The sequence below is a fragment of the Triturus cristatus genome, chromosome 4_1 (genome assembly GCF_964204655.1).
Source record: "Triturus cristatus chromosome 4_1, aTriCri1.1, whole genome shotgun sequence".
Classification (NCBI taxonomy): domain Eukaryota; kingdom Metazoa; phylum Chordata; class Amphibia; order Caudata; family Salamandridae; genus Triturus; species Triturus cristatus.
Genome location: NC_140585.1, coordinates 842,210,636 through 842,354,814, shown reverse-complemented (window position 1 = coordinate 842,354,814; position 144,179 = coordinate 842,210,636). Strand labels below are relative to the sequence as shown.

Sequence of the window (144,179 nt, the reverse complement as noted above, 5' to 3'; positions counted from 1 at the left end):
AGGATGCAGGCAGCAGGTCGGTCGGTTACGGCTCCTGACCGATGTCGGACGGACCTGAGCCCGTCCGACATCGGAATCGGCCCCTTAATATACATTTTAACAAAATATAATAAATAAACTTCATAAAAAATAAACACACATTATCATTAATACACATATATATTTACTATTAAATAATTAATAAACTATCTTTAATTATTTTTTAAAACTTTAAAATTATGTAAAAATATATATAAATAATGTAAAATATATTTTTTTTAAATACAATAATTTAAAACATTAAACGATTAAAAAATATTTAAACTTAAATTCCTCAATACAATCAGTGTAACAGTAGGGTAAGAGTTGGATAGCAAAATAATTACATTTACTATTCCAACTCCAGGGAGTGCAACAGTAGGGAAAGTGTTGGATAGTGGAGAGGTAAAAAATACTATTCCCACTCCAGTGAGAGCAACAACAGAGAAAGTTTTGGTTAGCAGAGGGGAAATAATTACTATTCCCACTCCAAAGAATGCAACAGTATGGAAAAAGTTGGATAGTGGAAAGGTAAAAATTACTATTCCCACTCCAGTGAGAGCAACAGTGGGGAAAGTGTTGGATAGCAGAGGGGAACAAAATGACTATTCCCACTCCAAAGAATGCAACAGTAGGGAAAGTGTTGGACAGCCGAGGGGTAAAAATTACTATTCTCACTCCAGTGAGAGCAACAGTAGGGAAAGTGTTGGATAGCAGAGGGGAAAAAATTACTATTCACACTCCAGTGAAAGCAACAGTATTGAAAGTGTTGGATAGCGGAGAGATAAAAATGACTATTCCCACTCCAGTGAGTGCAACAGTAGGGAAAGTGTTGGATAGCGGAGGGGTAAAATTACTATTCTGACTCTTGTGAGAGCAACAATAGGGAAAGTGTTGGATAGCGGAAGGGTACAAATGACCATCCCCACTCCAAAGAGTGCAACAGTAGAGAAAGTGTTGGATAGCGGAGTAGTAAAAAGTAGAATAACTGTTGGATAGCAGAGGCCTACATTTTTTTATTCCCATTCCAGTGAGGGCAGCAGTAGGGAAAGTGTTGGATAGCGGAGGGGAAAAAATTACCATCCCCAATCCAAAGAGTGCAACAGTAGAGAAAGTGTTGGATAGCGGAGTAGTAAACATTACTATTCCCACTCCACTGAATGCAACAGTAGAAGAACTGTTGGATAGCAGAGGGCTAATTTTTTTTATTCCCACTCCAGTGAATGCAACAGCTGGGAAAGTATTCGATAGCAGAGAGGTGAAAATTACTATTCCCACTCCAGTGAGTGCAACAGTAGGGAAAGTGTTGGATAGCGTAGGGGAAAAAATTACTATTCCCACTCCACTGAGTGCAAAAGTAGCGAAAGTGTTGGGTAGTGAAGAGACAAAAATTACTATTCACACTCAAACAGTTAAAACAAACATAAAAAACATTCAAAATGATAAAAAACATAAAAAAATAAACAATTTTCACTGATTGAAAAATCAAATATATTAAATATATAAAAATAAAAATATTATAATATTAATTACATAGCAAAAACTTACAAATAACACATAATATAAAATAATAAATACATTTATAAAATAAAATTCTTTTAAACTAGAAAATAGTTTAACACAAAAAAGATAAATTAATACATAATTGTATTTATTGGATTTCGTGCCCTATAACACCACACCAATAACAAAACACTTCAACATTTCTAATGATAATTTTTCCAAAATTAACATAATTAATAAATCAATTAAAAAAAATTAATAATAAAAAAGTAATAAACATTAATTGACTACATACACTTTAACACTATGATATCCACAACACACATCTAAATTACAGTCTAAAATAATAAAACACAATTAAAACTTGTTTGTAAATTAAAAACTATTACTATTAAGAACTAATAATAAAGTAGTTAAAATGTATTTAATAGACACCCATTTACCCTTTAAAAATAAAAACAACAGACAAAAAATTAAACAATTACCCCAAAAACTTATCGAATAATTAACATTAATTACCAATTATATTTTAATTAATTAAATACAAATTACTTTCCACCCTTTACTCCTATATACACCAAAACAAATACCTAAAATTAATTACACAATTATTATAATTAATTACCAATTCCTGAATTAAAATTAACATACAATTATTAATTCATCAATTAAAAATAAATTACTTCCCACCCTTAACACCTATAACCACCACAACACACACCTACAATTAATTACACAATTACCATTGTTAATAATAAATTAACTAATTCAAATTAATTAACAGCCAATTAATGATTCAATTAAAAATAAATTACTTCCCACCCTTAACACCTAAAACACCACAGCACACACCTAAAATTAGTTACACAATTACCATAATTAATTAAAATAATTAACAACTAATTATTAATTAATAATAAATTACTTTACACATTTAACACTATAACATCTCAATTAAACTAATAATAAATAAAAAATAATATATCTATTTAATATAATTAAATCACTTCCTACTCTATTACCCTATAAACCCACAACCTGCTACAGAACTAAAAACAGAAAATTAAAAAAAATTAAAAATTAATAACTACTAAAAATTTAACATATATATTAAAAATACAAACAATTCTTATACAGAAAAACTTAAAACACTTACATATAAAATAAATACTAAAATACATAACATTAATAAACTAATGATATTTTTAACAAATATATGTTTGCAAACGATATTAAACACTTCGATATTTTTAACATCGATATCACTCACCTAAAATCGTTATTCTTGACCGCGAGAATCTGTATGTCTATATTTCTGACCCATGATATTTACAACTCGATATTTGTGCAATTTGATACTTTTTGATTCGATATTCAGTCTCTGCACCAAATTTTCCCTCGTCATCAATATCTGTCTAGTCTCCCCCCACCCCGCCCCACCGCTCCACCATTCTACCACACTTACCTGCACTGCCACTCCTGGGAGCAAATTACCTCTCACCGAGGTTATACATAAAGAATGAAAATATTGTGGAAAGAGTGAGCCCTTATAGATAGATACCACAAGTCACTCCCATTTCAGAAAATAAAATGTGGGGAGGGAGGCAATTTGTAGTGTAGTTCCTATTGTACCCTTCATGCAGGACCTGCGCATTTGTGGATAACATAAACAATGGGTCTGGTGGTAGACTAACTCTATAAACCCCCACCGAATATGTTAGCCTGTTTTCACATTAGCTAGCTCGCAGTGCCACTAGAATCTCCTTCTATCAGAGAGATTAGTTTTTGGCAACCTCAGAACACAACAAACCCTGATTCCACAGACTCATGTAAACAATATACTACTTTTCACCCAGTCACTCGTGCTTTCTTGTTTTGCTCTCAGCGAGATACACAGAAGGAACAGTCGGGCGTGTTTACAATAAGAAGTTATTGTACTGTTGTTCTTCTCATGTAAAACAAATGTGCTGCTACAACTGTGATACAGTAGCAGAGATATAGAACCAGCAGTACAGTGAATAAAAAGGAATAGTATTGTTCTACCATTTTGCAATAGTCATGAACACATACATGAATATAGAATGCATTTATACAATAAAGTGCGTACTCCTAAGATGCCTGTCTAGATGTACCTGAGTGTACCTAGCATGTGAGTAGGCGCTAAAGAGCTAATGAGTCTAAGAGCCCAATAGCCTAGAATCTAAGAGCCAAGAATTCCGCTAGGATTTAAGTCGAACCCTCATACCTGATACCAAGAGTGTGGGACTTCGTCCTGGACTTGAGTTGGACACCCCGCAATGGATATTGTCAGACCACTGCCGGAGCCGCAGCGTCTCTGGTCAGTGTGTCGGCCTTGAATTCTTGGTTCCCTCCTGACTACTGATAACAAGAGGTGCTGTATTTATACAGTCTATGTGCGTATGTTACCCATTGTTCAGTATAAGAATGACGTTGGGGATTAAACCTTTGTGCGTAGATAGGAGAGGTGAAGTATGCCCCCCTGGAGTGTGTACTCATAAATTATTCATATGTGCTAAGGATGACGTCTTAGCAATATCGAGCGGGCAGAACCCACCCTCGTCATAGAACTAGGTGAAAGGTTTAGTCCTTAAAAGGCGTAAGTCCTTATAAGGCGTTCAGTCCCTTAAGGCATTCTGTCCTTATTTGGAGTTATGTCCTTATAAGGCTCGTTCATATGAAATGAAGGCGAGATGATGTAGGGAAAGAGTACGATGTTCTCTAAACCTATATTAGGATACCAATATGAAATATAACAAATTGAGGTGCAGCACTCCAGAAAATAGCTAATCTACTTCAGTGTAGGGTCAGCAAGGCCTACGGTTGCAAGATGATTGATTGGATGGACTGATCCACAGACTCAAATGCAACATAGATATAAGGTTAGTAAAAACGGTGCATAGCAATGCACTGGAGGGAACCAGAGGGACTCCCGAAAGTGGCCTGGCTGGGGGCGGTCAGCAAATGGGGTGACGCAGAAGAGGAGGTGCTTAATGCAGAAGAGATAAAGGGAGTCCGCAAGCATCCCATATCTATGTCATAGGCTATCTTATTCTATTCCTTTAATCAGCAAGGGACAGAGGAGGCCCCGTCCCAGAGCGCTCAGGCCCCCGCCGTGAATGCGCGCACCGTGGATATCCACTGCGGTTCTCGCATAGATTAGGAGCATGTAGGTCTCGGGGTGGCAGCCCGGGGAATACGCATAATGTATTGCTTCCTGTCTGATGCTCTTGCCTGCCCTTTCTCAGCGCCGCGCAACCAGATCCTCAATTCCGAGGTCTTACTCTGCTGGCTTATATTAAGCGATGCCAATATATACACAGTGTACCCCTGTTTTGTGTCCCATTTTCAAAGAGTTCAGATCATCATTTTCAACTATGCCCGGGCTTCAGTACAGGCCCCTGACTATCTCCCATGGACACTGCTCTATACCCATGTACCTTCTCACATCAGTGAAGCGGCCCAATGTAGGGATGAATAGGTTTTTGATATGACCAGACAATAGTGTGTGTCATGGTGTGTAAGTTGAATGATGTTTCTTTATAAGATCACTGTTTGAATGTACTGTACTATACAAGGAAATGCTAATAAAAACGATTTACCAAAAAAGATATAAGGTTAGTAAACCATTGGACTGTCCCTCTTCTTTCACACCCCACTCTCATCAATGGTCCAAACAGGTCAGACTGTTTGCTATGTATTGCATGAAACTCGTACCTGAAAAGAGATCAGTCACGCGTAAAAGGGAGTATCCCAGTTTCAAAACTCTAAATCTTGTCCTGAGCAGCAGGGCACTTATGTTCAATGTTATTTCCTATATTTATTTAACAGAAATAAGAAATATTTCAGACCCAATTCGTTCAAATAGTAAGTCACACAGTCATTGACCCAGATAAAAGGTGTGTGTCATTTTCATATTGTAAACCAGAAGCCCAAGCATTAAAGGCTACTTTAAGAAATATCTTTGGGAATGGGTTTTCATGGACAGCTTCAAATCTGTTCTTCAGGCTGTTGATTCTTTTGGTCTCTTCGAAAAGTTAGATTGTAATCTGTATTGGAAACCAAGAAATTCTGAAAAGCATGCCGGCTTCCCAAAAGTTTAATATATAAATACACATCTCTCTCAGGTAAAAGTAAATCTCAAGCTGACATTCAGGAAGCCAAATTCTAGATCAGGTGTCTCCCGTAGCTCGAAGAAACCTTCAGAATAGCTCTCAGACTTCATTTTTAACTAAGAACTGCAATAAATACAAGTGTTGGTATTCCTTTAAAAGTTAAGGAAAGGCTATGTTTATTTCACATTATTATCATGCTGCAGACAGCAGAGCCTGATAATGAGAAGTTCTCCACTCAGATTTATGACCCAGGTGAGGTATTTAACTCTTAAATAAAAGTGGTTCTCAACTTGATATTGGCTCATGCTCATAAAAGTATGCTGCTGAATGCATTTAAAGTGGAGAAAACTATGAAGATTTGACTTTGAGCTCAATTAATAGCAACTGTGCCTTGGGGTGACTGCAAGGATGCACAGTATGTGCCCCCCTGTGTGCATGCACCACAGTTCCTTCATGGCATGGACTTTTCAGACCATGCCGTGCAGGAACTGTTTGGGTCTTCCCATTGCGGTGCTCATTTTTAGAGGCAGTGCCATGGGAACACCCAAAAAAGCCTGCCAGATAGGAGGAAACTCCTAATCTGGCAGGCGGCCGAACCACAGCTTTGGCGGTGCAGTGGCAGGGCAGACCCGCCACTGTACTGGCAAAGTCGTAATTAGGCCCTTAATGATTAAGTTAACTCTTCATATTAATTTTCTCCCTTTTCAAAGTGTTGAATTTACAAACAGCAGGCAACTTGCTCCCAGTGGCAATATATTTATCTTTTAAATGGGAGAAATTCAAAGTGAAGGAAAATGCTTCCATGACACATTGTCTTAAGGTCTTTTTCTATTTTAAATGAAGCTATTTATTGCTTAATCTTTTATATAGGATGTTTCTTCACTTTGAATTCCTCACATTTAAACAAATGAATGCATTGTCCTGTTATAAAAATGGAACCATGTCTACAGGCCACAGGTAGTAAAATGCCTGCTGTTTGTAAAGACAATTTGACATGGGAGAAAATTAAAATGATGAGTTTTATAGACTGTATATAATCATAAGGTTAACTCTTCAATTGAAATTTCGCCTATTTCAAAGTTTCGCCTTTACACAGAGCAGGCATTTTGCTCTCAATGGCCGGTAGACACACTACCATATTTATAACTGAAAAATACAGCCATTTTGTTTTCAATGGGAGAAATTTTAACAGCTGAAAAATGTTCGATCAAGTGCAAAAATGTTCCTTATTAGGAAAACTTTTCTGCACTTTAAATTTCTCCCACAATAAAAAAATGGTTTCATGTTTGTGTTGTAAATGTAATGGTGCCACATATGGAGAAAGGTATATCCTGTGCCACAAATACATATGACACAGGCTCTCAGTCACCCATGCACATACATCCCATTCATTCACACACGTGTTCATACATTTCCACAGACAATCCACTCACTGACGCATATAACAACCCTATCATATGACTTCTAGTCACAGTATTTTCTTCAAACTATAGTAGCGGGCTCCATGGACTTTAGGTTTAAAGACAATGAAGCAGGGCGAGGAGGGTATCTAATAACAATTGGAGATACTAAGGGGGTCATTATGATGGCGGAAGGACAGTCACCGCCGGGCCGGCGGTGGCGGTCACCATCACATAGCAATTTACCCACTGCCAAATTAGGATGGCGGCGGGTACCGCGGCGGACTCAAAGTCGGAGCAGGGCCACTAATATGGTGGCAGTGCAAAGCAGGCACCGTCCACCACATTAGGATGTGGGTCCAAAAAGGCCAAAGGCTGGCAGGGATTGGATTTGGGGACCCGTTGCATGGGGGGTGTCGCTGCACTGGGGGGTACCCATGGTACCGCCCTCATTTCCATGCACCAAGTGGCAGGCACAGCGTGGTGCCTGCCACGTAATGCAGGGAAATGCTGTGCACGCACTTTTAACATTACGGGCGGTGCTGCAGCCAGCAGCACCGCCCGCATTGTTAAAAGCCCAGGATGCACCCACCAATATGGCTGGCGCATCCTAATCGCAGTGGTGGGACTGCCGCATGTCTGGTGGGCTGTCCCAAACACCGCTACGATGGCGGGCGGATCAAGTCCATCCGCCATCGTAATCACCCCCTTGGTTTTCAGTGGCTCACAACAATTTTCAGTGATCAGAAGTAGCTCTCATTACAGAAAAGTTGGAAACCGCTGTTCAATAGATATCCTAATAGACTGCACAACAAAATCTCTAAGACTTTGGATTAGTTTCAGATAATCTCCAAATTAAACGGCTCACAATGTGTAGTAATCCATGTTAAGAGCTATTTAGACGTGTGCTTTATCATTGAAATTTTTTTTATAGTGTGATTTAAAAAGCGGTGGTTGATATTGTGCTACCTGTTTCCAAGAAACTTATTCAAAGTGCATGGGTCAATCATATAACTTCCCATATGTCATGAATTGAAGATGAGGAACCTTAAGTAAAAGATCACAATGGAAACCTCAATCAAGCAGTCCAATGTTTAACCAAGGATGTTATGTGGTTCTGTTTTATTATCAGTAGCACTTCAACAACATTTGACAGTTCATATCCTGATGCAGCCAAAGAGCAGCATCTCATTTTGCTCCACTTAAAACCTCAGTGATTTTCGGACTGGACACTAAGCAGGCATGTATGTCCAAGAAGACCATTATCTTGGTAGACTTTCCTGAAGTGTGCCCTGTGAGCCTTTCATCTTTTATGACTTTTCACTAGAATCTATATTAGCAGGGCCCCCAGTGAGCTGTGTTCTCTGTCATGTATATATATATGGGAACCAAGCCTCACCCCACTGGGGGTTTTAGAAGTTTTACGACTGGGCTGAAATGAGCAGACTCACTGGAGTTGAAATACGCACTACTGGTTCCAGAAGGCCATTTGGTTGGCCACGCCCACTGGGGCAGGGTCTTTAAATTGGAAAAAAATGGTGCGGTTATTTTCCGTTTGTCTCAAGCAGCAAGTATGCCACTGAAGAAGGGGTTCACTATCCTGAAACGCGTATGGCAAGAATAAATGATGTTTTGAATTCACCCTGCCTGTCTGCAGCCTTGATCTATAATGTGGAGTTACTAGCTTACTTGGCGGCTCTTCAGGGTAACTTTTTTCGAATTATGGTATGCGGCGGACCCGGCTACAAAAGACCTGCCACCTCAGGAGAGGGCCCGTGGAGTCATCTACCGATGTCTCTAATTTAAACGGGAGTAAGTTCCAGGAGATTTGAGGCACAAACAATGCAGCATGCGGTATTGGGAACCAAGCGTCACCCCACTGGGGGTTTTAGAAGTTTTACGACTGGGCTGAAATGAGCGGACTCACTGGAGTTGAAATACGCACTACTGGTTCCAGAAGGCCATTTGGTTGGCCACGCCCACTGGGGCAGGATCTTTAAATTGGAAAAAAATGGTGCGGTTATTTTCCGTTTGTCTCAAGCAGCAAGTATGCCACTGAAGAAGGGGTTCACTATCCTGAAACGCGTATGGCAAGAATAAATGATGTTTTGAATTCACCCTGCCTGTCTGCAGCCTTGATCTATAATGTGGAGTTACTAGCTTACTTGGCGGCTCTTCAGGTTAACTTTTTTCGAATTATGGTATGCGGCTGACCCGGCTGCAAAAGAGCTGCCACCTCAGGAGAGGGCCCGTGGAGTCATCTACCGATGTCTCTAATTTAAACGGGAGTAAGTTCCAGGAGATTTGAGGCACAAACAATGCAGCATGCGGTATTGGGAACCAAGCGTCACCCCACTGGGGGTTTTAGAAGTTTTACGACTGGGCTGAAATGAGCGGACTCACTGGAGTTGAAATACGCACTACTGGTTCCAGAAGGCCATTTGGTTGGCCACGCCCACTGGGGCAGGATCTTTAAATTGGAAAAAAATGGTGCGGTTATTTTCCGTTTGTCTCAATCAGCAAGTATGCCACTGAAGAAGGGGTTCACTATCCTGAAACGCGTATGGCAAGAATAAATGATGTTTTGAATTCACCCTGCCTGTCTGCAGCCTTGATCTATAATGTGGAGTTACTAGCTTACTTGGCGGCTCTTCAGGGTAACTTTTTTCGAATTATATATCTATATATATATATATATATATATATATATATATATATATATATATATATGTGACTATTCTGATGCTAAAGCTGGAGCTGTATTGGTCGAGCCAGGGTTAGGGCTAAGTGGAGAGCTATGTCTTCAATTCCTTGTGGAATTCAAGAAATGAGGAGGTGGCTCTGATGTGCAGGGGCAGGTCATTCGAGGCTTTAGGTGCGAGATAAAAAAAGGCATAACAGGCCAGATCTGGTTCTGCATATGTGTGTGTGTTTGTGTGAATAGGAGTTAAGCTGAACAAAGGTGTCTGGTAGGTTTGTGGAAATGTATGCTGTTTTTGAGGTATGTGTAACAATATTATGTAAGGCCTTGTATGTGTCGGTCAGAAGTTCAAACAGTGCTCATTTGTGGGCTGGGAGCCAGTGGAGCTCTTTGAGGTGTGTGGTGCTATGAGTGCAGGATGGGAGGTTGAGGGTGAGCTTAGTGGCTGAGTCTTGTTGTGCCTTGAGTCTTCTGCTCATTTGGGCATTGATTCCAGCATAGAGTGCATTGCCGTAGTCCACCTTGAGGGTTTGGGTGATTGTTCTGTGAGTGTTGATGGGGAGATATTTGAAGATCATCTTAAGCAGGAGATGGAGACTACATTCACTTGGTCGGTGATGGTCAGTTGGTTGTTGATTGTTATTCTGAGGTTCTTTGTGTAGGTTGCTAGGAGTATTGTGGGTCCATGTTTGGCAGGCCACCTGGTGGAGTCCCAGAGCAAGGTGGCTTTGATGAAGACGGCTATTTCCATCTTATCTATGTTGAGCTTGAGGCAGTTTGTTTTCATCCATCTGGGGACTTTGGTCATGTAGGCAGAGAAATTAGTCTGAGTGTTTGCCATTTTGTCAGAGAAAGAGAATATGAGAAGGGTGTCATCTGCATAGAATATGATGTTGATTTGGTGGGTGCATATGATGTATTCAAGTGTGGCCATGTAGGCATTGAACAGAGAAGGGCTGAGTGAGGTTCCTTGTGGATCTTTGTAGATGAGGTTGACGGCCTCTGAGGTGAAGGGGGGCAGACTGACTGACTGAGGGCTGCCTGTCAGGAAGGAGCAAATCCAGTGACGTGCAGTACCTTGAATGCTGGCCTTGGGCAGTTGTAAGTAAAATAAAGTTCCAGGTATGTCACCCCCTCTGAAACAGATGCAGGTAGAAATGTACATACATAACAATTATGTATTCAGAACGATTTTGGAGTACTCCACTGACAGATTAGTATGTGTTTACTTTATGCTTGCTATGGACCTATCTCTTTGTGAAAATCTCATATCAACCATATTGTTGTGTATGGCAAGTAATTCACTACTCCCTATCTGGGCAAAATTAAGCATAAGAGTAGGCCATTTGACATTAGCAATATCATAGTCAAGAAAACTAGGCTCAAAATTTTGCAGCACCTTTGTTTGCTGATTGCCATCTTCTCCTACACAAACTAAGACAAAGAAACTACTAATTCTAAGGCACAAAGTCGGAATCAAAACTTCATTTTCGGGGGGAGGAGCCTAGCGCGCAACCAAGATGGCCGCGTAGGTGCGAGGCTCCCGAGGACCTCCGCAACCTCCTACGTTTATCCTGTCTTCATCCTGCCTCGGTTGAGGAGACTGTGTCGGTGAGCCTGAGCCGAGGTGGTACCCGTTCTCGAATCGGACTTCGGGTACCGGAGTGAGCACCGATTGAAGTTTGCGGCCTACTTCTCGCCGGACCCCGGATTTGCGCTGGGGGGTGACCCAGTGGCAAAGTGAACAACAACGGCGGGCTGGGCCTGGCGAGTCGCGTACCCCGCACTTTCGCTTTCACTTTCGCACCCCCTTGCCGTCTCTGCAAGTGAGATCGCGGAGCTCTTTGTGTTGGTGTGGCCTCGCGGGGAGACCCTGCCTGCCTGCCGGCTGTGACCCACCCCGCCGACCTGGGGTGGCCCCCCGGAGCTCGTGGCCTTGATTGCCTGCCCTCTACGGCATAGCTGGTGCGGGTGTGTGACCCGTGGCGATGGCCACGAAACAAGACGGAGATCGGTCGAAGACCAAGTCGACCCGGCGTGGCGCCGTACATCAGGCCAACATCATGGACCGCTATACCCTCCAGAAGGGATCTCCCGGCGGACCGCACAAGTCCTCTGAGGGCCCCCCTGATGCCCCGGATTTGCCCACGGATCTGACTCTGCAAGACGTCATGGGCGCCATTGCTGAGATGAAGGCCTCGGTGGGCCTGCGGTTCGACACCTTGGCGCATAAGATTGACGCGGTCCTCGTGGATGTCGGCCTGGTGAGGGCTGATCTCTCCAAGACCAACGACCGGGTTGATTCTTTGGCCCGAACCACGTCGAGCCTCATGACTGAGGTGGCGGCCCTCCAAACGGAGGTGCACCGACTTCGTCAGGCGAGTGCGCTTATGGATCGGCGCCTGGAGGATTCCGAGAGTCGGGCCCGGAGGAATAATATCCGCATCATCGGAGTACCCGAGGGACGGGAGGAGGCGGCGGCGGATCTTTTTGTAGAGGACCTGATCGCTACCCATCTCCAGCCTCGGGGACTGAGTAAATTCTTTGCCGTGGAGAGGGCCCACAGAGTTCCCGGGGGAAGGCCGAAGGTCGGAGCCCCTCCGCGGCCTCTCATTGCCCGGATTTTTAACTTTCGGGACAGGGACGCGATCTTGCAAGCCTCCAGACTGCAAGGGCCGATTAAGCTGGAAAATATGGAGGTGAACTTTTATCCCGATTTTACCCAAGCGGTTCAGAAGCAGAGACTGAGTGTCCTGGGTGTCAAGCGCCGTCTCCGGGACATGAACTTACAATACGCCATGCTCTTCCCGGCCAAGCTGCGGGTAGAGGTGGATGGTCGCACGCACTTTTTTGATCGTCCCGAAGCGGCCGGGGACTGGCTGGACACTCTGCCTGGGGGTAGTGATCGAGATGGTGGGGGGGGGGCGGCGGGAGGAGACGGCCCACAGGATCGGGACTGAGGGGTTGATATTGGGCCTCACTCTGGACGACTATGATGCCACTTTCGACCAAGCTTCTGTCTTTGTTCTTTCCCCTCCCTTGGAGGTTGTGTGGGGTCTAGAAGGGGTACTCTTTCCTCCTCTAGGGGGTTTAGCTAGTTCCATTATATAGGGGCGACAGGCACACTGCAAGTTGGGGGGGCTGTCTGGGCTCATGCAGGGGTGCAGGGAGGGGGGAGTTTTGTTGGGGTGGGTGGGTTGGGGTGGGGTGTTGTTCGTTTATACCACAAGGCAAAAGTATCGTTGTGTTATTTCTAAAGTGCTCTCTGGGGGACGAGTGATGGCTTCTGTTTATGATGGGGGGTAGGGGACTGAGTCTGTTGTCCTGGAATGTTAATGGATTGGGGGACAGGATAAAACGAGGTGTGGTCCTGCAGTTCTTGAAGCGAATGTCGCCCGATATAGTTTTTTTGCAGGAGACACACCTCATTGGCAACTCCTTTTGTGCTATGAATCGACGGGGCTACCGCCTTGTGGCCCATTCGGGCTTCACGTCTGGTTCAAGGGGTGTGGGCATTATGGTTAAGAACTCGCTCCCGTTGGAGATTGATGAAGTGCTCCATGACGACAGGGGACGTTACATGGTTTTGGTGGGTAGAATGGAGGGCAGAGTGGTCGTTTTTGTGTCTGTTTATGTCCCGCCGGGGCTGCAGACGACCACCTTTGCGGATCTGGGGCACCTCCTCCTTGGCCTTCCGGAGGGGATTCTAGTGGTGGGGGGGGATTTTAATGCTGTGGTTTCCGGAACTGTGGATCGTCACCCCCCTAGGGATCTCCCCCGTGCCCAGGCGTGGTTGTCTGGCCTCTTGGATACCTTGGGGCTGGTGGATTGTTGGCGTTTGAAACATCCCACGCAGCTACAGTACACCTTCCATTCAGGGGCTCATGGTAGTCTCTCACGGCTAGATTATGTCCTGGTTCCGGCGGCGCATGTGGGGAGGATAGGGGAGGTGCGCCATTTGGCACGGGGTATTTCGGACCACTCCCCGCTCTTGTTGCACTTTGATATTCTTCCGAGGGGAGAGGGTAGGGTGGTCCCGATTAATCCCTGGTACCTGCGTGACCCCACCATTCGCGCAGAGCTGGTTAAATCCCTTAAGCGCTACTTTGACGAGAATGTGGGGTCTGTGTCATCGGCGGTCTCACTGTGGGAGGCGTTCAAGACGGTACTCCGGGGAGAGGCCTTGTCCCTTATTTCCCATTCCCGGAGGTGCGAGCGGGAGGAGGTGACCCGTGTTGAGGCTGAGATAACCGAGTTGGAGGGTGCTCTAGAATGTGGGGTGACGGATGACAAATTACATGTTCTCCGACTCAAGCAAGTGGCCTATAAGGCCCTCGTCACGGAGGCGGCCAGGGGCCTCAGTAGAGAGCAACAGGGGAGACTGTATGATGTGGGTGATAAGGCTGGTAAATTGATTGCGTGGCTGGACAAAAAGGAGAGAGCGAGTCGAGTTGTCCCGTTGATTGAGAAACAGAATGGTGTGTGTGTCACTGAACCAGAAGAAATTGTCTCCTGCTTTGCAGACTATTTCCGTGGGGTGTATTCCCCGGTGTCCTCCCGCTCTGAAGAGGATTCCCATGCCCTGCTCAGGGATATCGCGCTGCCTTCCCTTTCAGAGGAGGACAGAGTGTCGTTGGACGCCGCTCCAACTTCCGAAGAAATTGCCCTCGCCATACGTTCGGTCGCTTCCGGCAAGGCCATGGGTCCTAATGGTCTTCCCATCGAGTTGTATAAACTGCGACCGGATACGCTGGCGCCGCATCTCCGTGCTATGTTCCTCGTGGCCCACTCGGCGGGTTCCCTCCCGCTAGACCAGCATCTAGCTACTATCGTGGTTATCCATAAGGAGGGGAGGCCACGGGACCGGGTCACATCCTATCGGCCTATTTCGCTATTGAATGCGGAGCCCAAAATCCTCGCCAAGGTGTTGGCCAATCGGCTGGTCGGCGTAGTATGTGACTTGATTCACCAGGATCAGTCCGGCTTTATCCCTCATCGCAATACAGCGCTTAACCTGCGGCGTTTGCATGGGGTGCTCGCACGTGTCCCGTTCATACGAGAGCTGGCCATTTTGGCGTCCTTGGACGCCACTATGGCGTTTGACACGCTTGAATGGCCTTATATTTGGGCGACGCTCGCGAAGTTTGGGTTTGGCCCAGGATTCATCAGTTGGGTAAAATTGTTGTACTCTGGCCCGCTGGCGCAGGTGGTTGTGAACGGTAGAGTGTCGGCTCTTTTCGAGCTGGGCAGGGGCACGCGGCAGGGCTGCCCGTTATCGCCGCTCCTTTTTGCGCTCGCCTTGGAGCCCCTGGCGGAGTGGCTGCGGTGGGAACCTTCTATCCGTGGTCTCCGCTGGACCCCCGAGTGTGAGGACCGCGTATCTCTATACGCTGACGATATTCTCCTGTACCTGGCTTCCCCACGTAAATCACTGATAGTACTGGTTGATGTATTGCATTCATTTGGTCTTAACTCCGGCCTTGTCATCAACTGGGCTAAATCGTGCGTCTATGTTCTCTCTGGGGAGGATCCTATCCTTCCGCGGGGCTGTCCTATCCAGATCGCCCCGCGGGGATTTCGGTACCTGGGTGTCTTCATTACCCTGGACGCGGAGGCCCGATATAGTCAGAACTTGCTTCCCCCCCTCCAGCGCCTGAAGGAGGATGTCGCGCGTTGGATGCGCTTGCCGCTCTCGCCGCTCGGCCGGGCGGCATTGTTTAAGATGATGTCGCTGCCGCGTTTCCTGTACGCTCTGCAGAACACAATGGACGTCGTCCCGGCGCGCTACTTTCGCGAGGTGGAGAGTTTGCAGCGCCGACTGTTCTGGGAAGGTAGACCGCGTATCGCCCTGGCGAAGCTGACGCTCCCGTGGTATGACGGGGGGATTGCCCTCCCGGATATCAAACGGTATTATTGGGCCTCCCAGCTGGCTGCGATTAATCACGGCCCGTACGGGCCCGCTCTAAACCCGGCCTTTGAAATGGATAAGATGTTACTGCCGGGTGGTGATTATAACCGAGTGCTTTACTCCAGCTCGCTTGACGCACGTCTGACGGGCCCCACGCGTGTCATGGTACGAGTGTGGCACACGGCTAATGTGGCGATGGGGTGGAAAGATCGTTTGACCCTGGGCTCCCTGTGGACCTCGAAGGGCTTTGAGAAGTGGGACATGATAGGCATCAGCAGGGTGGGTGATCTCTGGACGAGGGGGGGATTCAAAACGTTCGAGATGCTACAGACAGAATTCCAGTTGCAGGACAGGGAGTATTTTCGGTATATACAGATCCGTCATGCGCTATGCTCCGTATTCCCGGACGTTGCCTCCATCCCGGAGTATTCCCCTCTTCAGGATAGAGTGTTAGATGGACATGTACCGGACAGCACGATTTCATTAATCTATAAAAAACTTATCAATGACCGCTCGGGACTGCTGACTAACCTTCGTGAGGCATGGGTGGCCGATGGATTGGAGCTGGATGACGAGGACTGGGTATCTGCGGTGGCCTCCCCGAAAGAGGTGGCCATACCGGCCCGCCTTCGCTTCGTCCAGCTCAAGATACTCCATAGGGTCTATGTTACGGGGCCAAGGCTACTGCGTATGGGCTATGCTGTGGACGGGTTGTGTAAGCGTGGGTGTGGTTTGTTGGGGACCTTTCTCCATATTTTGTGGGAATGCCCGGAGGTGGAGCGATTCTGGCGTGGTGTGCATGGGGTCCTGCGGGTGGTTACGCGTGTGTCGCTGCTGCCCGAAGCGAGGAGATGCCTTCTTAATGTGTGGGAGCCAACCGATTACTCGGTGCCGCAGACGCAGTGGGTGACTCTGGGATATATGGTGGCCAAACGCGACATTGCTCAACTGTGGGGTTCCCAGAGGTCGCCGACTGTCTCGGCATGGAAGGATAACATGGATTGGTGCATGTTTCGGGAAAAGGTGGTGTATGTTGCGAGAGGTAAGCCTGGGACATGGGTGAACGTATGGGGCCCCTGGAACGCCTACCGCGGGGGAATCTGTACCCTGCCGTTATTGCCCGATCCGTCACCGGCCCCGTCCCCTTAGCCAGCTTATCTCCCCGGTTCCGGGCACTGAGTCCACCTAATCCCCGTCTTGACCTTTTCCCCCCCTTGATACTCCTATGGATTGGTAGGGTCCCCCCTCTAGGGGAGCGCATGCTGCTGTTTCCGATTGTGGGTTGCCTTGTGGATTTGTTTTTTGTTGTTATTTATATTAAAATGAAACCGTTATGTGGGGTCCGGATGGCGTGGCTACCACCGCTTCTAACTCCTGTGCATTTCCCTTTGCCGCGGCATGCGCGCTATTGTTTGTATCACATGCTCCTTTTGCTTGCTAGCGGCCGGCCTGAAGGTTGTAGGCCCATCTTTGTATATTTTTTTAATTTTGTAATAAACGGTTTAAAAAAAAACAAAAAACTTCATTTTCTCATACTAAATTCATGGACTCAGGTCATATATAATCAATGTAAATCTGGAAAAGGAACTCTAATAACTTCAACCAGATCCCTCATGTCTCTGGCTTTTAAACTTTCTTGTACACTCTTTTTCTACTTCTCAAATACTCACGCCATTTATCTCCATAGTGCAATTTTCTATCTTCAGTTCTTATGACCACTGCTGTATCTTCTTCACTCACCACTTGATTTTTTTTTGGTCAGTTTCCTTCTCTCTTTCAACTGCATGCTAATTTCCTCAGGGAACTTTCAAGACTCAAGTATTCATGTTTGCTCTTTGAGACTCTTGTTTTTGTGATTTTAGCTGTTCTTGTCTCTGTTCTTCAACTCCCCCTATGGATCCACACCGTGAACTCAAGCTTGGAACTGTGAATCAGTAGTTATTGTCCTCTCTTCTTCATCTGAAGTCTTCACTTTCTTCATGTGAGATGCATGAATCCATTGTGGCAAGCTCCATAAATCGCTTAGCCCACAGCCATATTTTCAGCCTGGGATATCCCAGGAATACTAAGGAAAAGTTTTTGAAACATCAGCTGGGAAAACTCCCAGCTATCCTGCATCATCCACCATGGATGGCTGGGGGGGGCAAATACTACTGCGCTGTCTCTTGTGTGGCAAATGAAATAAGGACATGGCACATCTGCTCTGCACATGCATCAGCCTGAAGGAGGAGAGGTCTTGCCTGCTTAAACCGCAGTTCAACCTTTGTGGGATTAGTACGTGGAGACAGGCTATGATAGCTTGTTTCAAACCAGAGGACCTGCTGTTAAACTGCAAGTTAGTACAATTTCTAATAGTGGGAGAAAATAAACAGGCAAGAACAAGCACAGACATGGCTTCTGGAATGCCCCAGGCTGCTAATACGTAATCCTAAAACAACAACTCCTCTGGCCCGGAACGAAAGATTGTGGAAATTAAAAAGACTCCAACCAAGACTGCCTCTGCTGAGGACTACTATCTTCAACAGTTTGTCTTTTAAAAAAAATGTTATTATAACACAATTGGACTGAAATAAAACTGCTGGCCTCTTAGAGGTCCCATTTTATAAACTGCCATCTCTTTATCTACTTATTTGCATAGCAAGGCTCACACATCTTTGATCACAATAGTCAAAGGCTGGTGACGTCACTTGTTAGATCATTTTGCAACTATGTACTTATTAACCTATTATTTGAATGTTATAATGGCCTAGTATATTTTCTGCTTTTTAAAATGTAGTGGTTTTATTGCACATTGTGATGGTTTCAATTAACTATATACCATAAAAATTACTTACTCACTGTGGCAAGTTCCACATTTCACAGCTGTGTTCGTCACAAAGATCACCTGGTGGGGCCATTCCACATTGGCTCCAGGCAAGATTTACGAATGTGTTTCTTCATGATCACCCAATCCACAAGCAGGAGAGTGTGGCATATTTCTTTCTTTGCCTATGGTTATGGCAAGTTCACCTGATGAGAAATAGAGCATTTGACATCAGCCAGGTCTTTACAGCAATCTAACACAATGTCATCACTTATAGTTCTAGGAGCAGTTGAAGGGTTTGAAGGAATTCTCATGGCCTTCTCAATCAACACCGTGTGAGTAGAAAGTCCGGTCTTCTTGTCTGGTGTACTTCTGAGATTCATAAACACAAGTGGAAGTGTACCTGGCTATTTCAATGATCTTGAGGCCCACACATTCACCAACTTAGATTTAGAGTGCTATTGACTCACTCTGCAATGCCTCATGCTTTTAGTCAGTAATTACAAATGAATTTTTGCTCAATCTGTAAAGCTGTACACAGAGGAACTTCATGATTTAACTCTTAAAGTGACCACCTGTAACTGTCTCCAGAGAAGTTGGCATACTGATTTTAAAGAACAACTCCCTCAATAATAGTTTAGACACTTTTGTGCAATCACATCACCTAGTTGGATAGGCTTTAACCCACCTAAAAAGTAGTTGGACCAGTACAAGAATGTATCAGAGTCCATTATAAACATGATTCTCAACACAGTTTACTTGAACTCTTGTGGAGAACCCTACTAACATTCCTCTGAGACTCATAGTCACCAGTGTTCTCTCCCCTGTATTCACATTTTCACAAATTGTCAGCTACATTTCTACTGTGTGTGGTATATCAATATTTGTTAAAGATCATGATCATTCCATCCTGATCCACATGAGCTGATCTATGAATTCACCTTCACATTGCTGATAACATCAAGTTGAGCAAAATGTATTGTTTGTTAGCTGTTACCTATACCTTATTACGTCCTTTGTACAACCTAATTTCTCCAAATTATCTTTTCATCTCTAGTGCCTCCTCCTGGAGCTATCTCAGTTTACTTAATGTTTGGTCTGCATTTAACAAGAAACAGTTTACATTTTTATTTGTATTGTCATTAAAACTGTCATGAACAATTTCACACTGTTCATCTTCCTGCTTTTTTTCTTTTTCATGGACTGTTACATATTCAAGTGCACAATATTTTGCCACCTCATTGGTTAAGGATTGCCCAATGTAATCATATTGTTTCCGGCTTTATGGTCAATACGTTTTACCACTGAAAACCCCTTTGTGACTACAATTGTCTGAAATCATGGACCACACAAAACCCATACTAGCTGTCAGTGTACATTTTTGCACCCAATTCATTTGCTTGGCATGCAATCAGGTCTGCTACTTGTGCTTAAGTTATATTGCACAAATATGATACTTCTACAATCTTTATTTAATGTAGACTGTATATGCTGCTCCAAGTGGTTTATGATGGTCTCTCAGACAAGAACCATCCACAACTAGAATCTGACCAGCCTGTTCAAGTTAAACAGCTTGTATGTCTGGTCTTGGTTTGGTAAACAAATGGGTTACATTGATCTACTCATGGTTATAATCTTTATCATCCTTATCATCTCCTCTTGCAGTTGGTAAAAGTGTTGCAGGATTCAGGGCATTGCATCTTTTGATTTAAATGTTGTCAGCAGCTAGAGTTGTTTGTTTATACTCAGCTGTTTGTCAGGTGCCGAGTTTGAGTATGAGTCAGCAAAGTTTCGACTGAATGGGGAACCAACACAATGCATGTCTAACCTATCTCAATTCCCTAACTTTGTTCAATTGCAATACAAATTGCTGCTACCACCTTTATGCACCCAGGAAGTGCTGTGGCTACTAGATCCAATGTGGCAAAAAAGCAAACCACAGTCTGATTCATTACTCCGCGACTGTGCATCAAAACTGACAAGGCACACCTTTCTCTCTCATGAAAGAACTCCTGCATTTGTCATCAAATGGAACCAGATCACTTACATCACTTTGATGAAGTAAAGTCTTTGCAGTAAGGGAAAAGTTTGGAATCTATTTTCTACAGTTGACATCTGTTCCCAAAAACATTCTCACTTCTCTCTGCGTATTTGGAAGATTCATGCCAGGATTTTAACAAGCATTGGCATAGCCAATAGGTCTCCTCTTTGGGACCTTATAAGTGTTTAGTTATCCAGCACAATATCCTTGGTGCAACAAAATCAACTGTTGCATGGCTGAACACTTATAAGGTCCCAAAGGCGAGACCTATGGCTATGCCAATGCTTGTTACATTTTCTAACTATGTATTAAGGTGCTGTTGTGAAATTTTATGTTTCTGATAGATCCTAAGAACGAAGTTTCACAGTGTATAAAGATCATAAGGAAGACAGCATTACTGGAATATTCTACATTAAAACGTAAGCAATTCTTAAAAACCTTAAATGATGTAATTTTCTGCATTTTTCAATGGTGGGAAAAAGCGGTAAACAAGAAGTAACCTGAAAAGAACACAATCATGTGATTAATTTATATATTAGGGTGTTTTGCATTAAAGGGGAAGGCAGGCCTTCAAAGACTGCGGACTTCATCGCCTACATTTGCTTCGCTTTATTTGTCGTTAATTGACGTCAAAACTCTATGAGAATGTCTCTTCTCGCTGTAGAGGCTTGGTTGGACGTCTTTGGCTTTCCCTTCCATTATCCCGTCCGTCTGCTGTCTCTCCAAGTTCCACCGCCTCGTGTTCATGTAGTGCCTCGCAGAGAGGCACAGCTGCTTCGGGGGCTTGGAGGATTCCTAGTTTCTTGTTGTAGTTGTGAGGTGGGGGGGACTAAAACGGAAACAGTACAAGTGCTTCATAAACATGCAAAAATGATGTCTTGGCATGCTGCTTGAGGTAGAGCGAGAAATACCAAAAAAATACACCAAATGAAAGAGTTACTGCGCTGCAAAGTGAGAGGTAAGTCCTAGTTGAGAGAGGGTTTCAGGTGAAAGCACTTGAATTTCCTGAAAGAAAGGTTTATAGTCCGATATTGAAAAGCGGATGCTGGAAAGATTCTTCAACAAGAGCTGCCGCGGGAGAGCAAGGAACGGCACGTGACCATTCAAGGCAAAGCAAGCAGTCTGCACTTTTCAAGCACTCATGCTTGTGGCAGCATCCACCTTGCGGGAGAGAGCAGTGGCGTTAATTACTGAAATACGGCCCCTGCACGGCGCTGCTCGCTCCCGCAAGGTGGATGCCGCCACAAGCACGAGTGAAAAGTGAAGACCGATTGCTAAAGGCCCTCCCCTAGGGCACCGCATGCGCGCTGCCTAGGCGAGACCTAAAAACATGTTTTTAGAAACTTTTCTTGTCCATTTCTTAATGTGGTGTTCCAAATAGATTATTTTCTCTACATCCAATACTGCATTTTTGTGGGTGACACCATATGTCCATTTTCTACACTATGGTTTAAGAGGGTATCCAACTTGCACTCTTCTTTAGACGCAACCATCAGGTTATTAATATCCCGCACTAACTGACAGGGAAGCTGCAGATTTTCCAAATCTTTCTTTAGAATCTCTTTAAAGTTTGAGGGACTTTCTGTATAACCCTGTGGGATGTGATACTACACAAGAAATTTATTTAACCATGTAAATTTGAAGAGATATTGGCTATCCTCATGAAGAGGTTGGAGAGGAACTTTTGTTACTAGTCAATGACTGTGTGCCATTCTCCATCCGCAGGAATCTGAATTAATACCACTGCAGGCTTCAGTAACACAGGACAACGTAGGACTACAATTTGGTTACTTTTACACAGGTCTTGAACTATCCTCCATTTTCCGCTTTGTTTTTAAACCTCATCATCGGTGACTTGGGACTATCTAGCACATCTCTTAAAATGCCTGGCTCGATCATTTCCTCGCTATAGATTTCATACCCTTATCTGCTTCACACGGAGGCTTGTATTGAGAAATTTGAGGGTAAACTGCATTTGGTTTCACTGTAATTTTCACTGTCTCTGCACTTAGCAGGTAAAATCTCATGCCTCCCCTTTCACTGTGTGTCTTGACCCAGTATACAAATGATCTTTTCTAGGTACTGAGAATAAATTAACTTTCACGTTTTGTGATTTTATTTTGAACTCCGAGTCCTCATCCTGTGTATGTATTGCTACACCATCCAGTGGGCAACAGATCACGGTATTCATCTTGCAATAAAGATCCCTAACTCATAGATTAACAGGACTCACCTCACAAACTATAAATTCATGTTAATTTTCAAATGGTCAATTTTACAGATAATCTGTTTATTGCTGACTTTGAAACATCCATGGGACGAACCATGGAATGGGTAACACCTGTATGGAGCAAAAATGATACTAGGTGGCCATTCACCTCATCTTCTATACATGGGCAACTCTGGTCTACCACTAGAACTGCACCAAGCATGCAAACCGCCTACCCACTCAGGCACCTTCATTGTGATTGATTCGTAATTTCTGAAAGCTGTGGACATTCAAATGGTCAATTTTACAGATAATCTGTTTATTGCTGACTTTGAAACATCCATGGGACGAACCATGGAATGGTAACACCTGTTTGGAGCAAAAATGATACTAGGTGGCCATTCACCTCATCTTCTATACATGGGCAACTCTGGTCTACCACTAGAACTGCACCAAGCATGCAAACCGCCTACCCACTCAGGCACCTTCATTGTGATTGATTCGTAATTTCTGAAAGCTGTGGACAATCATTATTAATCATTTAAGGATTTTTTGGGAACCATGACATTTTCTCATATTTTGTTGCAACATTGACAGCAGATTCACATTGAATTGCCCTTGATTGTGCATATTCTGCAAAGAAGGAGGATGAGCTGGCTGGGGCAATTGATTGTATCACATTCTTTGCTAATGGTTTTCATTCTATTGCTTGTGAGGAACAAAATCATTTTGAATTTAATCTGGATTCTGTCTATATTCCCGTTTTTGGTGTTTGAGGTACCCACAATAGTGACAAGGAGTGCTTTTCTTCAACATTTTAATATTCACATTGATTCCAATTGAGCTATTCACAAAACCTCTACCTATTTCTCGAGGAACAACATTGTGTGACATTTGTATACCTACTTCTTACATACCAGAATCAAAACTCAAGTCTACCACCTGACTTCTAGAACCTTTCTGAAAATATTTTGTCTGCGCAACTATAAACTTTTCCTTCCGTCGTCTCTGATTCGCGTCTAAGCATTCACTGCGATACTTTGCATATTTGATTATTTATCAATACCTTCAGTCTGCCAACACATCACACTCTGCTTGATAGTGAGCTTAGTTCCGGATGCAATGCCAACACAAAGACTGACAACAAAACCACTAATGCCTTCTTTTGCCGGATCTTTGACTCCACTGCACTTGCTGTAGATCTGCATAAGTCTTTAGTTGCTTCACAATCACGACTCAATCCCACTCATGCACTACTTTGAACTGTATACATCTGTGTTGCAATTTTCTTTCATACATCACATGCCTTAGATGCTCAAACTTGCTCACACAAAGGAAAACACATGTTCTTGCCATCAAATGTGATCTTGTTCCATTCTTTTAACCACATACATGTATGAAGACCCAAATTTAACATCATTTTCAAAAGCAGGTGAAGGAGGAATCTTTTCTCCTTCCACAATAGGAACCTTGGACTTTTTCAGTGCAGCAACCATTTTTCAATTATTCTATTCTTCACAAACCACGTGGTATAAACAACAATAATCAACCAATCATAGTCCAAATACAGTAATGGCTTACCAGTTGCAGAGTGACCTTGATTGACAACCAGCCAATTACAGTGCATTTCACTGTGACGATCAAAGAAGAAGGGAAAGCATGAATCAATCAACAGTACAGCTCCTATCACTATCAATCACACTCAGGCAAATTTCTGACAAGTGGCAACTCAAACTTTGATCAGAACGTTTACTCCTGTGCACCAAAAAATAAACAAAAATGAATCTAAGTTAGAACACATTCAACTAAACTTTAATGATTCTGAAAAGTCCCTATCATGGTGTGAATGTGGCTCCTCACACTATACAACTCAACCTTGCAGACAAGTTCCACCTAAATATGTATCGAAGCCTTGAATTTTGTCGAGTCTGTTTACTAAACAAAAGAAAAACGCCATAAATCTCAAGTATTGAAAATTTTCAATACTTACTGTCCCTAAATTTTCATTACCCATAAACAAAGCCAATAAAAGAATTTTAACTTGACAATGTAACACTTTAAAACAGTTTAAAAATATGACAAAATCATCAAATCGCAGAAAACTAATGACCTGAAAATCAAAATTGCATAACCAAAGAGCTCACACGCTGTTTAATTGCACACACCAAAAAAAATCTGCACTTGTAAATACTCAAACTACAAGTAGCACAGTGCACTTGGACAAGCTACAATCCAACACACTGCATCTGTCCCATTGATACTTGCGAATCTTTGCATGGAAGCAGCTCAGGAATCCCAGACCATTACAAATAATCCAATTTGTCCAGATCATATGAATCAATGAGGGTAGACAGAAAGTCTGTTTTTGTATCCTTTGATCTGCCCAGCTCACATTCACCACCAAAACTGTTGTTGCTATCCTTGATAATCTAACAGATAGTTGATAAAGCATCTTTACAGGAACGAGGATGTAATGACCTCAAGAACAGATGAGACAATGTTAGAAACCATGAAGGTTTATTATAGAATCAAAAATTACAAAAGGCAAAATGATAGTTAGTTGATCAATACAAGGAATTAGAATAAGGCTCAAATGCAGCAGTAAATATAACAAAATTGTGAGACAGGCTGAGATGGGTCTGCTCTCTAAAGTTGGGCAAACCAAACTTGGCTCTATTCCCAACTAAAGCCTTTTTATAACAAAATACACAGTGAAATATGCATTGTCAGCATAAGGTGATTGAATTATTACTTAGGTTTAATAACTCAGTAAAGAAGGTAATGTAGCATTATCTGACAAATCCCCTATATGAATATTAATATAACCCCTTTTGACCTAAGGTCATTGAATATGATAATATTATCTAGTTACACTCAAAACAATGACAGACTCATATTATGAATAGACTTGATATAGCAGGTACGAAGAGCCTTCAACTGTCACCTTTCTACAGAAGAAGCCTTCCAGGTTCAACAAGAACACTTACAACAAAGGGGCCTATTCCGATCCGGGTCGGAAAGCACTCCTACCGAGTCGGATCCGGAATGTTTTTCGACCGAGCGGGACCCCCTACTGTCCGACCGAGCGAGTACGATGCGCACGTATGCTGTCGGACTCGGTTTGGTCGGACTCCAATAGTAGTCAATGGGAGCCAGTTGTACGACGCGTACATGCGCTCCCATTGACTGAATGGGTATGTCTCGAACAAGTGCACCCCCTACAGTGGGTACGCGTCGATGCCATCTGCGCCGTACATACCTGTGTGGGGGAGACCCATGTGTCTCCCCCACACAGTCATACGGCTGCGGGTGTCGGGGGGGCCGACGTGGACCCCCGAAGTCCGACTCCGGGAGCTTTTGCGAGCCGGACACTCCGGCTCGCACAGGCTGTCCGACGCGTGCATCGTACTGGCTCGGTCGTGAATCGCATCCATTGCACGCCACGGTTAGCTTACGACCGAGACGTACGGAGCGGTTTGGACCCGGAAACGACTCGGTCGGTGAATTTCATGTAGCTCGCATCGTACTGGTTTGCTCGTACAGCTGTACGAGTCGAGCGGAAAACACGCGTACGGCTCAAAGTTTTACGGGCCAGATCGCGTTTTGTGCCCTTCCGACCCGGATCGGAATCAGCCCCAAAGTATTTCATTACTGCATATTCTGCTGCATACAGAGATAAGACAGAGTGAGACAAAAGCAGGAAGTCTAGTTTAGGCTTGGTCTGGCAAATGTTAAGAAGCCACTGTTATGTAAAGTGTGGCTTTCTTGTTTTCAATGGAAAACACATGTTATTGATCAAACATTATTTATTAATCAGAAAATTCATTTTGAGCACTATCACTTCCATTGATAAGAGTTTTTACCTAATTTATGACTAGTAAGATATGCTACATTTATAATATAATGTACATTAGACGAATAATGTGATCCATCTGCTCAATGTATTTCATAAACAAAGGAAAGCCCCATGTGCCACTAGATTTGAGAACATGCAGACTCGACTACATGTTGCTTTTCATTCATTCAGTAAAGACTCACTTCATCGAATCATTTAACTGTTCCCTGAAGCACTGAAAATACTTTCAAGTATTTCGGAGGCATCCTCCTTGGTACCAGAAGCAGCTGGCGAATATAAAATGGTTTGATTCGCTCTTGGCCCACCATCCTGTTACCAGAGAATCTGTTATTAAATGTCAGTAGAGAATGATTTTGTGAAAGATGCAATGTAGTTTAGTGTGCATTTGTACCTGTACACATTTCCTCGCCCCCTTATAGTGCCTGCTTAAGTAATGTGTTCAACTGTTTTGATAGTTTCATCATACAAACTTACAAATCCAAGAAAATATATCAGACATATTGCAATCAAAATCTAATCATGTAGTAAGCTGAGATAGCAGGAACAGAAATGTTAATGGACGTGGAACATAATTTATCTTCTCCTGTCAATGCTTCGAAAGCTGGTAGCACATCGGATTACTTCTTGCCATGGGGAAATTGCACTTTGCATGAGAATCCTGTATTTTGTGTGAATCTTCAAGAACATGGAGCAATCAAAGACTTACTCAGAGAGTTGGTGTAAGTTTAGAGACTCAGAAGTTAGTATAGCATTAATAGCATGCAATAAATCAATGTCCAACCAAATGTTTTTTCTTAAAAATAGAAAATACTGTATTCTATTAATAACACATTACTATAGTCAGTGCCACAGATGTAGGTATCTTCTCAATTTGTTCATGAAAGCTAGAAGTCTATGACTACTGGTAGTCATTGCATCACAATGCTGTACTAAAGTCTATGACTCTACTAGATGCCTTTTCCCTCCTATATAGAGGTACCTTTGATGCACTTTGAGATTTATAGCTCAATGCTGTTCCCATGGCAGCTGAAACCTAAATGTAACTTTTGCACACCAATGAAGGTTAGACTTCTGTGCTGTTTAGGGACCTGAGTATCAAAGTTCTAACAATTAGTAGTATTTTTAAAGTTTTTCTCACCTTGTTGTCCTCTTCTTGTGTCACCATTCTCGTATGGCAGTATGTTTTACTTTGCATTCTCTCTCTTCGGTGTGCATGCTCTCAGATCATAACCTGTTCCCTGGTGGTCTATACTGGATAGCAGAATCTGTTGGCATTGTTGCTGGTGCTATAACGTATGCCAGTTTTGAATTCCTTAGCTGGTGCTGGCATCAGTAGTCTTCCCTAAGAGGATCACACAGGTCCAATACAAAGCCCCTGACCCAAAAGGAAACTGAAGAGTGAATAAACGGATCCCTAGACTTCTTCTTCAGTTTCTTCAAGTAGCTTTATTGTTTTGAAACAGGAATCACCCAACCGTACCGGTCAGGCGCAGTTCCAGACTTGTCAACTGGCATACCATGGAACGTGAAGCATGTCATATAGAATTATTACTATGTAATGGCAGTGTCAGCCTGGATTTGACTGCCTGATAATATATCACATATCTCCTTCCTTTTCTTCCTAACTAAGGAGAAAAACAATAAGAATAAATATAACACAAATGAGAAAAATGACACGAAACCCTGAACAGGTATAAAATGGAGTAATAGGGAAAGACAGCACATGACAGGTAAGTGGGCAGGGGTGGGTGGGAACATAGATACGGCAGGGCACTCTCAAGAGCAACAAAAACTATGCACAATGTTCCCTTGTAAATTATACTCTCCTAGAAAGCATAAATTCACCTTTTCATAAGACAACATGTACAACTTATTTCCCTTGCAACAGTAATGGAAGGTTACTCACATGAAGGTTACATACATATATAATCCTTCATGTAGGTAGGTGTCCTTGTGTCCTTTTCTCCCTTGCACCCCCTTCCCCTTGCAAGGAACCTCTTGTCTCATACGCACCTTCCCTTGAGGACTTACTGTGATTGTTATTATTACTTTTGAACTCGCCATTGCTTACCGATGACCATGTGAGTTCAGATGCCTCCATACCTTTAGAATCAGTGACCCCTCCTTTTTGATAAAACGCTACCCTCCTGAGATTCCACATTTGACCATTGTGCAATTTTACCCAACTACCACTAACAACATTGGCTTTGTAAGGACCCCATAAACTTGGATAATAGTTTACGTACCCCACTTGGTTTGACCTTTACCCAATCACCCTCTTGAACAATCTTAGCACCACCACCCAGAACGCTTGTTACATCTCTTGTATGACTATTCTTTAACCATGACTGAACAAATTTGGTGCCAGGTTGACTGCCACGCATAAATTCAAAAGGACTGTTCTCCATTCCTTCATACACTGTAGTACGATATGCTCGCGGCATTCCTTTATGGCTTTCTGTACTGATGATCTTGCTGCAATAGCTAACTGCATTGTCCCCTTCACCAATCTGTTCACTCTCTCACACAACCCATCCTCTTATAGATTAAAAAGTGAGGTACATGCATGTCTTAAACCAACTTTTCCGAACAATTCTTCCATCTCTTTTGAAGTTAGCTGAGTGACATTGTCCATAAGAATTACTGATGGAATTCCTTCTGTTCTGAAGACTTCACTCAGTACATTAATGGTTGAGTCTCTGGTAATGGACTTCATGAAAACAATCTCCACTCACCTTGATCCAGCGTTGTAGCCAAAAGTGTAATAAATGGATCGAAGACACATTCTTCAGTTTCTTCAAGTAGTTCTATTGTTGTGAAACAGGAATCACCCAACCGTACCGGCCAGGTGCAGTTGCAGACTTGCCAACTGTCAAATCATGGAACGTTAAGCATGTCATATAGAATTATTACTATGTAATAGCAGTCTGCTTGATAATATATTAAAAAGAGCCCACCCATTGTAGGTCAGAATCCAGGTTTCTGATAGATACATTTCTCATGAGTAAAAGGTGGCCCGTTGATGCCGGAACACGAGAGTCCTCAAACAGGTTTGATGAATGTAAGAATTCCAGTCTTAGCACAGTTTCTTCATCGCTATGTCACTATTCATTTGTAGACCCCATGATGAGCAACATGCCCCAGCCCACAACATTCTGCAGTGCCTCCATCTGACCTCATTTTTGGGAAGGTTGTCTCCTCCAGGTGTAACATGCCAAGAGATCATCCATCAGCAGACTACCAGTGGGGAGGAGAGACAACTCATCTCACCTCAGCTCCAAGTGACACAGCTCCTTCCCTTCGGTCAATGCCTTGCATGTCCAGTTTATCTCCTACCCACGCAGCTAGTTGTGTCCTTTGGCTAACTCCACTTTCTCAGGAACTCTTTACTGTAGGGATACCTCTAGTCCCCCTTCCTTCTCAGTAGTAGCTCCTTTCTCCACACCTCCTCAACAGCACTTATATCAAGATAGCAGAATGATTACAGGTCCAGTCCTGACCTAAGAGGTGGCTTTTTGCACTAAAAGCTTAAGTCCTGAAACTCACAGATTTCTCCAGTCTGTAGCCTAGCATTCCCTAGAATAGGATCAGTTAGAAATAATGGAACACTGGCTAGGGGATGCCATCCCAAATTTATATCAAGCTCATACATAGAAAAGTGTATTCCTCTAGTCTGATCTTTTGTAGGTTGTTGGGTTTCAAGGGAGGTGGATTCACCTCACAAAAAGTTCCTCAGTCAGAGGTCACTGATCTATAAATGTTGAAGTTAGGAGGGTGGAGCTATGTGTTGCCTGACAGGAGGCTGGGAAGCAATTGGCACAAAAGGGACCGGGCTTCCTTTACCTGGCTGATACTCAAATCTTAGACAAACATTTCATTAACCGGTTTCAGATTGTACTAGTTTGACACAAACATAAATCAAAACCACTTCAGATCACATTGCATTGTTTTAACCCTTACAGATTTCATATATGAATAAACAGCACATCTGTGCAAATTAACACACCCTATTAGTTTATGTAATCTGTCCCCAGGCACGTTGCTGTCAACAAGCCACTATTTACATTGCCAACGATGATTTAATGTTGAACTGTACTTCTAATAAAAGTTTCCGCAAAGAGCTTATATGAAAGTGCATGCTTTAGAAAACTAATACAAAAACTTGTGTTAAAAGTTTCATAACATAGTGGATATGTATGTGGTGCACAGTATGCAAAACGCACTTGGAGCCAAAGTTAATATCATGAATCCAAGGCAACAGTGGACATTTTATCGATCTCTGAATGAATAAGGATTGAGCCGACTACATCAGCTTTCAGGTTGCAATCCTATATTTGCACCATGTGCCTTAACAGCAATCAATCACATTAGCTAAGAAGACACATTTTAAATATATTGCTCAAAATTTGAAATTCGCCTGCGAATTTTTGACAAATTTTGTAATTAATTAAGAGATTATAGTGTTGTCATCCTCTCAAAAATCCCGAAATAAAAGGTTTTGTGAAAGAAGATTAATGCAAAATTAATTTGTTCTGCAAGGATTTATCATGATAAGCCCAATTTTTAGGCTTTTTTTCCTCAGCAAAACCAGTTCATTTCTATAAACTGAACACTGGCACTTTCACAACACTTGACAAAAGTTGGGATGCTTTCTTTGTAAACATTTCTGGACCACCTTCACCTCTGCAGTGAAATTGATTCCTATGGTGTACTTGATGTCTAGGGAGTGAATGACCAAATCTTATGGAAAAAATATTGTGGTACAAGAATATTGTGTCAAATATAGTGTCAAGTCAAAATAATCTTATTAAAGAATACAGAAGGTAAGAAAAAAATGTTAGGGTCATAATATTGATTTGAATATATTTTTGTATATAATATATTTTACTTTATTATAGTTGTATTAAATGTCATTTTCTAATTAATTAATATATATTAGTAATTGTACTATGTTAGGTATTAGTATTATATTCGTTGTTTAATTTTGTAAGTATTGTTTATAATCTTTATTGTGTAATAACATGTTTAGATATATAATTTGTTATTCCAAACTTAGGGGCTCATTACGATGGCGGATGGACTGGCTCCGCCCACCACGGTGGTGTGAACCGGCACCGTCCGCCATGCATGTGGCAGTCCCGCATACCCTATAATGATGGGACCCCCATCGCGGTGGTCTTGTTCCACACCGTTAAATTTGCCGCCATGGCTGCTGACAGCAGCACTGCCACGATGCCTAAAAGAGCATTTTGTGCATTTCACTTCACTACGTGGCAGGCACTACACTGTGCCTGCCACGTGGTGTTGTGAAATGTTGGATGGTACCCCCCTCGTGCACCCTCACCACAAGGGGGACCCACAACAGGCCCCCAAACTCCGCCTGCCTTTCAACGGCAGTTGCACTGCCGCAGAAATGCTGGCTGGAGACCGCATCATAATTTTGCGGACGGTGTTTGCTAAGCACCGCCACCATTTTGTGGATGCAGACCGCTCCGCCGGGCAATCGTAATGGTTGCCTTGGGTGTTTCCGTGGTGGACGGACTTTACCTCTGCCGCAGTCGTGGCCTGAATCCCACCGCCATCGTAATATGGCGGTGGGAGAATCGCGGTCCGCAGGGCCGGCGGACCTCACCGCCAGCCTGGCAGTGGCGGTCCTTCCGCCATCATAATGAGCCCCTTAGGGCCTGATTTAGACACTGGAGGGACCACAGCAGAGTTGGCTTTTTTGGCGGTCTGCCCGTCTACCTACCTGGCTGTCTACCCGCCTAATGTAGATGCTGATTTGCAATGGGCGAGAAGACCATCTCGGTCCCGCTGACTTTGCTAGGACTTTGCTCCCCGCGCCTTCAGTGGGATGGGCTGTGGGAGGCTGTGGCAAGACTTCAGCCAGGATTACTGCCATCAGTATTTCATTCTGTCTTGTTTCGGAAGGAATTCCAACAGGAATCCCTCCTTCTTGCTTCCAGTCGAAGGAAATGGACAAAAAGGGATGAATACTCACTTTTTTGGGGGTTCAGGCTGCGGTTTCTTCCTCTTTTCCTTCATCCAGGAAGGAATGGTCCGGCACCCCGTTTTGACTGGAAGGTAAGTGTTGGTGGTCTGTGTGGGTATGCAGTGTATGGTGTGTGTAAGTTGGTGGGGTGCAGTGCAGAATGTACAAATAATGCACACAACTCATCTCCCACAGACACCTATCTATACCTGCACAACATACATGTGATTTAAGTAAAAAATGTCACTTATCTGTCTCCCCACCTCCAGGGTCACCCCCTGTTAGTACTCCACCAACAGGTTACTATCGGGCCAACGGGGACATCCAGATCTGCTTGGCGGGACCCTGCCATCAGGATGGCAAAGGTGGGCTCCGAGCCAGCACTGAAGACCCCCATGGTCTTCTGTCTATTGCATATACATCTAGGTAGGGTGGGCAGACCGCCATCAGCTCAATAGTGTTTCAGAGACTGCCACAGTGGCAGGTCAGTGGTCAGACTGCCAAGATCTAAATCAGGCCAAAAGTAATAGGTTGTTGGGTTTATAGGGGATTAGGGTGGGTAGTTATTTGCAATATTAATTATTATTAGTGTTCTTCATTTTAAATCATTTTATGTTAATTAAATAGCTATTGTAAATAATTACATAAATTATTTAATTGATTCAATGTTAAATATTGTTATTTTAATTATTCTAGTATAGTTTGTATATGGCGAAAAAAAATCACATTATTTACACATTTTTAATTTAGTAGCGTATTGTTTGTTTTCTAGATGTTTAGAGTGGATAGTTCTATAAAAAATAAAATATATTTTTTTCTAGTAATTATTTTGTTAGTTTAATTAAAATATTAGCTGTTAATTATATAAACTGTCTTAATTGATTAATTCCTGTGATAATCATTTTTTTTATTACTTTTTAATGCATAGATCAGTGTAGTTAATAATAACATGCAGAACATTTATTTTCTATTTTTTGGGTTTAAATGTATGTGTTTTTGGTAAGCAATTCAATATAATTAATGTTTTATGTATATGTTTTTGTTTGCTTGTGTTGTTAGGGCAGTAGGTAGGGAACTTTTTTTAATGTATTTTTAAATTGTTTTACATTATTTTGTATAATGAAATTTGTTTATTTATTACATTTCATTGCATTTATCTAGAATTAATATATATTGTTTAAATTAGATACATTTAAATGTTTTTATTTTATGATATATGTAAGTCTTTTTTAAAAATCTTTTAAGAATTGGAATGGTATAGCTAGCCCTTAACTTGATATTGCTGACGTTAGAGTGAATATAGTAAATCTAACCCTCCAACGCTCAAAACTTTCCCTAATGTTTCTTAGATCAATGTTTGACTAGTAAATGTAATCCCTCCAAAGTGCAACCCATTCCCTGCTTTTGCTTATGTTTGAGTGGTAGTAGTAAACCTAACTCCTCCAAAATCCAAAACGTTTCCTAATGTTGCTTAGAGTGGAGTAGGAATAGTAAATATAATCCCTCCAAAGTCCACCACTTTCCCTACTGTTGCCCAGGTGCAAGTGGGATTGTGAATCTAACCCCTCCAAATTCCAACTCTTTCTATGATTTTGCCTACGTTGGAGTGGGATTATTAAATCTAGCTCCTACAGGTTACAAACACTTTCCCTATGTTTACTTAAACTGGAGTTCAAATATTAAATCTGACTGCTTCATAATCCAGCACTTTTGCTAGTGTTATTTATCTTACATTGTTTTATTATTTACTTTTTAACGTTTACATTATTTATTTTAAAATTTATTTTTATTTTAACTTTTTTTTACAATAATTTATTTTGTTTAATTGAGGTATTTTTGTTAATTTACATTTTTGCACATTTTAATTTCAAAATTAGTGTAATATTGCTAATGTATTTTGAAAGAAATGTACAGGTATGTGCATATTCTCATTTCTTTAATGATGGCAGCAAACATCAAGGCCACAGCAATAGAAAAGTCATCTTATAGATTTCAAGCCATTCCCTTCTTCAATGGCAATGTCCCACAAAACAAAGAGCAGCTTTTCGCGCACCAGTTTTATTCCCAGAATTTCCCAATGGGCGGGGCAATTCCCATGGCCTTCTGGATCTGGTAGTGCCAAAAAAAATCTCAACTGAGTCTGTTTTGTGAGCGATAATAATGGCATACTTATGGCATACTTATTATCCAAATGGATTGATGCAAAATCCTGCCTGAATGCCCAGATGTAAATATGCACATACCTGTCGGCGTCCTTCCATTGGGCTAAACCTTCCTGTTGGAAATTAAGCGGCTGAGGCCCAGCCGTGGGAGGACGCCCACTGTGAGAGAGCGGGCCCGTGACGGAATGGGTGACTAATGCAAGGAAAAAAATTCCTTTCTGTTTTCATACTTATTACATCCCTAGGAGGCAAGAAATCGAAATCAAAGCTGATAAAGGGGTCTATTCATATTCTTGCCAAACCAGGAACTACCCAGGGACAGTGGCAGAAAGTTGCTCCTTTCTCGTTTTCCATTGAAGTGTGTGGAGTTCTTGTGCAGATTCTCCTAGTCTTCTCCTCCATATTGGGAAGTGACAATTGTACATTTGGGTTCTCGTTTCCAGTTTGACCTTAAAGGTGGTCATTTAGAATAAGCTCCAGGACTTTTAGGGAATGAGATTGTAACTTAATTTTTTACAAGCAATTGCTTATTGTGTGCACCAAATTAAAGGAGTTAGACTGAATCACATTTAAATATGTATGAATACCATTCTGCAACAACATTGGGAATGGTGCAAATTAAATGAGAGCAAAAATGAGCAAAAACGAAATATTGCTTTCTTGCTAAAATTAAGTTAATCCAAAATAGTTTGAAGAGTTGGAGGCAACGTTCTAAAAAGAGATATACACAGTGTAAGATATTTTGAAAGAATAATCTACTTCTACAAAATGGATCAGCTGTGGGAGGACCATGTACCTTCAGATATTATCTACTTGGAAGCCAAATATTACAGTGGCTCTTATTGGGAAACAGGCAGCAGATTTGATAATACAGCTTGGACTTCATGGGGAGGCCAGTGCAGCAAGCACAAAGCTGTAGTCCAGTGGTCAAACTCACGTCTCTAGTAACAGTCTGACAGCTGAGTGTTACACTGTTTTCAGGGCACGTGAGATCTGTCTTGAAAGTCCCCACCAAGATCATCCATCTCATTTAGCGCTTTCCTGATCACCATTCCAGTGTGTACTCCTAAATTGCATTTCTTATGTGTGAAGCAGCCGTGCAGACAGAATGCTGCTGGAGTAGCTCTCAGTCCATATGCCCCAATCATCAAAAATGTCCAGTCTCATTCTTCTGCACAGGATAGTGTATACCATGACTGTGTGTGTGGGGGGGGGGCAGAGAACAAAGAGACTACTGCAGTGCTGAGCTGAATCACTAATTCTGCTAGTGCATCCCTAATCCCTACGCAAGAGGCTAATACTCTATTATATACTAAAATTGGGACCTCCCTAGATGTAGAAACTACATGATCAAGGTAAAAAAAGGGGTTTTGTCATAGAGATTATCCCAAATGTTTAAATCACAGGTGGCCCTGTCCTTAGACGCATGATTAGGCATCAGGTTAATAAATCCTTTGCAAAAGAATAGCAATTACTCCAATTTATTATATAACTGGGGGATCTCATTTTTTAACATGTGTGGCAATAATAGTGTTCTGAACGACATATGATGGTGTATCCAGGGACTCCATCATAATGGCCTCAAATATAGCTCTTCCTCTCCATATGCTAGTTACAGTCTGCAGGTACTCTACCATGACTGAAATTAAAATTGGCAGATTATACTTTAATTTTGCCTGGAACTTTTTATGAATCCTGAGATTTGTTAAATTTGCTATATTTTCTCCACAGGCTGTGAGTTGTGGAACGATATTGTTTTCGGATGGAATGACAAACAAAATCTTATTGTGAGATAACTCTCCAGGCTTAAATAGGATTATTTTCTGCAAAACATTTTGAGGATTATTTTCTCTCAAAACTACTTCAAGTTATTCATCGAACTGTATGTTTGTGAAGTTTAAAACACACTCCAGGAAATTTATTGCAGCAATTGTGTGATTGATAAATTGAATACACAATCAGAAAAGCTCACCAACATGCTCACAGCAGAGTAAATAAAGCCATTTGCAGTACACTGCAGCTGTGATAGTGGCATTGCCAATATACAAATCTGATTGAAACTCCTATATATTTTTCCAAAGATAAAAACAATGCATTGGTTATTACTCTGCTGGGCTAATAGATCAGTTCAGGAAAAATGCTTGCAACTCTCCAACCCCTTTTAGAAATAATCAGTAGAAATAGAAACTGAAGAGCTGAAGGTTTAAGGTCTTAGGGAAAAAACGCAAACTTTTAGCATAGGCTGATAATACCTTCGCATACATGCATAATCTGGAACCTTTTTAATCAAAGAAATACATATATTTTCTAAAATAGCCAGATATTACCTTAATTAAGATAAAAATATGATACTTAACCTTAATCATCTTTGCATTATGTTTGATGATTCGAGAATTCAGTGGAATTCTAAAATAATTACATATTTAGGTGTTTGTTTCAACTGTAAAAGTAATGATATTATCAATGTTAATACGACGAACAAGTGAAACATTGATTGGCTCATGGTCCATATTTTGACAGACTATTTTGTTTTAATTTTTCGAGGTACCCTTTGAACTATATTTAAGAACATTGAATCAATACTGAAAACGTTTTCATAAACTGAACTAAAATCTTATAATTGTTTCATTGAAACTGAAGACAACCAATATGGGAGGAAGTGGTAGACGTCTTGCGACATTTTGTATTAGACAAGATGCTGTTTCCATCAAGAAGAATTTCCCAATAGATTGTGATTGTGGGAGATATAATAACACATTTTACAGTTAGGAAGTTAGCCTATGTAACAGATTAGCTTTTATTGACAACATATTCACTGCAAATGTATACTTGTGGTGTGGTGTGGTGAAAGAGACAAAGGGCCCCATTAGGATGGCGGGCAGACTGAAGTCCGCCCGCCACCCTAGAAGTGCTGGAACCGGCCGCCAGGGATGCGGCGGTCCCGCACAGCCAATTAAGATGGGACGGTCGCATCCCGCATCTTTAACATTGAGGCGGACGGTGCTGTAAGCAGCACCCGCCGCAATGCCAAAGAGGCATGTTGTGCATTGCCATGCACAAAGTGACAGGCACTGCGTGGTGCCTGTCTCCTTGCTCATGGCAATGAAGGGTGGTACTATAGGTACCCCCCAAGTGTAGACACCCAACCCCCAACCTCGAGCCCCCACAGCAATTCCCACCTGCCTTCAGTGCCGCCATGGAAAGGCATGAACCCCCAGGCATCATAATATGTATGGCTATTATGCCCGAGTTCCGCCTGGTCGGCAATCATGACGATTGCCGACTGGCGGAAAAGCGGCGGACTGACTTTCCACCTGCCCCTGTACCCCCGCCATGGTAATATGGTGGGGGGTAAATGTGGTAGTGATGGCGTGCGGATCGCCACCGCCGGCCGGGCAGTGGCGATCCGCACACCATCATAATGGGCTCCTAAGTTCTAGATTTATACTGTGTGGACCTCTTTTTTGATTTATCACCATGGCTTAATCAATTTATAAACTGATCTATTCTTTGAAGGATGAGTAGGGGGATTCATTTGCATTCTCAATTGTTGAGAGACAAGAGTAGGATTTCTCTACAGGAATAGCAAAACGTTTATAATTTGGGGCGGTCCAAGGTTTGTGAAAGCAGGCAGCAAGCAAGCTCCACCTCTGTCTTAACTTTTCCTTGTGAGTTTACACCACCAACTGCACAACAACACTCTTTTACAGCCTCAGAATGTTTGCCCGGTGATGTGTGAGATGCCTTATGGATGCCAATGGCAGAAAGCGTGGTAGAGTGAGGAACATGTAGGGTCACTAGCTGGTTTGTCAGGGTCTAGAGATAGAGAGACAGTGCATGGCAGAGGGGGTGGTATATTGGTGAACATGTGGGGTCACTACCTGGTTTGGGGAGCTCTGGAGATAGAGACAGAACATGGCAGAGAGGGAGTTGAGGTGAACAGACATTACTAGTAAAGAAGATGGAAGGAATACCAGAGTACAGGGTCAGGTGTGGCAGTGCATACTGGTCTTAAATCTAATATAATAGAACTGAAATTGCTAAAAAATTGCCATATAGCGGAAAAAATCTAAAACTGAAATGTAATCATGGGCTTCACATTTATGGCATAAGATTTGGTCTAAACTGCAAAAGAGCTCGTATTCTTCGTGAACAAACCAAACATTGTTTTAATACCTCAGCCCAAATTAAATATATTGAATAAAAATAAATCATGATATGTCATGAGTAATCTTCCTGACCTTGTCAGTAAATTGCTTCCTCGCTGCACAGCTCCACCTGGTAGCTATTGCCCCCTGACCCTTTCACGTCCTAAGTTCAAGGCCCTCCTCCACCCGCAGGCACCCACCTGCGCCTCATCTCTGGTGGTCCAGTGGGGAGCATCTCTGCTCTGCTGCTGCTCTCTGTTTTTCTGCTTTCTGACTTTTTGCTCCCCTGTTCTTTTTTCACCTTCCTTTTATCTGCCCTCTATTTTATCAGCTGTTCTCTTCTCTGTTTTTCTGCTTTCTGCCGTTTTGCTCCTCTGGACTTTTCTCACCTTCCTTTTTTCTATTATTGCTTTTTTCTCCTCGCACCAGGACCATACACCACTACAACTCCAGCACCATCCATGACCCCTCAACACCAGACATCCCACTGCTTGTCACATTGCATCGCCGGATAACATCCAGGACCCTTTCTCCTGCTGCAACTGCAACAGCACCTCCACTGTACACCAGCACGCCCACCGCTACCCACGCAGAAGCTGGAACAAGCTCACCCAAGGCTAGCTCAATCCCTCCCTCAGCAAAACTCCACCACCGACATCCACAAACACCAACGCCTCAGCACGCAACCTCCCTCACCACTGACGAGACCCTCAAGATCATGAAGAGCATCCATTCTGTTGCCCCCTTGGTTCCCTGCCTCCACCACATCTTCAAGCCAGCACCTCCATCGAACCCAAATTCTGCGGCACAGTCAACTGCTCCATCGAATCCACCACCTTCCCAGAAGACTGGAAACACGCAGAGATCAAACCCGACCCTACGTCCCTCAAGAACTACAGACCCATCTCCCTGCTCCCCTTCACAGCCAAAGTCATCAAATAGGCCATCATCGCCCAACTCTCTGAGTCCATTGACAAGAACATCATCCTGGGCAAGTCCCAATCTGGATTCAGAAGCAACCACGGCACAGGCACCACTCTCCTCACCGCCACAGACGACATCTGCATCCTCCTTGACAGAGGCAATACTGCAGCTCTCATCCTCCTGAACCTCTCAGCTGCCTTCAACACCATCTACCATGACACCCTGTGCACTAAACTTCATGATGTTGGCATCCATGTCAAAACCCTTGACTGAACCCGCTCATTCCTCACTGGCTGAACACAGAGAGTCAAACTTCCATCTTTTCTCTCAGAACCCACAGAAATCGGCTGCGGAGTACCACAGGGCTCCTCCCTGAGTACCACCCTCTTCAACATCTACATGGTCTGCTTGCAACCATCATCAGAAACCACAGACTCAACATCATCTCTTAAGCCGATGACACCCAGCTGATACACTCCCTCACTGACGAACCCACAGCCGCCAAGAACACCTTCCACAGTGGAATAATGGCAGTAGCCACCTGGATGAAGGGCAGCGGCCTCAAGCTCAACTCAGACAAGACCAAAGTTCTCATCCTGGGCCCCTCTCCCTCAGCCTGGGATGACTTCTGGTGGCGTGCATCACTCGGAACCCCACCACACCCACAGACCACGCACAAAACCTCTGCATCATTCTAGACTCCTCACTCTCAATGAACCACCATATCAACGCTATCTCGTTCACCTGCTTTCACATGCTCTGCCTACTCTGGAAAGTCTTCAAGTGGATCCCCATCGAGTCCAGGAAAATGGCCACCCACATACACGTCAGCAGCAGACTCACTACGGCAATGCCGGCACCACATAAAAACTCCAAAAGAAGCGGTAAAACATCCAAAATGCCTCCTCCAGATTCATCCTGAACATTTCCCACCACAGCCACATCACCAGCCACCTGAGAGACCTCCACTGGCTCCCAGTCAACAAAAGGATCACCTACAAACTCATCACACATGCCTACAAAGCCCTCAACAAAGCCAGACCCACATACCTCAACCACCGCCTCTCCTTCCACACTCGCACCAGACATGTCTGCTCCACCCGTCAGTGGCCATCATCCCACAGATCCTCAGGACCACTGCTGGAGGAAGATCCGTCCCCTACCTCGTTTCAAAGACCTGGAACTCCCTACCTCTGCATCTCAGGCACTCTCCAACTCTACCTCAATTCAGGAAGACCTCAAGACCTGGCTCTTCGACTGAACAGCAGATCCCCCACCTTGAGACCCGTACACTGATTGATTGATTGATTGATTGATTGATGGTTAGATGTTGATGAGGTAGGTAATTAATACACATACTATTTGATTATTATAAAGGTCATGCCTTGCTCGGTCCAGGGTCTGATTCTTAACCCAGCACTTGGTCAAAGTTCAATTAAAGCTTGGCACAGCCTCCTAGGCTTCAGTCAGTCTCTTCCTTCCCTAATTAAATTTAAAAATGAATAAAATTCTACATTCTGAGAAGGCCGGTTGGATCGTATGTTAGTCACAACTACAATTCAAAAGAATCGTTAACATTTCACTGTGAACTTTTCCTGAATTAGCAGTCAAGTGAAACAACATCTCTAGCAGCAGGGTGCGTTATACTCTAATGGAAGCCCTTCATCTGTGAACAACTTCTGTGGGTCTCAGTGGCCTTATTGCTTTGCCCTTATAAATGTTATTTCTTGTAGGGCTTCTCCTCTCTGCTAGTGGAGCTGTTCCTTAAACAGAAATGTGTACTGAAGAAAACAACACACATGAACCGTTCATCTATATTGACTGCTAAATTAACCTACACTTATGCTCCAAAAGAAGTCTCCCGTTTGTGCTATTTCACCTTTTGAGATAAATTATTTATTAGTTAGTGGACCTTTTTACTGGAAAGAGTTCTTAAATTGTGTTTGATTGATTTACCAGGTGAATTCTGTACATATTACATTAATTAACACAATATGCTAAATTGTTCATTGAATCCCAACTCTCTATTAATAAATGTTTTGGCGTTAAACTAGAAGCAAGAAGAGATAATACACGAAGTCTAAACTGCAACTCAAATCCCGTCTATGCCACGTGAGCGAATTGTGTGATCTTTTGTAATCATTTCACTTCACTCGCCCTCTTTTGCAAACTGTAACATTTTTTAGCATTAGAAGCGATTCGGGCCACACTGCACATGGGGTATACTGATGAATATATATTTGCAATAATGCTGCTCTGTATATATATTGATGGCTTTGACCATTTATGTAGCTCATGCCAGCTGAGTTCTGATTCTGCTTTCCGAATGAATTTGCTGGCTTTCCCACCTCGAGTTTGGTAGAAAATGCAATACAGAATTTGAAACTAATTTCCACTTTACCTAAGAGACTTTTGGCTCACCTCTCCATTCATCTTGTTTTATTGAAACCGGATCATAAAGTTAAAAAATATAGAACTTTTCATTATTTTCGTCCATTAAATTACCTTTTGTTGAAAAGAAACACAAAGTGTGGAATGGAATGTGTGATCATCACAAAATTGCTAAAGTCAACGCTTTGACAATACATGCTAAAACCTTCAAAGAGATTTATTTTGGTTACTTTTAAAAATGCGTAATGTATACTTACATTATTTTCTTTTTTTTAAATAATATTTTTATTGAGCAGAAAAAAGCATAAATACATTGAGTAGTTATTTAGAATGCGACAAAAAGAGAAAAAGGAGGAGCTTTTCCAATCATTTCAATCAAAACTAAATCAATTTACCATGATGACTATACGATTGTCATTACTAAACATGTTCACTCAAAGTGCAATATTTACGGTTAAACCAGGTGGAAAACCTCTGTTCTGTTCCATGAACCTATACTGTTAAATCTTTATAAAACAATATGTGTAAATAACAATTATGATGTAAACGTGCTCCTCCAAAATATCAACTACTAAACAAACAAAATTTAAGATGCAAAGTGTAATATTATCTTCATGGCCTAGTTTATAACATCAGTTCTTCTCTGAAAACAAAGACTATTACAATCTTTGGAGAAACGTGCAATTTGACAATTAAAAATGCAAATATGCATCTTAGAATTATCAATTACTAAACATGTTTATTCAAAGTGCACGGTGCGATATTAACAGAAAAACAGCTTTAACATCTCTGGTCTATTCCATGCACATACACAATTGAATCTTTAAAAAAACATGTGCAAATAACAATTAATGTGCAAACGTGCTACTCAAAAATACCGATTTCGAAGATACAACCAGATACAACCAGCTATAAATCTAATTTGCCATATTAATGAGGGGAACCATATAGTGCTTTACCCTAGATCACAATCGCCTTTGAGATATTGACAAATAGTGTTAAAACTTTTGAGCCCCCCACGCACTTCGCATATGCTTCCTCAAATTTCAAGGTGCTACACATTTTCTCCTTCCAGCCCTGGATTGTTAAAACCTTTACATTCCTCCAGTACTAGAGGATAAAATAACATGCAATCCTCATAGCTATTGAAATAAAATATTGTTGGCCTTTTAATAGTTGACGGTCCTTTTTGAGATGCCAAATAATACAAGAGTGGCCTCTGAGACTGTTCTTGTCCTAGTAGCCTGACTGATTACCTCCAACAACTTTTGCCAACTATCAACAAGAAGAGGACAAGAATAAAACGTTTGAAGCCAACCTCCTTCTCCTTGTTGTTTACAACAAAAACAATACTTCGATATCACTTAATACATGTTATGCAGTATTTCCGGGGTATAAAGTGCCATCCATCTAGACAGGAATGACATTCTTTTGAAATTTGCTGCCCGGAGAGATTTATCTCCTATCTCAGCAATAACATTCCAGTCGGTCTCTGATAGATAACATTGTGTTCTCTCTCCTACCCTGGAAGGAAAACTGGTCAAATCAAACGGTGGGGAGAGATCTAGTTGCAATCTTTACCAATTTCCTATTTCGAGCAACCTGCTCTTCACCATAGCTCTGCTGATTGAATGGAGGTCATAGTTTTCACTTTTTATTGTGACCTGCAAAAAACTGTTTAATTTGGAGAAAACTTAAAACATGTGGTGTGTATTGATGATCGCTACTCATTATTAATTCTTCTCAGGAGATATATTTGCCTCGAACAAAGAAGTTGGCACACGTCTTAAATCTATAAAGTTCCAGAATCTAATCTCTGCATCTGCTAAGGAGAGCCCCAGATAATTGCCCTCCTGAAGCAACAATGACAAAGGATCAGAAGGCGTCTTGTAAAGTTTACTCACACCATGCATCCGCCCAAAAATATCCCTTAAAAATGTGTATCTGCTCTTCTTCAGTAACTTGGCAATTTTAATAAAAACTAGTAGGCTAATTTCTGATTCCTGAATCATTTTATCCTTTAAAAATGTATCTCATGCTTTGCACCCATTTAAATACCAGGAGGGAATATCCAACAATACGGCCTGATAATATCTTTGCATGTTGGGCAGTGCCTGCCCTCCTTGTAGCTTTGGAAGTTGTAGAACCCCCAGCTGCACCCTGATTAATTTTTTTCCAGATAAAGCTTCTTAAAACTGTGTCTAGTTCCTGGAGGAAACTACTAGGGATTTTTATTGGGATATTGGAAAAGAGAAATATTAGCATTGGTAGCACTGACATTTTAATCATGCCCTATTGTTGTCAAGGGAAGCAGCGACCTCCTCTCGAGCATTCCCTTTATTTTTTGCAGCATTTTATCATAATTTAAATGGAATAAACTTGAGAAATCGTTGGTCAGTAATATCCCCAAATATCTTATTGGGAACAACTTTCTTGCAGGACGTTGTAGTAAAATAGGGAGTTCAGAGGCCGTTACATTTAAAAGCAATAATTCTGTTTTAATTGGATTTATCTTATATCCTACGATCTTAGTGAAGTTTGTGATTGTCTGAAACACGCAATTAATATTAGCCTGTTTAGGCTGAAGATACAAGATAATATCATCTGCAAAATATTTTAGTCTAGTCATCCCTTCCACAACTGTCTTTGCGGAGTTGTTTTTCTAGGGGTTCAATACAAAATGTAAATAAGATGGGGGAAGGGGGGCATCCTTATCGCATACCCCTTTTGATTATTACTGAACTGGCCATCCTAAAGTTGACTATCACCTTGGCCTGAGCCCCTGTATATATATACACCTCGAGAGCATTGCAATAAACGGTGGTGGAAAACCGAATTTGTGCAGACTATAAAACAAGGCATCCCAGTTTACCAGATTTTGGCATCGGTCATCATAATTAGTGCTGTTTGTGGTATTTGTAGAAAAATTGCCTATAGCCTGAATTAAAAAAATTGTATTAGGGGACATTAAGCAGCCCGCCATGAAGCCACTTTGATCTCCATGATTTAACTGCTTTGCTGCTGGGATTATATGGATTGCCCAGATTTTCATCAATAATTTATAGTCTGTAATTGGTCTATATGAATGGACCGATTGAGGGTTTTTATCTTTCTTTAAAAATGAAACAATTATGGATTATTGAAAGGTTGAGGGAACCTTTTCTCCTTCTTTGATATAGCTAAAAAGATCTACTAAAAAAGGTAAAAGTTCACATGAGAACATCTGAAAAAACTCTGTGGGCAGCCCATCATCTCCACATGCTTTTGTGTTTGGGATTGTATTTAATGCCTCTAGAATTTCAGCGGGCATTATAGGCTTCAGCAGGGACTGAAATAGTGAATTGGATAGACTAGGGAGCTGAATGGTGGAATAGTAATGCACAGTGCTAGTCATTGGGACACTATATTGTGTTTGATAAATGTCTCTGTAATGCTGCAGAAACGTATTGGCAATCCCCTCCTCGTCTGTTGCTAATTGCCCTGTAGCAGAATTCTCTATATATTTGATCAAGGCCTAGTCCTAGTGAACCATGCCAAAAATTTGCCAATATGTTGATTTTCTTCATATATTTTTTTTTATGGGTGTTAGATTTGTTAGTCTCCTCTTAAGTATAGTAATTCATTTAGGTTTTGTTTTGCTGATGCTAACAATCCCTCCAATGGTTGAATACCAGAGTTCTGCACCCTAGCTTCCGTTGTGTTCTCTAGTGCTGTCTGCAAATTTGCTATCTGTTGCAGGAGTTCTATATTCTGGTTAGCTTTAAAGGTAATGATTCTTCCCTTTAATGTTGCCTAAAAGCCATCCAGATATTGAACAAAGAAGCCATTCCATTATTAATAGAAAAAAACTCTAGAATGAACGGTTGTTCTTTTACTCATAGAGGTTTGGAAAGCAGGGATATATCATGCTGCTATTGTGGTATATATCTTTTTCCCAAGTCAAGCTCTATTACTACCGATACCAATGAACAGTCAGAAAAGGCGTTGGTCTGGATATCCAATTGACCTCTCTTCAAAAATGTCGAACCTAAAAGAAAATCAATGCATAAGGCCGTTTTAAATCTCTGTGAGAAGCACGTATATTTTTGGGAATTTGGATGATCTTCTCTCCAAAGGTCAAGCAGCTGATAATTAGACTTAAAAGCCTCTATAATTCATTTCATCTTTGTTATTTTTTTTATTTTATTCTTATTCGATGTATCTTTAACCAGGTCCTGAATCAGACTAAAATCCGCTCCAAAAATCAGTGGCCCTACTTCACCCAGAGCCATCTCTTAAAGCCGAGTGAGAGAATCAATATCATCGCTAATTGGTCCATAATAATTAATAAAATGTAAACTTAATCCTTTAATTGCAGCTATGACACAGATCCATCTACCTTGTGGATCCCTGATCACCTCTCTAATTTCCCAATCAATACTATTACCTAATAGTACTGCTGCACCCCTAACCGCTGCCTGAGCTGACCTAAAAAAAGCATGGTGATATCTAGGCGGGACTGACAGCATTGGCGTGTTGCTTTTAAGGTGAGCTTCTTGTAAAAAGATTACCTCTGGTGAAAAAGTAGAAAGCCACCCTAACATACTACAATATTTTCTTTTGTTTGTGAACCCATTGACATTACATGAAAAAAAATGTTATCTTTTGTTTCTCAAGAGAACATTATAACTTACCAATTAATTTCTCTTGATACACAAACCACCATTCAAAAAAGATAATCTTGAATTTTTCTGGTAAATTCTGCTCCTTTTTCTTCTGCAATAGTGCTCCACTCCCCACCCCTAATGCCCACCCTGTGAACCCCCAGTACCCCCTACAAAAACCTGACAAGAAAGGGATCACCTGCCTACCACCCTTTCCCATTATTGTGCCCTTTTGGTGCCTTGGTATGGCAATCGAGGTTTCCGTTCCGGTGTTGGCTGCCATGGAAACCAACACAACCATAGCCACCCCTTAAAAAGTCAAGTTACTGCTCTATCTAAAAAAAGAAGAGTGAAAAAGAAGAAGAAAATAAATAAATAACTATTTGACTGCTGAATCAGCACCCCCAATGTTCGACTGTCGCAATATCTCTTTTGCCTGCTGAACTGAATGCAGAACATGGAACTGCCCCTTTAGTAGAAATTTCACTTTTGACTGTTGCACTAGAGCTGACTGCATACCCTGGCTTTTGAACTGATCCAGCATGGACTTGAACTCTCGTTGCCGTCCTGCAGCCATGGCTGACATGTCAGACATTTTTTTGAAATCATATTTCTTGGTTGTCTGAAAGCCTCTTGACTTTTTGCAGCTGCAATAATTGACTCCTTCATTTGAAAGTCCCCAAAATTGATGAGGAATACGCGTGGCTATTTGGCATTGGTCTGTTGCTGGAAAGGAACTCGATGCGCTCTCACAATTGAATGCAAATCCTTGTTGTACTCTTCTGGTAAAACATTTTCCCGAATAGGGTCAGAGATTAATTTAATGGGGTCTTGAACCACTTCCTGCCCTTCCAGGATGCCCACAATACATAGATTTGATCACCGAGACCGATTCTTGAACTCGTCAAGCTTGATCCGGGTATCTTCATGCTCCTGGTCCATACTTTGCATGGAATATCTCATAATTCCTCTGTGCGTCTTTAAGATCGGAGATACTCTGCTCTGCAAGAGTTAGCCTTTGATTGAATTGAAATATATTCTCCTTGATTTTATGGAGCTGACATTTTCTTTCATGTGGGCTTTCTCTTGAGCATTTTTTAACTCCCTAATCTTTCATAGAACAACTTTCAGCATATCACCCCCCAAGTCTGGTCTTCAGGCTGCGAGTTAAAAATCCTGGGAATGGCTTGATATATGTCGTTGGCAAATTCATTACTGCAGATTCAGCAGTGGAGTTCATCTCCTTCAATAAAGAAGGTATCTCTGATATCTGCTGTGTCCCCTGTGTCTCAGATCCCAGATTCGTTATTTTTTTTTTATTGAAACGGAGTATCTTCTCTTAATGACTTTGCTCCTTTGAGCCCAAATAATGGCTAAGGTTTTTTTTTTTACCAGGACAGTTAATGTTTTTTACCTCAGGCTCGTTGTTGCATAAAATATGCATGGTACGATCATGCAGTGATTCTGTTTCCAGTCCTAGCAAGGGAGGCTCACCTCGGCCTACAGGATTCCTGTTGCTCCTTAGTGGGGACATTAGTTTATTCGATATAGTGATTGCAGTTGTCTCTCCTGAAAGACAACTTCTCTCTGAATCTGGCGAGCCATCGTGATTCGCACTTAGATTTAAACTTGAGCTACTATCGTCAATATTGATATCTTCTATTCGACTTGTCAGACCACCCAGCCCCACCTGCTTCTTTCGAACCCTAGCTGCTTTCGCCGCTCTGGAAACCTTGGTCATAGTATGGGGCTTGGCAACTCCCTCTCTTGCCGTGAGACGCTTCATCAGAGCTGAGAATTTGGTTAGGTTGGTGTAAAATCGGCTTCTTCCTGAACAAAGTAGGTTCTTTTAGAGAATTTTAAAGGATGTTCACTATTCGGATGTGTTTGCAGGAGGGGGGGCGGGCAGGGTTAACCAAACCAGTCCAAACAGCCGCAAGCTGCACCCTGCTTCAATTATGGCTTGTTTCACTACCACTCGGATACTTTGCCTTTTTGACCAAAGCTATTTAACACTAAATGCTTGCCGCTTGCCTTGCCTCACCATTTTCACCACAATATTGGCAGCATTCAGCTCCTACTGCTGCCACTCTATCTTTCTCTGGTCTTGTGGTCTTATGCGGTCTTTCTGACTCCGTATTAAGCATTAAAACGTTAGAGTACTTTTCAGCCTTTTTGCAGAGCACTTTCAACTTTTTGTGTTCTTTTCTTCTTTTTTTTCTTCCTCCCCTTCTCTCTCCCTCTTTTCTCCCTTTTGATACCTCCTTTCCAATTCCCTTGCCACTGCTTTGCTTCTCACCAAACTTCTTCCAGCGTGGCTCCTCCCTAGTCATGGTAATCATCATTCCTCGTTGGAGCCACACCCCCCGCATTGCACTGGGATCGCCTGATTACACCTCATGGGCTCAGGGGGGAAAGGTACAAGTTTAGTGTTAATCTGATTCTCCACACCTGCGAGAGGCAGGAGCGAAGGTGGGGACAGATTATGAAACAAATCTCGCTGCCCAGTGCGGAGCAGCGTCTCACCCACAAGCAGCACAGTGGTCCAATGATTCGATGACGCTGCAGCCCCCTGGTCAGCTGGGTAGGGCAGCATTTCTCCTGTATGCGATCCAGAGATACGATGACATTGTAGCCACCTGGACAGCAGTGAGAAGCAGCGTTCTACTACAAGCGGTGTTTCGGCTCCAACAACCAGAAACAGAAGAGACCTCCTAAGCAAGGAGCATTACGGTAACTCCTCACTCTGACTCAACCCATTTTTTTCTTTGTCATTTTACTTTTCATTGGTATTATTTTATATTTCTTCAGATACTCCATATTTAATAATGAATAATATTTCTCCTTGTTATTGTTGACACATTCCATCGTTTTAGTTTCATGTATTGATATTACACTTATGAATTTAATCAGAAATTATTTTTATTAAATACTGTGAAATATTCCATATCAAGTGGTAATTGGTATTCTATTAATATTGGAACTACATTGGGTGGATTTACTGTTGAAGACATGTATCAAGGGTTTTAATAAAAATGAACAACATTTCAGAAAAATCCCAAAACTCACACCAAACCTAGTGCCTCCTTAGAGCATCACCACTTATCAACTCAAAATGAAAGCTATTTTTTCATCAAGTGTCACATTGCTAATAAAATCACAATAACTCCCCTGAATCAAACCTGCCCAGCTCTGCTTTGTCTTCCCAGCAATACTGCAACATATGGTATTTAAATATGCAGAGTATAGCATCTTGTCTACTCCCCAGTAGCAACAAATCTGTGGAACATGTGGATGGCTTTGTGACAGAGTCATTGTGGTACCGCGAGAAGCCCACAGCAACCAAATGCAAGAGCTGTTCAGTCAGGTACTGTGGAAGTACTTAAATATATATTAAATAAACAATTATACTGATCTATCATGTGAGTATAATTAGTTATTATTTCACACAACAGAAAGCAAACCTTCCTTTTAGCTCAAACCTAACGCCCAATAAGATGATGTAAAGTGGTTCAGGATGAATGTTGTTAAAATTAGTTGTAGGAAAGTGCCCCTTTTTTCGCAGGGCACTGCACTTTTTGCTCAATAAAATTAATTTGTTTCACTGGAAGTGCACTGAAAGCCTGCTAGCCAGGCCCCAGTGCCAATGCTCTTTGCCTAACACATGGTAAAATATACAATTGGCATGCACTGTGTAACCCCTGTAAGTCCCTAATATGTGGTACCTCTGGTAGCTAGGGCATGGGTACCACAGTGGGTCCCTAAGGGGTGCAGCATGTCTTATGCCACCCTGAGGGAACCTCATACTGTGAGATGGATTAAGCCACGCCCTATTTACAACACTAAGTTAGCATAAACAAGATCATTTTTAGCAAGCAAGCTTGTCGTTTCTGCTGCGCTGCACACAACACTGTTGTTATGTGTTATTCATTTTAGAAATGCTGACTCGACTTTGCCTTACAGGATAACAAACTGTTGTTTCACATTCTTAACCGTGAAATGTGCCCTTGGTCTGTACATCATGCAAAGAACGCGTCTTGGTCACTAGAAGGTACAGAGTGTTGTGTTTTAGATTGATCGTACCACTTGTTAGACATATCATGCATACAGCTGCCAATATCTGAAGGACAAGCGTCTTTAATATTGCAGAACAGTTTGGTTTTACATTCATTCGAACAGAAGAGCTGATGCATGCTGTGAGAGCTGATCCTTTGATGTGATTCTACTAAGCTGATCTATACGGTATGGGGTCCCCCCTGTTAGCCTAAGAGACCTTCTAATAGTCTAATAATAATAATGTATTAGATTATAGTGAAAGGAGTGTGGCCGTATACCACTGTCATTAATAGTATGATTGCTCCTTTCATTTTATATGGTATTGTAATAATGCTTATGGTTCTGATCTGTACTGTTAGTCTGCTAGTGTTAGCCAAAGTACTGCATCTTAGGACGCGAGGTTTATAAAAGAAACTCTTTAAACTTTACCGTGTCTGTATTATTATGTTGTGGACTAACAAATAAGTACGAACAGGTATTTCGGATTCCCACCACTCCTGAGAAATATCTAAGTCGCTTGGTTTGTCTATACATTGGGACCGCCTAGCTAGATCTAGGCTAACGAATGGAGATACTAAGCTAGTCGGATAAGGGGTTCTGGGTTCTGAGGGGAGTTTTCTGGTACACCACAATTCTCTGAGGTCCTGGTCTTCTGCGCATAGTTCTGTGCAAAAGCAGAATCCCTGCAACATGGCGTACCTAACGTTTGGTCTTAAGATCTGAGACGCTTTAGTAGTACTAGTGTTTAGTCCACAACTGCCCTCACTCTCGTTTCCGGAAAACTTGAGTGACGGTTTAACCTACCTAGGTTTAGACTAAAGGTTCTATCAAGCTTGAAAATTAAAAAGGTTATCATTTTTGAGCCCAAGTGCTACTGTGAATATCGTTGTTACTCTTTAAGGTGTCCTTATGGCGGTTAATATTCCCGCTCATAGTAGGGTTCCTCTGCGTGCTCATTTGAGGGCGTATGGGGTACCTGATGACGGGATGTCCGTAGTCTTTGTGGTCAGTGCTGATACCACCTACCCATATGAGTTGTTTTACTCATGGGTGACCTTTGCGGAGGTGGATACAGACGATAATTTGTTCCACGAATATACAGCCTCGGCTGTACCTGCGGCTTATGCCCCATATCGGACTCTGGAAATTCCTATTTCTGCCTGGCAGCATACAATTTGGTTTAATGGCGCCCTCCCCCATGAGGTCATATCGGCGAGAATGGGCCCGTTGTCAATTGCAGGGGCTACATGGACGGTACTGGCCGGATATACTCCACACCCACGCTACCTGACGGTGGGAGTGGGTGATTTACGAACACTACACACAGCCCTGATTACGGTCCATAGGGCTTTAGTGCAGTATGTGTCACGCACAGTTCAGGTGGGAGCACCTGCGGTTGCTGGACACTGGGCGGATCACCATCACGCGGTGGTGATTAGCCCTGTTATGGTTAACGCGGTAGTCGGCAAGTGCCCCCTCAGTAAGGATGAATTTCCTTACTGGATTGCGGAAAAATTTGATCAATTGGAAGCCGTCTTTCCAAACACTACACCTGTGGATAAACACAGGATACTCACCATTACTTTGACGAAAGACCTAGTCCCTGAACTTGTTGATTGTGACAATTGGGGCAAGGTCTCTGCTGCGACATATTCGAAGTGCTACGGCACTCCGTCTATGGCTGTACTACCCTCCGTCATCAAGAAAGTTCAAGAAAGTCATGGTGCGGAGGCAGCTATTGAGTTGGGATTAAGGCTTGTCGACAGTTTTGATGTGATTTGTTCCATGGTAATGGGCAACCTCAAAGGAGATGCCATGCAGTTCCAAGTTGGTAATATGCTGGAGCTTGTGGCGGATGCCGATAAGCCTAGGGAGTTCGCAAAAATTATTGCGAAAGCCTATAGGATGGTTGGACGTAGTGCCTTAGGTGTGAAACCCACCATCAAAATTCCCGATGTAGTGCAACAAACTAAGGTGAGTTCGTCTACAAAAGACGAAAAGCCCAACTTTCCTAAACAAAGTTGGCGAGCCAAAAAACAAGAGAAGCAGCAACAGAAACAGGTTTCTCGTCATGCCTCACCAGTTCAGTCGTATAGTGAACGCACTTATGATTTGCGCGATCGTACTCGTATTAAGTCACCTGATAGGTTTCAGGTCTCTGAACAACGCTCTCCTCGTTCTTCACAGGAAACATCGACTTCGCACTCTGGTGGTGGAGAGCGTGGAAGAGGACGGGGCACTCAAGGTCGAGACCAGCCCAGCCAGACTGACGGTAAAGGCAAGCAGGAAGACGGTGCCAGACCATGTCCACCGTTTCAGAAAAAGAAAGTTGCTGCTATCTCAGCGAGATATGCCTCAGATGGTCAGGACACAGCTTCGGAACCTGACATGGGCACTAACGCTGCTAGACAGCGCGGCGGAAGTTACAGTAGTGCGGGAAGCATTGCGTCCATTTCTGGAGGCGACAGCAACTGACATTTATGTGACAGTTGAAACTGCTGATACTCGCGTAGCCCCCCCGGAAAGATTATTTGAAATAGTCCTTAATATTGAGGGTGACATACAACGCAAAATTAAAGTGTTTTTTTGGGATAAAATTCTTTTGGCGGAGAAAGATTGGCCTCCGGCTTTCATTTTGGACGCCCCTAGGGGAGAGGAAGTTATACTTCCTTCCTTTGGGCACGCAGTGCCCACGGAGGAGTCTACTAAGTTAGCCGGGGAGTGGGCGCAGGTGCTTGCGCCTGCGTTATATCGTAATCAGGTTGGTTGGGACAAATGTTCTCCCAATCACGAGATTCCATTGCGATCCGATCCCCAGCCTCAACCCCAATATCCCATGCGTCGTGAGGCAAGACCTCACGTCGCGTCCATCCTTGAACAATTGGAATATCAAGGAGTGATTGAGACATGTGTGTCACCCATGAATAATCCTTTATTCACTGTAACGAAGCCTGATGGGTCGTACCGCCTAGTTTTGGATTACCGGCATTTAAACTCGCATTGCCGGACGTGTGCGGTACAAAATACTCATAGTTCGGCTCTCGTGGATAGTCTTGTGAGAAAACGTTTCAAAACTACGCTTGACTTATCAAATGGCTTTTATTGCCATAACCTGGCCCCTCTTAGTTATGAGTGGACAGCATTCACCTCGGGTGGCAAACTAAAATTGTTCAAGAGGCTCCCGATGGGCTATAAAAACAGCCCTGGAGTTTTTGCCGCTCGCGTGGTCTCTCTCTTGGAGATGGTAGACCCGGAAGCGTACTCGTATGTTGATGACATCTATCTGACAGACGACGAGTTGCTTCCACACCTTGCTCGTGTGGATAACATAGTAACTATGTTTGCAGACTTCGGTTACAAGTTTAACTTTAAGAAGTCCCACATTGCTGAATTTACAGTGTTGTTCTTGGGGTACGAACTCAATAATGAAGGTCGAGGCTTAGCACCGCAGTTCCTTGAGAAATGCGCAAACCTTCGTATCCCTACGACACTGAAAAAACTACAATCCTTGCTGGGTTTTCTGAATTTCGGTCGATCCTACATTCCTGATTATGCCCAGCGTATCAAGACACTTTATGCCTTGATACAACCAACTTATACCAGATCTTGCTGGCTGCCAGAGCACTCGTTGGCATTGTATACTTTACGAACTGATCTTCTTATAGCTAAATATCTAAAAACTCGTGACAACCACACCAACCTGGTCATTAGAATTGTTCCAGGCGCGGAAGGTTTCACGTACTTAACGTTCAATGAGGGTGACACAGTCCCCATTGCTTACAAATCTCATCTGTACACTTCGGCTGAGCTGCGATTTTCCACTGTTGAAAAAGTCTTAACAGCAGTTCAGATGGCGATACTGAAAGAACGAGCGCTATCACAGGGAAAACGCATGCTGGTGGTAACACCGTTTCCCGCTCTCGAAGCAGTCACTAAAGCTAGTGTACCAAATTCTAAGGCTTTGCATCCAAGGTGGATACAATGGGCGACCTCCTTAGCTTCGCCTGACGTCGAATACATCTTTGACGCGGCGTTGCAGACTCAGGAGAGTTTGGAGTATGAATTTGTTCATCCTGCTCCGCAGTCATTGCGCCCCATCGAGGAATACCATTGTGTCATATACACCGACGGGTCGGCGCAACCCGCAACTGGATCAAGGCACGCTTATTCAGCGGCTTGCGCAATTGTAGTCGGTACTTTCGTGAATGGAAAGTTCAAATCTGATGCAGTGCATACGCAGTCATTGGGTGATTGTACCGCGCAACTGGCGGAGCTTCGTGCTCTGGTGCTTGCACTTGAGTTTGCTGATCACAGAGTCACTACTCTTATAGTGAGTGACTCTTACTATTGTGTTCAATCTTACAACGACAATTTACTTTTTTGGATTATGAATGGTTTTCGTGATTCCAAAGCTATCGCAGTGAAGCATAAAACGCTTTGGGCTCGAGTGTCGGAACTCAAAGGGAGTCTGCCACTTGTGGATGTAATTCACACTCTTGGTCACCAACGAGTTGGTGTCCATGCTGTCGGTAACAGTTTGGCTGACGAGGCAGCTAAAACAGCAGTGGCGACATATTTAGTAGCAGCAGTTACAAGATCAAAATCTAAGATAGATGCTGACATCTTAGCAGCTATAGCTGCATCTCAGACAGGGACAAACTTCCCTAGAGGTTTCCCTTCTCGATACCATTATCACTTAAGTCCTGATAACGTCCCATTAGTGAGGATTAACGACGTTGGTGATAGATTGATTCCCAACCCGGACTGCAGACCAAATTTGATAACAGCTGCCCACGAAGGTGTTGCGTCTGCGCATGCTGGAGTGTCAGCAACTGTGTCTCTTTTGCAGCAACGTTACTGGTGGTACGGTTTGTATAAACAAGCGCGGGCTTATGTACTTAATTGTGACATTTGTCAGCAGATCAAACCTTCTTCTGCTGCGCGTCCACCTCCAACGCAGCTGCATATATCTAATCAACCACTAGCGTGTGTTTATTTAGATCACTGCGGTCCTTTTACCTCTGATACTGCGTACAAGTACATCTTGGTTGCAGTGGATTCGTGCACACGTTTTCTGTGGGTGTGGCCACAAAGGAGTGCTGATGCCAGGACTGTCATCAAAGCATTGCGTGTCTTTATAGGGAGTTTTGCGTGTGGTACCCTTCACTCTGATCAGGGCCCGGCGTTCGCCTCTAAGGCTTACAAAGAGGCAATGAGAAGTTTGGGGGTCCAAGTCAAATTTTCATCTCCATACCGGCCTGAGGGCAATAGTGTTGTGGAACGAATGAACCGTGACCTAAAGCAATCGTTGACAGCCAAGGTGTTAGGTACAGGCCGGAACTGGCTTGCCCACTTGTATGACGTCCAACGTGCACTTAATAATCTCCCTAGAAGGTCTCTGGGTGGGCGGACTCCTTACATGATGCTCTTTGGAGTGAGAATGTTTGTTCCAGACCTTGATGGTCTAGACATGGCGGCGGCTGCCGCGCCTTTTGACCTCGATGACCACTGTGCTGTATTACAGAATCTACAAGAAGCAAGAGACACTCTAGCGAAGGAACACGTGCCCTCTACATCTGAAGAAGCGCTCCTGATTCCGGTGGTCGGCTGGCTGCCTCGAGTTGGTGACCTGGTCCGTGAGAAGTTGGAGAACAAGAAGGAGTTTGGCCCCTCTTATCGTGCACCAGTCCCGGTGCTTGGAGTATTGGGTACACGTACAGTTGTTTTACCACCACTTCCTGGTCGCAAGGAAAACAGGTACATTTCAATTGAAAATGTCAAGCTACACAGGGTGGCCGATTCTCCATAGTATGACACATTCGGTTTCCTGCCCTTCAATGCTGAGAAACTCTGTTGGGTTGCCACCCTCTATCATCGAGCCTGAAGTTTCCATTGAGATGCCTACAGTTTCAGACCTGCCTGTGCCTGCTTCTGCTGGTGGTTTGCCTGGTGATCCGGAGTATGCTTATCCTACAGAAGTTGCTTTGCCCCTATTAAATACAACAACACTTACCCAGTCACATTCTTCCTTTGAAACTGAATCATTGACTTCCACTGTCCCTTCCAAAATCTCTATATTTTTTGCCTGGTTCAAGAGACATTTTTTGGTTGCACCTTGGACTTACATCTGGTTGGTGCTAATTTGTATTTTTTTATTCATGACAATTGGGTTTGTGGTAGTGTTTTTTAGACTTATCAATGGACACTACCTAAATGAGCGTTCTACAATTCAATTAATTGATGGAACTTTGGCCCACCATTCCTCATCACACATCATGAAAAGAGACCAGACGTTTGTGAACATCACCGCCTGGCCTGTACGTGATGGGATTGCTTGGGATGCAGTGAACTTTCAAATTCATGGTCCCACCGAAGTTATTAATGTGCCAACTGTTTTTCGTGTTTCTATGGGTGATGTAGTTAAACAAAACATCCGCTCAGATGATTGGGATGTACAAGCAATAGAAGCACTGTTTTCTGATTTAAAATATTATGCTGCATTTGATGCTGAAGATCTGTATTTAAATACTGCAAACTATGATGAGCAATTTTGTTTTCAACATTATGGCACACATTTCCTACACAGAGCAAATACTTTTCGAAATTTTGTTAATTTCACTCAATGGGAACATTGCCCTGTCCCTATGCCCAGCAGCTCTGCCACATATTTTTCGGATTTTAGTGTGTCAAACCCTGAGTCTTTTTATTTTAAAGTGGCGGTAGAACCCAATTCTAAGGTCAGACTGACACACACAAAATTATTATATTCCAAATCCTTTATGGATGAATTGGCTATTGGAGGTTATGACGTATGGAAGGCTACTATCGATCTTAAATCGGTTTGGGGAACTAAACCATGGCAGGTACAAGGAACAGAAGCTTTGCATCGTGCCTGTCTTATCCCAAACCATATTTTATTTTTAAATTTGTGTATTTTTCAGACCACTTGTTTTGGATTGGCAATATCTAAAAAATTAATTTCCCCCTCGATCCCTGATCTGGGTGCTTATCCTGGTTGGGAAAATCACTCAGATCTGTCCCTTACTATGTTGCAGTCGCTTGTTTCCAATGGCACCTTCAATATTTCGACATTGAATCCTGAGGGTTGGTTGGTATGGCAAACAAGCTCAGATTCCTGTCAACGTCGGTTTCTGGATTTGGCTCCAGGGTATACACAACTTAGGGTTGACCCTCGTTTTACATCTCCACACACAGTGACTACCTACTCTGTAGGTAAATTATGTCAGTCATGGCTGCAACATTCCACGTTAACTTCAGTTAAACTTCATTTATCACGCTTAAATGACAAAATAGATTTGAATGATTTTATTAAGGGACCTGCAAATGGCAGGTCTAAACGATGGGCTTATGCTATTTACAATGAAATCTGGAAATTGTCGCAAATTGAAGCTGCTTCTAGATTACGTGCTATTGACCAGGCCAATATGGAAAAAGTTTTGGCTGTGATAGATAATAGTATTAATACGTTGTCTTCTAGAATTTATACATTAGATAATATTGTTTCTTCTGTCGTAGACATTGTGCAAGATGATGTATCTGTGTTTTATCATGGTCAAAATCAGTTGCGTTCAATTATGCAGTTTGCATGGACATTGCAAACGTTAAAGGCAGGGAAAGTCCCTTGGGATTATATGAACATTTCATCATTGTTCTTTCCGTTTAATTTGAGAGAAAAACAGCAATTCATGTCCATGAAGGATGCAACTTACGCATTGCTGCACATTGAAAAATTAGAACCTTTACCTTTTTCTGTAGCTGAGTTAAATTCAGCCGTGTGGCTTATTCACGGATTAGTCACTTTACCGTTCAGTTTGTTCAAGTTTAGTTCGTGCATGAAACATTATGCCATAGGCAGATATGAACAACTTGGTGATGCGTTTCTGCATGAAGTTTGGTCACTTCCGTTCACTTACAGATGCGTGAGGGATGGCAAGGAAGTTTACTTAAAAGGTGAAGAATGCAATTCCGCTCCTGATCACTCTGTGGTTTGTAGACATATACAATTACATGGCGCTTGCAATATACACGCTCCCAATGTAGCTTGTGTCCTAAAGGGGATTCCAATGCCAGTTATAACGTCTTCTTTTAAGCTGCTTGCCAACGGTAGTTATTTGCTTTTAAATAGTGAAGCTTGCTGTGGGATGCTAGTGGGTATTCCTTACATAGTGACTGTTTCACAAAAAGTAGTTTGCTGTAATAACGTCCTTTTCCCACCCCCGCAAGGCCGACTCGATATATCCATCTGGCCAGCGATTCCAACCTTGAACGCAGAGTTCAATAGGATGAGCAGAATAAGGGCTCTTTTGTCTAAAAAAGAGGTTGCGTTGGCTTCGTCCCGTGAAACATTTCTTCTTAATGTTGCGAACACACACACTGAGGTACAAGCTCTTTTAAATACCGACCTCCCCCTCCATTTTGGAACCTTGATTAAAACTATCTTTAATGCTTCGTCTACGACTGGCCTTGTTCATTTTTTTAAAATTGTGGGCTCGGGCCTCGTGACATCTTTCCAGACTGTTTTTGGTGTGATCCTCGCATTTTTACATTCTATTTTTTTGAGTGTCTTCGGAGGGTTCCCCTTGCTCCTCGCTTTGGTGGCTGGGATCCTCTTGTTGATTTGCGCACTTCGATATGGCTGCACACCGGGAGTTGCAAGACAGAATGCTGCGCTTGCTCCATCTTCGTAGCCGGATGCTTGATTTCTACGGCACCTTACCACTGGCGGTATTAAGCGTCAAGTATGGATTGTCTTTCCAGTTTCCCTTTTTTACGTGTGTGCAACCTGTTTTTCATTGCCTAGATTGTCCCTTCCAATGGGCTCTGGACTTGTGCCTGTCAAACTTGGCGTCACCTGACCCGGATTTTGATGAACTACTGTGTCCCTTAGTGGCTCATGAATTCGATTGTTCTGGTGTCGGGTTTATGGCTTTGGGTGCTGCACACGGAGTCCTTGGAAACTGGGATATCGGAGAGGCAGCTATTGATTTCCTTGAAAGGAGTTATATTGAGGAGACTGACAGTTGTCCAATCATGGTGCTGGATGCTCCGATACTTAATGAACATGTGTGTTTCTTTCCCTTGCTCAATTGGATGGCAGATACTTTTGCGGAACGCTCCAATGATTTCCTCTTGGAAGCAGTTGCAACTTACGGTGCTTATACCTTCATGGATTGACTGATTGACATTGTCACTCCAGGATGCATCCAGGAGTGTTAATTTTCTACGAGGTTTTTGCTTATTTTTTTAATATATCATTTTTCATTTTTTAAACGAATTTTTTTTTTATTATTATTCTCGGACTTTACACTTACCTTATATGGACTTATAGTTCATGCTCTTGGTTCCGTTCTAAATCACTTGAACTCTGCGTTCTTAATAAGTGTATCCCTATTGGTTAGTGCTCCGATCATGAGGGGGTGTGAGATGGATTAAGCCACGCCCTATTTACAACACTAAGTTAGCATAAACGAGATCATTTTTAGCAAGCAAGCTTGTCGTTTCTGCTGCGCTGCACACAACACTGTTGTTATGTGTTATTCATTTTAGAAATGCTGACTCGACTTTGCCTTACAGGATAACAAACTGTTGTTTCACATTCTTAACCGTGAAATGTGCCCTTGGTCTGTACATCATGCAAAGAACGCGTCTGGGTCACTAGAAGGTACAGAGTGTTGTGTTTTAGATTGATCGTACCACTTGTTAGACATATCATGCATACAGCTGCCAATATCTGAAGGACAAGCGTCTTTAATATTGCAGAACAGTTTGGTTTTACATTCATTCGAACAGAAGAGCTGATGCATGCTGTGAGAGCTGATCCTTTGATGTGATTCTACTAAGCTGATCTATACGGTATGGGGTCCCCCCTGTTAGCCTAAGAGACCTTCTAATAGTCTAATAATAATAATGTATTAGATTATAGTGAAAGGAGTGTGGCCGTATACCACTGTCATTAATAGTATGATTGCTCCTTTCATTTTATATGATATTGTAATAATGCTTATGGTTCTGATCTGTACTGTTAGTCTGCTAGTGTTAGCCAAAGTACTGCATCTTAGGACGAGAGGTTTATAAAATAAACTCTTTAAACTTTACCGTGTCTGTATTAATATGTTGTGGACTAACAAATAAGTACGAACAGGTATTTCGGATTCCCACCAGTCCTGAGAAAAATCTAAGTCGCTTGTTCTGGTTTGTCTATACATTGGGACCGCCTAGCTAGATCTAGGCTAACGAATGAGATACTAAGCTAGTCGGATAAGGGGTTCTGGGTTCTGAGGGGAGTTTTCTGGTACACCACAATTCTCTGAGGTCCTGGTCTCCTGCGCATAGTTCTGTGCAAAAGCAGAATCCCTGCAACAATACAAGATTACATGCAGACTGTCATTGCAGGCTGTGTGGCATGGTGCAAACCAAGGTGAAAACATGACATTGTACACATCCCTGTGTGCCATGCCCAAGTCACTGCAAAGGATATATGTAAGCCACCCCATACAGCAGCCCTTACAGCCCTAAGGCAGGGTGCTTTATATCCTGTGTGAGGAAATATCTGCATGAGCAGATATTGCCCTGTGATGTCTAGTTCAATTGTTAGGTATTGAAAGTGAACATGGAGGCCATCTTGAGGTATGTACTGGGCACTGGTCAAAACAGGTCACCCAGCTACACAATGGTGTCAATGAATTTTATGGTGTTTGGTATCAACCACCTTGCTTTATTAAATGTATACTGGTACCTGTATAAGATTTATTATACCATGCACCCAGAGGGCACCTTAGAGGTGCCCACTGAAACCTACTCGTCCTATCGTGTGCTGGCTGACCGGTCCTGCCCAGCCTGTCACCACAGATGAGTTTCCAGGGGTGAGAGCCTGTGATCTCAGGAGGTCAGGAACAATGCCTGCTCTTGCAGGAGGTGTTATCACCTCTTCCAAGCAGACAGCTAGTGGATCTGCGTAGCAAGATTATAGGCTTCAAAGGCTCTAGCACCTTTGATGTGCAACCCCAGCTTCCTCCATACATGGAGAATGCTGCCCCCTGCCCTAAGACCCATTTGGCACAAGGACAGGTGGGAAATTAGCTATGCAGTAGGCGTACTGCACACACAGGCTTGTCGCATCCCTAAGGTGGGATACCTGATGTGCTGCACAAAGGAAGGGTTCCACCATATTGTTTTTGTGGAACTAGGAACTCTGGGAGAGGGTTATGTCCAATCTTCATAGGAAGTGATCATATAAGGGGTGTAGTGACCATTAGCTACTAACCTTCACTCTCCTTAATACCCCTAGATGTAGTATTTATGGAAGCTCCTGGCCCCAGAGAAGCAGAATGGACTGACTCAAAAAAAAGAATGACACCGAAGAGCCGCAAGAAGCAAGAACTAAGGAGAAGCAACTGACAGCGTCAACCCTGCTAGCCTGCCTGCTGTCCCCGACAATTGCACCAATGTACCAAAGATGACTTGTCCTCCAAAAGCCTGGGAGGTCTGCCAGCACTTTGCAAAACAGCCAACATTTCCCATGGAGCAGCAGACCTACTTCCCTGCATCCTGCAGGCACCGAAACGCAAGCTCTGGTTTACCGAACTGCTGACCCCCAGCCTCACCGACAAAGCAGCCACCCAGGAGGAAGTGTTCTGGGGTCCTAGAGGTCAGCCCTGTCTCTCCCAAGTGAGTAATGAGATACTAGACCCTCCAGGAGCCCCTCCAGACCCAATGCCTGGGGTACCGGACTCCTTGCAGCAGCCAAGACTTGTTGGTGGTCTAATCTGGACACCGACACTACAAAGACTGACCAGCCATTGAGGGACGTCAGCACCACAGAAGCCATCTTCAAGAGTGGCCCAATTGTCCTGTTGTGTCCCCATCTCCAGGTCGTCATCTGAAGCAAGTGTCTCTGACAGCAGCAACCCAACACCTCAAAGCACCTATGCACCTGAGCCCGACAGCTCGAGTCCAAGTGAACCAACTGTATCCCTAGTACCCAGAGATCTCCAAGACCTGAATTCCTCTTTGAGTTCTGCCGGACTGGTCTCCCAACCTCCGAGTATGGGCAATGCCAAACTAAGTGCCTCTGACCCCCGCTACCCACTAGAGAAAAGACCACAGCACACGAGCCCCACAGCCTAAGTCCAGATCAACTGACAGTGCATCCTGGCCCCAGAGACCTTAAAGACCCGAGCCCTTCCTTTGGTTTCAAACCAACAGGCCCCCCCAGTCTCCGCTTGCAGCTTCTTTTTGCAGGTACCGTTTCCCATTGACTTCAATGGGCCACCCGACACCAGAAAGCCCCTCTGCACCCCGACGCCCCAAGCCGACTGAGGTGACCTGTTAATGCACTCTGGAACCTTGGCCCCTACTTACCTTAAGTTGTTAAGAACAGTCCTGTAAGTCATTGGCAATAGGTCCTATGGAGTGCATGTTTTTCCCATAGGTTAACATTACCGCAAATACAGTATGGTCTACTTAAATGCTGAAAACCTTTCTTGAAAAGTACTTACCTGATCACAAAGAATATGGTGCCTAAAATAATATAAAAATCTGTGTTATTTTAATAAACTCCTGTCGGATTTCTTTATTGAGCACGTGTCCCATTTATTGACTGAGTGTACAACAAATGCTCAACTCTCCCCTTTGATAAGACTAAGATGCTTGACCACACAACCACAAAATAGAGCACTTTGTATTTTTTAAGAAAGCCTGTAAACCAATAAGGGTTGCTTGGACTCTCTACACAATGTACTTCATTTTAGTGCAGTACATAGGTGCCAGCTTCCTACATTGGTAAGTAGCAGAGAGCCTCACTGCATATATTGCTCCTGGCACATAATGTTAATTGAGATTCAGAATTCCACTGGGTGAAAGGACATAGGGGTGAGAGGAGCTGTGGAAAATCATGTTACCTCTACTAAGAGGGGGGTTCATTTTGGTGCACTTTCACTCTAGAAAAAGTGACAACAGGTGGTCTATCTGCTAAATCCCACTCATGCCTGTCAAAGAAACAAGGGTGCTATAGTCAAAGTATCACACTTGAGGGATTCACAGTGTTAACCATGTAAATTAAACATTGTATATTCTATCCACTTTTGATGTGGCCATCCGTGCAAAAAAAATACAACAACCCAGTGAGGCAGTGGTCAACGTGTATTGAAAGAGCATATGGGAACTGTGATGCTGTACACAAAGGGGTGTGAAGAGTGAGTGCAGTGGCAAAATGAAAGTTGTTGCTAAAAAAAAAATATTCTGCAACTTTTTTTGGTCTTACACCTTTAGGTTACTATATATAAAGTAATGCTCAGTGGGAAATGCACCATTGTACATTATAAAATCTCGATTAGTTAATTCAAGTCAAGTCAAAACCAACTTTATTCGACACATCGTCATAAAAGCATATACAATTGATAAATTTACAATAAAAGTGTGATTCAATTGTGTATAAAAGCCTAGCTGAACAATAATTACCCTTTGTGTCCCCATGGATCATGCTTCCCTAGACTAAACTCTGTGTTCATGGTTTATCTAACTTGACACAGTCATTTACAAAGCATATAATGATTTATAGACAAAATTTCATAAAATTCATAGTAAACAATTTTAAAAAAGCATATAATTAGACATATTGGCTAAGACCCAGTAGATATAAAAACGTTGGTTAATAGATCATATTTTTATAACTCATGATGATAAAAGATATATTAACATGGTTTTCCACGGTAAAACAATGCACAATTTTAAATAACAATGGACTTTGCCCTGATTGTCCACATCCATCCTAAGTATAGAGGAGGAAATGTTCGTACACAATATTCTTTCAGCTACCAAACTACATCTTATCCCTAAAAGCTTACATATGGGTTTTAGCCAAATTCTACGAGGATTCTTGTAGGCGGGACAGGCAAATAACATATGTGCAATAGATTCATTAGGGGCCGAGCAACAAGGACACTTGCTCTCACTAGATTTAGACCATCTCGAGGTAAAAGACCTTAATGGCAACAAACCCACTCACAGCTGAAAATAAAGCTTCCTGTCTAGGGGGTTAGTAACAGTATCCCAATATGGTTCATAGGTCGAGATGGGTTTAAATTCCAAAAATTTACCTGTAAGGGAAGATGCCTCACTGGTACTAAAGACACTTAATGAAACCATCTCCCAATATTTTTCTTTTAGGAACTTTTTGGTTGGAAAACAAGCTACAGTAGGTTCGTCCCATAATGTTGGCAGTCCAATTGTAACTAAGATTTTTTTTACACCACACAACCAGCTAATTTTATGGAAAGTGTCAGCTTTTATATTTATAATATCCATAAAACCTTCAGCATCATCTTTCAATGCCGGTGTTGTCCACAATCTTCGCCAATATAACACGGTGCGTAGCTTTGCAATATCCTGAAGAGGTTTCCTCCCAAGATCATAGAAAAGCGGGCGAAGCGGTGTACTTTGTGGCAAATTGGTAATGCCTCTCAGGAACTTATTTTCAGAGAAGCTTAGTTTCGAAAAGTTCTCTAGCCCCCAAAGTTCTACGCCATACAATACAGAGCTTACCACTTTAGCGTCGTAAACTTGGAGCACTGGTTTTATGGGTTTCGTCAAGGACCTATTGTGCTCAAGGCGTAGGGCCCCTGACAACTGCTGATGTTTCAGAGTGGCCATGGCAATCTGGTGGTTCAACTTTAAATCATTCTGAATATTCACCCATAAATATGTAAAGTCCCTAACTTGTTCCAGGGGACAGCTATTCATTAAAATACCACCTTTAAAAGCTTTGTGTTGGTTAAATATCATGAGTTTCGTTTTAGGCACATTGACTTTGAGTCCCTGAGCGGAGCAAAATTCCTTGAATACTGGCAGGGCTCTTTGGAGCCCACTTGGGGTCTTCGAAATTATCAAGGTGTCATCAGCAAACATTAAAATTGGGATTTTAATCCCTGGTCCTGTGAGCCCCAGCGTATTGTTACATAATTGCCCTCATGCAATCTCTTTAGGAGCGTCAGAAGTTCAGCGGATAGGCCTAAGTCTTGAAGGGTCGACCATAGCCTAGAGCGGGGGACGAGGTCGAAGGCCGATTTTAGGTCCACAAACGCAGCATACATGCTGCATTTGCCCAGGACCACCACCTTCCAGTATAGTAAAACAAAACGAAACACCTGATCAATCGTGCTTGTATGGGTGCGGAAACTGGCTTGCAAGGGTGATAGTATGCTATACTCGTCCACCCAATCATTGATCTTATTAAGAATTAATCTCCCCAATATTTTTTGTATTGAGTCAATCAAACTAATGGGACGATAATTCCCCGGCACAGATTTGTCACCTTTCTTGTACACAGGGATTATTTCGGCCCCTTTCCAGGAGACCGGTACAGGTGCTCCTCTCGCAATTGCATTAACCAGTAGTAAGATGTATTTACCCCATCTGGTTTTATCATATAAGAACACATCAGCGGGGATTCCATCTTGGCCAGGGGCTCTCCCACCAACAACTGCACAAAGGGCTACCTCAACATCATTAATAGTAAAAGCCTCATCCACAAAAAATACACAGTTTGAGTCATCCACTGTAGGTTCCAAGGAGCTACATGCATATTGTGGCCCGAAATGTGATACCCACTCTCCCTGGGAAACGTAATTACTTGGAGGATCGGGAACACAATCTCTGTCCCACTTAATAATGGCCCAGAGGAGGAGGAGCCTAGTGCGCAACCAAGATGGCCGCGTAGGCACAGGGCTCCCGAGGGCCTCCACAACCTCCCACGTCTATCCTGAATTTATCCTGATTTTATCGACGGGCTTCTACGGGCGAACCTCTGTGGAGGTGATACCTGTTGTCCAAATTCAAATCGGACTTCAGGAACCGGAATAGCACCGATTCCAAGTTGGCGGCCTACTCCGGACCTTGCCCCAGACTCGAGTTGGCACGGCGCCCGGGCAGAAAGTGAACAACAACGGCATGCAGGACTTGGGCCGGTGCGCACCCCATACGTTCACTTTCGGTTTCAGGTCTCCTCGCTGAAACTGACTGAGGGGCCCCGGATTGTCAGCACACATTCATAGTGGGACGATTGGGTATCCTGCCTGCTCTTGGTCCCTAGCCTGGACTACCTTTCGTGATCGCCGAGGCTCCCTAGATTGGCTCTCCGGGGATCGCTCATCGTGTTGGTGGCCGATAGCCTTGGCGACCATCAGACAATGGCGGCTAGATTGGACTGAGATAAACACAAATCCAAGATGACTAGGCGGGGAGCTCATACCCAAGCTAACAACATGGACCGCTATACCCAGTCGAAAGGATCCCCTAGTGGCCTGCATAAGTCACCGGAGAGACCCAAGGAGGGCCCGGGATCGTCTACGGAGTTAACATTGCAGGACGTCATGGGTGCCATCGATGAGATGAAAGCGGCGGTCGGCCAGCAATTCGATACATTGGCCCATAAATTGGACACGGTTTTGATCGACGTTAAACTAGTCAGAGCGGACCTTTCACAAACGAACGAAAAGGTCAAATCCTTGGGTCTGACGACGTCGAGTCTGGTAACGGACGTGTCTGACCTGCAAGCCGAGGTCCGTAATCTGCGGACGTCCACTGCTCTGTCTGTCCGTCGACTGGAGGAATTTGAAAGTAGGGCTCGGTGGAATAATGTGCGAATAATCGGGGTGCTGGAGAAATCGGAGGTCCCTGCGGCTGACCTCTTCGTGGAAGACCTCGTGATCAACCATCTCGCACCCAAAGGCCTGAGTAAATTCTTTGCGGTTGAGCGGGCCCATAGAGTTCCGGGTGGTAAACCTAAACCGGGCGCTCCCCCATGGCCCATCATTGCCAGAATTTTTCATTTCAGGGACAGGGATGCTATACTGCAGGCCTCGAGGGTGAGTGGGCCGACGAAGTTCGAGAACACTCATATAAGTTTCTACCCGGACTTCACTCAATTGGTCCAAAAGCAGCGACAGGAGTTCATGGGTGTTAAACGGCGACTGAGAGACATGGACCTGAAATATGCAATGCTCTTTCCGGCCAGGTTGCGTGTTGAGTTTGAGGATCGGACGCATTTCTTCGATCGACCGGAGGAGGTTGGAGATTGGCTTGATACCCTGCCTCAGCAGTGACGTCGAGAGGGACAGACCGAGGGGAACGGAGTGGGCTTGGCTGGACAGGAATAGACTTTTGGTTCTCGGTGACTGACTATTGTGATGACACTTCCATATTTTGGTTTGGTGTTTCTATTCAGTGCCTTATCCTTCAATGCCCGGGGGTTGTGGGGTGCCCAGTGAGGCTCTTTCCTCCTCTGGGTTTTCTTTTGTAGCGTAGTTAATGCTAGGGCGACAGGCACACTGCAAGTTGGGGGGGCTACATGGGCTCACGCAGGGGTGCAGGGTGGGGGGAGTTGTAACGGGAAGGTTGGTGGGGAGGGGGGGAGTTGGGGAATGTTTGAATGTTCTACAAGGCAACGTCACGCCATACGACTGGTGGTCGGGATCGTGTTCTCTGGGGGTGGGGGGTTGTGCGCGGGGTTGGGATGGGGGGTAGGGGATTGAGAGTACTCTCGTGGAATGTGAATGGCTTGGGGGATAGGATCAAACGTGGAGTAGTGCTGCAGTTTTTGAAACGGTTGTCGCCAGATATTGTCTTTCTGCAGGAAACGCATCTAATTGGGAATTCTTGCCATGCTATGAATAGGCGGGGATATCGTCTCGTTGTGCATTCTGGTTTCACTTCTGGCTCGCGTGGTGTGGGCATCTTGATTAGGGCCTCTCTCCCGTTGGAGGTGGACGATGTGATCCATGATGATAGAGGGCGGTATGCTGCACTTGTAGGCCGATGGGAGGGCAGAACCATCTCGCTCATTTCTGTCTATGTCCCACCAGGATTGCAGACCGTAACTTTCACTGATTTGGGGCGAATAGTCTTGGGACTCCCGGGGGGGGGTTCTGGTGGTGGGGGGCGATTTTAACTCTGTCGTATCTGGTGGGGCGGATCGTCACCCTCCCAGGGATCTCCCGGGGGCACAGGCCTGGCTGAGTGAGTTTATAGATACCCTCGGACTGATAGACTGCTGGAGACTAATGCACCCGGGGCATGCGCAATATACTTTCCACTCGGGGGCTCATGGGAGTTTGTCGAGACTTGATTATGTCCTTATGCCGGCGGCCCAAGCTGTGATGATTAGGGAAGTAAGACATCTGGCCCGGGGTATTTCTGATCACTCCCCACTACTGTTGCATATTGAGGTCACCCCCGGGGCTGAGGGGAGGGTGGCACCGATTAACCCCTGGTACCTGCGTAATCCTAAAATCCGGGCGGACCTGGTCAAGTCTATTGAGCGCTATTTCACTGAAAACGTGGGGTCAGTGTCCTCTGCTGTCTCGTTATGGGAAGCCTTCAAAACAGTGCTCCGTGGGCAGGCTCTTTCTCTAATTTCCCACTCCAAGAAAAGCAAGACTAAAGAGGTGGTTCGCCTTGAAAACGACATAGCCAAGTTGGAGGGGGAACTGGAGCTGGGTGTTACGAATGATAAGTTGCATGTTCTCAGTCTTAAGCAGCTTGACTATAGAGCGTTGGTTACTGACGCTGCCAAAGTGATGAGTAGAGAGCAACAGGGGCGCTTATACGATGTGGGGGACAAGGCTGGAAAATTGATTGCATGGTTGGACAAGAAGGAGAGAGCGAGTCGAGTGGTGCCGGTGATTGAGAGAGCGGATGGCGTGCGTGTGACTGACCCTGTGGCAATTGTTGAATGCTTCGCGACTTATTTCCGCAACGTATATTCTCCAGTCTCGAACGGCCTTGAGGATGACTCATCTGTTGCTGAGACATATAGTGTTGCCGTCTTTGTCAGAGGCGGATAGGGTACTGATGGATGCGACGGTGTCGCCTGATGAGATTGCTTTGGCTATTCGCTCGGTCGCTTCTGGCAAGGCCATGGGTCCCAATGGCCTTCCCATTGAACTGTATAAACTGCGCCCGGACAAGATGGCGCCTCATCTCTGCGACATGTTTCTTGAGGCACGTGACGTGGGCTCCCTCCCCTATGATCAGCGTCTCGCTACCATAGTCGTGATTCACAAGGAGGGGAAGCCGCGGGATCGGTGTATTTCTTATAGGCCCATCTCATTATTAAATGCTGAGCCTAAAATTCTTGCTAAGGTTTTAGCTAATCGTCTGGTTAGGGTCGTTGGCGACTTGATCCATCCGAACCAGTCCGGTTTCATACCTCACCGTAATACGGCTCTGAACCTGAGGCGTCTTCATGGAGTGCTCGCCAGAGCGGAATACATACGTGAACCGGCCGTTTTGGCGTCCTTGGATGCCACTATGGCGTTCGATACCCTAGAATGGCCGTATCTCTGGGCGGCGCTCGCGAAATTTGGTTTTGGCCCCGGGTTTATCGGTTGGGTGAAGTTGCTGTATGAGGAACCGTTGGCTCAGGTTGTTGTGAATGGCAGAGTGTCGGCACCCTTCGGGTTGGGAAGATGCACGCGGCAGGGTTGCCCGCTGTCGCCCCTCCTCTTTGCACTTGCCTTGGAACCTCTGGCTGCCAGGTTACGATGGGAGCCCTCATTGCGCGGCATTAGGTGGACGCCTGAATTTGAGGACCGCATCTCTCTTTATGCGGACGACATTCTCCTGTACCTCACATCTCCCCGGCAGTCTTTGATAGTACTGGTCGATGTGCTGAACTCATTTGGTTGCAACTCCGGCTTGGTCATTAACTAGGCCAAGTCATGCGTCTATGTTCTCTCTGGGGATGCCCCTCTCCTTCCGCGTGGCTGCCCTATCCAGATTTCGCAGTCAGGGTTTAAATACCTGGGAGTGTTCATAACTTTGGACCCTGTGGCCCGTTAGGAGCGGAACCTACTCCCCCCACTCCAACGATTGAGGGCCGACGTCTCGAGGTGGCGACGGCTTCCGCTTTCGCCGCTCGGGCACGCGGCGTTGTTTAAAATGATGTCGCTGCCACGATTCCTGTATGCACTGCAAAATACACTCGACGTCATACCGGCCCGCTATTTCCGTGAGGTGGAGAGCTTGCAGAGGCGGTTGTTTTGGGACGGGCGATCCCGAATCGCTCTCACAAAATTGACACTCCCTTGGTATGATGGAGGTATTGCACTCCCCGATATCAAGCGATATTATTGGGCGTCCCAATTGGCGGCGGTGAACCACGGGATGAACGGGCCGGCCCTGAACCCGGCGTTCGAGATGGATAAAATGCTGTTGCCTGGGGGGGGATTATAATAGAGCACTCTATTCGAAGTCTCCTGGTGTGCAGTTGACAGGCCCAACAAAGATAGCGGTACGTGTGTGGCATGCTGCTAACGCTGCGATGGGTTGGAAGGACCGCCTGACTCGAGCGACTTCCCTGTATGCTTCGGAAAGACTGGGCTGTTTGTGGAAAACTAAAGGGTTTGAGAAATGGGATATGATTGGCATATGTAAGGTGAGTGACCTCTGGGTGAAAGGGGAGTTTAAAACGTTTGAAAGGCTGAAAGCGGAGTATAAGCTAAACTATAGGGAGTATTTCCGGTATGCTCAGGTCCGTCATGCGTTGTGCTCGGTTTTCCCTGATGCTACTGCTATCCCGGAAAATTCCCCGCTGGAGGATAGGGTGCTCGACGGCTACGTGCCTGACAGCACAATCTCCTTGATCTATAAAAAGCTTATCAACGATCGGGCGGATCTGTTGACCCGCTTGAGGGAGATCTGGGTGGCTGACGGTTTGGAATTAGATGATGAGGACTGGGTTTCGGCAATAGCCTCCCCGCGGGAGGTGGCAATTCCGGCCCGCCTTCGGTTCATACAACTAAAGATACTCCATAGAGTGTATGTCACTGGTCCCCGCCTGATGCGCATGGGTTTCTCCGTGGATGGGATGTGTAAGCGTGGCTGTGGTTCGCTGGGTACTTTTCTTCACGTTATATGGGAATGCCCTGAGGTGGCGCTCTTTTGGCGTCGGGTGCATGCGGTAATGGAAGAAGTCACTCACGTTGCTCTGCTTCCAGAAGCTAGGAGATGCCTGCTGAACGTGTGGGAGCCAAACGATTATAATGTGGCACAGACGCGGTGGGCGACTTTGGGAAATATGGTGGCTAAACGTAATATTGCCCAGTTATGGGGTTCCCAGAGGCCGCCCACGGTCTCGGTGTGGAAGGAGAACATGGATTGGTGCATGTTTAGAGAAAAGACGGTGTATGTAGCGAGAGGCAAGCCGAGGAAATGGACTGGGGTGTGGGGTCCGTGGAACGCTTATCGCGGAGACATCTGTGCTCCTCCTCCGGCTGTTGTATTGGATGCCTCTTTGTCCCCCTAGCCGAGCATTCCTCGTCTGTTAGGTTACGAGTGAGTTACAGTTTGATTTTCCTCTGTTCCCGTGCCCCCCTCCCTTCTCTGCCGCTGATCATTGATTCCCTACCCCGGGGAGCGCGTCCTGACATTTACAATGCCTATTGCCTTGCTTATGTGTAATGGTTTTTTTTTAGTTTTAAATTGAAAACGGAAACCGTATTTAATATTGTCTCTCAACTATTGCTTCTGTCTTCACTGGGAGCGATGATGGACTGACGGGCTCCCCGGATTGACCAATCTGTATAACGGTGAATGATACGTCTCATGCTAATTAGCGGCCGGCCCAAAGGGTTGTAGGCCCATGTCTGTAACTCCTTGAAGTCAAATAAAGGTTTCTTTTAAAAAAAAATAATAATAATAATTTTTTTTTAAAAATAATGGCCCAGAAGTGCTTGCTATCCTTCTTATTACTGACTTCTAACAACTCCTGCCATCTCTTTATTGCATTAACCATGGAATTTTTATTGGTCTGTCTAGCAGCACATACTGTGGCTATGTCCCCTCCTTTAATGGACTTCCCTAGAAGCACCCTTGTCTGCCGGCATTCACTATTATACCACCGACAGATATTCTGACGAGTTTTTTAATTTTATCTTGTGTGATTTAAAAAAAAAATGATCTCAAATGTAAGAAAAGATTATAATGGCACTGAGTGACGTTCTCCAGGCTGATACTATTGGGATTTGTGCTATTCAGCATTACTAGAACTTGATCAACTTCCTTTACTATTTTGCCGAAGGCCTGTAGGCCTTCAACAACACTCGACCACTTTAATCTTCTCATATTGTTCATAGGGAACACATCGCGGGAGTGTAGTTTAAGCTCTCTGGTAGTTAATTGTTCCGATGCCCAACATTTAAGAGTAACACACAAAGGATTATGATCACTTTCCAATCGATCCCTCACTTCCATATCATCCACAGTATGCCAGAAATTCAGGCTAACGAGTATGTAGTCTATCCTGCTTTTATAAAACCCGTTATTAAACTTATTAAGCCCTGACTTATCTAAAGGGGTCCTACCATTTAGTGCCCTGAGCGCCTTTCTCCAAGCAGACGGAGTTTATCTGAACTACCAGCTCAGTCCATTTCTTAATGGGGGCAAGCTCTAATTTTGGAACTCCCCACTCGGCATCTTCCTCTTCAGTGAGGGGCCATTCCTCCCCAACAAGTGGTTCAAATGTTGTATTAAAGTCACCTACTATAATGATTTTACTTTCTGTAAAGTAATGATCGAGGAGTTCATCTAGGGCTGCAATAGTTTGCGACCTACCCCCTCTTGTTCCCCTTGCATAGATGTTGAAAATATCAACTTTACCTAGCGAACCCAAATTTAATCTTACTGCCTGGATATCATTGTTATTAGTAGGAAGTTCCTTAATGTTGAAACCTAAGGATTGCCGAACCCAAATGGTAAGGCCACCCGAAGGACGCCCTTTCGCCCCTTTAACTGCCGGTACGTAAAAGGTTAGGAAGCCTACCCGATGTTGCGCAGTTAACATCCATGTTTCTTGAAAGCAGCATATATCAAAGAGGTCGATAAAGATAACCCATTCTGGAGATAGTATTTTGGAACTGATTCCTGCAATGTTCCATGATAACAAAGTGTCCCTTTCAGTATCATTACTGTTGGGTGTGGAGACCGGGCAAGGCTCTAAACAAGGATTGTCATGCCTTGTTCCAGCCACACTAACTAGTACATTTGGAATTGGATTTAGGACAACCTCAGTCAATCTGCCTTGGGCACTACAGGACCATAGCAATTCGGGGTCACTCTCCCTAGATGAAAATTGGTCTACTCCACTGTCAACACATGTTAAAAACACCTCAGGCAGTCAATCAATACATTCAAGAGAAGAACTGCCTATTCTATTTGCCTGTCCTGTGTGATTACATGTAGAAGTAAAGTTTCCTGATCTGGTTACCTGCCGTGCATGGAGATCGTTACAATTAACAACGCGGAGTGAGTGCCTAAACTGGATGGTCGAATGGTCAGGGGAGCAGGTTCTAAATTCAAGGGCCAAGAGATTCTCAACTAAGGCTTCGCTCTGCATAGTTAACTCAATGCAATCCAGCAGATTAGTAGGAGAAATAAGCCTACTCACTTTCAGAATATCCTCCCTTATTACCGAGTGACAACCCCTTACATGCCGCATCCAATGTATCACCTTGTTAGTCAATGAGTCTGGGCTTTCTACTTTATTCTGTCCCAGTTTCGGGACATTTATCATAAACAGTTTTCTTCTGTTATCAGACTTGATGAATGTACCTGTCCCCTTCACTTCATAATTTGGACTCTTTCTAGTGGATGACATACTGGTATTATGGGTCCTACCCAACTGTGACTGCCCCTGCTTACTTATAGTACCATTGGGCATGGGGCTACTTATAGTTCTAATAATAGTTGCTACAGTGTTTCCAGCAGGGATCGTTGTAGAGGAGGTACTCTGCTTAACCGCTACACTGCATGGGGGGACAGTTTTACTCAATATTTCCACAGCTCGTGTGGTAGATGGCTTTACCTGGGCTGGTGACGACATATTAGTAATGTTTGGTCTATGATTTAGGAAATCTATACTAGCAGGCCTTCCCTGCATCAATAGTTTAACCATAGAAATTAAATCAGTCATCATCGTTTTTAGGGACCCCAGTTCGGTCTGCAACGAGCGGACAGCCAAAATTACCTCATTGGTTTCTGAGGTATGTGTCACTACCTGATTTCCAGCCTGATCTTTATTTACAGACACTAGCCCTACTATACTTTGAGCGCTGCCCACCTCCTGGGAATCAGACAAAATATCAAATCTGTTAGTACAAATAATAATAGGATCAATTAATGTAGGCTGAGTACTATCAATTTCCAATGTATTTATGATAGTGTCGCTAGAATTTAATGCCCCTATTGGGCTTGTGTGACTCATACCCTTGCTCACCTTAGGACCCTTTTTAGGCTTAAGAAACATGTTAGGAATCACAGGGCAGCTAGCTAGGCTCTTTCTAATGGGGGGGTCCATACCTGTCAGGGGACTGTCCCTCATGAGCTTTTTTGGCGCACTCACCAATAGGTCCTCACATTCCTCTATCAATGTATCCATACAATCTAAGACACCGTTACTTGCTGCATTTTTGGGTGTCTTCCTGGCCTTTTTCCCCTTTCGAATTCTACCCCCCTCACCCCCCATTATCTTTCTTTTCCCCATCTCTTAACAGAGAAATAAAAAGGAAAAAATCTACACAAAAAAAAAAACATCAAAATTTAAAAGTCAATCTATGCCAGTTTTTAAGCTACAAAAATAATTATTACCACACTACAAAAAATGCAGGAATTAAATGCCATTTGTCACTTATCAGGACAGTACCTTATTAAACTTGTGATGCTCCGTATTCGCATGTACTAAACATGAAATGAAAGAGGGGGGGCCCTGCCCTGTCTCCTCCTGGCGATGACGGGCAAGGACGGGCCCGCCCTTGGCCCGGGTTAGGCCCGGGCGCCGCCCGCGCGCGTCCCGCGCTGCGGGGCACCAGGAGTGTTTTTATGCTCCCCCGGCGCTGCCTGCTGACATCAAAGGCAAGCGCCTGGGGTGAGCGTAGGCCTGCTGGAAGCTGTAGTCCACGCTGGCCGTTCCCCTCACGGCGGACCCGCTAATAGCGGGAAGATGACTGCTGGACCCCTTGCTGGCCGTTCCCCTCACGGCAATGGACAGGTAAGTATGCTGGCAGGATTCTCAAAGATCGGCGCGTCCCGCGCTGCGGGGCACCAGGAGCGTTTTTATGCTTCCCCGGCGCTGCCTGCTGACATCAAAGGCAAGCGCCTGGGGTGAGCGTAGGGCTGCTGGAAGTTGTAGTCCACGCTGGCCGTTCCCCTCACGGCGGACCCGCTAATAGCAGGAAGATGACTGCTGGACCCCTTGCTGGCCATTCCCCACACGGCAATGGACAGGTAAGTATGCTGGCAGGATTCTCAAAGATCGGCGCCTCACTACAGAGGTCTGTGTCTGTAACCAGATACCCACAGAACTGAAGATTGGTAATGACTTGTGTATGTTTAGTTCTATGAGGTCCCAATCTGTGACAGAAAGCACTGTGAATATGTAAGTCATTATTTAAACTCGCATTACACACAGTTTAAGATAGGCTACTACAAAATGTGCAAAAATGTTTAAGATAAAAAAAGTGCTTCCAAAATATAGATTTTAGTAATACCCAGACTGTACGTAGTGCAATTATTTTTTATACCTATCCACTAATAGCTCAACCTTCGCAGCTCAGCTGGTAACTTCCTTTCAATACCACTCAAAAAGAATAAATCTGTCTTATCAGGAAGTTTCAAGCGCCTCCATCGATTAAAGCCAATATCGACTTCCAAGCACCCTTTACATTTGCAGATTAAGCAGTTCTGTACATTTACATTTCTTTCAGGCAAGCAGGCACTATGGCAAGAAGGTTCATTTAGCTGTCAGGCCCTCCCTCAATTTCAAAGCACAGGAGCCTCCCTGCCTTACACTTCAACTGAAGCATTTCAACTCTCAGAATTAACAGTCCAGGAATGGTTCTCTTTTTCACAAGACATAGGGGAACTGTTTTTCTTAAATTATAAAAGTATGGACTAACGTGCCACTCAGATCCCGCCCACTTCGACCACTGCACTGAGGTCACAAAACCGTTGGGGCAGATTTACAAGAACTGACTCATCTCTGCATATTAGCAGAGATGCGTCAGTTCAATTGCGTCACATAAAAAAACCCTTGCGCCATCATGGATGCATTGCATTTACAATGCGGCACACCGTGGAACAAGGATTGACAGATGCGTGACGCATCTGTTGGCGTAAAGGCAGCGCATTGCTGGAGTCGTGTCGCAAGCACGACGCAACTCCAGCAATGCTAAGGAATGCCTATTCCTAATGTGCTGCGTCACTCCTTACGCCTGCTTCAAGGAGGAGTAAGGTTTTGACACAGTGGCGTCGTAGAAGTGACGCAGTGAAAACTTGTAGTAGGAACGCCCACCCTGCATACATTATACCTGACTCAGGTATAATGTAGCGCAGGGCTTTACAACGTGATGCATCTCCCTAGATGCGTCACGCTGTAAATGTGTCACAACGTGGCGCATTGTTTACGATGCCGATGCGTCACAAAATTGACGCTACGGCGGCGTAAAAGTGTTGCAAGGGGCTTGTAAATTTCCCCCGTTGTCAATGGGGGTGGGAACACTTTCAAACCTTTGCCCTCAGAGTTATGCACATTTGGAAATCTTTGCACCTTGTACCGATTGTGAAAAACCCAAATCCACTTGTATAAGAAGTTTGACTGTAAAAAATGTTTTGCAAGACTTTCCCCCAAAAACCTTTGATGGGATCATTATTCTGCTAAACATTGTTTATCATCTGAACACCTATTTAAGCAGCATATATATTTTTTTAAACCACAAACTTTCGAAAATCCACAGATTGTGTTTTTTGTAAGAAAACCACGACGTTTTGGAGGAAAACAAACTTTGACAATGCAATATTGTTTGTCTGCCCTCTTACTCTTTCTTTAGAACAGGAATGCACTGGAAATAACCAGCCTGAAAATATACACGAGCCTGCAAGTCCCAGCATGCAGTGTGCTTTAGGTTAAAAAAATCAGGGCTGGAAAAAACTGCTCCTGAACACAACACATGGGGTCACTTTGGAACTTGTTGTGCTTTTCATTTCGGTTCGAAGACTCGTCAAATAAAATACAACACATGTCTAGTCAGAAGCTGAGCAACCGTTTTTTAATCATAGACATTGTTAATGTAAATAGAAGAGTCTAAATGCCAGCTATTCATGCGTTTTGTGTATTAATTGCTTTTAAATAAGCAAAACTGAGAAAGAGAAGGAAGCTACCACCCGTGTCCCACCCATAACCCTCCCTGTCAGCCCCGCCTCGACCTCAGGGTATCTGGAGCAACAGTGCAGCCATCTGTCATTTTACCAGTAAACTTTGGTTGCTACCAATTTCCTTTAAGGGTTCACTGGTATCCAGGCAACCGTACGGTACTCCAGGAAACGGCCCCATTTGAAATCTGAAAGAACTGGTTGAACACACCTGCGAGGTGCACAATGAAAAGCAGGGCACGGGAGGACGGCTTTGCTGCAAGACACACATCTTAGAGGTACATTTCCTCCTGCTCTGCATCATTGGATCTGCCGCAGCCAAAACTGGGCGCTTTTGTTATATTTTTGGGAAGAAAGTCAAAACGCCTGCTGGTCTTTTTTCAGCTATAAACAAGAGCGGCATTGCTGCTGCCTGCATGTCAAAGTTGGAATCCTCGCTTTGATTCCCTTAACAAACGTTTTTTTTTTGTATTTCCGTGTTTTTGGAAACTAGAACGTGGATCCTTCTCTATGAATCATTTGGATATTGAATGTGCATGCGCAGTGCACCTCCGACCCCCGCTTACTCTTCGAAGCCAGTCACCCTGTGTTGTTGCGTTTCAGGTGTGATGAGCTCACTCAATACGTCTAGCTCTATCTACGGTTAACAACTCTGAACGCAGTGCTCGGATGTGAAACAGGAAATGGGGTTTGTCCTCGTAATCTTAGTGGGTGCAGGTTTGTGTGTCTCACCAGTTATTTCTTTTATGTTTTTGTTTTAACTTTTATTCTACACGTACCTTAATTGCACGAGTCAAGAGCCTAACATGTAACCAGCTGCTCCGCCCTGTTCCGTCCCTTTAAACACAGGCGCTCTTTTGTAGCGGTTGCTTTCGCTAATTCCACAGAGACCACCGAAACTGCGCAAACCGCCCGTTTTCTCATCAATTTAAAGACGAGTGGGCGTGACTTTTGCTTTTATTTGTTCTGTGAATGTAATTTACGAGTGGTACCTCATTACGGTTAAATCACAACAAACTACCAGCAACTAGGGAAAAAAAGAGCAGAGAGTAGGCTTGAAGGCTGAAAAAGTGCTTGCACAATAAATCACCAACCACCACTTACTTGTTAGCAAAAAAGGCCACTTTATTAAGACAGGTGCCAAATCATAATTTTCTGCAATGAAATAACTTTCCAAAGTTTGTCTTCAAATCTCCCCAAAACCTACCCCCAATGTAAAACCCCACCCCTAAACAGAATACTGACCCCTGTGTGCATTTTCCCCTACTTCTCATTTCCTGTTCACGTGACTGCTCCCCCCTCCCCCGTTGGAGGATAGGCTAACCCGCTCAAGGCTGCCCACCCCCCCAGCAAAACCCCGCCTACCCAGGACACTATCAGGCCTGAAAAACAAAACAAAAGAAAAACCTGTCTTATCGTGGCAAAAGGAAAAAGAACATCAGCTTATCGCCAACACCAAGAAAAAAGGGGGAAGAAAACAATGGCTATGAAAAGAGGGTGGGTGGGTGGGACAAAAAGTGCAAACCAGCCCCTCCTCCCCGCTCCCGAGGGCCCAGTGATTTTCCCGCCCTTGCCTCCCGCTACTTATCACCTTCCCCGCGCGCCCACCTAATTAAAACCCCTAACCTACACCAGGGTGGCCGCTCCATTGTGCGAAGCCACCCAGGGGGAGACCTGGCTCGCGCCCTGCACCCCCTGGGTCACCCCTCGCACAATAAATCACCAACCACCACTTGTTAGCAAAAAAGGCCACTTTATTAAGACAGGTGCCAAATCATAATTTTCTGCAATGAAATAACTTTCCAAAGTTTGTCTTCAAATCTCCCCAAAACCTACCCCCAATGTAAAACCCCACCCCTAAACAGAATACTGACCCCTGTGTGCATTTTCCCCTACTTCTCATTTCCTGTTCACGTGACTGCTCCCCCCCTCCCCCGTTGGAGGATAGGCTAACTCGCTCAAGGCTGCCCACCCCCCCAGCAAAACCCCGCCACCCAGGAAAACCAACAGAGTTTTCCTGCCCCACCCAGAAACTTGGTGGTAATGCAACAAACCCCTTTTCAAGAGCACCATATCTGTTCCTTCCAAATTTGCGCAATCAAATCCCGTAACTCCAGCAGGTAATATGCTTGCCCCATTGTAGATAAATGTACCCCACCTTCACGAAACAGATACCCTTCGGTGCATTTTATGTTGGGATGAGCGAGGACCCGCACCCCATGACCCTCACAAAAATGTCTCATAGTACGGTTAACCTTCCGTCTCGCTTTTTCCATAGCTGCATGATGACGTGCTCCTCTCCAGTGCAACCTCGTAATGAACTCTGTCCAGATCAACTGGGTGCTCTCCCAGGTAGCCTGGAGGACCTCCAGATCATGTTTCATCAACTTTATTAGCGACAGCCCTGACAAATCAACCAGGTCATTTTCACCCAAATGAATAATTAGCAAATGCGGCGGTCCCTTTCCAGAGCACATCGTGGCCAGCACCGGAAACAAACCCTCCCAACGCATTCCCCCTTTGCCTTTCCATACCACCTCGTGGCTGGCACTGCGCAGTCCAAGGGAACGCCCACACATCTGTTGTTCGGCATAGACTGCATGCAGCCCATTTAACGAAGGAGTGTCCTACTATCCATGTTGATTTTTTCGAACTTACGGGCCCCGGCGCCGTACCTAGATAGAAAAACAATGATTAACCAAAGAAAACGAGGAGCTATGCAGAGACTTTCCGAACATATTTCTCACAACATTTGGACTTCCATCTCCCAATACGGCGTATGTCTGCCCAGGACCACCCCAACCTGGCCGCCTCTGTGGCTGCCCCGATCCGAAAAGAGTGTGTTCCAAAACATAAAGGGTTTTCCCCCAAAATAAGAAGTACCTTTCTCATCACCGCCAGCAACTGGGCTACGGAAATAGGTTGCCCCGAGGCGTGGCAAAATACAAGTCCCAGAGCAAAACCACTAGAAGCCTTGAAACTTTCCCATTCCCCTACAGGACAGCAGAAACCATCCTCACTTCTGTTTAAGAAAACCCATTTACCCCTGCCCAGCTGATCCGTCTTTGAAATTCTCAACCAAAGGCTCAACCTGTGCCCCTCGAGAAATACCTCATCACTGCGGATACCTGGCCTATGTCGCAGCCCAAGCAGTTCCGAAGCTCTGAAAGCCCCAAAAAACAACCATAGGAAACATAATCTAAACAGCCTGCACTCAGACTCATCATAACATACCAAAGGTAGCTGCCGCAGCATTCTTCGCAGCAAATCATAAGTCACCGCCCTGCGTAACTGTTGCGGCCCTGCCTGCACCCTGCTTAAACCCTTGAGGACCCTCTTCACCAAAACCCCCTGTACCAGATCCCTCCCCCACCACAACTGCCCGTAAAAGGAAATCCCCGCCAACTTGCCAGAAATAGTAGTATGTGTGAGACCTTTGTCAATCAAGTGTAACACAAAACCTAGTACCAGATGAGCATCGGTCAAACTCCCCCTATTCTCGGCACACAGTTTACCATAGCTCAAGAACTCTCTCCACGCTTGCTGATAGCTCCGTCTTGTAGAAGCCGCTATGGAGTTCTCCACGAAAGCGACAAGTCTCAATCCCCCCACTCCCAGACACACTGCGGGATTGGAGTCTTGGTGTGTTCCGCCCCAGGGGCCAGCCTGCGAAATCTCACCCACTGTAAACGAGACAGAGAGTCAGCTATACTGTTATGCACTCCCGGAATATGACGCGCCTTAAACACAACATTGAGCTGTAAACATTTTAGCATAAAAGCGCGCAGTAAGCGTAAGACTCTCAAATCCCTGGCTTTCTGTTTGTTAATCAACTGTACCACCGTTAAATTGTCAACGTGGAAAAGCACTGAACGATTCTGAAACTCATCGCCCCAAACATACAGGGCAACCAAAAGTGGAAAAAACTCTAGAAAAGCGATACTGCGACCTTGCAACATCCAATGACGTGGCCAACTCTCCGCGCACCAACGGCCTTCCCAAAAGACGCCAAAGCCGTGCGCACCAGATGCATCCGAGTAGATCTGCACTTGCCAAATCATGTCTTCGTCCGCAAAAAACAAAGTCACCCCATTAAAATCTGCTAGAAAAGTCAACCATATAGCCAAATCAGCCCGTGTAGCCGCTGAAATACGCACTCTGTGGTGAGGAAGAAAAGCCCGACATGGCCATTCCCAATCTCCTGCAAAACGTTCTCCCAGCACGGACCACCCTGCATGCAAAGTTAAGATAGCCCAAAAGCTTCTGCACCTTCCTGAGCTCCAACTTGCGCTCTTCAATCACAGAGGACAAAAACGCAGTGATTTCCTGAACTTTCACAGCTGGCAACCTCGCTACCATAGCAACGGTGTCTATTTCAATACCCAAAAACACCATCGTCGTACTCGGACCCTCTGTCTTATCCGGGGCCAATGGTACACCCAGCTCTTGCGCCAATTTCTGAAAAGACAGCAACGCCTCCTGGCACTGACCTGTGCCCTGAACGCCAATGAAAAGAAAATCATCCAAATAATGACAAATGAGGGCATGACCAGTAACCTGAGTGAAACGCCACTGCAAAAACGTGCTGAACAGTTCAAAGAGGGCACAAGAGATAGAGCAGCCCATAGGAAGCATCCGATCTACATAAAAAGCCCCCTGCATCTGCATTCCCAAAAGTTCAAAGTCAGAAGGATGAATGGGTAACAGCCTAAAAGCAGATTGGATATCACTCTTGGCCAATTGAGCCTCCCTCCCTGCCGATCTAACCAAACGCAGGGCATCATCCACGGAAGCGTAGGACACACATGCATCGTCGGGCGATATGAAATCATTAATGGAGGAGCCCTCAGGCCATGACAGGTGGTGTATCATACGAAACTCCCCTGCTTTCTTTTTGGGGACCACCCCCAGTGGAGAGACAATCAAATTGGGCATAGGACAGCTGAAAAAAGGACCAGCAACTCTTCCTGCCTCCACTTCATCCTGCAACTTCAGCTGAACCACCTGTGGCAACTCCTTAGCGGACTTCAAATTATCGGACCACCTACCCAGTCTCGGCCCCTGGTAACCTATTTTGAAGCCGTCCTTGAAACCCCAAAAAAGTCTGCTGGCGGCCTCAACATCTGGATACTCCTGCAACCATTGCCCCAAAATCTCCAACTTAACCGGAGTAGGACCCCTTTCCTGCAAACTGGAAAGCATTGCCTCTTCTCCTCTGCCCCCTGCCCATGTCACCGAACCGCTGGCCAGCGAAGCATTGTGTGAGGGGATGTCTTCCACCACACTGGGAACACTCATGCTTATATCTGCAAAACTGCCTATTGCAGAAACCCCTGTTGAAATTCCAACAGGCTCCAAAAATAGGGGACTGACCTCTGCCCCCAAACCCCGCCCCAGGCTGGGCGGGACGAGCGGGAAAGGGCCGATAAGATATAGGTAAACCACTAGCCGTGTGCGTAGTAGCAGGCGGCTGAGAAGACGCCATCCATTGTAGCCACAGCTCGGAATCCACATCGCCCCAAGGTCTGTCCTGAGACACACTTAGACGAGCTCTAAACTCCTCATCATAGGACAGCCATGCGAAACCCCCAAAGTAACTCTGAGCCTTCAGAATAATATCCATGTATTTGAAAATCGCTACCGCCCTATCTGGATATTTTTCACAATATACGCTGGCATATATCAGGAACGCAGAAGACCAGTTCTCAATAGTCTTAGGTACCCTAGGACGCCTCGCCAGCTCCCACTCTTCCTCCTTGGAGCCCTCCTTTGCCTGAATATCACGGTGCAACAATTTGAAAACATCCACAAACTCATGATGCCAAATCGTGCTTTTTGTCTTTTCTGATAGATGCGAGCCCAACGGCATAGCAATCCCCATGTAAGGCAACTTTTTGTGTATATTTTTGTCTTCCTCCACTGCCTCCGGGGCACCCTTACCCTGATCCGCAAGAGGCTGTGACCCAGGGACGGGGGCAACCCCCCCCCCCTCCCCTCACCCCCTGAAGAACCCCGCTGCTCAGAAGATGCCTTGTCCCCCAAAGTATCCCCCCCCCAATGCCAATAGACCTTGTTGCTTTTGGCGGTTGACCCCCTGGCTGCCAAACCGACCACCACCCCGTCGTACCTGTAGACAATGGAGCTGATCGAGGATTGCTGCCTGGCCGGTCCACTTGCTTGCGACTGGTAGCTGCCAGAGTCTGTTCCTTTGCATTGTCCGCACTAGACGTCTGCAAAAAACTAAGCACATGTGGTTGCCCCAAACAACCCCTCTGACCCCTCACAGCTTTCCCCACTCTTTTCCCCACGTCACCATCCCCGTCTCTCAATTCGCCATCCTCCAATTCCTCACTGTCCACCTCCATACTCCCCAAAGCACCCAAAACACCAGAAGGTGCCCCACTGTCCCCCATCTTGTCCAAAAAAAACCCACTTCCAGAACCCAAATGCCACTGTGCATCCGTGCTAGCGGAGGGGTGACCTAACTGAGAAAGGAAATCCGCTCCAGATCGCCCTCCCGCAGTAGGCCCCCCAGACAGAGCCGCAGTGTGCTCCATCCGTCTGGAGCGCTGGCCGGCCGCAAACCGCGTGGCTAAAACCGGCATATCTTCCTGGAAGCCGCTCAAACCCTGTTGTTCCTTCTCGCCCACTGCAAACCCTCCATCTCCCAAAAACCCACTCCTGCCAACTCCCGGAGCACCCCCACTGCCCACCCAGACCCACTGTCCCTCCCGGGAATCCTGTACCCTGGGTGTGGAAACCCCCGACAAAGGGAGAACGCGTGGCTTGTGCCCTGACACACCGACAGCACCCCGCTCCGCAACCTGGCTGCTGAATTCACCCTGCGAAACCAAGGGGCATGCGCCTAATACTGCAGGCGATCTGTCAGGCAACTGCGGGTAATCCACCCCTCCCTGTGCAATCCTCGGCCGCAGTGCGCCTCCTCCTACTTGACCTGCCCCCGTCCCAACCACACCCGGGGCCCCCACCACACCCCGCAGCGACACTACCCCCGTTGTCCCCCCAGAGGGGCACTCAGAAGTCATATCCTTATTAAAGAGCACAGGCAATGCTGGTGCTGGGCTCAACAGAAAAGTCTGCCCATTAACCTGTACCAACTGAGGGTTGCTCTGCCACCCCAACCCCTCAGGCCCTGAAAGTGGGGGGGTAGCTTGCTCCTGAACCGGCCCGGGGGACTCCAGCCCATCACAACTCCGTGCCCTCCGTCCTCTTGTAGTACGCATAGACTGTACGCCAGCCCTGCCCCCAGCGCTCCTCCCACGAAGCCCGGCCGATGCAAGGGACCGCTCCCGCCTTCCCCTCACTGTAGCGCGCCTCCCGGCCACAGCAAAGCGGGCGGGCGCACGTACCTGCATCACTGTGGACCCCTCATCGGAAGGGCCGGCCTGCGCCTCCTCACCCTCAAAACGGGCCGGTTCCAGTCCCACCGCCGGACCCAGCGGGACCTCCTCAACTGCTGCGGGCCCCGGGGATAAGCAGGCCGCCACCGCCTTTGCGACCCCACTGCTGGCCTTCCGCGGTGCACGAGTGAGGCCCACCCATGCCTGTCCAGCAACTCCAGGCTTTAGAAGGTCGCTTCTGCCTGCTTCGCATAGCACCCGGACCGCCTCCCGCACCGCCTCCTGTGACGACATACTTCCGACGCAGACCTACGGTATGCCAAAACGGACAAAAAGTGCAAACCAGCCCCTCCTTCCCGCTCCCGAGGGCCCAGTGATTTTCCTGCCCTTGCCTCCCGCTACTTATCACCTTCCCCGCGCCGCGCGCCCACCTAATTAAAACCCCTAAGCTACACCTGGGTGGCCGCTCCATTGTGCGAAGCCACCCAGGGGGAGACCTGGCTCGCGCCCTGCACCCCCTGGGTCCCCCCATGTTCCTGTAATTGTGTGACAAAGACCGGGTATAAGAAGAGGGTAAGGTGAAAAGTCTGGAATGTTCTGATTACCCACCAGTGGTTTTCATTCCAACTACGTTCTATGGGGCATATTATCAAGCCAGGTGATACAATTATCGCCGCTTTAGCGACAGAAAACTTCAGCTAAAACGGCGATAATGGGCTTGATAATCTGCTCTATGGAATTCCAATTGAAGCCCATATTAGACGTCCTTCACATTTAACATGGGCTTCAATTGGAATTCCATAGAGCATATTATCAAGCCCATTATCGCCGTTTTAGCGGCACTTTTCTGCCACTAAAGCGGCGATAATTTTATCGCCTGGCTTGATAATATGCCCCTATTTTCCCTGTCACAGTCCTTACTGAATGAGCAGAACTCTCCTCACCCCTTCAACACTTTGGGCTTCCAGCATACCAGAACCAATCTTTTGCCCCATCTACCTGCTTCCGTTGGCGATACAATATCTCACCCTGTCACTTAACTTTCCAAGACTCCAAAGCGCTAGAGCAACCAGGGAAGAAGGTCAGATCCAAGGAATGTGGGGGCATATCATCAATGGCAATATCGCCGCTTTAGTGGCACTTTTTGCTGCTAAAGCGGCAATATTTTCATCGCCCTATCAGCAAGCTGTCGCTTACAGCTGTTAGCGACAGTTTACTGGCAATAGCGCCCCTTGTCAGCACGCCTCCCATCGCATCGCTAATGCGATGCAAAGGAGGCGTGCCTGACAAGACTCTCTTGGGGAAAATATCGCTAACCCAGCTTCGTCATATTGACAAGAAGGGTTAGCGATATTTAAAATCACATTAAGTTTGCCTTAACACAGGAATTTAACGTCTGTTAAATTCCTGACTAAGGCATACCTAACATGGGGGTTGGATTGTGTGGCTAAGACCACAGGCCCTATCATCTAGGATACTGCCGTTTTCCACCATGGAAAACGGCGATATCTCTGGAATTTTAATTGCCTCGGCGATGCGCCTTGTTGATAACGCGCTACCCGGGCAATAAATTCCAGAGATAGCCGGTGATAAATATGTAAGCGCTAAGCGTGCTTTGCGATATTTATCGCCGGATCTTGATAATATGCCCCTTGGTGAGGAAAAAGTGGGACTAGGACTAATGATGATAGGTTGTAAGTAATGAAAGCACTCCTCTCGCATCCCTCTTTCTTGTGTTTCCCAAAGAGGAATTCCAACAAGACCAGGGGTTCAGTTACTGCAATTGTTGTGAATTTTAAAGCGGCATCTAGTGAAAAGGAAAAAAAACAGTTTTGTGTTATCCGATTGCATTGCTAACAGTCACCAATAATAGTCATTCCAAGGTGCGTATTTCTTCCATGGTGTGTGCTTTTGTTTTGAAACATTTTGTAGCATCACTCACATTTAATATGAACCATGTTGGATAGCTTAATTCTACTGCGGTTTGTAGGACCCTCTTCCAAGCCAAGAAGGTCCGGCATCCTCCATCATCAATCTGTAATACCATGGATATGTCTGGGATTTCCCATCACCCATCTTCACAGGAAGTGACGTCACTCGATCTCCCATCATCCACCTACAAAGGAAGTGACATCACTGAATTTCCCATTATCCATCTGGATAGGAAGTGACCTTACTGGTTTTCCCGCGAAAATTGTCCTCAGAAGAAGGAGCCAAGCAAGCGGACTTAATTTCCCATCACCCATCAGCACAGGATATGACATCACGGCTTCCATCAATCCTCCCAGAACCTGCTCAATGGCAGCTACAACATGGATGCACAGTGGACGAGCACAGAGGGTGCGCCGTTAGAGTGCTGAAGGTGAGCCAGTCACCATCTGTCCGTGCCTGGACTGTGTCCTGCACCAGAAACCCTGGTTCGATCACCACCCAGTGATACTCTGCAACAATCTTAGGATGCTTAACCCCAGATGCCATTCCCCCAACTGCTGTCGTACCGAGCCTCATATGATGCAGGGCTCTCCAGCAGCCAGCCCTTCACCCCCAATGCAAATACTAAAAGCACCCTCAACATTCCCACCCAATACCCAAGCACCAAGAGCGCCTACACCTTGACCCTTCAACGCACGCCACAGCATACCCACATGTCAACACTCGCTCACATGCATGTTTCTCAAAACACGATCACTCAGCAAACACACAACTAAAATATGGGACCTGCTGAATAATGACACACCTGACAACATCTTCATCACGGAGACCTGGTGCAACATCTCATTGTCACCCAACATCGCTATGGCAATGCCAGCGGGCTACAAGATCGCTCGAAAGGACTGCCTTCACAAGCCAGGAGGAGGACTCGCTATCAGTTACAAACACTCCATCTAAAGCACCACATTCGCAGAGAATCCCACCCCAATAATGTAACACCTGCACTTCAAGCTGCAAATTTCAGAAACCCTAGCCCCATAGACCACCTCGATTAGGACATCAACAACTTGATCAAGAACTGCAGGGACTCCCTCCCATCGATCAAACCCAACAACCATAGTAGATCAAACCAGCAGGCCAGCTGGTACACAGAAAACCCGGTAAACACCAAACAATACTGTAAACAGCTATAAATGAAATGAGGGGCCAGCCACGATACAAGTGACAGAACTAACTGCAAGGCTGCACTCAGACGCTATCACCGGCAAATAAGAGTCACCAAGGAAAAAGCAGTAGTGGACCGCATCAAAGGAAGCTCCAACAGCTGCAAGGAGATCTTCTCAATTGTTAAGGATTTAACCTCGCCCTTAGCCACAGTCAAAAACATTTCCACCTCCCAACAACTGTGACAAGCTATCCAACTTCTCCCACAGCAGAAATTGCAAACCTCTACAGCAACTTCGTATACCAACCCAACTCCAGAGATCTCGTTGCTAACCTACCCGGCAACCTGACTGAATGGACAACCCTCACCAGAAATGACACAGTGGGAATCATGCACACCAACCAATCAAGGGCCCCAACTGACCCATGTCCCACTACATCTACAACCTGGGAACATCATCAATCAGCACTACCCACATCAACATCTCCATTATGTCCGGCACTTTCTGGATGAATGGAAACTTGCAGAAATCAACGCCCTCCTCAAGAAGCCCACAGCTGACCCAAATCAACTGAGTAATGTCCGAACCATCTCCTTGCTCCCCTATCAAGCCAAAGTAATTGAAAAGGCCATCAAAGAGCAACTCACAACCCACCTTGCACTTCACCATCTTCTAGACACACTCAATCAGGATTCAGAAAGAACACCACCACCAAAACAACACTAATTGCAGTCACTGATGACATTCAAATCATACTGGACCAAGGAGAAACAGCGACCCTCATCCTACTTGACCTCTACGAGGCCGTCAACACTGTCTCCCATAACACCCTCATCAGAAGACGCCATGAGCATACAAGGACCTGCTCTCAAATGGATCTGTTCTTTCCTCACTGCAAGTTCCCAAAGGGTCAGGCTGTCACCCCTAATATCAGAGGTCAATAGATTATTATGAAAAATCCCACAGGGATCGTTCCTCAGCCCCACCCTTTTTGACATATACATTACACCACTCGCCAACATCATCCAATCACAAAACATCACCGTCTTCTCCTACGCCAATGAGACCCAACTCATTCTCGCCCTGATGGACAGGACAACCACAACCAGGACCAGTTTCACCAACTGCATGACTATGGTAGCAGAGTGGATGCAAACCAACTGCCTGCAGCTCAAATCCAACAAGACAGAAGTACTGGTCTTTGGCAACAAGACCTCCCCATGGGACTTTACCTGGTGGCAATTGGAGCTAGGACCAAGACCCACAGACCACGCAAAAAATCTAGGGATCATCCTGTACAACAAGCTCAAGAAGACGGCTCAAGTCAATGCAGTGTGCACCTCCTGTTTCCACATCCTATGCATGCTATGAAAGATTTTCAAATGATTGCCTCAGAACACCAGAAGGACCATCACGCAAGTAATCATCACATGCAGGCTGGACTACGGCAACAATTTCTACCCCGGAATCTCGAAACAACTCCTACACAGACCATAGACCCTCCAGAACACCTCTGCAAGACTTGTACTCGACTCTCCATGCCTCACCCACATCACACCACACCTCAAGAAGCTTCACTGACTCCCCAATCACAAATGCAGCACATTCAAACTGCTCATGCACACATAAAAAGCCCTATACAACACAGGACTGGAATTCCTGAACAGCCGCATACACTTTTTCCAACCCACCAGACACCTACACTCTGCCTCCCTTTCACTCCCAAACACTCCCGCATCTGGAGGTCGTTCATTCTCTTACATCGTACCCAAGACATGCAACGACCTCTCTCAACACATCAGAGCCTTCTCCTCACTTTTCGAGTAAGCACCTTGGGGACCTCAAACCTACACACCTGCCAAAGCGCCTGTATACCCTCTCGGGTGATTATTATATTATACAAATCAACATAACATATAACATAGAGTTGCCGGAGTTGCCAAAGTCATCATCTTGTATATTTCACCCAAGGGAACATGCTATGTTTCAACACTGAAATCGGAACATACATGCAGCCCTGCTGAAACCTTTGATACTACGTAAGCCAATGACACAACAGAATAAATCCATCTTCCCAATATCACAGCACATGGTCTTCTCCATAGGCAAAAAGCTTCAGAGTTGAGAAACATTATTAAACCTCTGAATGTGTTTCATACTAGGCATCCAAGCACTTGTGATTCTGATCCAATTTGAGTTTTCTGCACCTAATGTTGGAATTGCAGTATCCTGAAGGAAAGATCCATGTGTCTTGCTGGTATTGCTTCTGCAGAATCTGGATCTCATTAGAATCCTCTAAACATTTGGTAGCTGCCAATTGAGACCGCAACATGGAATATGCCAGTCACAAGGAGAACACAACCTGCCACAACGTAATGTCAGTAATTTCACCAGGCATTGGACAAAGTCCCCTTTGAGAGCACCACCCTTACTTCTTTAATTGTTTAGTATACACTGGCCTGTGTGAGAGAGACACTTAATGATGTAGAAAACGATTCAATGGGCACTGAAAGATATTTAGGGGCACATGCATCAAACTTAGAAATAACGAAAATTAAAGATTCGCTATTTCCAATGCATGACCGTTTTAGCGATTAATTATAGAATCGCTAAAAGTCGCAATCGCAAATATCGATAACGCATCTGCTATGCGCAAATAGTGAAATACCAAATTGCGAGCTCACTAATAGCGATTTCGCAAATTGCAAAATCGCAAATAGTGCGTCGCTTTTGATGCATGCTGATGACATCACAACCAGGAAGTCATCCAGACCATGCATCATTCAGTGCTCAGAGAGTGTGAGTGGAGGAGGCCGAGTGCAGGAGCAGAGCAGGACAACCAACTTCTTTGCTTGCTGACCTGTGTATTGTTAAAAAATGAATCCATCAGCATCAGGGGAGAGTGCATCAACCAGGAAACACAAGCTGAAGTTCAGTGAGACAGAAATTGAAAATCTCATAGAGGAGATTGTTAGGAGCCACGACAAGCTATTTTGAAAACTGTCTCTCAAGGTACCAGAGGCAGAGAAAAGGAAAATCTGGCTCAGGATCCAGAATAAAGTGAATGCAGTGGGGGTCACCCACCGCACAATAGATGACCTGAAAAAACGGTGGTACGACCTGCTCAGCCATGCCAAGGAGAGGATTGCTGACAGGCTGAAGGAGGCCAAGAAGACTGGAGGGGGACCAGCAATACTGCCTGGGAATACAGCCCTGGATGACCTGGTTGAGTCCACACTCCATCCTGAAGCTGTGGTGGGAGTGACCCAGTTGGATACATCCGGAGCGACCAGTACATCACAAGGTAAGATGCATGCAAGTGTCCATTTCAAGAGACATATCAAAATGTACACAGCACCTCAGTTCAGCTCAAGTGTACAGAAACCAACTCCAGTCCACATTTTCCTCCCACACCCAAATGCAATATGGGAGTTACAGGCAGGTTAGTAGGCAAACACACTATAAGAAGGTAAAACACATGAACACTGTGTGACAGTCACTAATTTAATGAGACCCAAAGTATGCTTAATGTGACATGACATTACCCTTAAAACATTTTAACATTGCACTGTTTAACATCACAGATGCAGCAGAAGGAGAGTCTGAGGACAGTGACTGCGGAGCGGCTGTGTACACGTTGATACACCTGTGGTCCCACAAATCACAGACCGTGCCCCCACTATACGCAGGGCCCCAGTTTCACCACTGCAGACCATGGAAACTGAGGATAAGCCTGAACCAGCTACAGAGACAAGCCAGCCTCGAGGTCCCCCCACAACGACACCCCAAGCACAGGTCTGGTACAGCATAATCCAAAGCAGGGGCAGATCAAGGTCACACTACACACCGCAGGAGGACCATCGTATAAATGTATGGGGTGGGCTGGAGGGCCAGATGCTCAGGGTGCAGTGCCTGCAGGAAAAAAATATGAGGTCAATGCAGGCCCAACTCAGCAAGATGGCAAGTAACATTGCAGTCATGAGCGATTGCGTGAGAGAACTCACAACAGCTGTGGTGGAAGGCAACAGGCAGTCAAATGCGGCCATGCAGGAGCTGACCAGGGTGATGCAGGAAGGCTGGGTGATACAAAGAAGAAGGCATCGCCAGTTAATGCAGCACTTACAAGGTTACACTCAATCGAACAATCGCCTGAGCACCAATACTGCACTGCTTTCCCGTAGGTCTGTGGCCATGCAGATAGAGATGACCCGTTGTTGTGGGGATGTGGCCAAGGCACTGGTCCAGGTAACCAATGCCGTGGAACAAATCCAGGCTGTCACTGCCGGGGGTAGCAATGTGACGGGGAAGAGGGGAGTGAGGAGGCATCCAGCCTCAGTAGTCTGTCAGTACCAGTCCCCACTTGCAGGAGGCGCACCACTCAGAGCACAACACCCTCCGGAGGCTCCATGAGGGATTGAGATTATGCCGGCGAAAGGTGTCTGGGGGTGCGTGGTAGGTAGAGATAGACAGGCATCTCCAGAGCAAATCAACCATGGTGAGGTAACCATTGACACTGCCATTACTAGTGACTGAGATTCAATTCCTATAATTATGTGCTACTTGGCACCTGCTATGTGAGCTTCAACACAACAACATGATTTAATGATAGTAAATACAGTACAGTTCAAACATGCTGTGCCGTGTCTCATCATTACTCACCTCAGAAATAATGTTGTGTAATTTCTACACGTTTCCTTCACCCTTCTGCTGAGCTTGCCCCATGTGCTGGTCATAGTTGTGGCCCTTGCTGGTTGTCCTCCTCAGGTTCACTGTTGGTCAGTTCAATGGGTATGCCTCTCCTGGTAGCAATATTGTGCAACATGGCCCATGCATCCACAATTCTGCAGCAGGTCTCGGGCCGGTACTGCAACACTCCACCAGTTTTGTGGATGCAGCGAAAGTGACTTTTCATCAGGCCAAAGTTGCGCTTGATGACATTATGCTGCATTGTACCTCTGCTCATTTGTGGTGGTTGGGTTGAGGTATGGTGTCGGTATGTAGTTTCACACAGCATATTTGCTGTTACCTACAGGGTAGTGAGCAAAGGGTTAGTGACAGTTATGCATTGCCATTTGGCCATTGTGTGAGAGGAATCATTACATATGTTTACCAAGCAGATGTCCTTCGCCAAAATCGCCCCTGAGCAGACGGGTGTGTATGCTGTAACGGTCTAGTCTTTCACCAAGCGAGGGTCCCATAACCCGGAAGGGCAATCACACAATGTAACACTCTCTGGCCAGGCGTGGCCAGAGAGCTTAAATAAACGGGCGCAGGTCACACGGGACTTTCGGGCCCAGACAGTAACCCACGAGTATGTGTCTTATGTTCATGGCTGATCCCTAGCTGTCCCAGATATACTGCAGGGACTTTACACTGGCGACAAGGGTGGGTGTCAGTACCTGCTCACTGCTGCACCTCCGTTGGTGTGATCCTGGTGCCGGCTGAGCCCCTTCATGGCGCCTGTTTGTCCCACCGCAGTGCCGGAGAACCGGCACACTACAGTCACTTTCTGAAGCATACCAGCACCTGCAAGTGTGCGGCGTGATCGGGCTGCCACACTCATCGCGTGTCACCATGGAGGAGATGAGGTACCACACTGCCGGCCTCCACGCCTCATCGCCTGCCTGCTCGCAGTGAGTCTGTGCCAACCCGCAGCTTTGACGTCGCGCACATGTGCGCTCCCACCAGCCACCTCCAATGCCTGCGGCGGCCCTCCATTTCTCTCGCTTTGCTTCGTGAAGATGAGCTATGCCACCTGCTGGTGGGAGGAAGCTACTGCACGCCCCAACTCACGGAGTTTGCTGCTCCCACTCGTTTGGCCCTGCACTTGCCCAGTGACTCTGGCTGTGGTGCACACGTGTAGGGGAGGAAATACCTGCTTGTGGGGAGTGAGTGTCATCACCCTGATATCCTGGGAGAAGATAGGAGGGATGGTCAAAAGAGTACAATAAGGAAGGCGGATCCAGGTAGCTCCTTTTCCCAGCTCAACTGACCCTGCAGCAGGAAACATGTTGCTGACCCCTCCAAAAGGCCACCATGTCAAACCCAGGTGCCTCAGCTGTGCCTGCGGCCCAATAAAATGCGCTCCCTGCTCAACATGTGCCGCAGCCCACATCGCAGCACTCCCATATTACAGCGTTGCCCCCGTTCAGCGAGCTGATCGATACTGCCACGGCATCACCCAGATGGACGGTGTGGCTTGGCAGGCTCAACAATTATTTCACTGCGACTCGTGAGACAGGTGGCAAAGTCAAAAGGTTGTTACTACTCTATTTTGGTGGGGAAGAGATATACAAACTGTTCGCTCATCTTCTGAACACAGGTCCTCCCACTGACTACGACGCAGCCGTTCGGGTGCTGAATGCCCATTTCGACCCACAACTCAACCCCAACTACGAGCGTTTCAAGCTCTGTCAGGCGCATCAGAGGGAAGGCGAAACAATGGACGCATTCCACACTCACCTGCAAGAACTGGCCAGTACCTGCACAGACGACGACCAGAATAAGGAGGTGAGAGCCCAGGCAATTCAAGGATGCCGCAACAAACATCTTCGGACCCTCATACTGCGACAGCCAGGAATCACCATAGAAGACATCCTTATCCTAGCAAGGTCGCACGAACTGTCCAATGCCAGAGCAACAGTCATGGACGCCGCGCTTGCCCAACAAGCAGAAAAGCCAGTAATGATCAAAACGGAAAGAGCAGATGCCATACGCACCCCCTCCAGAGGCAACCGAGGGCGATGGTCAACCAAGAGCTCGCGAGGACCGTGCTGTGGCTACTGTGGGAATGAAGAACACCCACCAGAAGAATGCCCTGCACAGGGTCGGACATGCTCCAAATGCAGTATCCCCAATCACTATGCGAGTGTCTGCCGGGGAGGAGCCGAAGCAGAGGAGCGCGTGGAAGATGACCAACGTCTAAAGCAGTGCGACAGTTATCACTCGACGAGGCGGAGAACCCCAAAGTGATGAAAACGACAGCTAGTCAGAAGCAGTATTTAGAAGAGTCATCCACTCATGACGAGGCGGAAGCCTATCTGATATCATTCGCAAGTGACCTTAAGAGAAGACAGAGACCACAACCGACAAGTGCCATCGAGATCGCAGGAACACCAGTGACGACCCTAATTGACACAGGGGCATCCGTAAACGTCATGGGCTGTCAACAATACAAACAATTGAAGCCAAAGCCAGCGTTAACCCTGTTAAACGTGAAAATCCTAATGTACAGAAGTCAGAAGCCGTTACCTCTAAAGGGAAAGATGAAGGTGCAGGTCAAGTCCGACACTCACGAAGTCACTACGACGTTCCACGTCATAGACCGAGAGACAGACATCCTAGTAAGCAGCCACACGGCTGAGGATCTGGGGCTGGTGGCGTTCGCCAACGCAGTAAAAACATTGCGGAACAATGTCATCTTTGAGCTGTTCCCACAACTCTTCTAATGGCCTTGGGTGCATGAAGAGCCCTCCGGTGAAACTACACATTGATAAGGCCGTGAAACCAGTTGCCTTACGACACCGCCGCATACCTTTCCACCTCCGGCCGCTCGTCGAGCAAGAGTTGCAGAGTTTAGAACAGCAAGGAGTAATAGAAAAGGTCACTTGACCGACGCCATGGGTGTCGCCCTTGATCATTGCTGAGAAGCCGAAGCAGCCCGGGAAGATACGCCTCTGTATCGACATGCGCATGCCAGATCAAGCAACCAAGAGGGAGCGACATCTCACCCCAACAGTCGATGACATCCTGGCTGATCTCAACGGCTCCAGATGGTTTTCAAAACTCGATCTCAACGCCGGCTACCACCAGCTGAAATTGGCGGAAGAAAGTAGGTACATTACAACTTTCTCAACCCATCCAGGACTACATCGCTACAAGCGGTTGAATTTTGGTATTTCTTCGGCAGCAGAGATATTCCAAAATGCAGTCAGAGAGATGTAATCAGGACTTCAGGGGGTCCTCAATGTCAGTGACCACATACTTATACATTCAGAAACGCTAGAAGAACATCACTGTCGCCTCCAAGCCACCCTACGACACCTAGTCGACCATGGAGTGACACTCCACCGGGACAAATGCCAATTCTTTCAAAAATCTATTGAGTTCTTTGGCTATGTATTCAGTCAAGACGGCATACAAGTAGACCCCAGGAAATCGCAAGCCATTCAGCAAGCACCGGCTCCTACCACAACATCAGATGTCCAGAGTTTCATGGGCATGGCCACTTACTGTAGTTGGTTCATACCCAACCTTGCTACAATAGCCGAACCTCTAAGGACTCTCACCAAGAAAGATGCTGCATGGAAATGGGGAAGAGAAGAGTATGAAGCGTTCCAAAGGGTAAAGTCAACCCTGTTGAGTAAAACCACCATGGCCTACTTCGACACTACACAATGGACGGAAGTAATAGTGGACGCCAGCCCCGTAGGGCTAGGAGCACTCCTCGCCCAAGAGACAGAACCAGGAAAGTGGGCCCCACTAGCATTCGCAAACAAGGCGCTCACACCCACCGAAGTTCGTTACTCCCAAATTGAACGAGAAGCACTCTCTATCAAATGGGCTTGTAACCATTTTCACCTCTATATCAGTGGACACCCATTCAAAGTCGTAACCGATCACTGCTCCCTCTGTTCAAAGGCACAGATCCAAATCCACCCCCCAGGATCTAAAGGTGGGCGATCCAACTACAGCATTACCAAATGAAGATAGAGTACCGACCCGGAGCAAAGAATCCGTCCGACTTCCTGTCACGACACCCGCCAGAGGGGCTCCCGGGAGACAACGAACAGGAACAATATACCGAAGAATAAGTGCGCATGCTGTCACAATGGGCCTGCCCACGAGCCCTCACAATAGAGGAGATCAAAGCAGAGATGGATAATGATGCAGTAGATCAGAAAGTACTGGAAGCCTTACACCGTGGATCGTGGGAAGGATTCCTCCAAGGCATCACCGGATGGAAGGAAGCAGACCGAACCCGGCTGGGGAAAATCTGGAGAGTCCACGACGAACTAAGCACTACCGACAGTGGCATGGTACTACGAGGGTCATGGATCGTCATCCCAGTAGGCCTCCAGGAACGAGCGACAGTTCTGGCGCATGAAGGCCATCGAGGGACCTTGAGAATGAAGTTGTGGATGAGGGAAAATTTGTGGTTCCCTGGCTTAGAAGCAGCCGTAGACACCGTTGTTAGAAACTGCCATGCCTGCCAACTCACCAGCTGCCCAGAAGCGCCAGCGCCGGTGATAGCAGAGGACCCAGCGCCCTCTCCAGGGTCATGGGTGAATTTAGACTTCGGGAGTTTCCCTGACAGAAGAGTGACTGCTGTCCTAGTCGACAGTTACATGAAGTACCCTCTCGTGGAAGTCATACCATCTACATCATTCAATTATCTGCAGCCAGTGCTGGAGAAGGCGTTCACCCTGTTTGGCCTACCTCAAGTAGTGAAAACCGACAACGGACCACCGTTCCAAGGAGGCGAGTTCAAGGAACTATTAACACAGCTGGGAGTCAAACACCCCACAATGGCTGCAAGCAAACAGCGAGGCGGAACGCTTCATGCGAACACTAAACAAAATGCTTCGAATAGCAGTGGCAGAACAGTCTGATCCTGAAGTAGCCCTTCACCGATTTCTAAGAGAGTACCGGAGTACCCCACACCGCACAACACAACGGTCGCCGTAGGCACTGATGCTGGCCCGGCAACGGCGATTCACAATTCCAGTGGCAAAAAGCTGGGTGCCAGAACCGTACAATCCCGGTGACACACAAACTTGACGAACTGTGACTAACAATGAAGCTAGCTGCCAAAGAAGAGCACGATGCCGAGTCATAGCTCCAGGATGTACCGTCCTAGTGCACCACTGCCTCAGCGGAGGAAAATTACGCACAATGTATGAGCCAGGACTGTGGACAGTGCTGAACATCAACGGGACTGCCGTCACTGCTACGAAAGGAGTGGAGACCATCACTCGGAACATATCCTGGTTCAAGCGGGTACAACCAGATGATGCTGAGCTGTCGCCTCCCAGTGGCCTAGGGGATGAGGACCTTACAAATGGTGGTCTGTCACTGCGTACAGATGACACTCAAAGCAGGAATCATGAACCTGTCATTTCACCAACAGAGTGTGGACAAGAGAACATCAGGGACGCTGCGTCAGCAGCCAGCCCGGTGAGAAGCCAACGCGACTCGCAGCATCGATACAATTTGAGACCAAACCCCAGGCCGAATCAAAGACTGGCAGACTTTGCATGTTGACCCGTTGTTGACATTCTGTTTGGACACTGATTCCGGATGGGATGTAATGGTCCAGTCTTTCACCAAGCAAGGGTTCCATGGCCCGGAAGGGCAATCACACAATGTAACACTCTCTGGCCAGGCGTGGCCAGAGAGCTTAAATAAATGGGTGGAAGTCGCACGGGACTTCGGGCCCAGACAGTAACCCACGAGTATGTGTTGTATGTTCATGGCTGATCCCTAGCTGTCCCAGATATACTGCAGGGACTTTACATATGCCACTGTGTCGAAATATATGGGAGTCATGTGTGCTACCAGGATATTGAGCCACAATGTCTGTTATGATATAGTTAGTGTTGTAGACTACTTGTATATTGAGTGAATGATAGGATTTACTGTTCCTAAAAATGTATTCATTCACTGCTGGGGGACAAATGGCAACATGCGTACAATCTATGCAACCTATTACATGTGGAAACCGGGCTACCTGGTAGAAGTCCAATTTGGTCTTATTCAATTCCTGTGGGGTTGTGGGGAAGGCAATGTGGTTGTGGATCTTTGTCATCATGACGTTCAGAAAAGAATTGAAGATACATGAAAGGAAACTTTGCGACACGCCTCCAGCAACATCTACTACCCCCTGGAAACTGCCAGACGCAAGTAGGTGTAGGCAACATAGGACCTGCACATGAGTGGGGATGCATGGGTCCTACGAGTGTGGCGCTGCATTAGGGGTTCCAATTCTGAAATTAGATCAAAGATTATGGCACCATTCAGCCTGTACTTGTCGTAGATTTCTTTATCTGTTTGTCGCAACAATGTGATGCGCACTCTGAAAATGCGCTCCTTCTTCGCTGGGCTGCTGCATGGAGCCTCATCCTCCTCGCAATCAGGTAGAGCGCTGCCATTGTGAAAGGTTCAGAGGCCTCCTGGGTCAGTTTAAGTAGGTTTCTGATGATTTGCACCTGTATGGCTTTTCCTCTCATGGTTACCAACTGATTGTGATCCTCCTTAAATTGCACTTGCAAAATAGCTAATTTCGTGAAAATCGCTATTTGTGATTTTTCATGCATGTGTTTGCGAGTCCTTAATTGCGAGTCGCAATTTGGAATTTGCAATTAAAGATTTCGCAAATAAGGATTCGCTAAATATGTGTCCGCAATTTTTGTGATTCCTTATTTTAGCGAATTACAGGGATTTTCTCAGATTTGGGTTCATGCATTGGGTGTAGCTAAATTGCGCTTGCAAACAGGCTTTTTTAGTGATTCACAAATTTTGCGAGCACAATTTAGCTTGATGCATGTTCCTGATAATGTGTATGTCAGCCAAGGAGTTTGCAGCCATTCTGCTATGTGATCCAAGATTCCCTGCTTGTGAAACCACCTCCACTCTCTAATGATCCCTTCTTATTAGAGCTGTACCCATGACTGTTAACATGACTGAAGTGCGTAATCTCAGGAATCACCAAATTGGACACATTGCCATCTGCACAATCCCTAGGAAACATGCATTATTGGCCAAAGCAGTGCCACTACAGCCTTTTCTGTCTGGACCTGCAGAGCATAGGTTATAACCTTCAGGAGGTGAGCAAACTCTGTGTTAGAAATAAAACGACGCCGGTCAGGAAACCTAAAGTCCAACTAATGGTTAATGTCAAACAGCAAGCAGCACAGCCAAAGAATCAAAGATAATGAGCATGCATGTTCAAAACTAGTAGAGAGGCTGCTGTGCAGCATGGTTGAAAGTAAAAAATGAAGTGCCAATGTTGGCCATGGGTAAAAAACGCATTGTCAAAGCCAATAGATCTTGCATACTCAAGACCTATTGACTTTGCCAGTGCTTGTGTTTCCTGGCCCAAGGGGACCAGCTGAGCAACAATGTGAGAGGTGGTGTAGCAAGCAAGAGCATGGGGTGATGTAGCAAGAAAGAACGCAGGGAGCATTTGCAGCAATGCAGGAGACGAGTGGGCGTTATGGTGCAAGCAAGAACGCAGGAGGAGGAGGCAAACAACTGAGCAAGCAATGACGTGGCAACAGTGATTGAGCAACAATGACAGTGGGATAAGACACTACAGGGCAAGCAGCAGTAATAGGGCAACAACAATGGGGCAAGATACAACAAAGCAGCAACCGGGCAACAACAATGTTGGTAAGAATAATAGTGCAAGCAACAACAACAATGCAGATTGAGAGGGGGAGACGGCCTGTAAACACATACACTCATATGTAGTCCTACAGCTAAAATAAAAAAACAAGAATTGGCAAATCCATTAGATGTAATTTATGGGTGAGCTGTTAGCTTTGCCAATTGGGTGGGGTAGGACAACGGGAGGGCGGTTGACATTTAAAGGGATGGTAAAAAAAAGTGCTATGAAGCAGCCAGTGCTGGGCTTGTCATAGCACTTTTTTTCCCCTAATGTCAGTTGGTGGGTGGAAGGAGAAAACGAAACACGGTTAGGAGTGTGAGGGAAAGAATCAACATGGATGGAAGTGTGAGGGGAAGAAGCAGCATGGATGGGGTGAAAGGGGAAGAATCAATACAAACGGGGGGTCAAATGGGAAGCAGCAGCACAGACAAGGAAGGTAGGAAGAGGAAGAAGCAAGAAAATAAAATAATAGAACCTCAGTCACAGTGCCAGCAGCCGAAGGACCATAAACCTTATAAAGCAATCTGTACTTGGTCTGTGCTCCCGCCGAAAGAAAAACGTAAAATATTATGACATTTTATGTTGTTTTTAAAAAGAATTTGCAGAGAATAAATGTAGCATGCTTTGTTTTTGTCACTTATTTGCTGGAGAAATCACTTACATTGATTTGCCTTATTTGTGTGGGGGTTGTTTATCTATTTTTCTCACCATATTTTTGACAGGTAACAGAGAGGCCAGTCCATTATGTAAACATATTAGTGAGTGAGAGCTCCCTGCTTACAAAGTTTCAAACTTTTGTTCCGGTTGACAGCTGTAAAGTGCGGTTTCTTCTAGAAATCTGACTTTGTCAAGAAATCTTGCTTAAAGGCATCTGTATGTCACTGGAAAATGCTAAGCTAATCTCATGTCCTATACACATTTTTTGCCAGGTGCAGTACAAAAAATATCCTGCAAGTCAGTAAATACTAATGGTAGAATGTGTGCATTATATGTACATACAACATAACAAATGTTACAAGCGGAACACACTCGAAGACTGCAAACTGCAATTAAATATATGAATTTTCGTGCTAAGAGAATCAACTATAGGCAAAACAGAAAATACGCCAGAAGAAAGGTTTACAAACTGTTATATTGGGGCAGATGTATACATTTTTAGAGCCAAGCAATGCAAACATTATTTAGGCTGAAAAAGAGCACTCTCCTGCACAAAATAGGCCTGATTTACAAACCAGTGCACTGCTGGTGTGTCACTTTTAATATGGGAAAAAGTGACATACCTGTTGTGCACGACGCTTGTAAATAAGCCACAATATATTTTGTGCTGGAAAGTAAATACCATAGAATGAATTTCGTTTGTGTCATTTTGCATGACTTCAGTGCCAGCACAGAGTCTTGATAAATCTGTCCCATTGAGTGTGAATTTTAAATAATTTTGATGCCTTACCCTATGTTAGTTTTCTTTCTGTAACTGTGTTTTGTTTTCAGTTTTGCAAAAAGTACTCCCTCGCATCATCAATCAATCAATCCGGGGTTTGCAAAGTATGGCTACTCACTCGTGAGGGTATCTAGGTGCTGGGGGGGGGCTGCTGATCTGTCTGGGTGTAGAAGTTCAGTCGAAGAGCTAGGTCTTGAACGGTTTCCTGATCTCAGGTCTTGATCTTGTGGAACTGTAACACAGAGGCCAGGGCCAGTTGGGCAGGTGGTTCAAATATTCTGGTCCTGCGTTGTGGAGAGCCCTGTAGGCATGTGTAAGGAGCTTGAGTTGATTCTCTTGTTGGTAGGGAGCCTGTGGAGTTGTTGGAGATGTTGTGTCATGCGGCTGCGACGGAGGATGTCGAGGACCAATCTGGCTGTGGCATTTAGGACATTCTGTAGTTTCCTAAGCTGTTTCTTGGTGACGCCGGCATAGAGTGCGTTGCCGTAGACAAGTCTATTGGTGATAAGTGCATGGGTGACCGTTTTTCTGGATTCTGTGGGGAGCCATCTGAATGTCTTTCGAAAACGGTAGAGCGTGTGGAAACAGAATGAGGATACTGTATTGATTTCGTGGCTCATTGAGAAAGAGGAGTCCAGTATAATTCCAAGTCTGTAGGGGTGGGAGGGTTACCAGTGCGGCTGGCCACCAGGAGTAATCCCAGGCTGAGGGGGTAGGTTCCAGGATGAGTACTTAGATCCCGCCGAGTTTAGGTTGAGGCAGCTGTCTTGCATCCAGGTACCAACTGCCATTGTGAAAGTTGATTCTGGCAGCTGTAGGTGTGTTGGTGAGGTAGATGATCAGCTGGATGTTGTCGGCATAGGGGATGATGTTGAGTCCGTGGCTTCTGGCGATGGCTGGGAGGGGGAGTCATGTAAATGTTGAAGAGGGTGGGGCTCAGGGAGGAGCCCTGGTGCACTACCTATCTGATCTTTGTAGGTTCTGAGAGGATATGGGGTAGTCTGACTTGCTGTGTTTGGCTGGTCAGGAAGGAGCGGATCCAGTGCAGCGACTTGTCATGGATGCCGGAGTTGTGGAGTCTTGTGATTAGGGTGCGGTGTGAGACAGTGTCGAAGGCAGCCGAGAGGTCAAGTAGGATGAGGACTGTGGTTTTGCTTCAGTCGAGGAGGGAGCGGATGTCATTAGTGGCAGAGAAGAGTGCGATCTCGGTGCTGTGGTTGCTTCAGAAACAAGATTGGGAGGTGTCCAGGATGTGGGTCTCTTCAATGAACTCGGACAGTTGGGCGTTGATGGCCTTCTCAATGACCTTGTCTGGGAAGGGGAGGAGGGAGATGGGTTCAAAGTTCTTGTGGTCTGTCTGCTCGGCTGAAGGTTTCTTCAGCAGGGGGTTGATCTCAGCATGTTTCCAGATGTCGGGAAAGGTGGCGGTTTCGATTGAGCAGTTGATGGTGCAGCAAAGCTGGGGTGCGATGGAGGCGGCTGCTTTATGGAAAATGTGGTACGGGCTAGGACCCGGTGGGGCTTCTGAGTGGATGCTTTTCACGGTCTTGAGAGTGTTTTCAGTGGTGAGTGGAGTCCAGTTGAGCTCGATCTGTTGGGTTGCATTCAGTGGTGTTGGGCGTAGTGGCGGGGTCTTGGGTGTCGAAGCTGTTGTAGATCTGCCTGATCTTGTGGTGGAAGAAGGTGGCAAGTTTTTTGCAGAGGTCTTGGGAGGGTCATACATTTGAGGTCTCACAGTTGGGACTGGTGAACTCCTTGACGATGGCGAAGATTTCTTTGCTGTTGTGTGTGTTGCCATTTATTCTGTCTAGGAGGCCGTTTTCTCTGTGGTATTGAGGAGAAGGTGGTGTGCGTTGACGGCGGATTTGAAGGTTGCGTGGGTTTCTGTGGTTTTGTTGATCCTCCATCTCTTCTTGAGTCGTTGGCAGGTGCAACTGGACTCGTGGAGGGTGTGATTGAACCAGCTGGCTGTCTTGGAGTGTTGCTCGCCTGGTGTCTTCTTGAGGGGTACCAGAGTGCCGGTACAGTTGGAGATCCGGTGAAGGTTGCAAACTGCTGTGTTGACAGAGTGGCCGTGCCAAGGAAGTAAACAAGATGTTCTTTGGTGGTTTTGTTCCACCTGAGATGGGGGTATGAGGGTGGGGGTGTATGGTGTACGGCGGGCATGGCGAAGGTGAGATTTACTCAGTGGTGGTTGGTCCAGAGGAGTTCGGTGGTGTGGCTGTAGGTGATGTTCCAGCTGGTGGTAAAAACTGGATCAAGCGTGTGTCCGGTTGTGTTGGTCGGTTCAGTCAATAAGCTGCTTGAGTCCAATGTTGGTGGGGTTTTCCAGTAGAGAGGCAGTGTTCTGGTAACTGGGGTTGTCCTGGTGGAAGTTGAGGTCTCCGAGTAGGATATACTCAGATGCGAGAGCCTGGGGTGCGATGAGGTTAAAAATGGCACTGGTGACGGGCGGGTGGGGGCTGGAGGGGCTGTAGAAAAGAGAGCTATGGAGAGAGGTTTTGAGGTTGTTCTGGATCTGGAAGTAGAGGTGTTCCATGGTTGTCGTTGAGTTGCTTGAGTGCGTGGTGAGTTGGAGGGTGTTCTTGTAGATGATGGCAATGCCTCCTCCCGGTTGGTCGGCACGGTCTTTGCGTGTGATTTTGTAGTCTTCAGGAATGGTGATGTCCAGTCCAGAACTGGGGTTGGTCCAGGTTTCTGTGACGAAGGCAATGTTGGGTAGAGGCAGTGTTGAGGAGGTCCCACATATTTGTGGCGTGTTTGTGGAGGGATCTCATGTTGAGGTGGAGGCAGTTGAGCCGGTCGGATGCACTGTTGGTCGGCTGGGTGGTGAGAGGAGCTGTTGTGTTGGCGTGGGTGAAGGTGTGGATGCAGTTCCGGCTGGTGAAGGGTCCATCGGTCTCCTTCGACAATGCTAGGTGGCAGGCGGTGTGGCATCCTGAGTTGAGGGCGAGGAGGGTGATTGCATCATAGCGGTGGAAGGTCAGAGAGCCAGGGTCCCTGGCCCTGGGTGTGGTCCAGGTGCAGATGTGCACAGACGGGCTTGCTTTTGGTGAGCCTTTGGCACACCAGCAGGCAACATTAAGTAGTGCTGCGGGGGGAGAGGCTGGACAGCTGGGAGGTGGGAAAACACCGGAGTAGGAAGGGTCAATGGAAGGCGGCGTGGCCACAGAGCGGATCGCAGGGGTGACGAAGGTGCAAACAACAGGGAAAAAAAGGAAAGAAAAGCAAAGAGGCAGAGGCAAAAAGGCAGAAGCTGGAGAGAATAAAAGAGAAAGAGAAAAGCAGAAAGACAGACAGAAGGGCAGTCAAGCAGCAGATCAGTGACGCTCTACCACTAGATCACCAGAGAATAGGCACAGGCAGGAGCCTCGAACTCCTCACCAGGTGTCAGCAACAGGGACAGCAGCAGCTACCAGATGGAGCTGCGCCGTGAAAGGAGCAAGTTCACCAAAAGGTTGGTGGACTGCACTTTCACAGTGCAGCGGCCGCCATTAAGTAGTGCTGTGGGTGGGGCTGGACAGCTGGGAGGTGGGAAAACACACGAGTGGGAAGAGTCACTTGAGGGGGGTGGGGCCGCGGAAGATCACAGTGGAAGGGGCGACGAAGTTGCAAACAACAGGAAAGAAAAGGATAGAAAAGCAAAAAGGCAGAAGCAAGAAGGCAGGAGCAGGGGAGAATAAAAGAGAAAGAGAGACAGAAGGGCAGTCAAGTAGAAGAACAGTGACGCTCTACCACTAGACAACCTGGGATGAGGTACAGGTAGGGGCCAGCTGGTGGAGGAGGGCCTCAAACTCCTGATCAGGGGTCAGCAGCAGCAACGGGGACAGCAGCAGCTACCAGACGGAACTGCGCCGTGAAAGGAGCAAGTCCACCAAAAGGTTAGTGGCATACCTCCGCACTGGCCTTCCTTTGTGACATATAGCTTGAAGGTTAAAAGTTGATTTGCTCTAGCTGTCCCTTACTCATATTCTGGTTTGTACTGGCAGTAATTTCATTGACTAAAGGAATCTCCCTTTTCACTGATTTCCTCCCCAACTCTCCCCTTGTTAACAGCTATTACTTTTTGTGAGTTTTTCTCTTTGATCAAATGTATTTTCCCTTTCTTTAGTTAGGGGGTGGTGAACATGAGACTGAAGAAGCATGATAAACATATTATAAAGTGTCAACTGTCAGAGAACACCAGCAGAAGCTCACATAGCATCAGGCTGTCTACCGTTTGTATGGGGTTCCTTTAGGGAGGAGTGAGTATAAGAAAGAATATTTCCTAGTGTGTAGAGGTGTGATTTGGGGACAATTGAATAGACAGATCATATATATGGGGATGACTGGCGAGGGTAAGGAACATGGAAAGGTAACAGTTCATTGTGAAGTGTTATGAGAACTTTGCTGGTGCCAATATGTGGATGAGGTGAGGCATATGATCGCCATCTAAACTGTTTATAGATGGCATGAATAATCGCTGCTGTCATTGTGGTGTGAAATGGCTACTTTCCATTTTTATGCTTCCCTATAAATTTCAAATTTAGAACATGGAGTTGGATTTTTCAAATGTTCCTTTCATTATTTTAAGAATGATTAATGATGAAAGACCAAAGACTGTGTAATAGATGACAAAGTATTTGTCTTAGTTAAGTTGCATATGATACTCTATTCATTGTTTTACAATATGAAGTGTGATAGTATTCTTGACCAAATATTTTGTTTGTTAGAGAGAATATGACCCCTCCATCAATGTGAAAACAAGTTGAAAGGCTGCGAAATTTGCCCTATCGTTGCATATAAATAGAACTACTGCTAACAAACTGATTCTCTTTGTGAAGCCTGTACCTACCCAGATTGCTAGCTTTTCCATAATTCTAATTTTTCATCAACGGCTCTTTTAAGTCTGACTTGGCAGTGCACTTGCTTTTTCGACTTATGGGATCAGCAGATAAAGAATTTTCAGAAGTACTACCGAGAGAGGGCCCTAGGATGCTCCCACATATCGATTTCCTTAAGTACAGTATTTGATTGAGCAGAAGCTGTGTGTGTCTAGTGGAAAAGAGTGCATGTAATGTGCTTTCTGCCTGTAGGAAAGCTTATACTCAATACAGTAGGACTGAGTTGGTTAAAGTGAGCAAGCCAAGGATCAAAACTATAGGCCTGATCTATTTATTATAAAATGTTATGATAAAGCAGTAGGCCTGACATGTCTATTGTGGAAAACATTTAAAGTCTATAGGTATTTAAGGTTGCTTTGGCCTTTTATTAAAGGCCACAGAGAGAGATTGTGTTCTATGTAATCTCACAGATTACTGTAGTAGGCAAGGACTTTGGAGCTGGTTACCCCCCATCCTTCCACCCAAACAACATCTGAGACAGAAGATTTGAACTCTGATAATTCTTGTTAGGCTGTCTTAGGAGAAATAGTGTTTTGCTTTGCGGACTATTATAGTGCATGCATTTGTTATTATATGATTGTTTGCCTGATGGGTGCCTTGTCAGAATGCTTATGAACGATGCAGTAGGCCTAAGTTAGGTATGGTGACAAGCCAATGATAAAGGCTATTGGCCTTATTGGTTCACTGGGAAAAGTTATGGTTAATGCCATAGGCCTGATGTATTTATTATGAAAGGATATGGGATAAGGCAATAGGACTAGCTTATTTATTGTGACAAGGATTTGTTATAACCAATAGTCCATTAATGGTGCATTGTTATGACACAATTACAGGCTGTAGACTGGTATTTTGTTACATGAAATCTCACTGCTTATTTTATTTATTTATTTATTTAGTGTTTTGTATGGCGCAAACATGACCCAATCCTGGATGTCAGAGCGCTTTACAATTCAACAGCATTCAGTTTCGTTCATAGTTTACAAATTTACAACTAATAAACATATTAAGTCTTACTAGGCGTCCACTTGGGTTATAGTAGTACATGTGTTGTAATGACTTTCATATGTTAATTTAAGTTATGTCACTTCTGACATCTCGGTGAGGTGTTGGTGTTCTAGAGTGTCAACTCATCATGAGCTGGCTGGAAGAATGTTGAGGAGAGATCTAGTGATGAGCCTGCTGACAGTTGGGTGGCTGAGCTGTTTGACCTGTTACTTCAATTAAACTTCATCAAATATCTACATATTGATTCTGGATCTTCATTCAACTCCAAGAAGTATACTTTTTAACACTGGCGACGACTGAGATAAACAACAACAGCTCAACTCAAAGCAACAGCAGTGAGTTCTATGAATCAAGAAACAGACTTCATTCTCCTCATATGGACAAGACTCTGACTCTCAAGTAAGACCTTTCCTTATACTAAAATCACTAGCCAATTGGTGACTCGTTCATCTCATCCGGCAGCATTTACAGTGCACAGGAGATTCTCCTTTTCCTTTGATGTCTGCGTTTAAGCCCATTAACTGTTACAAGCTCTATTTTTTTGATACAATTCTATAGAAGCGTTTTCTGTGCGTGACTGCATACCCTTCAAGGAGAACATTGTATATTTTGTTGTTTTAAAGCATCGCGGATACATCTTTACATCCTTGTCGGTTACGCTGTTGTTATTTAAATAGACTTGCTCACCCTGTCACTCGCGCTGTCACGAGCTTCACTCGTGTTTGTTCGCATTACATCCCCGCTGACGTGTCCTCCATTCTGTCTTCCATCTCCACTCTCGGCCGCTACGCGCTCAACTGTTTTCGTCATATGTTTGGAATACAACGTACAATGGCGTTCAGCGTGGAACGCAACGCTACGCATCCATCTTAATAATTCCCATCTCCTAGCAACGTTGTATGCCCTGAGACGCACAGCGCATTGCGCACTGTTTTGACTCCGTTTATTCTACGCCGCGTGTGTGTTCATCTTCGAGATAGTCACACTCTTTGAAACTACGTGTCTTGAAATAACAAGAACAGTGCTGACACACACAGGTTATGCAGCGTGTTCTTTGGTTATACAACGCTGACACGCACAGCTCATTAACATACAGTGTGTCTTTACCAGTGCAACTCGCGCTCCTACAGCGTGTCTTTTGTCCTACAACGCTGACACGCACAGCTCATTAACATTAAGAGTGTCATTACCAGTACAACTCAAGGTCATACTGCGTGTCTCTTGTTATTTAACGCTGACACGCACAGCTCATAAGCATACAGAGTGTCTTAAACAGTGCAATTCTCACTCATGCAGCGTGTCTTTTATTATACAACGCTGACACGCACAGCCCTCTAACATACAGAGTTTCCTTTATTATAATCAGGAGCAGTACAGCGTTGTGGAATATAAAGCTAACTTATCAACTGTCTGTTTTCTCCTCAATCAATACAAGAACAGCGCTGACACGCACAGCATTGATGGCCTTCTCAATGACCTTGTCTGGGAAGGGGAGGTGGGAGATGGGTTCAAAGTTCTTGAGGTCTGTCTGCTCGGCTGACGGTTTCTTCAGCAGGGGGTGGATCTCAGCATGTTTCCAGATGTCAGGAAAGGTGGCGGTTTTTGAGCGGTATGCTCGTGTATGTGGCACTTCTCTCAGTGTTGAGAGGAAAACTGCTCTGCTAATGCAGTGTCTTGGATCTGAGGGACAAGATGTCTTCGATCACCTTCCAGATGTTCCAAGCAGTGCTGCAGCGAATTTGAACAAATTTGAACAATGTATGTATAAACTTAATGCACATTACTTACCTAAGGTTAGTACTATCTTAGAACGCTACCATTTCGGTAAGCGTATGCAAAAAGAGGGTGAAAGCATAGAAAACTACGTAACTGATATTAGACGTTTAGCCTCCACTTGCAAATTTGATATTCTAATTGAGGAAAGAATAAGAGATCAATTCATGCTTGGTTGTATCTCAGAAAAGGTTAGAGATGAACTTTGGCTAAAAGACGAACCATCTCTTGATGAGGTTTTGGTAATAGCCAAAAGAATAGAACACTCACTGGCGTGTGTGAAAGAAATCAAAAAAGATCTCAGCAAAGACGTTTCAGACGTTTCAGTAGTTAATACTAATGTGTCCTCAAAGCCAATAGATTCTTCAATGAAATCTCAAACTAAGGACAAGCTGATTACCAAGTCTCGAGCTCAGTTCAATAAGGGTGGCAAGTGTTATAGATGTAACAGCACTAGTCACTGGGCCAATGATAAATCTTGTCCTGCCCTGAATACTGTGTGCTCTTTTTGCAAAAAGAAGGGGCACATTGTAAGTGCATGTAAAATCAAAGCTTCTAGAAGTGTTGTAAATTAAGTTTCTCATGAAAATGCAACGGAACAACATGATTTTGAATGTGGACAAATTGTAGTCCAGGTTGGAAGTAATGGGCCTCTAGACCTTATATTAGTAGAAGGCCATAGAACTAAAGTGTTATTCGATTCGGGGGCAAAAATTACCATTGTTTCAAATAAATTCTTTAGTGACAATTTGAGTACGAAAGTCAAACTGGTAAAACCTGACATTCGTCCTACTGCCTATGGTGGAGACCCCATTGAACTGAGAGGGTACTTTATGGGCATGATAGAGTATGAGGGTCGTTTCTTTTCGGGGAAGATCTATGTCTCTAAGAAGGGCGATTAGTATTATTAGCTGGTGGCATCAAAAAGATCTGGGTGTCATGTTAGACCCCAATAATACTCCTCCCATCATTATCAAAGAGAAGAATACTATCAAGTCTATTGATAACTCTCCTTTACAATCTCAACTTATGCAAGAATTTCCACAAGTGTTTGGAGATAGGTTAGGTTGTCTTTAGGGTTACTGCCATAAAATAAAGTTGTCCCCGGGATCTGTTCCTGTATCTAGCAAGGTGCGTAATGTTCCCTTTACAGTTAAAGAGGATATGTTTAAGGAGGATGACAAACTCAAATCCCAGGGCATCATTGAAGAAGTTGAAGGGACATCTTGGTTGGCTCCGGTTGTGGCCGCTAGAAAAGCTGATGGGTCCCTGAGATTGTGTGTTGACCTTAGGCAGCTATCCTCTTCCGAACATATCTGAGCTGTTGAGTATGGTGGCTGGGGCAAGGATTTTTAGTACAATTGATCTGCGTCCGCGTATCATCAGATATTGCTTGATGAGTCTTCTAGGGATTTGACTGCTTTTGTTACGCCTTTTGGGACGTTCAGATTTAGAAGGCTTCCGTTTGGGCTAGTTTCTGCCGCTTCTGTGTTCCAACGGGTCATGGAGAAAGTATTGGTCAATGTACCAGGTGTCTGTGTATATCAGGATGACATTTTGGTGTATGGATCAGATGTGTCAGAACATGGTAAAAGAGTTAGAAAGTGCTAGGTAGACTTACTGCCCACAATTTGACCATTAAGCGAGAAAAATGTAAATTCGGCCTCGATAAGATTGACTACTTGGGACATACCATAAGTGCTGATGGTGTGGTTCCAAAAGCTGATCTGGTAAACACAATTGAAGATCTGACAGCTCCCACTTCCAAGGAGGAGTTAATGCGTTTTCTTGGAATGGCTGAGTACTACAACAAATGTATTATAAATTTTGCAGAGGTCACTTATAACATGAGAAATCTTCTAAAAAAGGGAGAAAAATTTGTTTGGGATGAATCATGTGAGAAAGAATTTTGTGAGATAAAACTAAAGTTACAAAATGCACCGAACCTTCGAAATTTTGATCCCACTAAAACTTCCATTATCTCCACTGATGCAAGTTTAAAAGGACTCGGTGCGGTCTTGTATCAAGGTGGCACATCTCCTGAGAGCACCATTATGTTTATTTCAAGGAGTCTGTAAGGGGCTGAAACCAGATATTCGGTGATTGAGCCAGATGCTCTAGCAGTATACTGGGCTATCAAAAAGTTTAAAAAATTTCTGTGGGGTACATCCTTCGTTGTGAAAAGTGACCATAAACCCCTGTGTGTGGTACTAACTAGCAAAGGCATTGACTCCATTTCTCCGCGATTCTCAAAGTGGATTGTTGGTTTGCAAGGGTTTGATTTTATTGTCAAATATGTTCCTGGTAGTGAGAATCTTGTGACGGATATACTTTCAAGACTGGTTCCTTCTTTTCAGCCAGATCTATCTGACTCTGAGACAGATCTTGCTTTTGGTCATCCTCATGACTTTGTTTGTGGTGTAGATTATGAGGTAATATCTCATGAGCGTTGGCTAGATGCTTGCAAAGATGATGCATCCATTCAAGAGGTACGAAAACTCATTTGTGATGGTTGGCATCATAAAGAACAGGGTGGTATTTCTGTGAAGGACTTTTGGTCCGTGAGAGATCAGCTCTCCTGTTGTGAGGGTTTATTGTTGAGGGGTCACAGATTAGTTCCACCTGTATCCTTAAGGAAAGACTTACTAAATTTAGCTCATGAAGCACATTTAGGTATCTCTAAGACCAAAGAAAGAGTACGCTCAAGTTATTGGTGGCCATTTGTGGACACTCAAATAGAACATTTACTCTCAGTGAGAAAGGCCTTAAGACTAGGACTCAACCCATGGAGAAGTGATCTCGTCCCAGTGGTCCCTGGAAAGATATAGCCCTAGACATTTTGGGACCTGTTCATGGGGATGGTTCTGACACTTTTATTATTGTAGTCGTGGACTTGTTTTCAAGGTAGCCTGAAATATTTTTTGTAAAAAATGTGAACACCACAACTATTATTGATTGCTTAAAGAAACGCATTGCTAAGAAGGGAATTCCTGAAACTATTGTGACTGATAATGGTGTTCAACTGGTTTCTGGGGACATGGACAATTTGTCCAATGGCACAGTTGAAAGATTTAATAGAGTTCTTAAAGATACTGTTTCTTTAGCTAAGCAAAATGGTCTTAATTGGAAAGATGAAATATCAAAAAGGGTCTGTGTATATCGTTTTGCTCCCCATACTACAACGGGGAAATCTCCTTTTCTTTTGTTTCGGGGAAGGAATCTTGATACTTTTTTAGAACATCCTTGGGTGAACAAATTTCTTTCAGCCAATAGTGGGGTTAAGGATTCTACCTCTTGGCAAGAGAAGGAGGATTCTAAGTGTCTTAAGAGTAAAGAAAATTATGATGTGCGACATGCTGTCAAGTCGACAAAAGTTTTGGTTGGTGATATGGTCAGGATCAAAAAGCCTGGGTTTTGTGTCCCTGGTTCTAAATTTTCAAAACCCATCAGAGTGATAAAAGTTTTTGATAATGCAATAAGAACTGCTGATCACAGGGTGTGGAATTTAGGTTGTGTTGTTATATGCAATAGATATGATATTTTATGTCCCTCTCAAGATTTGTTAAGAAAGAAAACTGTCCCTGAAGTTATAATGAGGCCTAGCAGGGTTTCGCGCACTCCCTCTTATTTGAATGATTATGTTGTATAAAGTTTTGTTTGCTTGTTGTATTTTGTTTCTACAGTATGTAAAGGAGGGAGATATGTTGTAATGACTTTCATATGTTAATTTAAGTTATGTCACTTCTGACATCTCGGTGAGGTGTTGGTGTTCTAGAGTGTCAACTCATCTTGAGCTGGCTGGAAGAATGTTGAGGAGAGATCTAGTGATGAGCCTGCTGACAGTTGGGTGGCTGAGCTGATTGACCTGTTACTTCAATTAAACTTCATCAAATATCTACATATTGATTCTGGATCTTCATTCAACTCCAAGAAGTATTCTTTTTAACAACATGTCATGACATACTTGCATATAAAATGGAATATCCTTTCTAATTTAAAAAAAAAAACATGGATTCAGAACTGGATACACAGTTACAGGAACAGACCAATAACCATGTGTGTTGATAGAGGTACCTTGATTAGCTATCGTTCCTGAATTTTGCGTATGGACTTGGGTATCCAAACTGGTCTGACTGAGGTCCATAAGTGAGACTCGATGAAAACACACTGGGCTGTCCCCAGAGTCTTTACTCCAATATTAGCAGTACAATCATTCTGTTTATCTCCACCTATTAGCGCATCTGAAAATAGTAGATTCAGGGATGACTTAAGGTCTCAAAGGAGCCGCAAGAGGACCGTAGTTAGTTACGGGAGGAATTTACTCATGAAAAAGGACATAGCCTCTTTTTTGAATTGCGAAACAGAGGTAATTTCTCTGGTATTTGGTGGAAGCACATTCCAAATTCTGGGTGCAGCTCCTGAGAATGCTCTATCGTAGGTTCTCTTCTTACGGAAAATTGCTGGTTTCAGTAGGAAATCTGCGGCCCCCCTCTAAGATCTAAGGCCTACAGAAATCGTCATTTTCTGGGCAAGGTAAAGTGGTGTTTTGTAGTATAAAGCTTTTTGTGTACTACACACCATCTTTAGCTGAACTCTTGCCTCGTACAGTAGCCATTTGAGTGCTTTCAGATGTGGAGTGATGTGGAGTGATGTGGTCAAATTTTCTTGTACCCATTATGAGTTTCACTGCAGCATTTAGGCAGGCTTTTAGTGGGGCTGTTGAAATCTAGAGGTGAAAGCTAGAGTTGTGCAACTATACTCAATCCTTGAGATAACCAAAGCTTGGAAAGCCGTTTTCAGGTCAGCAGAGTCTATGAACAGTTTCAATTTTCTGAGATAGCTCAGATGGAATCAAGCGTTTTTTGCCATAGTGTTGATGTGAGCTGTTGATGTGAGCTTGCTTAAATCCTTATCCAGCGTGATTCCAAGTGACGTGGTAGAAGCAACTAGAATCAGAGTACCATTTAGCACTGTGATCAATTTGGTACATTTCTTGATCATCGTGGAGGATTTAGCGGGGGAGATCAGAAGGAATTCTGTTTTCTGTGAGTTGAGTTTAATATGATTGCTAGAAAGCCAGTGGACGGTCTATTGTAGTGCTTGGTTCATTATGTTGATCTCTTCAAGCGATGTGATCTTCATATACAGCTGAGTGTAGTCTGCATACATGTGGTGTCGTGAGGGTTTGGCGGTGCCAGCAGATGTTGCTAAGTTAGCATTATTTCATGAGTTGCATCACCGGCATCTTGCCACTTATGCACACGACACTACATGCCTTGGTTCCCGTAAACACTTTTGCTCGTGCTGCTTCACATGGGAACTGTCTGCCTTTCACTATTTCTGTTGTGCTCTGAGTTCTCATCTGTACTTCGTGTTCAACTCCACTGGTTAATCGGCTTTGGTCCGTCCCACACACATATAGACCTAACATGGAACACAGCTGCGCTTCTGACTCTCTGGGTGCTTTTAATTTTGCACGGGATGCAAGTTAACAACACTTGGAGAAAACCTTTCCAGAGGAAGAGCTGTGCTTGTCCGGAGTAAATCCTATCATCTAAGACTTGAGGTAGGGGGTTCCACGTTCCAAGCCCAGAGATCTTCCACTGATATAATAAACATAGCTTGTAGCACAGGAAGGGTGGTAAAGCGCTATAAGGCTTAATCCACTGTCATTATAATATGCTATCCCCGTTTGTATTATATGTAATTGTAAACATGCTGATTATATTGTTTTTATGCATTTCTTTGCTAGTGTTAGCACGTGTACTGCATTACAGAGCATGTTAGTTGAAATAAACGTTTTAAACTATACAGTGTCTCTGGTTACTCACACTGTGAACAGGTATGTGTATCTAAGCGAAAGAGTGTCTTGTTCCCACGAATTCTGAGAGGCCCTGAGTCGCATGTTCTAGGTCAAGGAGGACTAGTAGACAGGTTTCGTTACGGTCTAGAGCAGGTGAAGCGTCATCAGCTATATGCATAATTGCTGTTTCTGTGCTGTCGTCTGGTCTAAAACCTGATTGGCAGTCGTTTAGTAGCTTAAATTCTGTGATGTGAAGGTTCAATTGTTTTTTAGCACATTTTTCCAACAGCTTTGCCAGTAAGGAAATGTTTGGTACTGGCCTAAAGTTGTTTGGGTCAGAGGATTCTCGGTAGGTGTTTTCAGTAGAGGGATGACACTGACTGACTGACACTGACTGACTGACACTGACTGACTGACACTGACTGACTGACACTGACTGACTGACACTGACTGATTGACACTGACTGACACTGATTGACTGACACTGACTGACACTGACACTGCCTGACACTGACACTGATTGACTGAAACTGACTGACTGACAATGACTGACACTGATTGACTGACACTGACTGACTGACTGACACTGATTGACTGACGGACACTGATTGACTGACACTGACTGACACTGATTGACTGACACTGACTGACTGACTGACACTGACTGACTGACACTGACTGACACTGACTGACTACTCTCTACTACTCTACTACTCACTCTCTACTACTCTCTACTACTCACTCTCTACTACTCTCTACTACTCACTCTCTACTACTCACTCTCTACTACTCCCTACTAGTCACTCTCTACTACTCCCTCTCTACTACTCCCTCTCTACTACTCCCTCTCTACTGCTCTCTCTCTACTACTCACTCTCTACTACTCTCTACTACTCACCTCACTACTCTCTACTACTCTCTACCACTCACTCTCTGCTACTCTCTCTACTACTCTCTCTCTACTACTCACTCTCTACTACTCTGCTACTCTCTACTACTCTGCTACTCTCTACTACTCACTCTCTACTACTCACTCGCTACTACTCTCTACTACTCACTCTCTACTGCTCTCTACTACTCTCTCTCTACTACTCTCTACTATTCACTCTCTACTACTCACTCTCTACTACTCTCTACTACTCACGCTACTACTCTCTACTACTCTCTACCACTCACTCTCTACTACTCTACTTCTCACTCTCTAATACTCGCTCTCTACTACTCACTCTCTACTACTCACTCTACTACTTTCTACTACTCACTCTCTACTACTACTCTCTCTCTACTACTCACTCTCTACTATTCACTCTACTACTCACTCTCTACTACTCACTATCTACTACTTGCTCTCTACTACTCTTTACTACTCACTCTCCACTACTCACTCTCTACTACTTGCTCTCTACTACTCTCTACTACTTACTCTCTACTACTCTCTCTACTACTCACTCTCTACTACTCTCTCTACTACTCACTCTCTACTACTCACTCTCTACAACTCTACTACACTCTACTACTCTCTCTGCTACTCACTCCCTACTATTCTCTACTACTCACTCTACTACACCTTACTACTCTCTACCACTCACTCTCTACTACTCTACTACTCACTCTCTACTACTCTTTCTCTACTACTCACTCTCTACTACTCACTCTACCTCTCTGTACTACTCTCTCTCTGCTACTCTCTCTCTACTACTCACTTTCTACTACTCTCTACTACTCACTCTCTACTACTCACTCTCTACAACTCTCTACTGCTCACTCTCCACTACTCACTCTCTACTACTCGCTCTCAACTACTCTCTACAACTCACTCTACTACTCACTCTCTACTACTCTACTACTCTCTCTACTTCTCACTCTCTACTACTCTCTCTACTACTCACTCTCTACTACTCTACTACTCTCTCTTACTCTCTCTACTTCTCACTCTCTACTACTCTCTCTACTACTCACTCTCTACTACTCTCTACTACTCACTCTCTACTACACGCTCTCTACTACTTGCTCTCTACTTCTCGCTCTCTACTACTCTCTAGTTCTCACTCTACTACTCACTCTCTACTACTCTCTACTACTCACTCTACTACTCACTCTCTACTACTCTCTACTACTCATTCTCTACTACTCCACTACTCTCTACTACTCTATCTCTACTACTCACTGACACTGACTGACTACTCTCTACTACTCTACTACTCACTCTCTACTACTCTCTACTACTCACTCTCTACTACTCTCTACTACTCACTCTCTACTACTCACTCTCTACTACTCCCTACTAGTCACTCTCTACTACTCCCTCTCTACTACTCCCTCTCTACTACTCCCTCTCTACTGCTCTCTCTCTACTACTCACTCTCTACTACTCTCTACTACTCACCTCACTACTCTCTACTACTCTCTACCACTCACTCTCTGCTACTCTCTCTACTACTCTCTCTCTACTACTCACTCTCTACTACTCTGCTACTATCTACTACTCTGCTACTCTCTACTACTCACTCTCTACTACTCACTCGCTACTACTCTCTACTACTCACTCTCTACTGCTCTCTACTACTCTCTCTCTACTACTCTCTACTATTCACTCTCTACTACTCACTCTCTACTACTCTCTACTACTCACGCTACTACTCTCTACTACTCTCTATCACTCACTCTCTACTACTCTACTTCTCACTCTCTAATACTCGCTCTCTACTACTCACTCTCTACTACTCACTCTACTACTTTCTACTACTCACTCTCTACTACTACTCTCTCTCTACTACTCACTCTCTACTATTCACTCTACTACTCACTCTCTACTACTCACTCTCTACTACTTGCTCTCTACTACTCTTTACTACTCACTCTCCACTACTCACTCTCTACTACTTGCTCTCTACTACTCTCTACTACTTACTCTCTACTACTCTCTCTACTACTCACTCTCTACTACTCACTCTCTACAACTCTACTACACTCTACTACTCTCTCTGCTACTCACTCCCTACTATTCTCTACTACTCACTCTACTACACCTTACTACTCTCTACCACTCACTCTCTACTACTCTACTACTCACTCTCTACTACTCTTTCTCTACTACTCACTCTCTACTACTCACTCTACCTCTCTGTACTACTCTCTCTCTGCTACTCTCTCTCTACTACTCACTTTCTACTACTCTCTACTACTCACTCTCTACTACTCACTCTCTACAACTCTCTACTGCTCACTCTCCACTACTCACTCTCTACTACTCGCTCTCAACTACTCTCTACAACTCACTCTACTACTCACTCTCTACTACTCTACTACTCTCTCTACTTCTCACTCTCTACTACTCTCTCTACTACTCACTCTCTACTACTCTACTACTCTCTCTTACTCTCTCTACTTCTCACTCTCTACTACTCTCTCTACTACTCACTCTCTACTACTCTCTACTACTCACTCTCTACTACACGCTCTCTACTACTTGCTCTCTACTTCTCGCTCTCTACTACTCTCTAGTTCTCGCTCTACTACTCACTCTCTACTACTCTCTACTACTCACTCTACTACTCACTCTCTACTACTCTCTACTACTCATTCTCTACTACTCCACTACTCTCTACTACTCTATCTCTACTACTCACTCTACTACTCTCTACTACTCTCTCTACTACTCACTCTCTACTACTCACTCTACTACTCTCTACTACTCACTTTCTACAACTCTCTACTACTCTATCTCTACTACTCACTCTACTACTCTCTACTACTCTCTCTACTACTCACTCTCTACTACTCACTCTACTACTCTCTACTACTCACTTTCTACAACTCTCTACTACTCATTCTCTACTACTCTCTCTCTACTACTCTCTACTACTCACACTCTACTACTCACTCTACTACTCACTCCCTACTACTCACTCTCTACTACTCACTCTCTACTACTCTCTCTCTAGTACTCTCTACTACCCACTCTCTACTACTCTCTCTCTACCACTCTCTACTACTCACTCTACTACTCACTCTCCACTACTCTCTAATACTCTCTCTCTGTTACTCACTCTCTACTACTCACTATCTACTACTCACTCTCTACTACTTACTCTCTACTAACTCTACTACTCACTCTCTACTACTCTACTACTCTCTACTACTCACTCTCTACTACTCACTCTCTACTACTCACTCTCTACTACTCTCTACTACTCACTCTCTACTACTCACTCTACTACTCTCCACTACTCACTCTCTGCTACTCTCTCTTCTACTCTCCACTACTCTCTACTACTCTCTACTACTCACTCTCTACTCTCTATTACTAACACTCTACACTCTACCTCTCTCTACCTCTCTCTCTACTACTCTCTACCTTTACCTCTCTACCTCTACACCTCTACCTCTACACCTCTACCTCTGTACCTTTCTCTACCTCTCTCTACACGCACACATATGCACATATATATATGCATATATATGCATATGCATTTATATATATATGTGTATATATATATATATACATACATATATAAACATATATAATCTGCATATCTATATAAATACAAATATAAATGCATGCATACATATACATATATGCATACATATGCATGTTATGTACATGAAAGTTTGAAAAACACTAATACAAGCAAAGCTAAAAAGCCACCTAATTACAAACAGAATTGCTTTAACTTAAACGAGGGCGAGACCTATTGCATTTTCAACGCTTGTTTACTTTGGTTCCATCAAGAAGGCATTCAGATGTGTCACACATTTGCCATCAATCCTGAATGGTAGCAATCTAGTTGCTCATTAGTTCACTGTAGTAAAGCAGGGAAGTCTGCTGCTGGTATTCAAAGTGCATGTTTCAGTCTGCATGTCAGAATTGTTTTATGAAATAGAAGAGGATTTGAGAAGTCAAAATGTGCCCTAATTTTTCTTTCTGCAGCACTAATCATAATTTATATGGCAAAATGAACCCCCTTATTTTGTTCCTTTGCAAATTAAATGTTTTAAGTGTTACCACTTTATTCCAATCAAGGTGGCTTTAGGTGTGCCATACTTTTGTCATAAGTAAGACTGTTAGCGCTCTAGTTTTTCTTTAGAACACTCTGGGACATTGAGACATTGGGCTATACTTGGGCTACATCTGGGTGATATTTGTGCTACATTTGGGCTCTTTTGTCTCTGGTGGCCATCTTGGGAGACTTATTTGTTATGAAGTTTCCTAATTTCCTCATTTACTACAGTCTCCTCAGTAGGAAATACTTTCAGGTTTTTTACTTTGATTCCATCAAGAAGGCATTCAGATGTGTCACACATTTGCCATAAATTCGGAATGTTAGGACTCTAGTTGCTTATTACATCACTGTAATAAAACTACTGCTCACCAGGGAAGTCTGCTGCTGGTATTGAAAGTGCATGTTTCAGGCTGCATGTCAGAATATTCTAATGAAATAGAAGAGGATTTGAGAAGTCACTCAAAAGGTGCCCTACATTTTCTTTTTTCAGCACTAATCATAATTTCTATGGCAAAATGATCCCCCTCATTGTGTTCCTTTTAAATTAAACTACTCACTCTCTACTACTCACTCTCTACTACTCACTCTACTACTCTCTACCACTCACTCTCTACTACTCTACTACTCACTCTCTACTACTCTCTCTCTACTACTCACTCTACTACTCTCTACTACTCACTCTCTACAACTCTCTCTACTGCTCTCTCTCTACTACTCTACTACTCACTCTCTACTACTCACTCTAGTACTCACTCTCTACTATTCTCTACTACTCACTCTCCACTACTCACAATCTACTACTCATTCTCTACTACTCTCTACTGCTCACTCTACCACTCACTCTCTACTACTCTACTTCTCTCTACTACTCACTCTCTACTACTCTCTCTACTACTCACTCTCTACTACTCTCTACTACTCACTCTCTACTACACACTCTCTACTACTTGCTCTCTACTACTCTCTACTACTCACTCTACTATTCACTCTCTACTCTTCCCTACTACTCACTCTCTACTACTCACTCTCTACTACTATCTACTACTCTCTCTCTACTACTCTCTACTACTCACTCTACTACTCACTCTCTACTACTCTCTACTACTCTCTCTGCTACTCACTCTCTACTATTCACTCTCTACTACTCTCTACTACTCACTCCTACTCACCCTACTACTCTTTACTACTCACTCTCTACTACTCACTCTCTTACTCACTCTCTACTACTCTCTACTACTTACTCTCTACTACCCACTCTCTACTACTCTCTACTACTCACTCTCTACTACTCTACTACTCACTCTCTACTACTCACTCTCTACTACTCACTCTCTACTACTCACTCTACTACTCTCTACCACTCACTCTCTACTACTCTACCACTCACTCTCTACTACTCTCTACTACTCTCTCTCTACTACTCACTCTACTACTCTCTACTACTCACTCTCTACAACTCTCTCTACTGCTCTCTCTCTACTACTCTACTACTCACTCTCTACTACTCACTCCCTACTACTCTACTACTCCCTACTACTCACTCTCTACTACTCACTCGCTACTACTCTCTACTACTCTCTACTACTCTCTCTCTACTACTCTCTACTACTCTCTACTACTCACTCTCTACTACTCTCTACTACTCTCTCTGCTACTCACTCTCTACTATTCACTCTCTACTACTCTCTACTACTCACTCTCTACTACTCACTCTACTACTCTTTACCACTCACTCTCTACTACTCTCTACTGCTCTCTACTACTCACTCTCTACTCCTCTCTACTACTCACTCTCTACTACTCTACCACTCACTCTCTACTACTCACTCTCTACTACTCACTCTACTACTCTCTACTACGCCGTCTCTACTCTCTATAACTCATCCTCTACTCTCTACCTCTCTACCTCTCTCTACCTGTCTCTCTACTACTCTCTACCTCTCTTCCTCTACCTCTCTACCTCTACCTCTACACCTCTACCTCTCTACACCTCTCTTTACATGCACACATATGCACATATATATATGCATATATATGCATATGCATTTATATATATGTATGTGTATAAATATATATATACATACATATATAAACATATATATAATCTGCATATCTATATAAATGCATGCATACATATACATATACATATATGAATGCATATGCATGTTATGTACATGAAAGTTTGAAAAACACTAATAAAAGCAGAGCTAAAAAGCCACCTAATTACAAACAGATTTGCTTTAACTTAAACGAGGGTGAGGCCTATTGCATTTCCAATGCCTGTTTACTTTGGTTCCATCAAGAAGGCATTCAGATGTGTCACACATTTGCCATAAATTCTGAATGGTAGCACTCTAGTTGCTCATTAGATCACTGTAGTAAAGCTACTGCTCACCAGGGAAGTCTGCTGCTGGACTGGTATTCAAAGTGCATGTTTCAGTCTGCATGTCAGACTTTTTTAATGAAATAGGAGAGGATTTGAGAAGTCGAAAGGTGCCCTAATTTTTCTTTCTGCAGCACTAATCATAATTTCTATGGCAAAATGAACCCCCTCAATTTGTTCCTTTGCAAATTAAATGTTTTAATTGTTAGCACTTTATTCCAATCAAGATGGCTTCAGGTGTGCTATACGTTTGTCATAAGTAAGACTGTTAGCGCTCTAGTTGTTCTTTAGAACACTCTGGGACATTCTGTCATTGTGCTATACTTGGGCTACATCTGGGTGATATTTGTGCTACATTTGGGCTCTTTTGTCTCTGGTGGCCATCTTGGGAGACTTATTTGTTGTGAAGTTTCCTAACTTCCTCATTTACTACAGTCTCCTCAGTAGGCATACTTTCAGTTTTTTACTTTGATTCCATCAAGAAGGCATTCAGATGTGTCACATATTTGCCATAAATTCAGAATGTTAGCACTCTAGTTGCTCATTAGATCACTGTAGTAAAGGCACTGCTCACCAGGGAAGTCTGCTGCTGGTATTGAAAGTGCATGTTTCAGTCTGCATGTCAGGATTTTTTTAATGAAATAGAAGAGGATTTGAGAAGTGACTCAAAATGTGCCCTAATTTTTCTTTCAGCAGCACTAATCATACTTTCTATGGCAAAATGATCCCCCTCATTTTGTTCCTTTTTAAATTAAATGTTTTAAGAGTTACCACTTTATTCCAATCAAGATGGCTTCAGGTGTGCCATACGTTTATCATAAGTAGGACTGTTAGCGCTCTAGTTGTTCTTTGGAACACTCTGGGAAGCTGCAGTAGAACACATAGTAATCATCTGACAGTCTCTGCCCTTGTTGGATGTACATGTTTTACTGAGAATGTCAGACTTCATTCTCACATGACTGAGAAAGATAACGTGAATTTACAGAAAATATGCTCTCAGTTTATCTTATAGATCACCTTCCGAACCTCTGTGGGAAAAGCATGAGAAAATAGCTTTCTCTCAAACATGATTCGTGATATCCTAGCAGAAGGCTTTTTCACATGGTAAAAAACATACCACAATTCCTAAAATGAGTATGGTACCATCAACAAATGATTTATAATGTAACTAAAGTCTTAAAACGTTCTATTAACTGCAATACTTTTTAATGAGGTTCAATCATGTATATTGGTACCAAGATGGCTGCCAACACTTCTTGGATGAAGTGCTGACAGCCAATCAGATCTCACGATGAGATGTGTGGTTAGGCTCCGCCCAGATATGTATGTGATTTTACTTTTGATTTTCTCAGGAACTACTGAACGGATTTACACCATTTAAGCAAAAGGCACAAGTCTGAACTGAGGACTACCTTTCTGCCAAATTTGGTGTCATTCCGTTCAGCAGTTCGGGCTGTAGCTGCGGCTAAAGGTCCTATGGGAAATTGCAGGATAGGAGCGGACCGGAGTTGGCCAAATGTTTTGAAAATTTTGCGAAGATTCGTCAATCGGCGCCAAAGTTATTGGGAATAGAATATTGCGGATTTCCTATGGAAAATAGGTCCTAACTATAACTACCGACTGGCGACCGCCAGTAGGTGATATATATATATATATATATGTATATATATATATATATATATATAGATATATATATATATATTTATATATATATATATATTCACTGAAAAAACCATAGGTTTCAAACACGTTATAGTTAGGAATTAGCATTTAAAAAACCTTGCAAATTCACTGAAAAAACCATAGGTTTCACACATGTTATAGTTAGCTGGACATTTTACTGATAAAAAACCAATGAAATTCCCCCGTTATAGTTACTGTAGGCAACTATAACTCAAGCGACCGTAATCCTCTGCTGATGACATATGTGTCTTTATGAAAAAAAAATATTTGTAATATATGTATAGCTAAAATTTAATGGAAGAAGACATGGGCAAATAAGTGTCTAAATACAGTATTAGCATCAGCAGAGGATTACGGTCGCGTGAGTTATAGTTGCCTACAGTAACTATAACGGGGGAATTTCATTGGTTTTTTATCAGTAAAATGTCCTGCTAACTATAACATGTGTGAAACCTATGGTTTTTTCAGTGAATATATATATATATATAAATTCACTGAAAAAACCATAGGTTTCACACATGTTATAGTTAGCGGAAATTTTACCGATAAAAAACCAGTGAAATTCCCCCGTTATAGTTAGTGTAGGCAACTATAACTCACGCGACCGCAATCCTCTGCTGATGCTAATACTGTATTTAGACACTTATTTGCCCATGTCTTCTTCCATACATTTTTGGCTATACATATATTTCAAATATTTTTTTTTCATAAAGACACATATGTCATCAGCAGAAGATTGCGGTCGCGTGAGTTATAGTTGCCTACACTAACTATAACGGGGGAATTTCACTGGTTTTTTATCAGTAAAATTTCCGCTAACTATAACATGTGTGAAACCTATGGTTTTTTCAGTGAATTTGCAAGGTTTTTTAAATGCTAATTCCTAACTATAACGTGTGTGAAACCTATGGTTTTTTCAGTGAATTTGTACGTTTTTTTAAATGCTAAGTTACTTTACGCCATTCGTGGCGTGCACGCCCACTTAACGCAGTTCGTTCCGTGCGCGCACGGTGCGCTTCGCGCACCGTGCGCGCACAGTAAGCACGCGGTGCCCTTCGCGCACCGCGCACCCACTTTACGCAGTTAGTGCCGTGCACGCACGGTGGGCACGCGGTGCGCTATGCGCACCGCGTGCCCACGTTACGCTAGATGGGCCATGTACGCACGATGCGCTTCGCGCACCGTGCGCACATGGAGGACATATGATGCACTTCGTTTTGAAAGGTAATATTTTAATTTTTCGTAATTTTTATAAGCCATGCACAAATGGTGCCCTTCGGGCACCATTTGCACACGGGGTGGAGAGAGTGTTGTTAATTTTTTGTTTTATTATTTTTGTTTAAAATATTGTGGTTTTTTACACCTCTAATAAGCCCTGCACATTTGGTGGCCTGCGGCCAGCAAAAGCACAGGGGGTGGGGAGAGTGTGGATAGTGTTTTTTTTTTTTACATTTTTTACCGTACACGTACGGTAAGCGTAATCAGCGAAATTAGCGAAAAAATAAAAATTGCATTTTTTGCCTTGGGGGGTCTTTGGGGACTCCCTCAACATGGCTATGTGTGTGGGAGCTGTCTAAACAGCCCCTTTACATGTTTATTGGTTTTATTTAACAACCTAGCTCTCAGTGCGAGAGAGAAAATGGCGGCCGCCGCTTCCTGGTTTCGGCTGTTTCGAATGTTTACTAAGATCTAAGAGCCAATCAGAATCGCGCTCGCGCACGCCACCGTACGCGTACGGTAAGCTTACGGTAAGCGTACCGTAAGCTGGCTCAGATATATATATTGATTTAAAGGCTATTTTCTCAGAATCTACTGAACAGATTTACACCAAACCTACAAAAGGCACTTCCTTGACCTGAGGACTACCTCTCTGCCAAATTTCTAGTAATTCTGTTCAGCCGTTCGGGCTGTAGCCCTGTCTAAAGGTCCTATGGAAAAATGCATGGGAAAAACGCGTTTTGGGACCCCCCTTTTATCTCAGCCCCCGCTTGACGAATCCCCCCGAGACTTTCAGGGTAGGAGCGGAGCGTAGCGCCGCACCTATTTTGAGAAATTCGCGAGGATTCGTCGACCGGCGCCAAAGTTATTCAAAATAGAATAATGCGGATTTCCTATGGAAAAGGGGTCCTAACTATAACTACCTACTGGCGACCGCCAGTAGGTAATATATATATATATATATATATATATATATATATATATATATATATATATATATTACCTACTGGCGGTCGCCAGTAGGTAGTTATAGTTAGGACCACGTTTCCATAGGAAATCCGCAACATTCTATTTTGAATAACTTTGGCGCCGGTTGACGAATCCTCGCGAATTTTTCAAAATAGGTGGGGCGCTACGCTCCGCTCCTACCCTGAAAGTCTCGGGGGGATTCGTCAAGCGGGGGCTGAGATAAAAGGGGGGTCCCAAAACGCGTTTTTCCCATGCATTTTTCCATAGGACATTTAGACACAGCTACAGCCCGAACGGCTGAACAGAATTACTTGAAATTTGGCAGAGAGGTAGTCCTCAGGTCAAGGAAGTGCCTTTTGTAGGTTTGGTGTGAATCTGTTCAGTAGATCCTGAGAAAATAGCATTTAAAAGCATATATATATGTGGGCAGAGCCTAACCACACATCTCATCCTGAGATCTGATTGGCTGTCAGCACTTCATCCAAGAAGTGTTGGCAGCCATCTTGGGACCAATATACATGATAGCACCTCATTAAAAAGCATTGCAGTTAATAGAAGGTTTTAAGACTTTAGTTACATTATAAATCATTTGTTGATGGTACCATACTCATTTTAGGAATTGTGGTATGTTCTAAGGTGATTTCACCATGTGAAAAAGCCTTCTGCTGGGATATCATGATTGAGAGAAAAATATTTTCTCATGCTTTTACCACAGAGGTTTGGAAGGTGATCTATAGGCTAAACTGAGAGCTTATTTTCTGTAAATTCACATTATCTTTCTCAGTCATGTGAGAATGAAGTCTGACATTCTCAGTAAAACATGTACATCCAACAAGGGCAGAGACTGTCAGTTGATTCCTTTGTGTTCTACTGCAGCTTCCCAGAGTGTTCCAAAGAACTACTAGAGCGCTAACAGTCCTACTTATGATAAACGTATGGCACACCTGAAGCCATCTTGCTTGGATTAAAGTGGTAACTCTTAAAACATTTAATTTAAAAAGGAACAAAATGAGGGGGTTCATTTTTCAGTAAAAAGTATGATTAGTGCTGCAGAAAGAAAAATTAGGGCACATTTTGAGTGACTTCTCAAATCCTCTTCTATTTCATTAAAAAATTCTGACATGCAGACTGAAACATGCACTTTCAATACCAGCAGCAGTTTTCCCTGGTGAGCAGTAGCTTTACTACAGTGATCTAATGAGCAAAAAGAGTGCTAACATTCTGAATTTATGGCAAATGTGTGACACATCTGAATGCCTTCTTGATGGAATCAAAGTAAAAAACTGAAAGTATTTCCTACTGAGGAGACTGCAGTAAATGAGGAAATTAGGAAACTTCATAACAAATAAGTCTCCCAAGATGGCCACCAGAGACAAAAGAGCCCAAATGTAGCCCAAATATCACCCAGATGTAGCCCAAGTATAGCCCAATGACAGAATGTCCCAGAATGTTCTTAAAAACAACTAGAGCGCTTACTGTCTTCATTATGACAAAAGTATGGCACACCTGAAGCCATCTTGATTGGAATAAACTGGTAACACTTAAAACATTTAATTTAAAAAGGAACACAATGAGGAGGTTCATTTTGCCATAGAAATTATGATTAATGCTGAAGAAAGAAAATGAGGGCACATTTTGAGTGACTTCTCAAATCCTCTTCTATTTCATTAAAAAAATTCTGACATGCAGACTGAAACATGCACTTTTAATACCAGGAGCAGACTTCCATGGTGCAGTAGTTTTACTACAGTGATCTAATGAGCAACTAGAGTGCTAACATTCAGAATTTATGGCAAATGTGTGACATATCTGAATACCTTCATGATGGAATCAAAGTAAAAAACTGAAAGCATTTCCTACTGAGGAGACTGCAGTACATTTGGAAATTAGGAAACTTCATAACAAATAAATCTCCCAAGATGGCCACCGGAGACAAAAGAGCCCAAATGTAGCCCAAAATCACCCAGATGTAGCCCAAATATAGCCCAATGACAGAAGTGTGCAAAACACTTATTATTTTGTGTTTTTGCAGTGTTATATAGTGCAGACTTGTCAGGTATTGGAGTGCTTTACATGAGCATTGGTTACATCACACAAGAACACATTCATTTTGGTTGTAGACATGGGGAGACTAAGTGATTTGACCAGAATCACAGAATGTCGAGCTGAAGCAGAAACTTCAACCTGGTTCCCCAGTTGCAAAGTCTGCAGTTCTGGAAGTAACACCACATCATCTCCCCTAAGTGCAACATTTAATCAAGTGGTCAACTGGATAAAAAAACATAAAGATAACAAATAATTTAAAAGTGCTTTGTCGCTATTTGAAAACTCAGAAAATATGTCCTTATTTTAGCCTTTTAGAGCACTAACCATAATTTTGATGCCAATAAGACCCTCTCATATATGTAATTTCTAAAGGAAATGCTCTAGGTATTACAGTTTTGATTACATCAAGATGATGTCAGGCGTTCCACACTTTTGTAATAAATATAGAATGTTAGCAATCTAGTTGTTCATTAGGATACTGTTGAGAGGCAGAGGCCAGGGGCACGGACTCTGAAAATTGAAGGCAGGTAGGAGGGTGCAAAGGCAACAATTTAACCACACTGAGCAGGCAGGAAGGGCCGTGGAAGCACAACAGACTATGGAGGGCAGTGGAAAGGGGGGCAGGGGCAACAAACCAACAATACAGGACTTGCAAGAGAGGCTGTTGGAGGCAAGATCTATTACGGGTCAAGGAAGCTAGGGGCGGTCCCCAGATGCCCGGGAGCCACCACAGAACTGAGCAGGAGAGTGAGTCAGGGACAAAAGGGGCACCTTAATTTGAGCCGGGGTGCCTAGGAACGCTTGCTCCAAAAATGAAGAAAACAGACATATGAGACATGGAATTGGAGGCAGAATACAATGGCAGTTTAATGAGAAGATGCAACTTCAAAGAAACCGCAGAATAGAGACATAAAGTACAAAATACAGAATCCAGATAATCATACAGCTGTCATGATATTCTCTGTATCTCAATTAATGTACTGACAGAGAGAGAGAGAAAACACATCTATAAATGCATCATGAGAAACAAGTTACACCAAGGAAAATGTTACCTAGGAACACTCACGTTTACTCTTAGAGCAAGCATTCCTGCAATTACAATGCAAAATCTTTTAAATGCAAAAGTAAAGAGAACAATGGTTAAACATAACATGACATTTCATATAGGTAAAATAGAATAAGATACTTCAAGCAAAGCAGAGCAAGACATTTTAAGCAAAGGAAGACAAGAGCTCCCAGCTCTTGGGGAAAACCTGCACTGCCTGTTAACCTACATACAGACGGCGAGGTAGTCCGTCGATATCTGTGGGTGCTCCCTTTTTATATCATTTTGTGGGCTCCTTTGCACGCTACATCTACCTACGTATGCTACCCAAAAGCTTCGTCTGCAGATTTTACCAGACATTTCGTCATTTACCCACTTAATGCTGTCAATGGACTGGGTGAAAAGGTCAGTCTCTCAGGCCAATCGCTTATCGTAAGTTCCATAGAGCAAGCAGAAAATAATGGGTATTGTACGGGAATTCAATATATTCATGTATAAAATCTCCTCAGTTCTCCTAACTTGACGCTCTGCGGTTGCCACTTCCTTAAAAGCGGGAAACCTGCCCAGGAAGCAAGTACCAGTCCAGGATGCAGCCTACTGTATGTCGACAGCTTCAGGGGGATGTTGAACTTTGATACCGAGCACGGAGCACTCGGGTAGGGTGGGGGCTACTGGTTTGGAGCAGAAGGCCTCGCAGACCTGCCTTCAGACTGCTATACACTAAAATTGCAGAGCTATGGTCAATTTAACAAAGAGGCCTACATATTGAACAGAAGGGCCTACACAGGGGTTTTATACTGGCTGAGTGGTAAGGATGTCTCAGGATAATTATATAGCAACACAGGACCCGCTGGTCAATTTAATACGGCCTACAAATGCAGCTGGCATGGCAAGGACAAGGGTCTCATACTTCAGGTGTGGACAGAACGGGCCAGGGGCCCCCTGTGATACAAAATCTACCCTCCTTCAAGCCTGTGGCAATGTAATAGACCATTGTGGGCAGAAGGAAGAGGCAATGGTAGTACAACCATACATGCCAACAGACCCGATTCAGCCAGGAAACGTCCAATGTTTTTAAGCTCAAATGGGCTTTATTTGATCTGTCTCCTGTCTACAATATCCTCTTTTTCAATGTAACTCAAAGGGGAAAATCAATACCCCAGTTTTTTTTCAAAATCTCCCTCTTACCAAGTTCAAAATGTTCGCAAGTATGGTACATTGGATCATGGAAGGAAATGGGATAGGGACATGGACTTGGATAACAGAGGACAGGAGGGACATGGAGAGGTGCACCAAACTGACCCTGCAGGGCAGGCATCAGGGTTTGCAGCAGCACAATACACCACACAGGGCATGCAGGACGGGAGTGCAGCACAACAATCCATAGAAAGCAAGAGGGAGGGGACAGGACCATGCACATGGACAACAGAGAACAGAGGGGCAAGAGGCAATGGTAGCTAGCTGACCATAATGGACAGACAGGAGAGAAAGCTGCAGCATAACAGACCATAAAGGGCAGGAGGGACGGATCAGGGGCATTACAATGGAACAGACAAGCCAGGAGGGAGGGAGTAGGGCTGGGGGCAAGGGGGCAGGGCAGGAGCAGCATGATAGCCATGGAGGTCAGGCAGGATGGGCACTAGAAGCAAGACACACCATGAAGAGCAACAGTGAGACTGTGATGGCATACACACAGACCATGGAGGGAAGGTGGGAGGGGGTCAGGGGCAGCTAACTGACCACACAGGGAAGGTGGGAGGGGCCATGGCAGCACAGAAGACCATGCATGGCAAGTGGGAGGGTTAGTGGCAGCACAATGGCTATGATGGGCAAGAAGGAGGGTGGAGGGGCATGCACAAAGGACGATGGAGGATAGAAGGGAGGGTCAGGACCTGTGCACAGACAAGAAAGTTCAGGGGAAGGGACCTCACAACAGACCACACGGGGCAGGCAGGAGGAGCAGCTGCAGCACAACAGACCAGGGAGGGCAGAAGGGTGTGGCAGTACAATGGACCATGTAGGACAGGAGGAAGAGGATAGGGGCATGGCATGTGGACAGGCAGGGTGGAGGTGGCAGGGACAGGTTACAGTCATCTGACAATGCTAGGCAGGTGGGAGGGGAGTGGCAGCTCAACAGAACACTCAGAGTAGATAGGAGTGGCAGGTCCATGGGACATGGTGGGCAAAAAGGATGGAGCAGGGGCATGCACAAAGACATCGGAGGGCAGGGGGAAGGAGAATAGGGGCAGCAAGCTAAGCACAGAGTTTAAGCAGGAGGTCAATGATGGGGCATAGAATTGGGCAATGGAGGGCAGGAGGAGTGGACTGGTACATCATACTGAGGGCAGTGGCAGCACATCAGACCATGCATGGCAGGAGGGAGGAGGCTAGTCCATGGATTCACACAACAGAGGATAGGGAGGAAGGGGATGGGGCAGCAAGCTAACTGTTCAGAGAAGGCGGGTATTAGGAACTTTATTGTTTTTAAAACATTGTGTCTGTGCGAACTACTTAAAATATGAACAAGTATGCAGCATAATCTCACTTTTATTCAGGAAGAAGAGGACGTTTGTGACTGTGACTCCGGGCTCACTTGGCAGAAACACCCCCTGACCCTCCACCCCCTATCGCAAAATGTAATGCCCGTGAAAAGGGTAGGTGAACACAGTGTTATATAGAACATAGTCCTGAGAGCACGATTGAAAATGAAAACTAGATATAGTGTATGGTATAAACTATGCACCAAAAAGTGTGATATAAGATGAACCGGGCGTGAAATATAATATGCAATACATTGTGCGCAATGACAGATTCATTGGAGAGCGCGAGATAGCACAGGCACTAGCGCGTGCTATGCGATATGCGCCTTGGAGTGTAATATGCACAGGGCAGTGTTGTGTAACCTAACTAGTCTCTAAAGTTGTAATATAAAATATGTGCTGGGGAGTGTAAGGTTGCATATGCACTGTGACAAAGATATGGATCCCAGATTGTAATATGTATGGCATAGCACTGTGCGTTATAACATAGGCATCGAGAAAGGCACGTTAGATGGGGCAATATAACCCGTGCGAAGACAAGTGTGGCATGACATATTCACGGGGTGGTGTTACAGTGCACATGGGCTAGAGAGTGTCATAGCATATGCACTAGCTAGTGGAATACAACACAGAGGTGTGTGGCACACGGCAGGCAATGGTGGGTGTAACACAGCATTGGGCTCTGTCAGGAGCGCGCTGTGACTCTCAAGTGATGTTCGTCCCCTTTCCAGAGAGTAAAATAAAAAGTATTACACATCCGGCAGTGGATGTGTGTTTTATTAACCGTGAGGGGGGTTTCTTGCATAGTTTTGGTCGAATTTTTGTCGAATCCCCTTTGAATGGCTTGGTGTGCATGTGTATTAAATGTGCCCGTCAATAGCTACCCAAGTTTGTATAAATAAACGACAAGGGTGTCTACCGGGATTAGGCAGGGTAGGGCATCAGACATGTCAGAGCTTCACTAGTGGTGTAAATACATTCCACGTGGATTCATTGCATGCATAGTCGCATTTTAATGAATATCACGCAAATCGTCATGGTGATAGGTACGTACGGTTTGTCCAGCATGTCCTAGGTGTGTCTATAAATATATATTTTTTAAAAATAATAAAAAACAGTGGCCGGCCCTGGGGATTGGGGTCAAAAAAATATAATTAGGAGACTGGCCCTGGGGGATGGGGTCATCAGGGCCAATAAATTAGAATAAGAAGGGGAACCAAACAGCCCCCCTTCTTAAAAAACTAAAATAAATAAAAGACTGGCATCGTGCCGGAGGCCATGCCCCCTCCGTGCAGCACTCTGCAAACGCGCCCCCAACAGGTATCTCCAGTATGCGCCAGGGAGCTGCGCTGCAGCCAGGTGTTCTGAGGCCAAGCCCCTTTTTACACCTCTCTGCAACGCAGCTCTGTGGCGCTTACTGGAGGTACCTAGTGGTCTAGTTTGACCCTAGGGACCCTTAGGATTCAAGGGGACTTAATCTCTCAACTTAGAACAGCCACAGGGCGCGTTTACACAGTGGTGAAGGGAGGGGACGGGGCCTGAGGTGACGTGTGCAAACACGCACTATGGCACGTTTTAAATTGGGGATATAATTTCCCTTCAATACTGAGGGCCCCTGGGGGCTAACTAGCCCACCAAGTGCTTCCAGTAAGCGCCACTGAGCTGCATTGCAGAGAGGTGGTCCAGGCCGTGCCACTTTTTACACCTCTCTGCAACGCAGCTCTGTGGCACTTACTGGAGGTACCTAGTGGACTAGTTGGACCCCAGGGACCCTCAGGATTCAAATGAACTTAATCTCCCAACTAAAAATGGACACAGGGCGTGTTTACACAGTGGTGAAGGGAGGGGACGGGGCCTGAGTTAACGTGTGCAAAAACGCCCTGTGGCCTGTTTTAAGAGGTAGTTTTAATCCCCATGCCCTCTTATATACTAGGGGCTTACAGAGGAGGTCATGCTAATCACAGGGGGACCCCAACGCATAATGTTCCCTAGTGTATGTAGGTGTTTTCACTGTATTCTAAGTGTCTTTTAACATAGCACTGGCTCTAGGACTGGTTAGTCAGGCTCAGTTACCACCAGTATCCGTCTGAAAAAGTTGAGGGTACAGGATGATTTTGCAACAAGGCTTCTTTCTGCTCTTCTTTTTGTTCTTTCTGCACGTTATCCTTCTTCCTGCACTTATCTTCGTATTTGAGGACTTCTGTTGCTTCATTCTGCACTTCTTTTGTTTCTTTCTGTGCATTTTTTCTTCTTTCTTCACATGTCCTATCTCTGTAGGCATAGTTAGAAATTAGCATTTAAAAAACCTTTGAAATTCACAGAAAAAACCATAGGTTTCAGGCACGTTATAGTTAGGAATTAGCATTTAAAAAACCTCAGAAATTCACTGAAAAAACCATAGGTTTCAGGGGTGTTATAGTTAGCTGGACTTTTCACTTGTACAAAACCATTGAAATTCCCCCGTTATAGTTAGTTCAGCTAACTATAACTCGGGCGCCCGCAATGCACTGCTGATGACGTCACATATTACATCACTCATGACATGGTCAGTGACATCACTGATGACATCACTGATGACATCTCAAATGACATCACTGATGACATCACTGATGACATCATCCTTGTGATAGAGTGGCAGACCTCCTCTCACCCTAATATAACCTTTGATACACACATTCAAAAATAGAGACTAAAATTTTCAAAACAATGGACATACCAATACCAGTTACAACAACCTCTTCAGTAATTCTAAGATCCACATACACATCCACTCATTCACCAACAGTCCTATACAGTCACTCATACATGTACTCACTCATCATATGTACTCATACACCTATACATCCTGTTACACAATGCCACTCATCCATAGAGTTACTCACACACATAGTCACTCATGCTAATAAAGAATCAAACATACATTTACTTGCATATACAGTTATACACACACCACCATACTTACTTCTACGGAAACTTACACATACTTAGTCTTTTAAACAATCACTTATAGAAACACATACTTATTCATACAGGAACTCTTTCAATCTCTCACTCTCACATATACTCACATATATACACCAATAGTCACATATACTAGTTTAAAACATATGTAGTTACTCATAAAGACACTATTGAGACAGTCATTCACTCACTAACACACCCATACACACACTCATCCACCCATACAGTCCTGCACACATGCTGTGTTCAACACATACAAACAGTGAGTCACTCATTCATGCACCTATGCACTACGTAATACCCCCCACCGAACCATGCAGACACTCAGACTGATACTCAAAAAACCAACTAATAACCTATATAGACACCCATGTAGCTACTCACCAACCCATGCAGCCACTTATACACAAAGTGAGAGACTGATACAGATATTTACATATTTAAACATTACTCACTAAGCCATGTATTCACTATGATACACTTAATCAGTCAGTTACACAATCAATTTTTCAAAAACAAATCATCCATTTAGACACTTATATACCCATTTATTCTTCCATCGACCTTGAGATATACATATATAAAACATATTTAATTTTCAGAAAAACACACATTCACTGGATGATGTCATCAGTGATGTCATCAGTGATGTCATTTGAGATGTCATCAGTGATGTCATGAGTGATGTCACTGACCATGTCATGAGTGATGTAATATGTGACGTCATCAGCAGTGCATTGCGGGCGCCCGAGTTATAGTTAGCTGAACTAACTATAACGGGGGAATTTCAATGGTTTTGTACAAGTGAAAAGTCCAGCTAACTATAACACCCCTGAAACCTATGGTTTTTTCAGTGATATATATATATTCACAAACAGGCTCCCCTAGCCAGTCCAATACTGCAATGCAGCTTTGTAATTGGTCTGAGTGCCGTGGGTCAGTGCTCAGACAGACAGTGCGAGCATGTGCATGTTCCCCATCAGGCTGTGCATTACAGCTTAGTGGGGAACATCCTAACTGCGCATGACGGTATGGCTGGCCCAAGAGGGCCGGCCAAACCATCATGCACACTTTTAAGTGCACACATTTCCTCCTCCCTTAGCTAGCTGCGATGCCAGCCAAGCCCTGCATCACCCCAAAACCTGCTTCAGCGTGGAAAAAGAAAATGATAACAACATTGTGTTGTAATCATTTTATTTCTCCTTCTTTGCACTGCTAAAAGCAGTAGGCAACGCTCTTCCGCCTTAGCGGTGGAGCCGCCACTGCAATGGACCCTCCACTTCATTGACTATCTTTTTCTGTAAAAGTGAGTCAATTGGCAACTGACAATGGCAGAACCCATTGTTATTTGGAAATGAGGTAATCATTTACACAAAATCTGCATAATACATTTCGAAGCACCAGTTAAGCGTGCAAACACTTAGCCAACCACCCCACCCTCATACACACCCTGGAGTCTTGAATGGATTCACAGGCAATGTCCTTCACTGATTCAACTCCTTCCTTTTCAACCGACACCTGTTTGTTCACATAGGCCCCTCAAGGTCACAAAAGATCCCTATCACCTGTGGAGTCTTCCATTGTTCCATACTGTCTCCTGTCATCTTCAACCTTTACATGGAGCCACTTGGTGCTCTACTTACAGATAACAACATCAAGATTCTCTTATAGGCTAATGATACACAACTCTACTTTGAAGTCTCCCCTGCTTCAAGCATCCAACCCCTCAAACACTGCTTGCACATCATCCAGACCTGAATGTCCAGGGCCTTCCTGATGCTCAGTCCAATCAAGACAAATTTCCTGATATTTCCCAAGAACAACAAACAAGATGCAGTACAAACCTCGCTCAATGACATGACGCTTGATGGCTTCGATCCCAAACATACAATGAACGCCAAGGTGCTTGGATTCACTCTGGACACCAACCTCATCTCCAAGGAACACATTGTCATAAAAACAAAGAGAGCCTGGTATCAGTTCTCTCTTCTAAAGAAAGACAAACCATTTCTTCCAGAAAGTGACTTTGGAACTGCCGCTCCAGTCCTAATACTCTTGCATCTGAATGGTGGTAATGCCGTACTCCATGGCCTCCCAGATTCCAACCAGCACCAGCACCCTCACCATCACTACCTCGCCAGCCCGCAGCATCATCAAAACCAGATGCATCATTTACAAAGCGATCAAGACCAGCACTCTCTTATCTTGCAGACAAGCTCACTCTCTCTGCTGGTTCTCGGCACACCCGCAGCCAGTACGCCATCAGACTTCACACTAAGAAGTGTAAAAAAGAAAAAATAAGCCAGAAGGCCTTTTCCATCCACTTACATCCCTGTATCCATCAAGACTGCCTCAACACTGCTTCAATTGAGATATGAGTTGACGAGTATCCACAACGCAGATTACCTGCTGACTTTATGCTTGCCTTTGACCATGTACACTGCTCCACTGCCTTCTGGCTAGGATTGAACTATAGTAATATCATATACATACATATATATAAGAGTTATATATACAATAGGTGAATTGTGAGCAGGAAAATGTACTTCATATTCATTAATGTAAATGTAGAGTAGTGAATCTGAAAGACTTTGTAATACTATTTCCTCTCACTGTCACAGTTCTTCAAACTGCCCCCGCTCATTATTCTAGAACTCAGTTCATGCCAAAGTGTTAAAGCCTTGTGAGGAACAGTTCTTAGTGTTCTCAGTCTGCACACAGATGGTGTTTGTCTGAGAAACCACCATGTAGTGAAGCTAGATCCTTGATGTTATTTGCTGTGCTAGGCATACTTTACTTTGTAATAGGATCACATTTACCAGCCCAGCATGGCTTCATTTTTATAGTAATTATGTATGTTTAACTTTTTTTCATGCTAGCAGCATACTATAAAAAGAACATTGTTTTTTTCTCATGAAGGTAAAACATTTATTTGTGTTATTTGGTATTGAAAAGCTTAATGAAAGAAATACAGTATGTAGGATGACACATTGTAATTAAGAACTTGCAATGGATGGAGGAATGTGCAAAAAGAAATCCTGCAGGTAGGGATAGGGAAACTCGATGGAGACAATAAACACTAATGTATTAGAGTAGTAAAGAGTATGAGTAAGACATAGTATAGCTGTACAATGTCCCAGAAATTCAGTGAAGGTGGTACAATTTAGCAGCATGCAGAATGCAGTCCTGGGACGGAGTTCGTCAAGTAATTCATTGCATTAGTGGTAATTATATTGTTAAGTGTAACCTGATGAGATTTGTAATGCTCTTCTTGGCCTAAAACGTTGCTACTGTGAGAGAGTTAGAAAGGACAAGGCACTGCCCATTTTTGCACAATAGAGCACTTTTAGACAGGTGCACCATATCCAGAGATAATGCACCCTACTGCAAGTAGTGTCCTGTCATAAGGGAAGCCATGAACTTGTACTGTCCTAGGGCCAGATAATTCATGAAAGACAGAGCGGCTGTTTGAAGCAGTTGGATCATCTTTCTCTGTGCAGACGGCACCCGGCCTGCAATGAAAATGGGGATCAGATAGCCTCCTGCAGGCGGATGCAGTGAGTGACTTCATCAGCATGCAGAGAGAATTCTGGGTGGTCCATGGGCTCCCCTTTAATAACTTCAGAGTGTCGCCTTCATGGGCACACTGACTGTGTGCCACCTGTTTCTCGCACACAGTAGGTGCGCCTTCTGATGGTTTCTTTGCCTCTGCATACGCATCTATAATACGGCGTGGACACAGAGGCAAAGTCAAACCCTCATTTGGATGGGGCCATGCCTCAATGCAAATGAGGGAATTCCCTTTCAAGATAGCATTTTCACTGGTGATCCGCGCTTCGACACTTGAAATAGTGCGGCAACCTGTTGAAGCAGATGCCATTGTGGCGGGGAAACAGGCTTCAGCAGTGGGCTGCCCTGGTGGGGTTCTGTAAGTGGGACCTCATTGGGATATCTATCCTGGGGGAGGTCATGTGGAGTGCGGTCCTCTAATCCTATCAAAATCTACAGGTGGAATATCAACTCCATCGCACTCAATTTCATAAGTACCTCCAGCTCCATCATGCAATATCTCTGTACATTACCACACTGACCACACTAACCAACTTTAACCCACTGGAGGGCAAACTTCTTCTAGGTGACTTGATGGACCATAAAGTGGCAAAAATATACTAAACACTTAACTGTAATCAACCAGACCCATTTGGGGCCCTTTCCCCATCATGTTAAGCAGATGTGGGGTAATTAGAGAATATACAATGTAAGTACCTTCATAGAGTGCATTTCACTCGCTATAGGCTGTGGTGTATGGGAGTGATTGTCTCCCCGGTGTGTCTCTGGTGTAGTACGGAGGCGGGCACTTTCCTCCACACAATATGGATGGGTAGATTCTGGCGTGAAGTGTTAGCATGACTGGGTGAGGTTCTTTCTTGGCAGATTCTGAGAGACCCAAGGGTGGGTGGCCCTCTTGCACCTCACAGATGACTTAGGTGGGAATGGATATAAACTTTCCCTTCTCTACTTAGGGTTGACCCTCGCTAAATGTGATAGAGCTAGGGACTGGAAAGCTGAGGTACCCCTGTCACTAACAGTGTGGAAGCGGGGCATGGATCACTGCATGGGTCTGCGAGTTGCAGTTTACAAGGCCAGTGCCTGCCCCCACAAACATCCCAAAATATGACAGAGATGAGAAGATTACAGAGGTGTAGTCCTGAAGCCTCTTCACCCCATTCACCACATGCTTCAGGATGAATTCTGCACATTTCAAGGTGGGAAGTGACTGGAACCAGGGCTGATTGGCAAATGTGGCCTTTATGACATTTGTGTATATGGCAATGTGTGCTGGGTTGGCAGAAGAGCGGGGTTGTGGTTAGAAGGGCAGGAGATTTCTTTTGATTTCACTTTATTGTTAGTCATATTGTTATGGTGCTGTCTGATTGGCCCTGTTGATGGGATGCATCTCAAACTCAATTAAATATGCTGAGCAGCAAAAAATATATAGCATTGGCACTACATTTGCGCCAGTGCTATCAGTATTGCAGAAGGGGCTGCACAAGCGTCACAGGGTGTAGAGACTGAATGCCTGATTGGGATAGGCGTGTGCCACTCCATGGGCTGGTTTAAATTTTTTTTTTTTATATGGCCCAATTGTAAACTGAAAGCCAGCTTTCCTAGTGAAAATTCCTTGTGGAGCATCCAACAATACCACACAATTATTTTGGTATGTATTACAGACGTCTTGACTGCCACTGCAAAAAACACCCAGCACGTTAGAGAGACTAGATAAAAGAACACTAGAAATATACCTTAGTTTGCTGGTACATCTCCTGTGCCCTCATTTGATGGTGGAAATTAAGCCATCATTAATTGCCCTTGATTGGTTTATTTTCTATAGTGCTTCTCGACAAAATTTCTCTTCCAATAATGGTTTCGCACATCCAAGCTCTACTTCAGGGTCATCATTGTCTCAATTTTAAACATTTCTACTTGCAGACAGGAGCTGCAGTACAAAGCAGTATTTAGCACAGAGTACATGAAAAGATAAATGTAGTCACATTTTTTGGTGCAAGATGGGGTTCAAAGTAAGATATTTTGGTTTATCTATCATTACCTACTGGCTTTCATCTACTTGCCATGGTACACAAAAAAATCTATTTTAACTTTGAATCAGGACTCAAAATAAGACCAGTATGAATTATGTACACGACACAGTAAAGAAAAAAATACGTTTCTCTTCCTTCATTACTTTTCTTTTCCCTTTAATTTGTCACTTCGAAAGAAAGTTTCTTTTTAGGACAAAGTAATGGTATGCAATACATCCAACAAGAAGAGCGAGGCAGCCAAGGCGCCTCCTTATGAAGCATCAAACTGTGGTTTCATCATTAATATAAGACATGGCTGGTCGAAAGTGAAACATAAAATGGATATGCCAGGTAAGAAGATGCCAGCTTCATTGTGACAGAACAAACAGTGGGAAGACAGTGGAGACTAGTTCTAGTCATACATTGACTTTAAGGATACTGTCTCCTTCATATAGCTCCTTTTATATACCTTCAGTGCTAGGTAATGCATATGGGACAGTACAAGTTTAACAATGAAATGGCTTGAAGCATTCACCACGTCACAGTCAACCATATTCAAGAGAATGCCGTCTTTGAATGCTTGTTAGCTACCATTGCCCTTTTGACTTACATTTTTACAGTTTCCTGTCCCAATACACCGAAGGCCACACAATAGGCTAGATACAAATGAGAAAACGTAGGAAAGTCTGAATGTGCTTGTTAAATAATGAAGGCTCCAAATAGAAGAGACCTGATTTATTAGGTCAAGATCCTCAGGCACCAACTGACGAATGGAGCTCCACAGAACATTCTACTGTGAGCTTCAAATCAAGATTCCATGAAATGGTAAGTACCAATAAGGTTGGAATGGTGGGGGTGAAATGGGCAAGGAAAAGAAGGGAAGGCGGAAAATAGAAAGGGAATATAACTTAATATTACAACACATCTCCCTTGCACAAGGAAAAGCAAGAAGGACATGGAGAAAATTACAACAGTTTTCATGCAGCCACACACCTATTTTGGAGTACATTTTTCACTTTCCTGACATTAACTAAGAATAATTCTTCACGTGGTCACAGAATGCTGTTTCTGTTGCAACTACCTAAGAGTACTCAAGTGGGTTTTCATTTGCGTACAAAGAATTGTATGTGTACATTTCTGAATGTGGAAATGTAATGCTACAATGAGTTTCATCGTGCTAACTTTTTTTGCTTCTCCATAGGGAATATTTTGTCTCGAGTAGAAGACCCTTTTCCTGAGCCCTCCAGCAACCTTGGACTTGTTTCTGACCCTTTCCCACTTTGAAAATACATATACTAGTACCCTTCATGTGACATCTCAGGTTGTAGTGAAGTCAAAGACAAACCTTCCTGTGGTAAATCCGCTTTCAAGGCTCAGACACACCATTCACAATTCTGTGAATCAAGAATGTTATTTTGTACTTATAAATAAAGGTATGTGTGCAAACACCTTAGAGACTCAGGCCTTATGCCAGCAGGACTTCCTGTTTGAACAAGAGATGTTCTTTTTATAATGCACCATGGACGGTGTCTAAACAAAAACTGGTTCTTTCCCAGCAGGGTTAAGGTTACAGGTGCAGCGGGGCAGCGTCCATTTGGCTTTAATTGTGCCATATCCTCTCTTCGCCTATTAGGCCTTTGAAACCATCAGAATCATTGAGTGAAAATTCACCCTGTCTGGGGAGGCATAACGTAGAGGCATTCATTAGCCATCGATACAGGCCACTCCTCGGGTCTGTAGTCCATAACTAATAGACAGCCTGTCTACTGTCATGCTGTGTGCTTTAGGTTACAGTCAGCCTTCAATTTATACAGAAGCCGAGCTGGAAGAGTTGCATTTTTTCACGCCTGTTGTTTTATGCATTTTTCCCAAGCCAGTCTTGCCAGACAACAGAAGGCTAGCAGAGGTTCAGCTCCGACAGGTTCCTTGTTCAGTAACTGTGACCTCTGTGAAGCAGATTTCAGGAGCAGTGTCAGGTGATGCACCTTTCAGCACATAGCTCCGTGAGAGCACGGTTTGTTTGCATTCTGTGGAACCGTTTCTGCTCCTCTAACACGTAGCGCCGCACGAGACGCCGACAGGTCCCGCCACTGCCGCACGTGCAGACGCCTTCATGGGGGGCCACCACGAGAATGCGGAAAGTGAAGGCTGGCACTTTTTTTGCGTCATTGCACGCAATTATGAAACCAACATTAAAAGAGTGAAAGTAAAGACTTCACCATTGCATTTCACAGCATACAGATAGTAAGGTAAAGTTGTTATGCCTGGCTTTCCCTTTGGAGGTAGAAATAACACCCACAAATGTTGAAGAATTAAATGTAAGTTTACTTTACACGAGTCCTTTATTTTTATTAATATTTCATCATTTGTTCATGAATTTTGTTGAGGGCTAAATGTCACACTGTAGCCTCTTCAGGGCACCTATCCATACATGCCAGTAGTAAACCCTATTTAGGCGAGAGACTCTCGACTTTTGAAGCCCAATATGGCTTACCTTTGTTGTCTACCGCCTCAATTTGCCTCTGCATCGATAGAAGAAAATGGGGGAAATATATTTTCCAGATTTTAAAATCTTCAATTTTCCTCTTTTAAAATGCTGGCATGTTTGCTCCTCTCCACTGTGGATGGTTTAATATTGAAAGTCTGAACCTCCAGCAGGTTTGCATTGGTCAGTGTTAGACTGGCTAGTGTTGGACTGGACGATGCCTGTATCAGGGGGTTGAGGTACAACGAGCACTGGGGTAATCGCTGATGATCCCGATTCAGAGGATAGGGATTTTGCGCTCTGGTTCAATTCTCCTTTGCTAACTAATCTGTGTCATCAGTTATTTGGGGTTTTAATAGCGTGATTGAAACCTGGGGGAATGGAATATTAAGACAGAGGGAGTACATTATT

General features: G+C 44.4%; 1 pseudogene; it reads right to left on the bottom strand.

The window, feature by feature from the left end:
* Positions 1-28,123: 28,123 nt before the first annotated feature.
* LOC146855644 (uncharacterized) lies at positions 28,124-84,520 on the bottom strand (annotated as a pseudogene).
* Between the last annotated feature and the right edge of the window lie 59,659 nt (positions 84,521-144,179).